Genomic DNA, 144,179 nt, shown 5'->3' on the forward strand with positions numbered 1-144,179 from the left:
TGTTTTTTGTACAGGGTGTGGGGTCTGACGGTATGCTCCTCCCACCACCCTAAGAAGAGACAGGCAAAACTCGGGGCAAAACAAGTACCCATCGAAGTTCCCATTAATTGCCTGTACACCTGGTTGTCGAACAGAAAATAATTTTCAGTTAAGCATGTGTTAATCATGCTCAACAAGACCTCCGTGTGCATTAAGTATGAGATAGATCTTTCATTCAAGTAGTATCTACAGGCATTCAACCCTAGGCCATGAGGGATGCTAGTATACAGGCTAGTAACGTCTAGGCTTAACATCATATAGGTGTCCTGCCACACAAATTCATTCATCATTCTCAGGAAATCTCCTGTATCCTTGATATATGAGGGTAATTCTTTCATATATTGCTGCAAGAAGTAATCTACGTATCTTGAGGTATTTTCAAGGCTAGACCCTCTGGATGACACTATCGGTCTACCCGGAGGATTGTCCTTGTCCTTGTGGACTTTTGGTAACAAATATAGTACCGGAAGTTTAGGATGTTTACAGAATAAATAATCATATTCATTCTGTTCAAGAAGGCCTTTCTCTTTCCATTCAAATAATTCATCACAATATTTTTGGTTAGATTTTTCAAAACATGCTTTGGAACTTTTTTCATATTGGCTGACATTGCTTAGCTGTCTTAAACCCTCCTTCACATATCTGTCCCTTCCCCACACCACTACATTCCCACCCTTGTCAGATTTTTTTATCACAATGATATGGTCATTTTGTAATGTCTGAATGGCTGCAGTCTGTTCAAAAGTTAGATTTTTCCTTACTTGAGACATGCTGCCACTAATTCTTTTGAGGCCATTTTTTACTCCCTTTTCAAACACATCTAGGGCCTCATTGATTATTTGTGGCATGAATATGGACGTGGGTTTAAAATGACTCTTACTGCTAAGGTCTGTTGCAATGTCATCGTTGAGTAGATTTAGTATAGGATCGCTATTGAAATTGGCTTGGTCCCCCAGTTCATTCAATACATGCAATGTCTGAATATCATTAATACACAGGCTACTGACCTCTTCTCTGCAGCTTCTGTCTTTCCCCAGATTCGCCTTTGTTGTAAACCATTTCTTAAGGCGTAGTTTTCTTGTGAAATAAAAGAGATCAATTCTTGTTTGGGTGTAGTCAAATTCGTTGGTGGGGACAAAGGTTAATCCTCTAGATAGAACATCAATTTCAATGTTTGTTAATTCGCGATCTGATAAATTCATCACCGTCTTTGTTTTCATTTCGGATTGTTCCATTCTTTTGTTCTTTTTTGCCAGCGCGTGCGAGATCCTACCGGACTCCCCATTACATCTTTTGGCGTATTCTGTAGCCTTTCTACGCCTCTGCCTGCGCGCCCACGACCTCGTCCTCTTTGGTTGCTTGGTTCGGCCATATCCGGTGCTGTTAGCCTGTCTTGTGCTAACATTGAAAATTCCATTAAAATTTTGTCTTTTACCGACATATTCACGTTCTGAGCTGGTTCACTGGTTGTGGCTCTTGGTTCCGGTGTTTTATCTCTGTGGTTGGCTCCAGTCGATTGATCTGTACTTTCCAATGTAGTTTTACCAGTCATGCCTTGGCCTCTCAGCCGATCAAATTTCTTGGCAAAAGTTAATATCTGTCCTTTTTCGTAGTCCACAAAGTCCCGTAGGAATTTCCTTTGCTTTTTTTCTTTAATGTCCTTTTCAATTCGTTCCAATTTCGTTTCAAGTTTTGCCATATCCTGGTTAAATTCATCGGTGCCACAGAGTGCCTTTAATTTAGCTGTTACCTCTTCAATCTTGGCGCTTAGAGTCTCACAATCCCGGTTGGCATATTTAACCAAAAGTTTCAACATTATCATTGAACAGTGGTGATTATTTTCCGCCCATTCGCCGATCAAGTCTGGGTCTGGATCACTGAATGTGGGGGTAATGAAGATCCGGAGTCCTCGAGGCACTCTTCCTGCCTCAATGTACTTTTGTAGTGTGGTCGCTTCCCACCATTTATTTTGCTCTGCTTTCATGTGTTTCCAAAGCAGGTCCCATTGCGCTTTCTTCGACACATTTTCCCCAACTGAGGGCTCAGCTGCATTTGCCTCACTTGGCGCCACTATCGATGTTTCAAACATTCTGCTTGCTGCTTCACAGCGTTTTTCATTTCTTGATGTTGCCATACTGAAGTAGTTTGTTCAGTACGTGTTGCACTTTTTCTGCTTACCGCTGTTCAATACTTTCGTTGCTCTAGCGGTATTCCACTTGCCTTCAATATGTATTGTTTGTATGGCTCGGTTCCGTTTACGGCTAAATGCTGGTTTCCAACCCTTTGATTCTCGCCACGTTATTTTCGCTTTTCGTGCGTTGCAGAGAAATCCAGTTGTCGAGATACAGCTTCCGAGTCACTTACAGGCGGGCGCTGGCTTCGAAACTTTGTATTCCAGAAGCTTGGCGAAGTTCATGCCTGCACCTCCTTTCCGTGGCGGGCCTCGACGGGGTTTCGCCTCGCCCCGTTAAATCCAGACAAATTACCGTCATAAATCCTTGACAGAGAGTCGAGGCCCAGGTCAGCTTTGTTCAAGTGCTATTTATTTGGCAACATCAACATCAACAACGGAAAAACATTTCTGGGTATTTGCATTACAATTTCGGAAGGCGTCGTGCGCTGCACAAAAACACTTTATTATTTTATTTAAGCCCACTGGGGCTCAATGTATGTGAGAAAACACATTGACATTAATCTGCTATTGGACTGATTGACATTGAACCCACTGAGATGAAATATCAGTGAGGTTTCATCTCCCGCAAAAAGTCGGAGTCCAAAGGGCGCCTTATTAAGCAGCATGCGAGGAATCGCCCTGAATGTGTATATAAAATGTAACTGTGAATTTACGATGTTTACTGTTTAGACACAGAGTGTACTATGAAAACGGACTGAATGAAGTTAATTCAGTATATGCTTTTACCGTTGAGAGGCAAACCCTTACAATGAATTATGGGAAGAGTAGTCCGTGGTGCAGATGAGCACACGACGCCTTCCGAAATTGTAATGCAAATACCCAGAAATGTTTTTCCGTTTACTTTTGACTTTTATGTTTAGTCAATATGGGCATTCCGTGACCGCATATACAAATGCCAAATGAATTGTAACTATGAGAGAGTATGTTTTCACTTATGATTGTTTCACGTAACAGGTCACATGACCAAGCTTATGTCATTGTATATAACTTTATTGAATGTGCACAACCATTCACTCGTGAAAAAGCGGCGAAGGCTGCGAAACGCGTTGGGTGTTGATGTTGATGTTGCCAAATAAATAGCACTTGAACAAAGCTGACCTGGGCCTCGACTCTCTGTCAAGGATTTATGACGGTAATTTGTCTGGATTTAACGGGGCGAGGCGAAACCCCGTCGAGGCCCGCCACGGAAAGGAGGTGCAGGCATGAACTTCGCCAAGCTTCTGGAATATATATATATATATATATATATATATATATATATATATATATATATATATATATATATATATATATATATATATATATATATATATATATATATATATATATACATATATATAGTTAGGATTTTTTCTCTATGGGACTTTTGAAAATTCTATGTCTAATAACTTTAGCGTTTGTGAACGGAATCGGCTGAAATTTTCAGGAAAATGGCACATTTTGTTTCTGAGCAGCCCCTTAAAATTTGGGGGGGTTTCGTCAAGGGGGGGCCGAGAAAAAAGGGGGTCCCAAAACGTGTTTTTCCCATGTTAATTTCCATAGGGCGTTTGGCCTCACTTTTAGCTCGAATGGCTGAATGGATTTCCACGAAACTTGGCAAAATTGTAGGGACTGTTAGCCCGATGTGCCTTTGCTGGGTCTCAATATATGTGCTCCAGTGGATTTTGAGAAATTAACGTTTTAAAAAACAGATATATCTGTGACAGCGTCCTGGATAGTGCTCCAGATCGCGTACTTTTCGCGTAACGGAGCTTTGCGAAGCGAAGCTGATTGGCTCTCCGGTGTCTGTCAACATTCTAAACAGTCCGGAGCGGCCGCCATCTTGTCTCTTGGTAGGATCGAGAGACAAGAGGAGGAGAAAAACGAAGGGGGAATTTAATGAAAGGGGGCAAGGTAGACCCCTCTTGACCCCCTAGGAATGATGTTGGGGTTATTAAAGGGTCCCGTGGGGAAAATAAAAAAAAATAGATTTTTCACGGTAGAAGCGCTTCCCAGTTCGCGAACCGGGCCGCAAACTGGTAGCGAAACGGGAATTCGCCATTTTGTGTTTCGGTTTAATTAAATTACAGGGTATAAGGGGGTACGGGAGACGTATCCTGACCCCTTATGTTTTCTGAGGGTGGCTGAGGAGGCTCATATATGTTGATACATGTCTTCCAGCGGCTGTGCGTGAGCGTTTTTTTTTTTTTGCTGCGTATCGGCGACTAAGACAGCAGACCGAGCCTGTTTTGCTCAACGGCTCTGTCATGGGACGAAGAAACGCCCTTTTTCTCGAAAAAGGAATATATTTTACTTGCAGGACAGTTGTAAATTTTCCGGGAAAGTACATTAGCCTGGAACATTATAACATATATGTTTAAGAAAAAATAATGTTCGAAAGCAATAAAAAGCGTAATTTTTAGGTCATATGACCAAGCCTTTCATCATTAGAATAACAAAAGTAAAATGAACCAATGAAAAGTTTTATTAACAAGTCACATGACCTGTTATGCTTACGTTACGCGCTGAGCGCCGCGCCGCGCCCCGGATCGCTTCCGGGAAGCTGCGCTTCGCGCACCGGAGCACTTCCGGGTGCGCTAACGCGGCGTGTCATATAACGCATTACGCGACAAAGTAGGTCCAGAATATAGTCAAAATGTCTCCACCAACCAGCGGTCGGAACACAACCCCTTTCAGCAGTCTAAAAAGTTCTGTTAAATGACAACAGAAGGGACAGGCAACAAGAACCATCAGTCAAAGAGGGGAGGGCAAGTTCTTCTCTACCGGGTCACGTTGGGGCGCTACCGGAACTGATCGAATTGGTAGTCTACAGTGTTTCTGGATGTTTCAGACTGAAGCTGGCGTCAGCATGAGAGCACCACCATCTCGTAGCTCAGTCGTGGCCATTCCACGAGCAATCATGGCAGCCGCTCCCCACCAGCAGCCTGCAGGAGTTGGGGGCCCCCAAGACTTTTGTAGAATCTTCAAGGCTGAGGGGACGCTTTCGAGAATGGGGCCCAAGCCCTAGCAGACAAGCGTCCGAGTTCCAAGGTGTCCCAGGGCCATTTTAGTGGACCACGCCCAAATCTGAAGAGCCGGCCGCCATTTTGAGAGTCCTGTGGCAGCCGCCTATCGCTGCATCGCAAGAGCGGGAGCAACTCAACTACATGGTGAGCGAGACGCTGTAGTCGCAAGAGCGGGCGGTAAACAGCTGAATGGCGGAAGAGGCACAGTGTAGCAAAAGCGGGCGGAATGGCAACTGAAACGGTAAAGGGGCGCCCCACTACAGCGTGTCTTCAGGTCAAACGGATTGTGGGACAAGGTCCAGAATGGAAGAGTCATCAAAAGGCAAAAAGTTCTGCCGGACCCCGGGAGCCGGCCGCCTATGTCGGGGGCGATCTTAGGCCACAGCAGGGCAACACGACTTGGGGAGGGGGCAGGAGCCAAGCGCCCCCTCCCAGTCCGCGCCACATCACCGTATGTTGAAAATCTGAAGCCATCGTTCTACAAACTCTCAACCAGCCTTGGATGGAAAAATCTTGAAGAATGTACAAACCGAAAACCAGTTTTTGTCTGCATAGCATCAGCAGCAACGCTTGCTATCAGAGTGCATGAGTTTCATGCTCGATCGATTGAGCTAGCCGGATCAGGCAACAAAAAGTATAAAAAAGTTATGTAAATAGTTATTTAATAAAATGTTTTACCCTGTTACATGAATGATGTAATATGTGACATCATCAGAAGTGGATTGCGGGTGCGCGATATATAGTTATTGCAAATAACTATATATGCGAATTTCTATGGTTTTGTACGAGTAAATTATGGTTTTGTAAATGCTAATCCCTAACTATATATGGTCTATAACCAATGGTTTTTTCAGTGAATTTTCAAGGTTTTGTAAATGCTTATTCCTAACTATATATGGTCTATAACCTATGGTTTTTTCAGTGAATATATATATATATATATATATATATATATATATATATATATATATATATATATATATTCACTGAAAAACCATAGGTTTCAGAGGTGTTATAGTTAGTTGGACATTTCACTCATACAAAACCATCGAAATTCCTCCGTTATAGTTAGTTGTACTAACTGTAACTCGCGAGCCCACAATCTACTGCTGATGACGTCACATATTACATCATTCATGACATGGTCAGTGACATCACTGATGACATCACTGAAGACATCTCAAATGTCATCCCTTGTGACATCACTGATGACATCATCCAGTGAATGTCGTTTGGTTTGTTATTTAAATATTATTATTATATAGCAATCTCCATTGAAGAATGAGTGGATATATAAATATAAATATCTGAATGGAGGATTTAGTAGCAGTGTGATAAACTGTTTACTTGACTAATTTATAGTGTGGATAGTGACTAAACTGTTTGAATATCTGTATAACTTTGTCAGTTGTTGTATAAACTGCTTCTCTAGTTGGTTACTAGCTATTTGAAAGTCTATATTAGTCATTGATTAGTTATCTGAGTATTTGTATCGGAGAGTACATGTGTATGTGGTTCTGTGGGGGATGTGTGACTGCCCAAAGGTGTGTGAATAGTTGATTCAGTACGCATATGACGTTAAGACTACATGTTCTAACAGTTGTTTGGGTGAATGAATATGTTTATGGGTGTGGTGATGAGCTAATATGTCTCTCAATGGTACATGTCCAACAAACTAGAAAAATAAAAGGCAGTGTATGTGTCAGTTGTGGTATATAAATAAGTATACATAAGACTCAGTGATTGTATGAGTGACTGCATGGATAACTGTATACTTGTAATAGTGATTTTATAACACACTAAGTATGCGTTACTATCTATATGAATAGATGAAGTGGTGTTTGTATAAGTGTGTAGCTAAGTAAATGTAAGTATGATCCATTGTTTGCATAAGTGAGTAGGATGACTCCATAAATAAATAGGATGTGTGCTGGTCTGTAATGTTGATATAGGTGTATACGTATATTTGATAGTGTTCTATTGATCATTGACAGCCTGTATGAGTGAATCTGTAGGTAGGTGATTAGATGTGTGTGTAGATCTAGGAATAACTGAGTGGGTTTTTAGAAACTTGTATTGGTGTGTCAATAGATTCAAATATGGTACTCTGTATTTTACAGTGAGTGTTTACAATGAGTGATGTAAGGTGATACTAGTGTATGATGATGTATATCTGATTGTCACGTGGATGATGTCATCAGTGATGTCATCAGTGATGTCACTGGCATGTCATAAATGATGTAATATATGACGTCATCAGCAGTGGATTGCGGGCTTCCGAGTTACAGTTAGTACAACTAACTATAACGGAGGAATTTCAATGGTTTAATACAGGGGTCTCCAAACCGGTCCTGGAGGGCCGGATCCATGCCAGATTTTTTGGATATCCCCATTGAGATACATGTAGTTATTTTAAAAATCTGGCATGGATCCAGCCCTCCAGGACCGGTTTGGGGACCCCTGTTTTAATATGAGTGAAATGTCCAATTAACTATAACACCTCTGAAACCTATGTTTTTTCAGTGAATTTCTGAGGTTTTTTAAAATGCTAATTCCTAACTTTAACATGCCTGAAACCTATGGTTTTTTCAGTGAATGTCAGAGGTTTTTTAAATGCTAATTCCTAACTATAACATGTTTGAAACCTATGTTTTTTTCAGTGAATTTCAAAGGCTTTGTAAATGACAATTTTTAAATGTATTAATTGGTATATTTATTTGCTTGATACTGATTTACTACATTTTTGCGATCTATTTATTTTTAGACATTTAAAAAAAAATAACATTACATACTTTTTACATGAATTGAAAAAAATATTTTTAAAAATATTGAAATACTACATATTTTTTAAAATATATTTATAATATTTTCTTAATTGTTTTTTCCTCCCAAAATTTTGGGGAGTTGCGCACCCAAAGTGCACCTTCCTTGATTACTGCGTGGAACATAGCCATTTTAGGTTAGCTGTGTAGGATGTACCATGGCCAATTCCAGGCACAGGGGACCCCATCCGCCGGGGCATGGCCAATTATTTTTTAGTTTTTTATGGAGGAGGGCTGCATTGACCCCCTCCTGATGCCTTTTCAAGGCCCCAGGGACCCAATTCCCCGGGGCCGGCCTTTAAAAAAAATGTTTTTAATAATGTTAATGGGGGAGGGGCCACGTGGTCCCCCCTCCCGCGCCACTGGTTGACCCGGGGAGCCCATCCCCCTGTGCTGGCCCTCACCTTTTGGGGACCGTGGGGGGGTCTCCAATACCCCCACGGACCCTCCAGCTCCCTGCTTCCTGCGGGAGCCGGTGTTCTATCGATATACGAACTCCATCTATGTGTATACACCCTAGGATTTGCCTTCATTTTGCGCATGTATGTTTGTGGTAGCGCATGCGTGTTAATGTTGTGCATGCGCACAATACCTCCCACCATCTGGCCGTGTACCCTTAACGTATTTCATTTTCTTTGTGCATGTTCAATTACAACATGCCCAATCACAGCCATGACACCCACTGACATCATGCTCAACCAATCATCATTCTGAAAACCATTTATAACCTTCCAACCTTCTAAAACTTTTCCTATTTTGCAGTCAGAGCCCTGCTGATACTGTTCACTCCTTGCATCGCGTCGCTATAGTGTGTTTTAGCACAGTTTCAATCTTTTGTATGTCGAATAACTTGCTTTGGTAGCCGCTGTTTCTGGGAAAATCAGTTAATCTTGACACCATTCATTATTTAAGTAGTGCGCCACGCGTTGCTTCCTCCCCATGCACTGCACATGTAATCCATTGGCTAATGTTGTATTTTAGCACGCTCTCCATGTTTTTTAATAACGTTAATCTTGATTTGCTATCCTTTGTTTCTGTGCAAATCACTTAATCCTGCCATGTTTATTTAATTTGCCAAGTGCCACATGGCCGTTCCGGCAACAGTGTGCCACATGCTGTTCAAGTTAATGCGATGTATTTTTTCTCGTGTAAGTAGTGCGTCACGTGCCCCATGCATTGCAAAAATAATATTTTCGGCAATAGTGTATTTTAGCACGGTTTCAAGCTTTTGTATGTCGAATAACTTGCCTTGGTAGCCACTGTTTCTGGGCAAATCACTCAATCCTGCCGTCTTTCATTATTTAAGTAGTGCGCCATGTGCTCCTTCCTCCCCATGCATTGCAAATGTAATCGTTTGGCCAATGTTGTATTTAAGCACACTCTCCATGTTTTTTAATAACGTTAAACTTGATTTACTATCCTTTGTACTGTGCAAATCACTTAATCTTGCTGCGTTTCTTTAATTTGCCAAGCACCACGTGGCCGTTCCGGCAGCAGTATGCCACGTGCTGTTCAAGTTAATGCAATGTAGTTTTTCTTGTTTAAGTAGTGCGTCACGTGCCCTATGCATTGCAAAAGTAATGTTTTCGGCAATAGTGTATTTTAGCACGGTTTAAAGCTTTTGTATGTCGAATAACTTGCTCAAGTAGCCGCTGTTTCTTTTCAAATCAGTTAATCTTGACGCCTTTTAATATTTAAGTAGTGCGCCACGTGTTGCTTCCTCCCCATGCACTGCACATGTAATCCATTGGCTAATGTTGTATTTTAGCATGCTCTCCATCTTTTTTAATAACGTTAGATTTGCTATCCCTTGTTTCTGTGCAAATCACTTACTCCTGCCGCATTTCTTTAATTTGCCAAGTGCCACATGGCAGTTCCCACAGCAGTGTGCTACGTGCTATTTAAGTTAATACAATGTAGTTTTTCTCGTTTAAGTAGTGCCCCATATATTGCAAAAGTAATCTTTTCAGCAATGCCGTATTTTTGCACCGTTATTAGCAACATTATTTGCTATCCTTTGTTCTATGCAAATCACTTAATCCTGCTGTGTTTCTTTAATTTGCCAAGCGTCCCTTCTTTAAACTTTGTGAGCAGAGTGAGGGGTCAGGGGTGGAGAGGCAATTGTTATATTATTGGTGTATTCACTCACATATTTAGTTATTTATCATATTGTAATGAACTGTGAGCATGTGATGATATTCCCTTAACCTTGTTTTGATATTTATCCTCATTTTAAATAGAAATGGATGCCACTAAGTACCAAGAGCTTTTTCATTATGTGAGACATAATGTATATCCTGAAGGTTTCACTAAAGTCCAGAAGCATGGATTGCATAGACTGTCTAAAAAATTCACCATTGATGGTACTAAAAAAGTTTAATTCATGTTTTTTTCATGTAATGTTTTAAGGCTGGTTAAGAAAAGACGTGATCTCATTTCAGGTAATTCTTTTTCACATGCATAGTTACTGTAACATTTTTCTTTTCTCTTTTTTCAATAGATGGTAGCTTGTTCTACACTGGTAAAAAAAGAACACTGAATTTGTCATTGGTGCTGAAGCAGCCCAAAAGGTTTGTTCTGAATTCCATTCATCTCTTATTAGTGGGCATTTTGCTATCAATACAAAGTGAAAATGTTGTTTTGATTTTTTTTATTTGAAGACATGTCTTTCAATTTTCCTTGATGTTGATTTCTTAATTTCTAGATCATGAAAGTCAAAAAAGGTTCTATCAGATCAAAGCCAGGATTTTCTGACCAATCTTGGCCTAACATTTGTATAATGCAATGCTATTTTCTATTTTGCTTGCCAAATATAATTATACCTTTTTTTTAGGTTAATTCAGAGTTATCTAGGCTTTTACAAATAGAACGTTTTGGAAGTGCTACCTATCACAGACAGACAAATGGTTTAGATGAGCATACTAATATATGAGCTGTACACCTTCAAAGAAGGAGAGTTAGTTCTTTTGACAAATTGCAAGCGAACAACAAGAAAACGAGGCATTTTGGAGCATACGTTTACTAGACTGTACCGTATTGCCGATATGCTGGAAAAGCATTTAAAATTAGTCAATAATGCTAGCAAGATGCCTTTACATACAATTTATAATCAATTTATAATCTCGACATGTTGAGGCCTTATAATTTGAGCGTCATAGGTAATCTATTAAAGGGTACCTTTTTTAAGGGAGGGTACATCATTTGTATTAATTAATTAATTAATTATGTGCTTATATAGCGCTGGAATCACTCCCGAAGGGGTACCTCCATGCTTCGACCGCTGCAAAACCCTTCCTGGCTTCCCTGAGAGATGGTCCCTTAATGGGTATCTCCAGGGTGAGACCAGGCATCCCCGGCGGTCTGGTGGGGCCGTTAGTGAAGATGAGGCAAGCTAGTGCCCAGAGTTGCCGAGTGTGATCGCTGATCAGAGTGGGCACCGAGGCGAGAGAATTATCGAGTCCGCTGACCCTGGTCCAGAAACCTGTATGTGTGTGGTAATGATGTTCCATAGGCTGGTGTAAATGTCTCCTTAATAGGTGAAAAGTAATAAGGTTTTTTGAAAGTTGTTATTGTTTTTGTTAAAAAATATCAGTGGTTGTATTAGTTTAAAGTGACCAAGACATTTTACTAATTTGGAGGTAACATTTTTCTATGAAACTTTCCAATATCTCTTTATTATTTCTTATATTGCAAAAATAAAAATGTCAGTATGATTTTTCTTTATGAAATGAATCAAAGCAAAATATTTAACATAACCATTCGTATGTGCCTAAAAGGTTTTCCTACAGATATTGAAGCGTCCTGAATATGATACTTCCATTATGGTTTTTTTAACATTAATTTGTTGAAGATACATTACTTTATGTTTTATGTTAATCATTTTTTTTCGTTAGAATAGTTGTAAATAGGAAAGAGGGCTTTTAGGGATGTTACTTGTGAACGCCTACCGAGCACGTTCATAAAGCCCATCTGAATCATATTGATATTCACATATGATTTTCTCTAATCACTAGTATGGTCTTAACGCGGTTGGTTTGAATTCTCTGATTGTTTTTCAACCCCAATCCTATTGAGAACAATTGTTTTTATGTACATTAAAATTAAGCTTGGCCATTTATACAACATATACATTTTTTACTCTTTTTTCAGTTTGCAGAATTTTACATACATTAGCAACCAATTGCCGAGATTGAAGAAAGTATATTCTCCTGTTCTAGCTCATTATACAGATGTCTCGACAATGGGACGAACTGGTCGCCACAAGCTAAATGAAAATTGCAATGGACCTAATGGACTCAACAGGTTTGACTTTAACATTTCATGATAGAAAATGTATAATACCCTAGTGGTGTCATAAACTTCGGATGACTTGGTACTTTGTTTTGTCGTTTAATTTTATTTACAAAAAAGGCACAGCTTAAATTTTAAATATAGTATAGTAAGATATTTCCATTATGTTTGTGAATTTAAAATTATGTTTCTTATCCTGCCATTACAATTTCTTTTGAGCATTTGTGTCTGTCCTATGCACTTAATCAGTCAACCCCTGGAAACATGTAGAAAATATTGCAAATTAGGTACTACCATTTTTACCATTGCTCTTATGATGCGCTAATGTGCATCTTGTTTAAATTTAGAGTCTTTCTCTACTGTATGCAGGCAAAAAGATTCGGATAACTTTAAGGTAAATACTCTCAATATGACTAGTCGACAAAGTTAAAAAGTAACGGATATAAGTACTTGAGGGGTTTTTGGTGGTAGATAATCTCCAATTCACACTTGTGTGGAAGGGTCTGATACAGGGTGGATTTCAGTATAACTAATGGATTTGCCAGGGACTTTTCTAGATTGTATCTGCCATGTTGGTTCACTGGCTACACACCCTTTCTAGTAATGGACTCATTACCACTTTGCCACTGACTGAGGACAGTGCAATATGTATAGCATGTAAATATATTTAAGTTAGCAAAACAAAAAAACTATTGACCTGTATAAAATCCAAACAGAATAACAAATGTATTAACGCTTTCTTCCCAACAGGCACTATGTCAAGAATGCAGCCGATGGGTGCACTTAAATGCATAGAAAAAAATGCAACATCCTACTTGCCTTATTTAGATTACAAATGAATGAAATACAGGTATTATTAAAAGTTTATTTACATGATAAAGATGTGTTCGCATGATAGTTGTAGATTTACATACTGTGTATTCTCCTGCCATCTAGTGTTGTGTCCAGAATATCATAAGTAGTATTTCTTTGAATAAGTCTTTCAAGTTGGGAGTAAAGTCACTCCTCCTTTTTTAATTAGTCTGCTTGGGCATCAACTCCATTCTTACTTTCTATTCACACATGAGGTTGATAATGGAGTAATTAAGTGTAATATAGAGTTGTCAATGTGTATGTAAAATACATATTAACATGAAACAACCATAGTTGTTGGGGGGTAGGTAGGGGCACTTGTGAATCAATATTTAACATTGCAAGAATAGAAGCTGACACTGATAATGCCCTAGATATTGACCCTGTTTGCAGATTCTTACATAAGTCAAAAGCCAATGAGAAACAATGCTTGATTAGCCAATGCTAATAAAAACCTATTTAATATATATTTAATACAAATATCAAGACAAGAGATTATCAGAATATTGTTTAAAGTAGCGCTGGGTGCATCCTACGATGACCCCATGAGACCTCAAAAAAAGAGATTTAATTGGTTCATTATACTTCCTATTGAAACATATTGAAGGACCCCACCCATTTCAATCACTCTCCTTAGAACTTTTCTAAGGGACAGACCTCCTGAAACGATGATGTTTTTTTCTTTTTTGGACAACAGATTTACTTAAAGATAACATTGCTGCTAATCCACCATCATCCTTTGATTCACTCATTAGAGCAAGAATTTGTTCCTGAACCTCCACCAAAGGGAAAATATACCAGCATTGTCTGGAATTTTTTCACCTTTCCACCTGGCTAAAAAGAGGGAATGAAACAAAAGTTACTTTCCCAATATGCAAGACTGTGCTTTCAAGAGGAGAGCCCAATAAAAAGTACTTGTGTGGAACTGCGAGTATGCAGAAGCACTTGCAGACCAAGCATCCGGTCAACTTTGTAAGGGAGGAGTTAGGGAGATTGAGAGAGGCTCTTCCTGCTTTATCAGAAGGCCCTAGTACCAGTGGAGCGTCTCTGTCAACCTTTACCGTACAGCCTAATATTCGTCCTCAATTTAGAGAAATTAGAATGACCTGTATAAAATGTGGACGGCTGATAGCATATGGACAGCAGTCAGTGGATCTTTCCACCAGGCTTAGAAAGGGTGAATGTAACAAAAGTTATTTGCTGAATATGCAAGGAAGTTTGGGAGAGTACTTACAACTACAAGTCCTGGTTTCTTTAAGTTACAAATGACATTTCAGGGCGAGTAAATGCCAGAGACAAAGTTGTGTATCATTACAGTCTCATACATAAATACATACATACAAACATACAGGAGAGGATGCTTTAATTCTTCTTCCTAGTACATTTTAAATAAATAGGTAGCACAGTTTACATTTTCTTTTTATCTTTTTTACCTCACAAGTACTGACCTTCCCATAACACACACTGTCACATTCATTCAGTCATTACCAAGTCCTGGTTTGTTTAAGCTATAAATGATATTTCAGGACGAGTAAATGCCAGACACAAAGTTGTATCTCATTACAGTCTCATACAGAAATACATACATACATATATGCATACATACATACATACAGGAGAGGGACCGCCACCCCTGGGGCTTCTTAAAAATGGGTGGGGGACTGTCACCCCCTGGATTCTAAGTTAATATATGCGGGGGCTCATAAGGCCCCCCTGCAACCCCAAGGACCGCCACCCCCGAGGGCTTCTTCAAAATAGGTGGGGGACCGCCACCCCCGGGGCTCTAAGTTAATATATGCGGGGGCTCACTGGCCCTACCCTCCCCCACAGCCCCGGGGACCACCACTCCCTGGGGCTTGTTAAAAAGGGTGAGGGGGCTCTCAGGTCCCCCCAGCCCAAGGGACCGCCACCCCCGGGGCTTTAAAATGTTAACAGGGGGAGCTTTGAGGCCTCCCCAGCCCCAGGAACCACCACTCCCGTGGCTTGATTTTAATGTATGCGGAGGGGCTCACAATGCACCCTCAGCACCAGGGACCACCACCACCCAGGGCTACAAACAAATGGGAGGAGGGGTTCTCAGTCCCCCCAGCCCCAGGGACCGCCACCCCCCCGGAGCTTCTAAAAAATGTGGAGGGGGGCCACAAGGCCCCCCTCCTGGAGCCCTCAATGGCCCTGGGGACCGTCACCCCCCAGGGCTGGTGTTCTATCCATCAGTGGACCCCTATGTATCTGTATACCCCCCTATGTCACAGGGGAGCTGATATAGACAGGTTCAGTCTGTCTGTTCCTGCTCCCAATACAAAGTCCATAATGGAACCCCATCGAGAACAAGCGGGATGGGTGAGATGCTGTTTGTATGGCATTCAGTCAGGCAGCTCCCTGCTGCGCCCCTCGCAATATTGTGGCCCTTTGCTTGGCCCAACTCACCCATGCACACGGCCTGCACTGTGTAGTAAGCAAGTTTCCCTATTGAATCTACTAACATATATATATATTCACTGAAAAAAACATAGGTTATAGACCATATATAGTTAGGAATTCGCATTTACAAAACCTTATTTTACTCACACAAAACCATTGAAATTCCATATATAGTTAGTTGCACTAACTATATATCGCGCACCCGCAATCCACTGCTGATGATGTCACATATTACATCATTCATGACATGGTCAGTGACATCACTGATGACATCACTGATGACATCTCAAATGACATCACTGATGACATCACTGATGACGACATCCAGTGACTGTATGTTTCTGTAAAGTTAAAATATGTCTTACATATTGAAGAATGAGTGGATGTATAAGTGTCTGGATGAAGGATTTAGTAGGTGCATGACTGACTGTATGAGTGAGTGATTAAATGTGTCTCACTGAGTGCTTGGGTTAGTGACTAAACTGTCTTAATTTGTGCATCATTATGTCTGTTGTTCTGTAAACTGTTGCATGTGTTGATAAGTAGCTATATGAGTAACTATATGGGTTATTGATTGGTTGCCCAAGTATTTGTATGGGAGACTGAGTGTGTGTGTGGGTGGCTGGGAGGTGTATGACTCTGTGCATAGATGTGTGAGCAGTTGATTCACTAGATGTATGGTTTCAAAAGTGCATGTGGAAACAGCTGTATGGGCGGTTGACTTTGTGCATGAGTGTATTGGTGAGTGAATGGATATCTCAGTGCTACATGTCAAAGTAAGTACATATGTAAAACACAATACATGTGAGAGTTGACATATATAAATAACTGTGCATAAGAGCCAGTGAATGTGTGAGTGGCTGTATGGATCATTGTGAACTTGTATCAGGGATTGTATAAGAGAGTAAATATGTGTTAGTATATGTTTGAATAAGTAAAGTTTGTATAACTGTATAGTTGAGGAAATGGAGGTGTGATTGATTCTTTGCATGACTGACTAGGTGTGTGAGTAACTCCATGGATGAGTGACAGTCTGTGAGTGTCTGTTTACACTGATTGTATCTAAGGTTATATTAGAGTCTGAAGAGGTTCATCGTATTATCACATGAATGATATCATCAGTGATGTGATCAGTAATGTCAAATGAGATGTCATCAGTGATGTCATCAGTGATGAAATTTGAGATGTCATCAGTGATGTCATCAGTGATGTCACTGACCATGTCATGAATGATGTAATATGTGACATCATCAGCAGTGGATTGCGGGTGCGCGATATATAGTTAGTGCAACTAACTATATATGGAATTTCAATGGTTTTGTGTGAGTAAAATAAGGTTTTGTAAATGCGAATTCCTAACTATATATGGTCTATAACCTATGGTTTTTTCAGTGAATTTTCAAGGTTTTGTAAATGCTAATTCCTAACTATATATGGTCTATAACCTATGGTTTTTTCAGTGAATTTTCAAGGTTTTGTAAATGCTAATTCCTAACTATATATGGTCTATAGCCTATGGTTTTTTCAGTGAATATATATATATACATACATATATAAACATATATCATCTGTATATCTATATAAATACAAACATAAATGCATGCATACATATACTTATATGCATACAGATGCATGTTATTTACATGAAAGTTGAAAAAACACTAATAAAAGCAAAGCTAAAAAGCCACCTCATTACAAACAGAATGGCTTTAACTTAAACAAGGGCGAGATCTATTGCATTTTCAATGCTTGTTTACTTTGGTTCCATCAAGAAGGCATTCAGATGTGTCACACATTTGCCATAAATTCTGAATGTTAGCACTCTAGTTGCACATTAGATCACTGTAGTAAAGCTACTGCTCACCAGGGACGTCTGCTGCTGGTATTCAAAGTGCATGTTTCAGTCTGCATGTCAGAATTTTTTTAATGAAATAGAAGAGGATTTGAGAAGTCACTCAAAATAATCCCTAATTTTTCTTTCTGAAGCACTAATCATACTTTCTATGGCAAAATTAACCCCCTCATGTTGTTCCTTTTTAAATTGAGTGTTTTCAGACTTACCACTTCATTCCAATCAAGATGGCTTCTGGTGTGCCATACTTTTGTCATAAGTAAGACTGTTAGCGCTCTAGTTGTTCTTTAGAACACTCTGGGACATTCTGTCATTGGGCTATACTTGGGGTACATCTGGGTGATATTTGGGCTACATTTAGGCTCTTTTGTCTCTGGTGGCCATCTGGGGAGACTGTATGTCAGAATTTTTTAATGAAATTGAAGAGGGTTTGAGAAGTCACTCAAAATGTGCCCTAATTTTTCTTTCTGCAGCACTAATCATAATTCATATGGCAAAATATACCCCCTCATTTTGTTCCTTTTTAAATTAAATGTTTAAGAGTTACCACTTTATTCCAATCAAGATGGCTTCAGGTGTGCCATACCTTTGTAATAAGTAGGACTGTTAGCGCTCTAGTTGTTCTTTAGAACACTCTGGGACATTCTGTCATTGGGCTATACTTGGGCTACATCTGGGTGATATTTGGGCTACATTTGGGCTCTTTTGTCTCTGGTGGCCATTTTGGGAGACTGCATGTCAGAATTTTTTAATGAAATAGAAGAGGATTTGAAAAGTCACTCAAAATGTGCCCTAATTTTTCTTTCTGCAGCACTAATAATACCTTCTATTGCATAATATACCCCCTCATTTTGTTCCTTTTTAAATTAAATGTTTTAAGAGTTACCACTTTATTCCCATCACGATGGCTCCAGGTGTGCTATACCTTTGTAATAAGTAGGACTGTTAGCGCTCTAGTTGTTCTTTAGAACACTCTGGGACATTCTGTCATTGGGCTATACTTGGGCTACATCTGGGTGATATTTGGGCTACATTTGGGCTCTTTTGTCTCTGGTGGCCATTTTGGGAGACTGCATGTCAGAATGTTTTAATGAAATAGAAAAGGATTTGAGAAGTCACTCAAAATGTGCCCTAATTTTTCATTCTGCAGCACTAATCATACTTTCTATGGCAAAATATACCCCCTCATGTTGTTTCTTTTTAAATTAAATGTTTTAAGAGTTACCACTTTATTCCAATCAAGATGGCTTCAGGTGTGCCATACCTTTGTAATAAGTAGGACTGTTAGCGGTCTAGTTGTTCTTTAGAACACTCTGGGACATTCTGTCATTGGGCTATACTTGGGCTACATCTGGGTGATATTTGGGCTACATTTTGGCTCTTTTGTCTCTGGTGGCCATTTTGGGAGACTGCATGTCAGAATGTTTTAATGAAATAGAAATGGATTTGAGAAGTCACTCAAAATGTGCCCTAATTTTTCATTCTGCAGCACTAATCATACTTTCTATGGCAAAATATACCCCCTCATGTTGTTTCTTTTTAAATTAAATGTTTTAAGAGTTACCACTTTTTTCCAATCAAGATGGCTTCAGGTGTGCCATACCTTTGTAATAAGTAGGACTGTTAGCGGTCTAGTTGTTCTTTAGAACATTCTGGGACATTCTATCATTGGGCTATACTTGGGCTACATCTGGGTGATATTTGGGCTACATTTGGGCTCTTTTGTCTCTGGTGGCCATTTTGGGAGACTGCATGTCAGAATGTTTTAATGAAATAGAAATGGATTTGAGAAGTCACTCAAAATGTGCCCTAATTTTTCATTCTGCAGCACTAATCATACTTTCTATGGCAAAATATACCCCCTCATGTTGTTTCTTTTTAAATTAAATGTTTTAAGAGTTACCACTTTATTCCAATCAATATGGCTTCAGGTGTGCCATACCTTTGTAATAAGTAGGACTGTTAGCGCTCTAGTTGTTCTTTAGAACACTCTAGGAGGCTGCAGTAGAACACAAAGGAATCAACTGACAGTCTCTGTCCTTGTTGGATGTACATGTTTTACTGAGAATGTCAGACTTCATTTTCACATGACTGAGAAAGATAATGTGAATTTACAGAAAATATGCTTTCAGTTTAGCTTATAGATCCCCTTCCAAACCACTGTGGGAAAATCATGAGATATTAGTTTTCTTTCAAACAATATTCATGATATCACAGCAGAAGGTTTTTTCACATGGTAAAATCACCTTAGAACCCACCACAATTCCTAAAACGAGTATGGTACCATCAACAAATGATTTATAATGTAACTAAAGTCCTAAAACCCTCTATTAACTACAATGCTTTTTAATGAGGTGCTATCATGTATATTGGTCCCAAGATGGCTGCCAACACTTCTTGGATGAAGTGCTGACAGCCAATCAGATCAGATGTGTGGTTAGGCTCCGCCCAGATATATATCTTTTCTTGAACCTAAATTACTCAAAATCCACTGGAGCACATATATTGAGACCTAGCAAAGGCACATCGGGCTAACAGTCCCTACAATTTTGCCAAGTTTCGTGCAAATCCATTCAGCCGTTCGAGCTAAAAGTGAGGCCAACCGCCCTATGGAAATTAACATGGGAAAAACGCGTTTTGGGACCCCCCTTTTTTCTTGGCCCCCCCTTGATGAAACCCCCCCAAATTGTCAGGGGCTGCTCAGAAACAAAATGTTCCATTTTCCTGAACATTTCAGCCAATTCCGTCCACAAACGCCAAAGTTATTAGACATAGAATTTTCAAAAATCCCATAGAGAAAAAATCCTAACTATATATACCTACTGGCGACCGCCAGTAGGTAATATATATATATATATATATATATATATATATATATATATATATATATATATATATATATATATATATATATATATATATATATATATATATATATATATATATATATATGTATGTATGTATATATATATATATATATATATATATATAATTTATAGTTATAGTTATAGTTAGGATTGGCTACCATAGGAAATCCGCAACATTCTATTGGGAATAACTCTGGCGCCAGTTGAGAAATTTGTGTGTAATTTTTCAAAATTTTGGCCAGCTCCGCTCCGCTCCTTACTTGGAAGTTTCGGGGGGATTCGTGAAGTGGGGGCTGACAAAAAAGGGGGGTCCCAAAGCGTGTTTTCCCCATGTTAATTTCCATAGGACGGTCTGACAAGTCTACAGCCCGAACCGCTGAACGGAATTACGCCAAACTTTGCAAATTTGTAGGGACTGGTACGCAGATGTGCCTTTGCTATATTTGCTGAAAATTGCTACTGTGGTTTTTTGAAAATTAACTTCCAAAACACATATATATCTATATGTGCGCTTCGAGCGCTTACAGGTACGCGTACCGGGGAGCGCACCCGGTGCGCTACGGGAGTGCGCGAGCGGAAAAGCTGATTGGCTGTCGGGTGTCTGTCAACATTCTTAACAGTCCTGAGAGTCCGCCATCTTCTATCTCGGTAGAATCGAGACACAAGAGGTGAAAAAGAAAGGGGGAAATAATTATAAGGGGGCAGTGTAGACACCCCCTGACCCCCTAGGTTTTCTGAGGGGGGCCTTGAAGGACCCTGAATGTAAAAAAAAGCGCTGGGTGCGTTCCCGGGTACGCTCTCCGGTACGCACACCCTGAGTGCACCACGGGGAAAAACAGTGAAAGAAAATAGTTTTTAAAAATAATTTGGATTGCTTAGAGGTAGGGTAGCTCTAAAAAGAGCTGTTGTGTTATGTGGGTGATTTCAGTACCTATAAGTAGGTACTGATGCAGAGTCTAAAATTGAAGAGCAAAACTTTGTTTTCCTCATCTGAGAAATGTATATTGTTTCCTCTGTAGAAGTTATTGTGGTATATTCAAATCAAACCATAGTTTCTCAGGAAAGCAGAAACAGATCCTTTTGGTACCTCCTAAGAAGGTCTAGGGGGTGAGGGGCACTCTAACCTGCTCCCTTTTCAAGTTTTGAAGTATTACATTTCACTCTTTTTGGGGGAAGGCAAGTAAATGTTGCACTCTAAACTATAAGTCTCACTCTATACCACAATCATTTCGCTACTATCTCATAAATTACAAATAGAAAAATAAAAAATGTCTCAAGCAATTTATAATTTCTAAATATAAATTTATTCTTCAGAATTTTCATGCTGTAAAAGAACTTCTAACATTAACTGATCAGGAATCTCCTCATCAGAAGTCTCCATACATGAGTCCTGGAACTCAATATAGTCCAAACATTCGCTTAATTCAGCATCCAAAGTCTCATCATTAAAATCCCCCATTCCATCTTCTCTCAAAAAAAGGGTCTTCTTCATGGATAGTGTTATTAACAGGATCATTCAAGACCTCAATAAAACTCGCCTCAACAAAAGTCGCAGAAATTTCAAAATTAATATCAACGGTGTCCTCATTCAGATCCATATTCTTTTCAAATTTCTTGCTGTAAATTGCAGAAAAAAAATCACTTTAATTTATCGTTTTTAGTAATAGATAATATAAAAATAGCTTTATCAAGTATTAAATTCCCCTTACAAATTAACAACTCACCTTTTAGAAAGCAGTAGAAGAGTTAGTACTGTGTACATTTCACACCAGAAATAGAACACCAAAAATTCCTCACAAATGTACCTCAAAGAGTACTATCACAAAATGGCTGTGTTTCCCTCTCATTTTTTATGTATATTCTTGTAGAAAACCAATGAAACTTCATCACACACAAATTCAAAACCAAAGAAACATTTTAATTGGTTCTAAATTTCAAAAGCGAATTGGCTCTTGGGTGTCTGTAAACATTCTAAATGGTCTGCATAGTCCGCCATCTTGTGACTCTGAAGAACAGAGACACAAGAGGTGAAAAATAAAAGTGGAAAACGTTGATAGGGGGCAGGGTAGAGACACCCTTCCCCCCTTATGTTTTATCAGGGGGGCCTAGGTTGACTCCGAAGAGCAAAAAAAGTTTTAGTTTTTTTTTTAAAATTTGCGGAGTAAGCTCACAGTGCGCGCACATGGCCGCTTACCGGTACGCGTACCCTGAGCGCACCACGGGGAAAAAATGTATTTAGTGTGCTTAGAGTGCTGTTCCCTTACTCCGGTTCCCTCACTACCCTTCATTCTCTATCCTTTATTCCCCTTCCCCTTACTTTCATCCCCCAGTCACCTTCTCTTAGTACCTCTGCTTCAGTCCTGTTCCCCTATGTTCCCTTTCTTCGCTCCCTCATTTTTTGCCTTTCTCTCACTCACCTCCGCTTCACTCACTCCTTCTCTTACTCCGTCTGCCCTTTCACATCCTCACTCCTTCCCTCACACATGTTATAGTTAGGAATTAGCTTTTAAAAAACCATAGAAATTCACAGAAAAAAAAACATAGGTTTCACAATCGTTATAGTTAGCAATTAGCATTTAAAAAACCTTATAAAAAAACCTGGCTGATATTTGGGCTACATTTGTTTTTTTTGTCTCTGGTGTCCATCTTTGGGCTACATTGGGCTACATTGGGCTACATTTGGGCTCTAACATATATATAGCCCAATGTAGCCCAATATAATTTTCTCAGCAACTACTGAACATATTTACACCATTCAAAGAAAAGCATAATCTGCGAGCCAGACTCTACCTTTCTACCAAATTTCTTATAAATCCATTCAGCCGTTCGAGCTGTAGCTGTGTCTAAACGTCCAATGGAAAATAACATGGGGAAAACACGTTTTGGGACCCCCCTTTTATCTCAGCCCCCACTTGACGAATCCCCCCCAAACTTTCAGGGAAGGAGCAGAGCAGGCCATCTTCTTTGAGAAATTCGCAAAGATTCGTCCACCGGCGCCAAAGTTATTCTCAATAGAATGTTGCAGATTTCCTATGGAAACTAGGTCCTAACTACTGTCTTTGGGCTATAGTTGGGCTACATCTGGCTGATATTTGGGCTACAATTGGGCTCTTTTGTCTCTGGTGACCATCTCGGGAGACTGCATATCAGAAATTTTTTAATGAAATATAAGAGGATTTGAGAAGTCACTCAAAATGTGCCCTACTTTTTCTTTCTTCAGCACTAATCATAATTTCTATGGCAAAATGAACCCCCTCATTTTGTTCCGTTGCAAATTAAATGATTTAAGTCTTAACACTTTATTCCAATCAAGATGACTTCAGGTGTGCCATACTTTTGTCATAAGTAAGACTGTTAGCGCTCTAGTTGTTCTTTAGAACACTCTGGGACATTCTATATAATTTTCAGAAATTCCATAGGAAAAAAATCCTAACTATATATACCTACTGGCGACCGCCAGTAGGTAATATATATATATTTATATATATATATATTACCTACTGGCGGTCGCCAGTAGGTATATATAGTTAGGATTTTTTTCCTATGGGACTTTTGAAAATTCTATGTCTAATAACTTTGGCGTTTGTGGACGGAATCGGCTGAAATTTTCAGGAAAATGGCACATTTTGTTTCTGAGCAGCCCTTGAAAATTTGGGGGGGTTTCGTCAAGGGGGGGGGCGAGAAAAAAGGGGGGTCCCAAAACGCGTTTTTCCCATGGTAATTTCCCTAAGGCGTTTGGCCTCACTTTTAGCTCGAACGGCTGAATGGATTTGCACGAAACTTGGCAAAATTGTAGGGACTGTTAGCCCAATGTGCCTTTGCTGGGTCTCAATATATGTGCTCCAGTGGATTTTGTGAAATTAACGTTTTAAAAAATTTATATATCTGTGACAGCGTCCTGGATAGCGCACCAGTTCGCGTACTTTTCGCGTAACAGAGCTCTGCGAAGCAAAGCTGATTGGCTCTCCGGTGTCTGTCAACATTCTAAACAGTCCGTAGCGGCCGCCATTTTGTCTCTCGGTAGGATCGAGAGACAAGAGGAGGCCAAAACGAAGGGGGAAATAAAGGAAAGGGGGCAAGGTAGACCCCTTCTGACCCCCTAGGATTGATGAGGGGGATATTAAAGTGCCCCGCGGGTCCCCAAAAAAAAAAAATTGTTTTTTTTCGTGGGGTGCGCCCGGTTCGCGTACCGTAAAGCGGTCTGGGGAGCGTACTATAAGGAAACAAGAATGATCGACTTTTAACTTATTGTATGTTTATTGATTGTTCGTTTTGTTGTTTTTTTTAATTTATTTTATTTACGTAGCTACATGTAGGTACCAATGCAGAGTCTATAATTTAATAAACGCCGTCTCCTTTGTAAATATCTTGCCTGTTGTTATAGAAGTTATTGTGGTATATGGAATTCATACCATAGTCTGTCGGGAAAGCCGAAACAACATGGTGGCAGGAGATGATAAAGAGATGTTAAATACACATTGGGGATTATATAGTGGGAGAAAGGAAGTAACTATGAACAAAGCTAGTATGTAACACCAAAAAGTTGCACAGTATATTTCAAGTCTGACTTCACGTTATAATACATTTGCTACTAGTTTTCAATATACATATAAAAATAAATAATGTGTCAAACAATTTTTGAATTAAGAAATTAAAATTTATTTTTCATTTTGTTTTTCAAAATTTAAAAGAAAATCTAAAAAATCGTGATCATTTTTTTCTTCATTTTTTAGTAGAAAATCTACTGCATCTACACATTGCACAAGTTCATTATTTATTGTGTCGTCGTAGAAATCCATGTCAACTTGTGTCTCATTTTTTTTTCTGTTTCAGTTTTCATGTTGTTTTGTTGTTCTTCCATTTTCAATTCTGAAAAATGAATTTTTAAAAAATATATCAGTACAGAAAGGGCATTGTTGGGTTTCAGTACAGATTGGCAGTTTGGTTATTTATATAGTGTTTTTTTCTTTGGGCAGTGTATGGTATCAAATTAGAAGTAGAAATTAGAAATTAGCTTTCAGTACAGAACATACTTCAGTTTTATAAATAATATCTTACCTTTTAAATATAAGCTGAAGTTATCAGTTGATTTTTTGTTATGCACTTCACGAAGTAGTAGTCAAAATGGGTGTGTTTCTCTCTCTTTGTATATATATATTCAGGTACATAACCAATGAAATGTCATGATATAATAGTAGAAATTGAAAGTAATCTTTTAATTGGTTGTCATTTCCAGCACTTCCGATATCTTTTGTGAAGTAATTTCCCTCAGGGATTTTAGAGAGTTCTACATGCTAAATGGCTAAATGGTATTCCAACAATATTTGTAAAAATGGTAGGGATTGGTATGTAGTATGAGCTAATGTTTAATTGGTGAAAGTGTCTCCAGTTGTTTTTCTGTAAATTACTTTCCCACCTTTTTTGAGCGAGTGCTTGTCAGTGTGTTTCCCGGTACGTGAACTTGCAGCGTTACGGGAGTCCTCCATTTTGTGTTTCGGTAGCATTGAGATACAAGATGGAGGGTAAATAATGATCAGAATGGGTAGATTGGGGTAGTTTAGACGTATCCTGTCTCCCTACGTTTTCTGAGGGTGGCTCAGGAGGCTCATATTTGTTGTTAAAAAAAATTTTTTTTTACCGGGAAGCGAATATAGGTGAAAATAAGTGAAAAAAGGTACATTCGAAATTTCAAAAGAGTACACTAAGTTAAGGTAGCTCTGAAAAGAGCTTTTGGGTTTTGTGTATGTTCTAGAAACTTATAAGTAGGAACCAATACACATTCTTAAATTTAGTATGAAAACTTTGTTCCCCTCATCTGAGAAATGCACGCCATCTCCTCTGTAGATATCTTGCATGTAGTAACGCAAGTTATTGTTGTAGATGCAGCCCATTCCATGGTCCCTCATGTAAGCTGAAACAGACTTATTTACATGCTTCCTTGATTTTTCTATTTGTGGACAAAATTGATTGGACCACCTCCATTTTTGTCTTTGGCATATATTGGAATATACCAAGGCAGTTTGAGGAAAAAGTGTCATCAAATGCTCAAAGGTGTCCTTTAGGAGCATTTCCAGACCTACCCCAGTCAAAGTGCCTAAATCGTTTCCGCCACAGTGCACTATTATGAGGTCAGGGTTTGGCAAATGTAAAAAGGTTTTCACCAATGGTATCAATTGGTGACATTTCAATCCTCTTCGGCCAATCCATTTAATTTCCACATTTTGTAAATTGAGGTTGTGTAAATTTCTGTTATCAGCATACCTGTGAGCCCAGTGGATGTAGCTATGTCCAAGAATCCAGACTGAAAGCATGGCTAGAAGAGTTTTTGCTGCAGTCAGATGAAGTGTGGGAATGAAATGGCATTTGAAATAGTGAAGTTTGTAATGAAAATAAACTGTGGAGTTTAAGTTTAAATGATTCATTAGCAGTGATTGGTGTATTTCTATTGCTGAAAACAGAAAGTTAGGGTGCATGGATGTGTTCTTTGAAAGATGTAATTTGAATGGTTAATAAAAAATGATGTTATGAAAGATTTCAGTGGATTAGCAGGTGTACTGAGAGTTCAGAGTTCATTTGAAACATTGTTGTGTGAACTTGTAAACCTGAGAGGTCTGGCAGGCGGTAGTTGCTATGGAAAAGAGGTAGAAAGGGCAGAGGGGGGAAGGGTGTTGATTTGAAAATAGTGAGGGAAGAGTTTTGATTGGCTGACATGAGAGATATGTGTGATGAATATCAGCGTTTCAGTGCCTTTGTTGGTTCCAGCCTCTGGAGTGCATACCTTTAATTCTTCTAAAGAATAATTGGTGTGTTTCTGAGTCTGTTTTGAATTTCAAAAATAATTTGTAAAGGTGAGTTATCGTTTATATATTTTAGATAAAGACTAGTATGCTTTTTTGCGTAAATAAGAAAGTCAGCTGTGTATTTAAAATGATGTTTTGCGTCAAGTGTTTTGCATTCTGCTTTCAAAGGATTTTGGATTCTTTTACCAATTGTAATTGTAGATAATGTAAATTATTAGTACTGACAAGGTGTGTATCTACATAGGAGCTGTGCTGTGTTTTCAAATTATGATCGGAAAATCGTTTTTAAGGAAAAGGCATGCTTTAAAAAATTATGAGAAACTATGTACTTGTGATGTGACTCCTGCAATGCGTCGCTTTTGCGGAACAGATATATGATGCTTTTGTGTTGGTATTGTTACGTTGTATATGTAAAAAATGATGCATAAGTGTTGCACGGGCATTGTAAATACTCTCCTATGTGTGCTTAGCAATTTCAAGTCACTTCCCCCGGGTTCAAGGCCCTTGTAAATACTAACCCTGGGCGTAGTTTGCGTAGCCGCACTCCGCGAGCTACGCGAAGATGCACTTGCACTCCGCGAAACTACGCATAGCTCCGCGAGCATGCGTAGTAGCTTGCTTGACCCGTTCGCGAGCCATTTTTCGTCTTTGGGAGCGCCATGGAACTCTGGAACCTGCTCGACACCACAACTCCAGACGTCGCCTTCCTCACGGAAACATGGATAAACGCCTCCTCAGCGCCCGACGTCGCCGTCGCCATCCCGGACGGATACAAGATCACCCAGAGAGACCGCGTCAACGAGACAGGAGGAGGCATCGCCATCGTCCACAAGAACACCATCCGCATCACGACCAACTCAGACGACACCCTCACAGCCGCTTAACATCTTCACTTCCAGATACACACCGACCCCAAGACCACACTCAGAGGCACCCTCATCTACAGAACCCCAGGTCCTCGCACACAATTCAGCGAAGACATCGCAGACTTCATCAGCCCGCACGCCCTCGCCTCCGCTGACTACATCCTCCTAGGGGACCTCAACTTCCACCTGGAGAACAACAACGACAACACCACCACCACCCTGCTGGACAACCTCGCCAACCTCGGACTCATGCAACTGGTGAACACCCCCACCCACTATGCCGGACACACGCTTGACCCAGTCTTCTCCTCCAGCAAGTACATCTCCTTCAGCCACTCCACCGGACTCCACTGGACAAACCACAGCTGCGTCCACTTCAGCTTCAGAAAGACCACGACTCACCACCAACCGCAACAGGTTCCCCGCAGGAACTGGAACAAGATCACCACCGACCAGCTCACCACTTCACTGAGCCAGAACCCTCCCGCCAGCTCAACGTACCCCAACCAAGCAGCCAACAACCTCACACAGTGGATCACCAATTGCGCTCGCCCAACCAGCCTCGACCACTCGCAGTCCGGCTTCCGCGCCAACCACAGCACCGAGACCGCCCTCATCGCAGCCACTGACGACATCCGAGTCCTGCTCGACAACTGGGAAACAGCCGCCCTCATCCTCCTGGACCTCTCCGCAGCACTCGATACGGTCTGCCACCGCACCCTAGTGCAGTGCCTCAGCAACATCAGAATCCAAGAGAAGGCACTGGAGTGGATCATCTCGTTCCTCACCGGAAGAACCCAGAGAGTCCGCCTCCCCCATACAGATCCAAGGCCACCGAAGTCATATACGGCGTACCACAAGGATCATCACTCAGCCCCACCCTCAACGTCTACATGAGCCCCCTCGCAGCCATCGTACGCCAACACAACCTCAACATCATCTCCTATGCCGACGACACCCAGCTGATCCTCTCCTTCACCAACGGCCCAGGAACCGCCAGAACCAACCTACACGAAGGGATGAAAGACGTAGTCAAGTGGATGAGGAACAGCCGCCTGAAACTGAACTCAGACAAGACGGAAGTCCTCATCCTTGGATCATCACTCTCCGCCTGGGACGACTCCTGGTGGCCCCCTGCCCTGGGAAGCGCACCCAAACCAACGGACCACGCACGCAACCCGGGCTTCATCCTGGAATCCTCCCTCTCGATGACCAGACAAGTCAACGCCGTCTCATCATCATGCTTCAACATCCTACGCATGCTCCGAAAGATCTTCCGATGGCTCGCCACTGAAACCAGGAAGACGGTCACACAGGCACTCGTCACCAGCCGACTGGACTACGGAAACACCCTCTATACCAGAACCACAGCCAAACTCCAGAAAAGACTCTAACTCATCCAGAACGCCTCCGCATGACTCATCTTGGACATCCCCCGACACAGCCACATCTCCGGACACCTGAGAGACCTTCACTGGCTCCCCGTCAGCAAGAGAATCACGTTCCAACTCCTCACCCACGCACACAAGGCCCTCCATGACCTGGGCCCCAGGTACCTCAACAACCGCCTGACCTTCTACACTCCCACCCGCCAGCTACGATCGACCAGCCACGACCTCGCCGCCGTGCCACGCATCCGAAGATCCACCATGGGAGGAAGATCCTTCTCCTACCTGGCAGCCAAGGCTTGCAACTCCCTCCCCATCCACCTCCGCCTGACCCAAGACCACCTCTGCTACAGGAAGCAACTCAAGACATGGCTATTCGAGCAGTAGCGGACCCCCCTACCCCAAGCGCCTTGAGACCCTCTGGGTGAGTAGCGCGCTATACAAATATCCTGATTGATTGATTGCCTGCATGCTCGGGATGTGTAGCGCGCGAAGTTACCCAAGAGGTTTGTCCCGCCCGCTCGTGTCCCCTTATTTCCGGTCACTGCTAACGTGTTCGCGAGTTATTCTGTGCCAGATTGCAGTTTCTGCGTGTTCAGCAACTCGATCTTACCGACAAGCATCCTCGCGCACGCGAAAATGCTATTGAGCGCGCGAGAACTACGCTACGCAGCAGTTTGCGGAGTATTCAACAACTTCGCGTTCTCCGCGGAGCGCGGAGTTGCCGAAACTCCGCAAACTCCGCGAACGGAGCGTAGTTCTTCGCCCAGGGTTAGTAAATACGCCCCCATGTGTGCCTGAAAAATTTTCATTTTGATTGTTTGAGTTACATAGCCATGTTAAAAGTTATTGAAAAAAAGGTGCAAGTTCCTTAAAAAAACTTTTTGATGTGTATTAAGGAATCTTAAGTCTGTTCCGCATGAATGTAGGTGTATTATTGTTTTACATAAAAGGTTTAAAAACTTTGTTTGAAATCAAATGCATGCATACTTAGGGCCCGATGTAGGTGGTTGTTTCAGGCCATTTACCGACCGGTTACGGCTGATTTCGGCCGTTTCCGACCGGTAAATGGCCAATTGGTATGTAGGGGCCTAAATCCAAGGCCACATGCATATTTTAAATGATGTTTTGCGTCAAGTGTTTGCATTATGCTTTGAAAGGCGATTTTGCATTTTTTTACCAATTGTAATTGTAGTTAATGTAAAGTATTAGTACTGATAAGGTGTGTATGTACATAGGAGCTGTGCTGTGTTTTCAAATTATGACCAGAAGAGTCCTACCTACATATGGGTGGCTTTAAATTGGTATATTTATCGATGTTTTATTTTACCGAATCGGTAAAATTACCGATTCGGTAATTTTACCGATTCGGTAATATATTGTCCCTTACATGACAAATTTTGTTATCTGGTCGGTAACGGCCGAAAATACCGTTTTTCGGTCGTTACCGACTGACCTACATCTGGCCCTTAAAGTCTTAGAGACAGATTTATGATGGTTGTGCGCCTCTTTTGTGCTGTTGGTGCGTCACTTTTGTAATGCAGGAGAGATTTACAAGAAGCACCATGTTGCAAAACAGCAGCCGCAGGTCGTGGACGGAGTTACGGTGGGGCAGGCATGCGAGGAGGGTGAGGGGCAGGGTGGAGGGACGTAAACACTGGCATATGGATTATTGCAGGTAAGTACACAGTTTAATGTGTGTAAAGTTTCATGTGGGCTTTTTTTTGCAGGGTGGGTAGTCATTTGCATGAAAGCCCTGTAATACTATCACTATCACAGTAAAATTAAAAAAAATTTAATGAATCATCTTTATAGCGTTGCTGAATCAAATTCTTACTGTTAATTTACTGTTTGGTATTAGTGGTTAATAGCATTTTTTATTATATTTTACCACAGATTCAACTGCAGATTATTGAGAAATTAGACAATGCCATCTAAAGATAGAATCCGAAAGTCTACGAAACGTCAAAGACAGCAGATTACTACATTTTTGCAGCAGTCCTCTACATTTAAATCATCTCAACGCACGAAGAAAACTTTGGGTAAGCGAACAAAATCATTTCTTAGAAACATTTGTAGAAACAAAAGTATATCTACAGAACAAGTTTTAGTGCCGAAAAAGAGAGCCAATTTAAATGGAAAGGAAAGGCCCGTCAAAAAAGTTTCTGCTACAGCTGGAGATAACTCTGTGCATGGCAGTAGAAGGGAAAATTTATTCAGGGACATTCGTAGGCGAATGTTTCGCAACAGGGTAATTGTCAATTTGCTAAAACAATTCAAGAAAGGCCAACAGAAAGCGGCATTTTATAAGAAAAAGAAAAATGTAGAGAAAATTATTGATCAGGCTTTCGAAATTAAGCGAAAGTTATTTATTTTGGTAATTAATAGAATTAGGAAACTAAACAAGGTAATCTATGTTTTCAAATCTAATAGTAGATGGAAGAGAGAAGTAAATCGAACTAATTTTTGTGATGTTTTCTCAGGAGAATGGATGCATAGTTCAAATAGTGAGGCATTTTTTAATGAGGAGAGTTATTTTCAGGACAATGATTTGGTGCATGCAGTTGACACCAGTGGTCGAGCTTATGAGGTGAAAGACGGTCAACCGGTTGAAAAAGAAATACTTGTGTCTGCAGATGCAGAAGAGGCGTTAAGTGATGAGGTTTTAGGGAGACGTCCTAAGGGACCAGTGTACATCTGGAAGTGTAGTTCTATTTGCAGTGTGCGACAGGATTCCATCAATTTGCTTTATGATTTTATACGGACATTTCATAAGAAAAGTGTAAAGCAAAAAATAAAGATGTTGCAAGAATTAGATCCTTGCAGAGTGAGACAAGTGACAGGTTTGCGTGGTCATTCACTGGCTTGTCTTTCCAGGAGAGTATGCCAGAGTGTATTTCATCATTTCAGGATGCTAGCAGTGCATCATAATAAAGTGAGGAAATTAGTAAGAATGTTGTATTATGCTAAGAGTCCAGCAATTATGCTTAAACAATTAAGCAGTGCTCTTTTGCATGGTTCTGAAGTAGATGTGAAGAATATTTGTCAAGAAATTGAGTTCTGTTACTTTGCTGGTAAAGAGAACAATGTTGATATTGAACCACTAGAAGAAGGTAATGTGGAAGACAGTGTACAGGTTTTCAGTACAGATAAGTTTCATAAGGAAATTTCCACGTTTATGGTGAAATCAAGTGAGAGGCCTAATTTCACTTGTGTGTGTTGTCAACGGACTTATTATAAGAATCAGACTAAGTTAGTGGATATATATGCAAAAAGTGATATGGAAAACAATAGTGAATGGAAGGATTTTGCCACATACTTGATGGTAGAAAATTGTTTTGATTTGGGAGCGGACCAACGTATGTGCACTTATTGTTTTAACAAATTAAACCAAAACCAGATGCCTGCTAGAGCGGTTCATAATAATCTGGAATTAGATGACATTCCTTCTGAATTGAAGGATTTAAATACTTATGAATCTATTTTGATTCAAAGTGTCCATCCCTTCCAGGCTATTGTACGAATGGAGCCAAAGACAGGGAAGTTGCCTCCATCAGATTTACAGAGAGGATTAAAGGGAAGGGTTGTTTATTTGCCTTTGGATTTGAAGAAAAACATTAATACAATAGGAGTAGAGAAAGTGGAAGAGGAACCTCTGGTTATCATAGTCAATGGTGTTCCGACAAAGAGTAAGAAAATCTGGCAAGCTTTAGTGGATGTTAGGAAAGTCAAAAAGGCAACATTGTATTTGATAAAAAACAATAAGTACTACAAGAATGTATGTGTTGCAGAAGAGGAAGTAAGTGATGAAGAGGACAGCGATTTGTGTCCTGGACAAATTGAGAAAGTAGAAGCCTCTAAAAAGGAAGAAATATATGAACATTATAGTGTTCATCCTTTGCATTCCAAGGAAGTCATGGGGAATGCTATTGAGTTGTTTCAAATGAAACAAGCCAAAGGGAGTCCCATTAGTGTTTGGGAGGAAAGTTTGGAAGCTCGATGTTTTCCACAGTTATTTCCTGCAGGTCGAGGAGGACGATATGATGAGCGACCTGTTCAAGTTCCTGCTTCAGAATACCGGACTTTACGATTGTATACAGAAGATGCTAGGTTTCGACAATGCATTCCCTATTTGTTTCATCTCCTGTTTGAAAGCGATCTGTCTGGACTGTCATATGCAGTGAACCACATCTTGAAAAGTGGTATACAGATGCGAAACATCTCGGCAAGGGACTTTATGGATAAAGTCAATGTCCAAGACAGTATTTTGGATTCTCACCTAATTAATCTCATGGCGTGTCAGCGTGGTACTTATGAGTACTGGTACCGTCGTCATGGTGATTTAAAATGTATGCTGAGGAACTTAGGAACTCCGACATGGTTCCTCACTCTCAGCTGTGCCGAGAATAGCTGGGAAGACTTACTTGAATTTCTACGAGAGGCAAATGGAAACATTGAAAATATTGAATTCAAGACACCCGGAGAACTGTGCTCTTTAGATCCAGTGAATGTATGCAGGTACTTCAATCATAGATTTGAAGCTATGATGTCTTTCATCATGAATGAGAAGAATCCACCTCTTGGAGAGGTGTTGGATTTTTTCTGGAGAAAGGAGTACCAAGCAAGAGGTGCTCCTCATATACATATGCTGCTATGGATCAAGGATGCACCTAAATTTGGAACAGATCCGGATGACTTAGTGATGAGTTTCATAGAACAGTATTCTACGTGTGCTGTTCCAAACGCAAAGGAGAAGAAAAGCCTAAGAGAACAAGTTCTACGTTTCCAAAGCCATCGTTGTGGAAAGTACTGTCGTCGTAAATTCAGAAACAAGGACAAGTTCTACACCAAATGTCGTTTCAACTTTCCATGACCGGTGATTTCTAAAGGAAGAGTAAACAGTTTGATGTCTTCACTGCGACATAATGTGACGAGGAAATCACCCAAAAACACATACAATTTGAAAAGAAATGAAGAGTCCAAGTACATCAACGACTACAACCCTGTGATTTTGTCCATGTGGAATGCTAACATGGATATACAGTTTGTGGCTGACAACTGTATGGCTGTGGCTCGGTATGTGACATCTTACATCACCAAAAAAGAAAAGACAGAATTGAAGGATATGTGGGAGGATATTTCCCATGAAAAGAGCCTCAGCAAGAAGTTGTACAGTTTCAGTTTGAAGATGTTGTCGCATCGAGAAATCGGAGCTTACGAATGTTCTGACCGCTTGTCTTCAGCAAGTCTCTATGCCAAATCCAGGAGTATCGTTTGGGCGAGTCTTGGTCTTGCTGCAACGCGAAATCGAGTTCTAAAACCTGTCCGGGAAATTGAGTATTTGGCGGAAAAGGAGCCAAACAGTACCGACATTTTGAAGACCAACATGTTGGATACATATTATCCAAATCGAAGCAGTCACCTGGAGAATGCTTGTCTGTATGATGTTCTTCAAAATTACGTTTTCAAAAGAAACATCAAAGAAGATATCGATAAAGGAGTGTATGCTGTAATTGGAAGTGAAGGATGTCTGGTCAAGCAAAAAAAATGTCAATTGATAAATCATCGAAAATTGGATTGTGAATCTTCCGAAAGAAAAGAGTTTTTCTATTTAGCTCTTTTGCAACTTTTCAAGCCTTGGCGTGCAGAAGAGGAACTGCTTGGGGATTTTCTCTGTTACGAAGACTCCTTCAATGCAGCCAAGGAGTCCATAGAATGTCCTGTTTTTCCCAAATATCTACAAATGTTGAATGCAGAAATTGAGCAGGAAGCAACGATTGCAGCCGAGATTGCTAGAGACAGTTCTCAGGACAGTCAGAGTTCTGTTTCAGTGAGTCAGGATCCACTAGGAGAACCAGTTATCGAAAATGAAGCTGCCACTGCCATGATTGAAGTGGAAAGAGCCATGGCACATGCTCAGAAGGATGCAGTTAACTTAGAAGAATTGGAAAGACAACTCAACGTTGAGCAGAGGAAAATATATGACGAAGTTACCAGCCAAATTGATCATGGATTAAGTCATGAGAAGGAAGAGTGCTCATGTACGTCGTTGAAGCCTGTCCGACTGTACGTGAGTGGAGAAGCAGGAACTGAAAAAGTTTTCTCATTAAAGCAATTTCATGTTATCTGCAGAAAAGGACTGAATCATCGCTGTCTTGCGTTGTGACCGCTCCAACTGGACTGGCAGCTCATAACATTAAAGGGATTACTTTGCATCGGTTACTGATGCTGCCAGTGGAGCATGATAACAAATTACAATACCACAAATTATCTGGAGATGCTTGTTGTGAAGTATCTAGAGTCCTGAAGAAGATGAAACTTCTTATCACAGCTTTTGTGAATTTGAGAATGCAGGAAGTTCTTAAAACAGAGTATGATGTGTTATTCGGTGGCAAACACATCATTGTTTTTGGTGATCTTCTGCAGCTGACACCAGTGAAAGGACAACCAGTGTTTAAACTGCTTACACATGAAGATACCAAGAAGTGCCTAGGGAGCATTGGCAACGTTAACATATGGTTAAACTTCAGTTATGCTGAGCTGCGTGAAAATATGCGTCAGGCGAAGGACGAAGATTACAAGAATATTCTGCAAGATGTTAGAATCAGGAAAGTGACTTAGCGTGGTAAAGAAGCTTTACATGCACGCTTACTGTCAAATTTATATCCAGAAAAAGACGTTTTGCCAGAGGATATTTTTCAGAAAATTACTGAGAAGAAATCTGGAATATGTTTGATGCCAACTCTTGCAGAATGTTCCATCTTCAACAACAAAATGTTGAATTTAGAAAAACAAGACATTGTAAAACTTGAAGCTATTGACAAAATAGAGCATATGGGAGCAACAATTATTTTGTCAGAGAATTTGAAATCTAAATTGGATTCATTAGAGAAGACTATATGTAAAACTGCGGGTTTTGAAAAGACTTTGAATGTATGCTTAAATTGCCGAATCATTTTGAGAAGGAATTTACATGTTGAAAGAGGTCTGGTAAATGGATCAATGGGTAATGTTGTTGATTTTGAGAGATACAGAAGTAGAGATGGAATTGAATTTTTAAAAATTAAATTTGATGGCATTGAGGAAGTACAGCTAATTGGTCGTTGCTCTGCTAGGTTTTTGCTTGTTAAAGACTTATATGTTCGCCGTAAGCAGTTTCCTGTTTGCTTGGCATATGCGGTAGACACTGCTTTGGTGAATATTGGCAGTTCTGTGTTCAAGGAGGGTATGGCTTATGTAGCATTGTCACGAGTCAGAACTTTATCGGGATTGTACTTGATTGACTGTGATGTCACAAACATTTGTGCGGATCTAGATTGTGTTAAGGAATACAATAGGTTAAGAAGAGAGTATGCACCACATTTGCCTCAATATCCTTTGTTTGAGAAACGTGTGGTAGGCTGGAAACGAAGAAATATCAGTAATAGTAGGGAGGTTGATGCAAAAAGACCAAAAGTCGATGAACCCAAAAGTGGAAGCAGCAATAAAATGAATTCTGTTGAAAATGTTGTTGGTTTTAAATTTGAAAATAGTTCTGGTGTCAACTGCTATGCTAATGTAGTTGTTAATGTTCTCTTTTCACTAGAGACTTTCAAAGAACAGATTGTGATCAATTCGGAACAAAGTTTATGCTGTTTGTTGAATTCTGTGCTAGAGAAATGTAGTGCTGATAAAACGAGAGTAGAAAGTGTGTCTGAAATTCGTTTTCTGTTAGACGAATGTTCAGGTCAAACAGAATTCTCTGAAAATATTCAGCAGGATTTTCAGGAGTTTTTAATGTATATGCTTGATGTATTGCAAGATGAAGGTGTAGATGTAGATTATCTATTTGGCCTTTCTTATCAATGGCAACATGACTGCGAGAACTGTAGGCTATCAAGTACTAATAGTGTAGACTCAGAAAGATTTATATATTTAACTTTGCCTGACAGTAAATCAGTATCCTTCAATAAGCTAGTAAAGGCAGCCGATCAAAATATGGAGTGCAGCCAATGTAAGTCTGGAATGCTGTCCACGTTAATTTTACGAAGTTATGGCCAGTATGTCATTTTAATGTTCCAACGATGTAGGCCTGACGGAACTAAATTGACAACTTTAATTAATAATTTTGTGGCTTCGCAGTTGTCAATATCAGGAAGGACTTTTAAAACTACTGCAATTATATATCATAATGGTCCTTCAACTAATTCAGGACATTATACAGCCTATTTGAAATCTGGAAACGGCTGGTCATTCTGCAATGATTCTGTTTTAACTTTCCAAAAAAGATTGCCTTTCCACCTTCAAAATTCTTACCTGGTGTTCTTACAACCAAAATTTTAGGAAAAAAAGCTTGGGATTTGTTCAGAGGAATTTCAAGATGTTCTAATGGCTCCTACTCTATATGGCCTTGTGGATAATTGTAGTACAGAGCGAAAACTGTTTGTTTTTATAAGCAAAGTCAAGTAACAGATCAAAATAAGGAGTAGAGGAAATGTAAGTCTGCAATGCTGTCCACATTATTTATGGAAATTTATGGATGAAATGTCATTTTACAATTTCAACTACATAAACTGGAAGAAAATAAGTTATCCAGTCTAATTAAAAATGTTTTGGCTACATAATCATCGATTTCAGGAAGAACATTTGCAACTGCAGCTATTATATAATATACTGGTCCTTTGACAACATCTGGATATTACACAGCTTATTTAAAATTTATAAAATGGCTAGTCTTTCAGCAAACATTACTAATTGACTATGAAGCAATGTTGCCTTTTGACTTGTTTTTTGAAGTCAGAATTTAGGGTAGGTAATTGGACTATTATGATTCTAGGTGTTGCTATAACTTAGTCTGCTGTTTCAAATTGCTTTGTATGTCTCAGTTTTCTTAAAACAATTGAGTTTATCTTTCAGAAAGTGGCGGGCAGAAAATAGTAACAGCACAACAGAGTATAAGCTGTTCATAGGATATCCTTTGACGTCATAGAAAGTAAGTTACTTTGGAGGAGTTCTTATTTCTGCTTAGTTATATTATTTGGGTTTTTTAAACACAATCATTTTGATTGTGTTTTTTTTTTCCCGCTGTTATATGATGAATACCTTCAACTCACTGTTTTCAGTGAAATTTGATATTTTCTGATAACAGCAAAAATAAACCATTAAATATGTTTAATTAATTTTTTACTTTGAATTGTGATTTCTAATATATATATGGATTGGTGTGGCTCACTGGTTAGAGGTGGCAGACCCGGAAGCAGAGGTCAACCCGGGACCAGGGTTCGATTCCTGACGTGGCAGGGTCTTGGGCCATGGTCAGCGGTCTCGATAATTCTCGCCTCGGTGCCTACTCCAACCATGGGTCCCACTCAGCAACTCTGGGCAATAGCTTGCTTAATCTCTACTAACGGCTCCATCAGCGCCGGGGATGCCTGGCTTCACCTTGGGGATGCCCAGGAGGGATCATCTCTCAGGGAAAGCCAGGATGGGTTCCCCAGCGGTATACAGCACTGGGACGCCTCTTTGCTGGGGCAGCTGTGCGCTTTACAAGTATACCACATTTAACATTCATTTTGTCTCATGCTCACACTTTTTTTACCACCTTCTATTAATTTAAATTTTTTTGTTCTTTCTTACACAGATCAAAAGTATAAAAAAGATAATTTAGTACGGTGATGACAATTAAAAGGTAAGTGTTTAGTACTCTTTACGTTACATGTCTATCAGATTTAACTTTTATTAGTTCCACTGCTTCTTTTCTTTAACCCTTAGTTTCCTGTCTTTGCTACTTCCTTCATTTCTTTTTCTTTTACTTACTTATACTACTCTTTTCACTTCTTCTATCAGTCCCTCTTTCAACAGTAACTGTGTATTACTCCCTCTATTTGTCTTTCTTTTCACATTACTCTCTGTTTATTTCTTTGTCTTTTTTTTTTAAATATTTTTTTTAGTTCGCTCCCGGTTCGCGTACCGGAACGCTAACGGGAAGCGAATCAAAAGAAATAGAGGATGCTAGAGTGCTAAACATTCTAGCAATTTTTTTAAAAAGGGAAGGTAGTTCTGAAAAGAACTTTTTTTTATTCTTTTTGATGTTTTATATTTTTTTTGTGTTTTTTTGGAGGAAGGGGAAAAAAATGATTCACTTCAAAGGGCTAAACAGGAGCAACAAAAAAAAAAAATTACTTTCTTGGACGGTTTGGACATTGATGATTTTCAAATGATGTATTTATTAAAGTAATACTCATCTCTCCGCATGAAATTAATTTTTCACATGCTAGACATGTAAATCTCATCTGCCCAAAGTTCTTTTGGAGATTTGGGACCGTTTCTCTTGCCGCTGACTCACTTATTGCTAAGTCATTGGTGGATATTTTAGCCGGTCGGGGGTTATCCATCAGATCTCGAAGTTGTGCTTTAGAATAATTAAGAGGGTGCCACCTCTCCATGTGCCGATGCATGGTATGATTACCATAGCTATATTTTTTTTCGGTCCCTCTCAAGAGGTTTTTTTTGCAGATGAGGCAGGTAACATATCTGGCATTAACTTTCTTTTCATGAGAAGGATGAGAAAAAAATTGCCAGATAAAATTCACTTTGATATGGGACGTTCTTGGCATTTCTTTTAGAAAGTCACTTGTCGCTTTCTCCTGTTCCTCGTCTTCCTCTTCTTCTTCCTGGTCGAAGATGACCTGGCTAGTCGGTCCTGTCTTCTTTGGTGGTGGTGGAGGTGTTGGAGATCCACCAGCTGCAGCTAATACAAATGCCATGTCTTAGCAAACAAAAACAGGTCTTTCTCTCATAAAAATGAAAGTCGGAGTGAGGAAAAAAGGTGGGACTTTCATCATTTGAGAAAAGAAAATGTTCTAAACCAATGAAAAGTGTTTATTTTACGTCATATGCTCAAGCGTTCCATCATTAGGAAACTAAAAGTAAAATGAACCAATGAAAAGTTTTATAAACAAGTCACATGACCTGTTATGCTTACGTTACGTGCTGCGCGCCGCGCCCCGGATCGATTCCGAGCCTTTACGTTTCGCGCCTTGATTCGCGTTCCAGGACGCTTCCGGGTGCGCTAATGCAGAACGTCTTAAGGGACATTACGTAGTAACGCGATATGTTGCGTTTACGGGACGCATCGCGATGTGCCTTTCTAACGCGGTATTTGCACTAACGGAACGTTTACCGTTTCGCGGATCGGCAGCGAAACAAGAAAAAATAATTTAAACTATAATATAAATTGAATTTAAAAAATATAATACAAATATATATAAAATATATTTATGAATTAGAATAAGAACATATGTTACAGCTATAGATATTTGCTATTAAAAAACCATTGAAATTCACTGAAAAAAACATAGGTTATAGACCATATATAGTTAGGAATTAGCATTTACAAAACCTTGAAAATTCACTGAAAAAACCATAGGTTATAGACCATATATAGTTAGGGATTAGCATTTACAAAACCTTATTTTACTCGCATAAAACCATTGAAATTCGCATATATAGTTAGTTGTGCTAACTATATATCGCGCACCCGCAATCCACTGCTGATGATGTCACATATTACATCATTCATGACATGGTCAGTGACATCACTGATGACATCACTGATGACATCATCCAGTGTCTGTGTGTTTCTGTAAAGTTTAAATATGTTTTTCATATTGAAGAATGAGTGGATGTATAAGTGTCTGGATGAAGGATTTAGAAGGTGCGTGACTGACTGTATGAGTGAGTGATTAAATGTGTCTTACTGAATGCATGGGTTAGTGACTAAACTGTCTGAATGTGTGCATCATTATGTCTGTTGTTGTGTAAGCTGCTGCATGTGTTGATCAGTAGCTATATGAGTGGCTATATGGGTTATTGATTGGTTGCCCAAGTATTTGTATGTGAGGCTGAGTGTGTGTGTGGGTGCCTGGGAGGTGAGTGACTCTGTGCATAGATGTGTGAGCAGTTGATTCACTTGGTGTATGGGTTTAAGAGTGGATGTGGAAACAGCTGTATGGGCGGTTGACTATGTGCATGGGTGTGTTGGTGAGTGAATGGATATCTCAGTGCTACATGTCCAAGTAAGTACATATGTAAAACATAGTGCTTGGGAGAGTTGGCATATGTAAATGACTATACATGGGAGCATGTGATTGCGTAAGTGGCAGTATGGATCAATGTGTACTTGTATCAGTGATTCTAAAAGACAGTAAGTATGTGTTAGTATATGTTTGAATAAGTAAGGTTTAGTGTGTATAACTGTGTAGATGAGGAAATGGGAGTGTGATTGATTCTTTGCATAACTGACTAGGTGTGTGAGTAACTCCGTGGATGAGTGCCAGTGTGTGAGTGTCTGTATAGGTGTATGAGTGGATATGATAGTGTTCTATTGATGAGTGACTGTATGTATAAGTGATTGTATGGGTGAATGAGTGGATGTGTGTTTAGACCTCGAAATCAGTGAGTGCGTATGTAGTTACTGGTATTGGTGTGTCAATAATTTCAGGAATGGTAGTTTGTATTTAACACTGGGTGTATCAAAGGTTAGATTAGAGTGTGAGGAGGTGCATCATATTATCACATGGATGATGTCATCAGTGATGTCATCAGTGATGTCATTTGAGATGTCATCAGTGATGTCATCAGTGATGTCCCTGACCATGTCATGAATGATTTAATATGTGATATCATCAGCAGTGGATTGCGGGCGCGCGAGTTATAGTGAGTCCAACTAACTATAACATGGGAAGTTCAATAGTTTTGTGTGAGTAAAATGTTCAGCTAACTATAACTGATGTGAAACCTATGGTTTTTACTGTGAATTTCAAAGGTTTTTTAAATGCTACTTTCTAACTATAACGATTGTGAAACCTATGGTTTTTTCTGTGAATATATATATATATATATATATATATATATATATATATATATATATATATATATATATATATATATATATATATATATATATATATATATATATTCACTGAAAAAACCAAAGGTTTTACACACATTATAGTTAGGAAGTAGCATTTACAAAACCTATGAAATTCACTGAAAAAACCATAGGTTTGACACTTGTTATAGTTAACTGGACATTTTACTCATACAAAACCAATGAAATTCCCCCGTTATAGTTACTTCAGCTAACTATAACTCGCGCGCCCGCAATGCACTGCTGATGATGTCACATATTACATCACTCATGCTTTGAACATTTTAGCTTCTATTTTTAAATGTGTGTATCAAAGGTTATATTACGCTGAGAGGAGGGCTACCACTCTTTTACAAGGATGATGTCATCAGTGATTTCATCAGTGATGTTATTTCAGATATCATCAGTGATGTCATGAGTGATGTCACTGACTATGTCATGAATGATATAATATGTGACGTCATCAGCAGTGCATTGTGGTCGCGCAAGTTATAGTTAGCTGAAGTAACTATAACGGAGGAATTTCATTGGTTTTGTATGAGTAAAATGTCCAGTTAACTATAACATGTGTCAAACCTATGGTTTTTTCAGTGAATTCCATAGGTTTTGTAAATGCTACTTCTTAACTATAACGTGTGTAAAACCTTTGGTTTTTTCAGTGAATTTCATAGGTTTTTTGAATGCTACTTCCTAACTATACCGGGTTTAAAACCTATGGTTTTTTCAGTGAATTTCATAGGTTTTTTAAATGTTACTTCCTCACTATAACATGTTTAAAACCTATGGTTTTTTCAGTGAATATGTATATATGTATATATATATATATAGTTGTTCTTTAGAACACTCCGGGACATTCTGTCATTGGGCTATAGTTGGGCTACATCTGGCTGATATTTGGGCTACATTTGGGCTCTTTTGTCTCTGGTGGCCATCTTGGGAGACTGCATATCAGAATCTTTTTAATGAAATATAAGAGGATTTGAGAAGTCACTCAAAATGTGCTCTAATTTTTCTTTCTTCAGCACTAATCATAATTTCTATGGCAAAATGAACCCCCTCATTTTGTTCCTTTGCAAATTAAATGTTTTAAGTGTTAACACTTTATTCCAATCAAGATGACTTCAGGTGTGCCATACTTTTGTCATAAGTAAGACTGTTAGCGCTCTAGTTGTTCTTTAGAACATGCTGGGACATTCTGTCATTGGGCTATAGTTGGGCTACATCTGGCTGATATTTGGGCTACATTTGTTTTTTTTGTCTCTGGTGGCCATCTTTGGGCTACATTGGGCTACATTGGGCTACATTTGGGCTCTAACATATATATAGCCCAATGTAGCCCAATATATATTTTTTCAAAGTTAATTTTCTCAGCAACTACTGAACATATTTACACCATTCAAAGAAAAGCATAATCTGCGATCCAGACTCTACCTTTCTACCAAATTTCTTATAAATCCATTCAGCCGTTCGAGCTGTAGCTGTGTCTAAACGTCCAATGGAAAATAACATGGGGAAAACACGTTTTGGGACCCCCCTTTTATCTCAGCCCCCACTTGACGAATCCCCCCCAAACTTTCAGGGAAGGAGCAGAGCAGGCCATCTTCTTTGAGAAATTCGCAAAGATTCGTCCACCGGCGCCAAAGTTATTCTCAATAGAATGTTGCAGATTTCCTATGGAAACTAGGTCCTAACTACTGTCTTTGGGCTATAGTTGGGCTACATCTGGCCGATATTTGGGCTACAATTGGGCTCTTTTGTCTCTGGTGACCATCTCGGGAGACTGCATATCAGAAATTTTTTAATGAAATATAAGAGGATTTGAGAAGTCACTCAAAATGTGCCCTACTTTTTCTTTCTTCAGCACTAATCATAATTTCTATGGCAAAATGAACCCCCTCATTTTGTTCCGTTGCAAATTAAATGATTTAAGTCTTAACACTTTATTCCAATCAAGATGACTTCAGGTGTGCCATACTTTTGTCATAAGTAGATGAGGTTTGACTCCCTCAATGCAATCAAGTCAGATTATTGTCGGCCATATTGGAATGGAGTATTTACAAGTCATACATTCAGGAAATCGACATAAATCAAAGTGATACATCATTACAACCCGTAATGGATAACGCATTAGAAACTAGGATAACTTCCTAAATGAGAAATTATTTAACCTAGTGTATTAAATGAAATTAACCCAACTGATAGTTTTTGACAATACTGTCTCTGTAAAAGTTTATGAGCCATTGACGTCAAAAATTAGTACCGGACCGGTAATAATGCTTACACAAGTCTAACAGGGAAAGAAATATAAGCGGTCTAGTGCCCTGTTGGTACTCAGTTCATAGATCCCCGGTTAGGAGCAGAATTCAATAAGCAGTGCATTCGGTCTAGTGCCTCGGGTCAAAAAGGAGGGATGCATTAAATGTCCCATAGTCATCTATGTAAACCAAGAAATGTATTCAAATCATAAAGAAAAGGAGGAAAAAAAGTGCCCACATTGTGGTATTCCTACAGAATGCCTCCAAAACTAGATTATTTTGCAATAATCAAAACCACAACATGCATCATTATTCATTGTGAAGATGAGTTGCCAGTTCCTCATCCATATTGTGCCCCCCCCGGGTATCTGGTCTGTGGTTTTGATTATTGCAAAATAATCTAGTTTTGGAGGCATTCTGTAGGAATACCACAATGTTCCTCCACTGTGTACAGTTGTTCTTTTTGAGAATCTTGCAAAATAATTTTGTGTAACAGATATACTTTTGTATATGTTTTAAATCATTTTAATGATGTAAATGTTATGTCTCTTTCAGGAGATTAGGATGGGGAACAGCACTCTCTTTCATCACCTCACCACGGCCCCACCTTTCTCCAGTCTGAATGGAAGAAATCACGTCACCTTGCTAAAGATAAGACTTTCACTATGACACTTTTTTTCCTCCTTTTCTTTATGATTTGAATATATTTCTTGGTTTACATAGATGACTATGGGACATTTAATGCATCCCTCCTTTTTGACCCCGAGGCACTAGACCGAATGCACTGCTTATTGAATTCCGCTCCTAACCGGGGATCTATGAACTGAGTACCAACAGGGCACTAGACCGCTTATATTTCTTTCCCTGTTAGACTTGTGTAAGCATTATTACCGGTCCGGTACTAATTTTTGACGTCAATGGCTCGTAAACTTTTACCGAGACAGTATTGTCGAAAACTATCAGTTGGGTTAATTTCATTTAATACACTAGGTTAAATAATTTCTCATTTAGGAAGTTATCCTAGTTTCTAATGCGTTATCCATTACGGGTTGTAATGATGTATCACTTTGATTTATGTCGATTTCCTGAATGTATGACTTGTAAATACTCCATTCCAATATGGCCGACAATAATCTGACTTGATTGCATTGAGGGAGGCAAACCTCATCTATGTTTACTATTATGTACATTCACTGTGTATTTAACTTGTTGAACACGGGTAAAAGGTTATCGTGTGATCAAGACACCTTGGTGTGTCGAAACGCGTAGCGATATCCGGTGAATAAAAACCTTCATGACTGAATCTCCTTGAGTGCGCGACCTTGCTTATTGGCAGAATTGTGGATTTTCATTAAATCATTCGGCTATGGGTTTGCCGAATTTTCGCGCCACCTGACGACGGGAGGAGGTACCCAGAAAGACTGAGTGTGCTTGGAATATATATATATATATATATATATATATTACCTACTGGCGGTCGCCAGTAGGTATATATAGTTAGGATTTTTTTCCTATGGGATTTCTGAAAATTCTATGTCGAATAACTTTGGCGTTTGTGGACGGAATTGGCTGAAATTTTCAGGAAAATGGCACATTTTGTTTCTGAGCAGCCCCTGAAAACTTGGGGGGGTTTCATCAAGGGGGGGCCGAGAAAAAAGGGGGGTCCCAAAACACGTTTTTCCCATTCATTTTTCCATAGGGCGGTTGGAATCACTTTTAGCTCAAACGGCTGAATGGATTTATACGAAACTTGCCAAAATTGTAGATATGGTTTGCCCGACGTGCCTTTGCTATGTCTCAATATATGTGCTCCAGTGGATTTTGAGAAATTAACGTTTTAAAAAACAAATATATCGTCCCGGTTAGCGCCCCGGTTCGCGTACCTGACGCGTAACGGAACTTCGCGAGGAGAAGCGGATTGGCTCCCCGGTGACTGTGAACATTCTAAACAGTCCGGAGCGGCCGCCATCTTGTGTCTCGGTAGGATCGAGACACAAGAGGTGGCAAAAACAAAGGGGGAAATGAGCATAAGGGGGCAGAGTACATCCTCCCTGACCCCCTAGGTTTGATGAGGGGGCTTTAAATGGACCCTGCGGGGCAAAAAAAAATTTATTTTATTATCATTTTTTTTGCGGGGGGAGCGCCCGGTACGCACACCGGGAAGCAGTCCGGGGAGCGTAATATACGGAAAAAAGAATGAAAGAATGTTAAAATATTGTATGTTTATTGATTGTTCTTTTTGTTGTATTTTTTTTTAATTTTTTTTATTTAAGTACCAACATGTAGGTACCAATGCAGAGTCTAAAAATAAATATACACTGTTTTCTTTGTAGATATCTTGCATGTTGTTTCAGAAGTTATTGTGGTATATGGAATTCATAGCATAGTCTGTGAGGAAAGCAGAAAGAACATGGAGGCAGGAGATGATAAAGAGATGTTAAATACACATTGGATATAATATAGTGGGAGAAAGGAAGAAACTATGAGCAAACTTACTATGTAACACAAAAAAAGTTGCACTTAATACTTTAAGTCTCAGTTTATATTTTATCTTTTTGGGTACTATTTCATAATTTTCATATTAAAAAGAATAATGTCTCAAACAATTTTAACTTTTAAAATTTACATTTATTGTTCTGATTTTTCAAAATCTAAGAGAATTTGTAACATCAAATCATCAGGAATGTCCTCCTTTTCATTCCAAGAATCACATTCACATTCTTCAGCACATTTTAATAATTCTTGGTCTACTGATTCATCCATAAACTCTAGTTCTTCTTTTTCTTGGTTTGGATTGCTTTCAATCTTAATTTCAAATGAAATTGTATTTTCATTTGGCTGTGCTTCCATTTTCTTGCTGTAAATTGCATTAACAAAATATATCAGTGGAGATAGGGCACTGTTGGGTTTAAGTTCAGACAGGTGCTTGTGAGTTTTTAACAGTGAAGTAATCTTTGGGCAGTGCATGGTTTCAGGCAGGAAGTAAAACTATTAAAAAGTGCCTGTGATGAAGCCTAAGTAAATTCTTAATTATACCACAGAAGCCTAACTCAATCAGTAATTTAAATAATTGTGGGGCATATTACCAAGCAATAGCGATAATTATCGCTATTGCTTGGTTAGAGACAAAAATTTACCGCTGAGCTGCGGCGATTTTTACAGCAAATAAACCTTCGTATTACCAAGGTTTATCGCAAATGCAATAAAAATCGCCGCAATGCATGAATATCGCTGAAAAGTCAGCGATATTCATGCATTACCGAGCTAAGGCTCTTAGCCATGTAATCAACCTCCCATTGGATAACATGGCTAAGAACTGCTCAGGGCAGGTGTTAGCTTTTGGAGATATTCGCGCTTAGCGCGAATATCTCCAAAAGTTGGTAATAGGAGATAGCGATGTTAGCGACTGTTTTCAGTCGCTAACATCTTGGCACGCACACTTTGCATGTCATTAGTGATAAATATCACTGACATGCAAAGTGGGGCCCAAGATGGTCGCTATCTCCTACTAGCTGTCACTAACTGGTGTTAGCGACAGCTAGGTAATAGGGAGATAATTTTATCTCCACTTTCTTGGCTTTTAAAGCCAAAAAAGCGGAGATAAACCCCCTTGATAATATGCCCCTAAGTCTTTCTCAATGACTAACTCTTATAGAGGGACAGTATGTAACTATCTGAAAACGTTTTCCTTATTTAATTTAAAGTGCATAACATAGTTCTCCTTTCAAATTTTTAAAATTATATCTTACCTTTGAAAAAGAAGTTAAAGTTGACAGTCAAAATGCTCTTGAAATGTACTTCAGGAAGTAGTAGTCAAAATGGCTGTGTTTCTCTCTCTTTCTTTATATATATATTCGGGTACATAACCAATCAAATGTCTTGAAATAATAGTAGAAAATGAAAGTAACATTTTAATTGGTTGTCAATTCTAACACTTCATATGTGTTTCTGTCATGTAATTTACCTCAGGATATTTAGTCAGGCCTACAGCATAATTTTCTCAATGGAATTCCATCAAATTTGGGTAAATGGTAGGGACTGCTATGTAGTAGGGCCTATTCTATATTTGATGAAAGTGTCTCCAGTGGTTTTTCTGTAGATTACTTTCCCACCTCTTTTTTAGCGAGCGCTTACCGGTGCGCGCCCCGATACGCGTACCAGCAGCGTTACGGGAGTCCTCCATTTTGTGTATCGGTAAAATTGAGACACAAGATGGAGGGGAAACAATGTTCGGAATGGGTAGAAGGGGGCACGGTAGACACTTTGTGACCCTCTAGGTTTTCAGAGGGGGGCTTAGGACGCTGATATATGCAAAAATAAAAAATAAAAATTTGAAAAATTTCGCAGGGGAGCGCCCGGTACGCGCACCGGTAAGCGAACCGGGGAGCGTACTTTGGTGAAAAATAGTGAAAAAAGTTAGAAAAAGATAAACGTTTAGAATGATCAGAGGTGGGGTAGCTCTGAAAAGAGCTATTGGGTTCTGTGGCTGATTTAGGTACCTACAAGTAGGTTCCAATGCACAGTTTTAAATTCAGGAGGAATATTCTATTCCCCTCATCTGAGAAGTGCACACCATCTCCTCTGTAGATGTCTTGCATGTTGTAACGCAAGTTATTGTTGTATATTGAACCCATTCTAAAGTCTCTCATGTAAGCAGAAAGAGATGTATTCACATGTTTCCGTGCTTTCTCAAATTGTGGACAAAATTGGTTGGACCAGTTCCATTTCTGTCTTTGGCATATATTGGAATATACCAAGACAGTTTGGGGAAAAAGTGTCATCAATTGATGAAAGGTGTCTTTTAAAAGCATTTCCAGACCAACCCAAGTCATAGTCACAAAATCATTTCCACCACAGTGCACTATTAAGAGGTCAGGGTTTGGCAGATGCATAAAACAATTATAATAAAAACATATAAAATATATTTTTCATTTAAAAGAAGAATACATTTTACAGCTTTTGATATTTGCTATTAAAAAACCATTGAAATTCACCTAAAAATCCATAGGTTATAGACCATATATAGTTAGGGATTAGCATTTACAAAACCTTGAAAATTCACTGAAAAAAACATAGGTAATAGACCATATATAGTTAGGGATTAGCATTTACAAAACCTTATTTTACTCACACAAAACCATTGAAATTCGCATATATAGTTAGTTGCACTAACTATATATCGCGCACCCGCAATCCACTGCTGATGATGTCACATATTACATCATTCATGACATGGTCAGTGACATCACTGATTACATCACTGATGACATCTCAAATGACATCACTGATTACATCACTGATGACATCTCAAATGACATCACTGATGACATCACTGATGACATTTCATTTGACATTACTGATCACATCACTGATGATATCATTTATGTGATAATACAATGAACCTCTTCAGACTCTAATATAACCTTAGATACAATCAGTGTAAACAGACACTCACAGACTGTCATTCATCCATGGAGTTACTCACACACCTAGTCAGTCATACAAAGAATCAATCACACCTCCATTTCGTCAACTATACAGTTATACACACCTTACTTATTCAAACATATACTAACACATATTTACTCTCTTATACAATCCCTGATACAAGTTCACAATGATCCATACAGCCACTCACACATTTACTGGCTCTTATGCACAGCTATTTATATATGTCAACTCTCACATGTACTGTGTTTTACATATGTACTTACTTTGACAATGAGATATCCATTCAATCCCCAATACACTCATGCACATAGTCACCCGCCCATACAGCTGTTTCCACATGCACTTTTGAACCCATACATCTAGGGAATCAACTGCTCACACATCTATGCACAGAGTCATACACCTCCAAGCCACCCACACACACACTCAGTCTCCCATACAAATACTTGGGCAACCAATCAATAATCCATATAGTTACTAATATAGCTACTGATCAACACATGCAGCAGTTTACAGAACAACAGATATAAAGATGCAAAAATTAAGACAGTTTAGTCACTAACCCATGCACTCAGTGAGACATATTTAATCACTCACTCATACAGTCAGTCATGCACCTACTAAATCCTTCATCCAGACACTTATACATCCACTCATTCTTCAATATGTAAGACATATTTTAACTTTACAGAAACATACAGTCACTGGATGTTGTCATCAGTGATGTCATCAGTGATGTCATTTGAGATGTCATCAGTGATGTCATCATTGATGTCACTGACCATGTCATGAATGATGTAATATGTGACATCATCAGCAGTGGATTGCGGGTGCGCAATATATAGTTAGTGCAACTAACTATATATACGAATTTCAATGGTTTTGTGTGAGTAAAATAAGGTTTTGTAAATGCTAATCCCTAACTATATATGGTCTATAACCTATGGTTTTTTCAGTGAATTTTCAAGGTTTTGTAAATGCTAATCCCTAACTATATATGGTCTATAACCTATGTTTTTTTCAGTGAATATATATATATATATATATATATATATATATATATATATATATATATATATATATATATATATATTACCTACTGGTGGTCGCCAGAAGGTAGTTATAGTTAGGATTGGCTACCATAGGAAATTCCAAACATTCTATTGGGAATAACTTTGGCGCCAATTTGAGGGATCTGCCTGTAATTTTCCTTAAAATGGTCTCGCTGCGCTCCGCCCCTTCCCTGAAAGTTTCGGGGGGATTCGTGAAGTGGGGGCTGAGAAAAAAGGGGGGTCCCAAAACATGTTTTCTCCATGTTAATTTCCATAGGATGGTCTGACAAGTCTACAGCCCGAACCGCTGAGCGGAATTACGCCAAACTTGGCAAAATTGTAGGGACTGGTATGCAGATGTACCTTTGCTATGTTTGGTGAAAATTGCTCCAGTGGTTTTTATGAAAATTTACTTCAAAAACACATATATATCTATAGGCGCTCTCCGAGCGTTCACAGGTGCGCGTACCGGGGAGCGCACCCGGTGCGCTACGGGAGTGCGCAAGCGGAAAGCTGATTGGCTGTCGGGTGTCTGTCAACATTCTAAACAGTCCGGAGAGTCCACCATCTTGTGTCTCGGGAGAATCGAGACACAAGAGGTGAAAAAAGAAAGGGGGATATAATTAAAAGGGGGCAGAGTAGACACCCCCTAGGTTTTCTGAGGGGGGCCTAGAAGGACCTTGAAGGGCTAAAAAACTTTTTTTTTTTTTTAAATTTTCGCAGGGTAAGCGCTGGCGGCGCTCCCCGGTACACTCTCCGGGACGCGCACCCTGAGTGCACCACGGGGAAAAACAGTGTAACAAAATAGAGTAAAAAAATAATGTTGAATGTTTAGAGGAAAGTGATGCATTGCTGGAGTGTGTCACAAAAGTAACGCAACTCCAGCAATTCATCCTTTCTCATGGGGCCAGTCCCATGTGAAAGGGCCTGCGTCAGTCTTACGGCTGCTGTTAAGCAGGCGTAAGATTTGGACGCAACAGCATCATAAAAGTGACGCAGAGAAATCTCATAGATTTTCACTGCGTCACCTCTACAACCCTTTCTTGCGTCAATACACCCCTTTTGTATACATTACATCTGACGTAGGTAAATGTGGCGCAGGGGTTTACAAGTGACGCATCTACCTAGATGCGTAACTTTGTAAATATGACTCAATAAGGTGCATTTTTTATAGCACTGGTGCGTCACAAAAAGTGACGCACCGGTGGTGTAAAAGTGACGCATGGCCTCATAAATTATGCCTTCAGTCTTCTACTCATGTGTTATATTTAATATATGACGCATTATGTCGCAAGTACTTACAGATATGTCAGTATTTCTCACGTATTTGCAAGCGCAAAAGTGATGCTTTGCTGGAGTATGTCACAAAAGTGACACAACTCCAGCAATGCATCCTTTCACATGGGGCAAGTCCCATGAGAAAGGGCCTGCATCAGTCTTACGCCTGCTGTGAGACAGGCGCACAATTTTGACACAACGGCGTCCTAAAAGTGATGCAGTGAACTCTCATAGATTTCACTGCGTCACCTCTACGACCCTCTTGTTGTGTCAATACACCCCTTTTGTATACATTACACCTGACGTAGGTATAATGTGGCGCAGGGGTTTACAAAGTGACGCATCTACCTAGATGCGTCACTTTGTAAATATGACTCAATAAGGTGCATTTTTTACAGCACTGGTGCGTCACAAAAAGTCACGCACCGGTGGCGTAAAAGTGACGCATGAGGCCTTCAGTCTTCTACTCATGCGCCATATTTAATTTATGACGCATGATGTCGCAAGTACTTACAGATACGTCAGTATTTCTGACGTATCTGTAAGTGCAAAAGTGAAGCATTGCTGGAGTGTGTCACAAAAGTGACACAACTCCAGCAATGCATCCTTTCACATGGGGCCAGGCCCATGTTAAAGGACCTGCGTCAGTTTTACGCCTGCTGTGAGGCAGGTGCAAAAATGAGGCCTTCAGTCTTCACTGCCTTACTTACCTGGTCTCAATATTACTTGTCTTTATCTAGTCTGTATCTCCACTCTTTCCAAAACATCACTGCTCTTTTCTTACCCTTCCACACCCCAGTTCCTTTACTACATTTTCTTCGAATATCCACATTCCCCATGTTCACTCTCCTTCTCCTCACTCTCCTTCCCCACACTCACCTTCTTTCAGTCCCCCTACTTCACTTCCTTTCTCCTCTCATCCCTTTCTGTGCTTTCTTACTCATTTTCCTCCTTTATCAATGCACTCCACTTCACTTACTCTTTTTCATTTTTTTAAGAACATAGCTCTTTATGAGAATTGGAGGTAGTACTGAAAATAACTTTTTGTTCTTCTTTTTTCTTTTTTTAGAACAAAAACAAAAACAGGGAATGGAAACTGCTCAACAGGAGCAAAAAAACAAAACAAATTTTGGGCTGGGAACGGCAGCGATGGTTCTCCAATGCTCGAACCATGAGCAGAACACTTTGTTCCCCAAAGCAAAGTAGCTGATCACAGTCTCTGCATTTAAGAACGCCTTTATTAAAAGCAGGCTGAATGTTCGGAATCAGCTCTTGCGATCGCCCCCTCCAGTTGCTCCTCCAGTTGAAGTAGAGGCCCCATCACTGGGAACCTCTCGTGCCAGAGCCCTGACACTTTCCCGGACAAAATTCAGGGGGGGCCTCCTCTCCACATGGCGAATCATTGTGGAGTTTCCAAAAGAATATTTCTTAGTGGGGTCACCCCGTGACAGGACAGTGTGACAAATCCTGCACTCCACTTTTGGAGCATTTATTTTCTTTTGGTCATCAAGAATTGAAAAAAACTTCCAAATAAAGTGTTCTTTTACTTTCGGCTAAGGAACCTCTTCATCAAGAAATTCATTGGAGTCATCTTCACTGCTGGATGGTCTGGCAGCCATGATAATCCAAGATATTATTCCAACAAAGATCCGACAGCAAAATAGGCAGGTCTTGCAGTCACAAAAGTAAAAGAAGAAGTGAAGGAAATGGGTGGGGATTTCATTATTTGTAACAAAAACTGTTAGCAACCAATGAAAAGAGTTCTTTTAAGGTCACATGACTTGACGCGCTTATGCTGCGTGCACCGAAGCGCTTCCGGGGGTGCTTAGGCGGCGCGAACGTAGGCGCTTCCGGGGGCGCTTACGCGGTGCGCCTAAGTGACGTTTCGATAGTTTCACGGAAATGCAAAATCATTTTCATTTCGTAAATCAAAAATACTGCTTTTATAAGTATGGTACTAAATGTAGTATGGTACTAAATGTCTTGCGTTATTATTTACTTTTCATACATCTTTTTTTAAACGAACGCAGAAATAGTGCTCTCGGTGCGCTCTCCGGAGAGCTTACCGGTGCGCGCACCCTGAGCGCCCCAGGAAAAAATGATAAATGTCCAGCTAACTATAACTGGTGTTAAACCTATGGTTTTTTCAGTGGATTTCAAAGGTTTTTTTAAATGCTAATTCCTAACTATAACAAATGTGAAACCTATGGTTTTTTTAGTGAATTTCAATGGTTTTTTAAATGCTAATTCCTAACTATAACGATTGTGAAACCTCTGTTTTTTTCACTGAATATATATATATATACACACACACATAGGTACAACTATATTATACTCTTAATAACTCCATTCTCACCATCTGTGTCCAAATATACTAACAATAGAGTCGATTTCCATGCACAATATCATCCAAAGGAAGAGACAGCCTAACCACATGACTAGATAGACTTCTTCAAAGAAAAATAACTTGCAAACATCCCAACACAACACAAGATGACAGGACTATGGAAACCATTTGAATCTACAGCACTACAGCCAAGAACAAATGATTACTGAGGAACTGACATTTTCCATCTGTAAAATGTAAAATCTGTCAGAAGTAAAGAAACATTTTTTCACTGAAGTGAAATGAGCTATTCTAATACATTGAAACTATTTTCACAACTTGTTTACTGTTTTATCAGTGTTTTTGGTCCTCACGTTTAATATTTTGAGATACACTAAAACTATTTTTACAACTTTTTTACTATAATATAGACATCTGTGGTACTCACATAAAATATTTTTTGATACATTGAAACTATTTAAAAAACTTCTTTACTGTAATATCAGTGTTTGAGATGCTTAAAAAAAATTAAGATACATTGAAAATATTTTTACAACCTCTTTACTATAATATCAGCGTTTGTGGTGCTTACTATAAAATGTATTTAATATGCATTTTTGAAATTAAGGAACAAAGTTTGTACTTGTGGAAATTATTTTGAAAACATTCACTATTTTGTGATACATTGAAAGTATTTTAAAAACTTCTTTGCTGTAATATTAGTGTATAACGTGATCAGAAAAAAAAATAAGATACATTGAAAATATTTTTACAACTTATTTACTGTAATATCAGTGTGTGTGGTGCTTACTATAAAATGCATTTAATAATTAAATACGGTGTCACTAAAGTGCATTACAGAAAGGTAGCATGCATGTTATTTGATGATCGGGAATTAGGATGGCATACAGAGCTCACATATAAAGTGGTTTCCCAGCCTTCTTACTTTTTCTCTTGAAGGGTTAATAAGGTCTTTCCAAGATGATTGAAAGGAGAAATTAGGAGATGAAGAACAGAGGTAGGAGGTTTTATCTCAAAGTGCAAAAATGGATAAAAAGGGTGGACCAAAGTCCGCATGCACAATGTCCAGTGGAAGCGTTTTGAGAGCGGGTACGCCCAAGGTGGTGTATAATGTGCAATATCTGGTGGTGGTACCACCACGCGCCGAGTGGGCAATGGCACATGAATTGATGGATTGTATGGGCTGGGAATATGAGGAGAATACACTGGAGGAGGACCAGGTCAAGTGAAGAAATTTGATTGATAAGGCATAGCACAGGAGATGGCAACAAAAGGAAGGAAGGTCCATGGTTGGTGGAGGCTGGGTTTCTAAATCTGTGTCCTACCTACTGTGTTGCAAGCTTAAAACACAGTAACAACTAGAGCCCCTTACTTTGTGTCTCCCCATTATTTTGTCAATTAGGGTAGAGGGAGGGAATGGAAAGGAGTAAACTACATGTCTACAAATGTACTGCTATGTTCAGAACACTAGATCAAGCACTGAAGAACAAAGGTCACATATAAAAGAAGAAGTTACACAAAGGAAGGCTACACAAGAAGAAAGGCGGATCTTGTACACAAACAGGTAAGTCAGCAAAAGAACAACAAGTGAACAAGACTAAGAACGCTGGAAAGAACGGATGCTGTGAAACAGATTGCAATAAGAGGTAGAAAGATACTGTAAAAAAAGCAGAGTTCAAATAAAGAAAAGTTCAAAAAATACAATACGTGATGACATAGACGCTGGGGTAGCACTGTTGTCCAACACTTTTAATAATGCCCCCGGGATTTGGCTCTCCCTTGGTCAAATTAAAACAAAAATACTTATAAAGGACACCTTTGAAGAATTTATCTCACTTTTCCCCCAAACTGCCTTTGTCTATTCTAACATATGCCAAATGCAGAAATGGAACTGGTCCAATCAGTTTTGTCCACAGATTGAGAAAGCTAGGAGACATGTGAATAAATCTGTTTCTGCTTTTCTCCGAGACTATAGAATGGGAAACATTCACCACAACAATCTGCGTTTCAATATGCATGGCATCTATAGGAGAGATGGTATACATTTTACAGATGAGGGGAACAGAGTCTGCCTGCTCTCTCTTCCAAATAGGAAAGCAGTGTGCAATGACAAGGTGTGATCTGCGAGGCTCCCGCCCTGCCATTGCAAATGGCAGTGTCCTGGGAGTGGGCACCCCGGGACAGTGCAGAAGCCTACCCTGAGGGTGGCGGTCCCCAAGGCCATCTTAGGCTACAGGAGGGGAGCCAGGCGGCCCCCTCCCACACATTAAAGAAGCCCCAGAGGGTGGTGGTCCCCAGACCTTGGGGGGTCCTAAGACCCCCCATCCATTTTAACAAGTGCCAAAGAGTGGCGGTCCCCGGGACTGCGGGTGGGGGGCAGTGAGCCCCCCCGCATATATTAACTTAGAGCCCCGGAGAGTGGTGGTCCCTGAAGCAGTGTGGGGGGGATTGGGACCCCCACACAATTTTTCTTTAAATGCCCCCGGAATTTGGCTCCCCCGGGGACTAATAACATTTAAACCGTGGGAACCTACGCTTCGTTTTTGTTTTTTGACGGAAAAATCAGTCGATCCTCCACGCATCCTGCGATTTAAAAAAAATATATATATGTTTTTTTTTTGCCCTAGATGTCCTTGTGCGACCCCCTGAGCAGGCCTAGGGGGTCAGGGTGTGTCTACCCTGCCCCCTTTTCACGGTTTGCACAGATATTTCACAGACTTCTTAACCCTCGCTTCTACTGAGGCACAAAATGGCTGCCAACAGTTCCTGCTTTCGAATGTTTACAACCGCTTGACAGCCAATTAGCATTGAGCGCGAGACCGGGACGGTGCACTTATGCTACGATGCCAATCCTAGCACAATCCGCGGATCCACCGCACCCATAGATATATAAATGACTTTAACTGTAATTTTCTCAGGAACTACTGAACACATTGATACCATATAAGCAAAAGGCACAATTCAGAACTGAGGACTATCTCTCTGCTAAATTTGGTGCAATTCCGTTCAGCGGTTCGGGCTGTAGCGGTGGCTAAAGGTACTATAGGAAATTGCATGGGGAAAACACATTTTGGGACCCCCCTTTTTTCTCGGCCCCCACTTGACCAATCATCCCCAAACTTTCAGGGAAGGAGCGGAACTGAGCTGGCCAAAAGTTTTGAAAACTTCAAGAAGATTCATTAATCGACACCAAAGTTATTTCCAATAGAATGTTGCAATTTTCCTATGGATAATAGGTCCTAACTATAAATACCTACAGGCGACTGCCAGTAGGATATATATATATATATATATATATATATATATATATATATATATATATATATATATATATATATATATATATATATATATGTAACAGCTCCAACCGACATCAAAACCGGGTCACTTGCAGGTGGGTGCCTGTCGTGGTGTATTCAAGTAAATATTCAGCTCCTAAGTTTCTTCTCAATTAGAAAAAGATTCAGCACTCAAGGGAAGAGTTACAAAAGTTGTTTATTTTCAACAACAGCAGACAAACGGGTTTCGATATTCCTTCTTCAGTGTCTACTCGTGGCACTCAAGGAGGCCATTTTAAACTTTGTCATATTCTTTGGCATAGACATAGAAAGCGGATTCTTTGTAACATAGTGAAATAAATTCATGATATATAATATATACATATATTTACACCTCATTTGATATGGTCATTTCATTATCTTGGCACGCTGTATATGACGCTCATTTTATTGATTATTTTACCCTTTGTAGCGAACCATTCATAAATATCACTCGCATCTTAAATTATTCAACTTTAAAATATATACATTTATTTTCGTGATAATTGTGCCTTTGTGTCACTGAACAGGCTCATGTTGAGGCCGTATTTAAAATTCATCCATGTGAGCGTAATCTCGCGTGACCTCAGATTAGTTCATTATTAAGCCGTGGATCTGACAATCTCACTGTGTTACTCTTATCATTTTACAGTTTCAACAGAAATTTTAGGTTTCTGACTAATTATTCTATTTACCCAGATGTACAGATAGCTCCTCCCTTCTATTAAGTCCTTTGGGGGCCATGGTCTCAAGATCTATTATATATCGAGACTCCAGTCTTCGTAACTTTCGAGTCCTGTCTCCACCCCTAGGATCTGCCGGGACATGATCTATGGCAAAATATTGTAGAAGTTCCCTATTACTGTTATGTTTGATTGCGAAGTGTTTGGCCACAGGGCAATTAAAATCTCTGTTTGCTATTGCACGCTGGTGCTCTATTATTCGTGGTTTGACATTATTTACCGTACAGCCTATATATCTTAGTCCACATGGACATGTAAGGCAATATACGGCATAGTTTGGGTGACATGTAAGGAATTTCCTGATTTTTTTCTTCTCTTTCAGCCCAGGTATTGTGTAAGATGTTACCCTTTTGCTTTGAATACATGCCTTACATTTCCCTCAGGGATAAAAGCCTGACATATCCTTTATCTCTCCAGTCTTCTCTGGGATATTTTGTAAATGACTATGTACAATTTTGTCACGTATGCATCTTGCTTTTCTAAAGGTGATTGGGGGGCTTTAGGATCATCCTTCCCAATGATGTTGTATGTTTTTAGAATGTGCCAGCTTTCTTTCATTATGTTTCTTAATGGTTAGCATCATCCGAAAAGGTGGTAATTAACCTAAACTTTCCTTCCTCCTTATCTTTTATCCTCTCATTTCTCACCTTGTCCATCAGAAGCTTTTCTCTAGGAATTGTGTTTACCTTTCCTTACATTTATTGTAAATCTGATTGTATAACTGACTTTTTAAGTATATCTTAGGGACTACATGTATTAGCGAGTAATGTTTAAATATGTAAATATCTGTCTCAGTGTCTCACTTTGTGTATAAGTGGCTGCATGGGTTAGCGAGTAGCTACTTGAGTGTCTATATGGGTTATTAGAATTTTTTTTGAGTATCAGAATGCGTGTCTGTATGGTTTGATGGGGGTATTACTTAGCGCACAGATGCATGAATGAGTGACTCACTGTATGTGTTTTGAAGACAGCATGTGTGCAGAACTGTATGGTGGATGAGTGTGTGTATGGGTGTGTTAGTGAGTGAATGACTGCCTCAATAGTGTCTTTATGAGTAAGTACATATGTTTTAAACTAGTATATGTGAGTATTGATGAATATAAGTAAGGATATATGACAGTGACAGATTAGAAGAGTTCCTGTATAAATAAGTATGTGTTTCTATAACTGATTGTTTAAGAGAGTAAGTATGTGTACGTTTCTGTAGAAATAAGTGTAGTGGTGTGTGTAGAGCTGTATATGCAAGTTCATAGATGTTTGATAGTTTATTTGCATGTGTGAGTATATGTGTGAATAACTCTATGTATAAGTTTAGGTGTGTAACAGGATGTATAGGTGTATGAGTACATATGATGAGTACATGTATGAGTGACTATATAGAACTATGGGTGAATGTTTATGTAGATTTTGGATTTACTGAATAGGTTGTTCTAACTGGTATTGGTATCTCCATTTTTTTGAAAATTTTAGGTTCTATTTTTGAATGTGTGTATCAAAGGTTATATTAGGGTGAGAAGAGGTCTGTCACTCTTTCACAAAGGATGATGTCATCAGTGGTGTCATTTGAGATGTCATCAGTGATGTCATCAGTGATGTCACTGACCATGTCATGAGTGATGTAATATGTGACGTCATCAGCAGTGCATTGCGGGCGTGCAAGTTATAGTTAGCTGAACTAACTATAACGGGGGAATTTCAATGGTTTGGTATGAGTGAAAATGTCCAGATAACTATAACATGTGTGAAACCTATGGTTGTTTCAGTGAATTTGCATGTTTTTTTAAATGCTAATTGCTAACTATAACGTGGCTGAAACCTATAGTTTTTTCAGTGAATTTCAAAGGTTTTGTAAGTGATAATTTTTAAATGTATTAATTGTTATATTTTTTATACTGATTTACTACATTGTTTTAAAGTATTCATTTTTAGATATTTTATTTTTTAAATTGCGTTACATATTTTTTATATAAATTGAAAAAAAATGTTTTAAAAAATATTGAAATTGTAATATTTTTTAAAAAAAATAATTTTTTAATTTATATATATATTTTTATAGCAGGCAATGATATCCTATGGAAGGAAATTCAAGTTACTGGTAAGTACAGTTGAATTTACTTTTCAGAATTAGTAGTGAACTGAAAGATGCAGCACTGAGGTATCTCCTGATAACAGGTGAGTAAATTGGAATTCGTAGTTTGACTGATTTTTGAGGAATGTTTTTAAGTTCCAAAACTCCACACTTAGAAAAATTTCCAAGTGAAACCAGTTGATGTTATGCTATGGAACGAAATTCAAGTTACTGTAACTCCGATTAGAATTACTTTTCAGAATCAGTAGTGGGCTGAAAGATGCAGCACTGAAGTCTATCCTGATAACAGGTGAGTAAATCGGAATTTGTAGTTCGGCTGACTTAAGAGTAATTTTTTAAAGTTCCAAAACTCCACACTTAGAAACATTTCCAAGTGAAACCAGTCAATGTTAGCCTATGGAAGGAAATTCAAGTTACTGTAAGTATGGTTAGAATGACTTTTCAGAATCAGTAGTGCACTCAAAGGTGCAGCACTGATGTTTCTTGTGATAACAGGTGAGTAAATCGGAATTCGTAGTTTGGCTGATTTTACAGGAATATTTTGCTCAATAGTGATGGAAGGGGACGGGGCCTGAGGTAACATGTGTGCAAACACGCCCTGCGGCACGTTTTAGATTGGGGAATTCATTCCTCTTCAATCCTGAGGTCCCCTGTGAGCCAACTAGCCCACCAGGTACCTCCAGTGTGCACCAGGCAGTTGTGTTACAGAGAGGTGTTCAGAGGGCACGCCCCCTTTTTGCAACACTCTGCAACACAGCTCTGTGGCACTTACTGGAGATACCTGTTTGACTAGTTGCCCCCTAGGAGACCTCTGGATTGAAGAGGAATTAATTCCCCAACTTAAAATGCACCACAGGGTATGTTTGCACTCACATCACCTCAAGCCCCGCCCGCTACCTTCACCACTGTACAAACGCACCCTGTAGTGTGTTCTAAGTTGGGGGATTAAGTCCCCTTGCATACTGGGGTCCCTGGGGGCCAACTAGCCCACCAGGGACCTCCAGTACAGTATGCGTCAGGGGGCTGCCTTGCAGAGAGGTGTAAAGAGGGGCGTGACCTCATTACACCTCTGTGCAACGCAGCCTCCTGGCGCGTTTGCAGAGGGGGAACTAATTCCCCTTGCACGCTGGATGTCCCTGGGGGCCAACTAGCCCTCCAGAAACCTCCAGTATGCGCCAGGGGGCTGCCTTGCAGAGAGGTGTAATGAGACCACACCCCTTTTTACACCTCTCTGCAATTCAGCCCCCTAGCGCATTTGCAGAGGGGGGGAACTAATTCCCCTTGAATACTGGGGGTCCCTGGGGGCCAACGAGCTCACTAGGAACCTCCAGTATGCGCCAGGGGGCTGCATTGCAGAGAGTTGTAGCACCACGCTCCATTTTACACCTCTCTGCAATGCAGCCCCCTGGCGTTTTTGCAGAGGGGTAACTAATTCCCCTTGCATACTAGAGGTCCCTGGGGGCCAACTAGCCCACCAGGAACCTCCAGTATGCACTTGGGAAGGTACAGAGTACAGTACAGAGTACAGTACAGAGTAGGGTACTTCGTACCCCGCAATTAAAAAAAAAACAACAACATTCTTTTGGGCCTTGGGGGTCCTTGTGGGACCCCCTGAGCAGGCCTAGGGCATCAGGGTGTTTCTACCCTGCCCCCTTTGCGTGTTTTGCACGTTTGTTTCACTGCTTTCTTGTGCCTTGGTTCTACCGGGGCACGAGATGGCTGCCATCACTTCCTGGTTTGGAGTGTTGACAGACAGTTGACAGCCAATGACCATGCAGCTCGTGCTCGGGAAGGTTTAGAGTACAGTACAGAGTACGGTACTTCGTACCCTGCGATTTAAAAATACCTATACATTTTTTGGGTGAATAGGCCCTGATATTACCAAATTTGATTGTGAGATGGACATGGTAACATTTTTTTATTTTTATTTAATCCTCATCTGCCCGACACTCGTTCCATAGATGCAAAGAGAACACACCAACCACCTCACTGCCATTGGGAGCAAAGCCCTAGTAATTGAGCCGCTTCACGAACTAGGCAGAACTTATTACGAGTTGGCGAGAGATGTGATGCACCTTGTTAACGCTCCTCTAGGCAACTTCATGCCTGGTTGGCCAGTAGGTAAGTAACGGAGTCGAGGCAGACCACAATACTAAGCCACGGAGTAGATGGGCATAATCATCGGATCTTTGGGGGAAAAAAAAAAACCCCAACGAGCCAAAGAAAGCTTCACTTCCAATCTATCAAAAGTTTCCAAAATGTGAGGCTCTGGGTTCTGCAGGATCTATTCAAGTCTATCTTGGATGTTTCATAGAGTGACGTTAGCCAAGCGGAATGTGCGGGGGGATGGTATCCACCCAATGTATACATATCTGCCGTCTTGCCAAAAGGATGGCATAAAATAAGAAGAACCGCGCTGCCCCGATGATGTTCTGATCAAAGCCAAAGATGACTAATGATAGTGTTAAAGGAATGTTGGTCTTAAGAATTGAATCTAGAGCGACTTTAACCTCATTCCAATAAGCGATTATGTGGGGGCATTCCCAAAACATGTGGGTATCTGAGGCCGCTGGAAGTTGACATTTGTTACAACATTTCCCATCTTGATATTTAGATAGGCGTAAAGGGGAGAGATATGCCCGGTGTAGAGCGAACAGATGGTTTCGTCTCAACCATGTGGGTTTAACAAGTTTATACAAGAGAGAGAAGGATTTTATCCACAAATCCTCGTCCAATGACACGATTTCACTTCCCCATAACTTCATTGGGAAGTTGAAATCCCCATCTATCTCTTCCAATATGGACCAGTACCAAAAAGCAACCTCCCTACCTCCTGTCTGTTTTTCGACTAGGTGCTGTTCTAGGGGGCTGAGTCTCCCAGTATTAGAATTTTTCCTAATTAATTCTCTGGCCCAGCTGCTAAGTTGGATGTACTTAAACCTTGACAAAGTTGGCCCTACTTTCTCCCTAAGCTCCTCCCACTCTATCAAGATACCTCCAGATACCAGTTCACCCCATCTTGAGAACCCAGCTTCAATTAGGGGGGCTGCCAGGGAGCCTTGCAAACACAGTGGGAGCCCAGGAGAGTCCCATATCTGAGCATAATTGGAAAAATATGCCAGCCCCACTCTGCGTTTAATTTGCACCCATGACTTCAATAGTGTTAAAAGAGTCTTAAGCCTCACCTTTTTGAAAAACTTTCGGTCTCCAAACTTAAATAGAAACCCTTCTAGCGGGAGGTTTGCCCCCACCAGCATTGCCTTAAACGATCTCCCATTTGAAGAGATATCTGGTGACTTCAAGAGCATTCTTGAGTGGGAAAGCTGGAATGCCCAAGAATAGTACTGCAAGTCTGGCAGGGCAAGCCCTCCTTTTTCCCTCCTCCTCCTTAGTTTTTTCCAGGCCAACCTTGTTGCCTTATTGCCCCAAATGAAAGAGTTAATTTCTTGCTGACACTTATGAAGTTGCCTAGAGTCGAAAGTCAAAGGGATAGAATTAAAGATGAAAGTCAGTTTCGGAAGGATAGACATTTTCACGATGTTGACTTTCCCAAAAATTGACAATCGAGGACCAGCCCAAGATTTCATTAGGGCCCTACAATCTCGGAAGACCAGATCTAACTTAGCCTTAGCTAGGGTGTCAATATCTTGCGTAATTTTAACTCTGAGGTAACGAATTGAGGGTGTCACCACAACGCTTGGATTAGCAATGTTCCACGTCATGAGCTCCGTCTTCTCTGCGTTGATATCATAACCCAGATATATTTCCAAATTCTTTGGCCTTTTCAACCACTATGGGGAAGGCAATTGCTGGATCACTGGTGTAGTTTTTGGCCACTATAGGTGTGGCAGGGTATACTCAGACATGACTCAGACATGAGTCCCTTTCTCACTGCTCCATCAGGATTCAAGCACGCCGGGCTGAAGAAGGCTGAAATGCCAGAAACCGGTCCCCGGTAGCTTGTCTCCTTTCTGGTCAAGAATTGGCTTGGTAGTTTAGTCTGCCCTGTTCCCATGATGCACTGGGCCAGGGACAGACTGATTTGCATATAGCCAGGTTCTGAGCTGGGATGGGGCAGTGAGATAAATAACGGTGATGGATCAAGCCCTGATCTTTGGACTGGGTAAGAGTGGTCTGTTTAACTCAGACACTCTGTTCATCACCACCCCCTTTTTGTAAATCGTTTTTGGCCACTATAGGTGTGGCAGGGTATACTCAGACATGAGTCCCTTTCTCACTGCTCCATCAGGATTCAAGCAAGCCGGGCCGAAGAAGGCTGAAATGCCAGAAACCGGTCCCCGGTAGCTTGTCTCCTTTCTGGTGAAGAATTGGCTTGGTAGTTTAGTCTGCCCTGTTCCCATGATGCACTGGGCCAGGGACAGACTGATTTGCATATAGCCAGGTTCTGAGCTGGGATGGGGCAGTGAGATAAATAACGGTGATGGATCAAGCCCTGATCTTTGGACTGGGTAAGAGTGGTCTGTTTAACTCAGACACTCTGTTCATCACCACCCCCTTTTTGTAAATCAAGATTTCATTAGGGCCCTACAATCTCGGAAGACCAGATCTAACTTAGCCTTAGCTAGGGTGTCAATATCTTGCGTAATTTTAACTCCGAGGTAACGAATTGAGGGTGTCACCACAACGCTTGGATTAGCAATGTTCCACGTCATGAGCTCCGTCTTCTCTGCGTTGATATCATAACCCCGATATATTTCCAAATTCTTTGGCCTTTTCAACCACTATGGGGAAGGCAATTGCTGGATCACTGGTGTAGATTACAATATCGTCGGCATAAAGCCCTACCTTTCTTTCCCAACCACCATATTCAAATGAGGAGATTCTTGGATCATCCCTAAAGGATTGAGCAAGTGGTTCAATATATATATTAAAAAGTAGGGGGGATAGGGGGCACCCCTGTCTTGTTCCCCTACTTATCTGAAAGGGCTGGGTACATGAACCGTTTACCAAAATGCTCGCACTGGGATTAGCATACAACAGACCAATAGCCCTCCGAAAGTTAGGCCCAATTGCAAATTTCCTCATGACCTCAGCTAAATATGACCAGTTTACTCTGTCGAACGCTTTTGTTGCGTCGAGGGTCATAATGGCCAAAGGAAGGGAGAAAGTTGAGGCAATGTCCACAGCCCCGATTAGATCATAAGTAAGGTCAGAGAGCTGTCTACCTCGAATAAAGCCCTTCTGGTCAGTGTGGATTATTGAGCCAACTTCGCGTCCCAGCCGAGTCGCCAACACAGCCGCGAAGAGCTTATAATCGCTATTTAAAAGCGAAATTGGCCTATAACAGCCACATTTGGCCGGATCTTTCCCGGGTTTCGGAATCAGGACGATAGTTGCCTCCCCTCAAGATTTAGGTGGGGTGGCTCCTTTGGCTAAGATATCATTAAAGAGTATAGCAAGTACTGAAACTATTTCGGGTGCCAAGACCCGAAGCAACTCACCGGGAAGACCGTCGGGGACTGCCGCCTTACACCGCTTCACCTTTTTAATAGCTTCGCTCACCTCTTCCTCCGAGATTGGTCTGTGAAGCCGATCACTTTGTTCCGGGGTAAGAGTGGGAAGAATTATCTTCTCTAACCATCTGAGCTTAGACATCGGGTCGTCCAAGATCTCCTCCTTATAAATTTGCTGAAAAAACTCGAGAAATGGATGGACATGGTAACATTGTAAGTGCACCTTATTCCTTTCTTATGCGCACTAAGGCCTATGTCTATGAATAATACAGTGCAATACTCACATTAAAACAAAGGGCTAGATCCCAAGATTTAGTGCATAACTATAAGTGAACCCATTTGTGAGCTATACTGGTATTCCCTTGCTATATATATTGTAGTCTGTTATGATTATGTATAAGTCACAACTCTATATATTGTTTTGTATCAAGCAGGTTGGCTTGGTTTTTATTCCAACAGTGTCATTTGGTAGAACTTCTGCATAAATGGGAGGTTGATTGGAGTTATTTTAGTATTCTAAATGTGTCTGAGAATTGTCCTCGTTTCAGCAAAATGCTTTTGTAGTGTTTGAGTAAAATGCTGTCATAAAATAGCTGCCTTTTGCAAGGTTTGATAAAGAAAGTTTAATATTATAAGCTTGGAACCATTGTAGCGTTTTGCCTCAGGCAAGATCATTTCCTTATTTTAGAAAGAATTCTCAGTATATTCATTTTACAAATTATCATACTGCTTGGCAGAATGAAATACCAATTAGTTTTTTTCCAACAGAATCAGCAAACTCAAAGTACAGTTATTAATTCTGGGCATAAAATGCACTGCATGCAAGGAAACAGAATGCTCTTGATCTCGCTGTATATTTGCAGCTCCCTCCTAATATTTCTGTAATGTTTTGCAAAATGTTAAATAATATACAACATGAAACAAAATGTAGACAAATAGAGCAATTTAGTCGTCTGTTTAAGGAAAATAAGACATCTCTATGAGTGTATGACACGATTAAAAGTATGTGTTTGACTTGGCACATATCCTGCAAAATGTTCCAAAAGTCATAATTTTTCTATTTTTCTAAGGTATTGCAGAAACCATTTGAAAAAAAGGTGACTTTTGTCTCACGAGTAGAGACAAATACTAGTCAGGCATGTACTAACATAATATTATATATTGAATACATTCATACATTTCTCATTTTAGTAAAGCAGATCAAATCTTCTTTCAAGTTGGATTCAGGTTGAGGCGAGAGCAGTATGAATGCCAACAAATATGTAAATGAATATATTTTCATCCTATAACTATGAGTCGGGTTCCATACGAGATTAAAAAAAGGACACGATTATACCATTAAGGCTCAGCTGTAGAAAGCCATTTAGCATTTCTTAATGGGCCATATCGATATTTCGGCCCGTTAAGAAATACTAAACCAACTTTTCGGATGTACAAAGGACCAAAACCGTGATTTAGGTTTGGATGCCTATTTGCGATTCCCAAAGCACATGTACAAAGTATTTCCTAAATGCGAAACAGGCATTAAGGGAATGCAATTACCATAGCCCATGTGCAAAATCAAAAAATGGATTAAAAATGCTTCTTTTTTATTGTGACATGAAGCCCTCATATGCTCCTAGGGCAGTGGTTCCCAAACTGCCCGCCACAGCACCCCGGTGCTCCATAATGAGGTGCCAGGGGCGCCGCGCACACAATGTGGGAAATTGCTACCAACGGCCCTCAGCCGTCCGTCATTCAGCGGGCACGGCTTGGACACAATTTGATGCTTAATGCTGTGTAACTTGTGATCGGAGCATGAGTGAGTACATGGAGGGAACGCCTGTTGGAGGTATGGCTGGAAGGCTCAGGCATCCAGGGTCGGGAGGCAGGAGGAGTCTGCCACTGCTTGGGAGAAGCTTCCAAAACTTTAAATCTTCAGATAAAAGGAACGAGAAGTTAAGAGCCAGGAAGGGGCAGAAAGAACAGGGGGTACAGGAGGGAGAGAGAAGACCAAAATAGAAGAGCAGAGAGGAACCCATAACAATTAGAACACTTTGGCAATCCGTTTGATAATAGGAAATGCCAATGGAGCGCGCGCCAGCCACGGACTGAATGGAACCCAGTCGAGAAGAGGGAGGGAAGAGAAAAGACAAAAAAAATGGAAGTGTGTGGGAGTGAGACATACACATAACGTGAGACTGTGAGAGAGAGAGAGCGAATAAGAAGGAGAGAGAGATGGAAAATAGAAAGACAAAGGCACCAAGATATAGGAAAGAGTGACAGAGAGAGAGAGAGACAACGACACTTAAAAACAGAGAGATCAAGACAAAAGCAGGTAGTGTGAGAAAGTCTTTGAAGAGAGAGGGAAATAAATGGAAAAACAGAGATAAATGCAATGAAAGAAGAGGGGCCACAGAAGAGAGAGAGAAGACTAAAATAGAAGAGCAGAGAGGAACCCATAACACTTAGAACACTTTGGCAATCCGTGTGATGATAGGAAATGCCAATGGAGCTCGCGCCAGCCACAGACTGAATGGAACCCAGTCGAGAAGAGGGAGGGAAGAGAAAAGATAAAAAAATAAATGGAAGTGTGACACACACATAACGTGAGACTGTGAGAGAGAGAGCGAATAAGAAGGAGAGAGAGAGATGGAAAATAGAAAGAAAAAGGCACCAAGATATAGGAAAGAGTGACGGAGAGAGAAAGTCTTTGAAGAGAGAGGGCAATAAACGGAAAAACAGAGACAAATGCGATGAAAGAAGGGGGGCCACAGAAGGGAGAGAGAAGACTAAAATAGAAGAGCAGAGAGGAACCCATAACACTTAAAACACTTTGGCAATCCGTGTGATAATAGGAAATGCCAATGGAGCTCGCGCCAGCCACAGACTGAATGGAACCCAGTCGAGAAGAGGGAGGGAAGAGAAAAGACAAAAAAAAAATGGAAGTGTGTGGGAGTAAGACACACACATAACGTGAGACTGTGAGAGAGAGAGCGGATAAGGAGGAGAAAGAGATGGAAAATAGAAAGACAAAGGCACCAAGATATAGGAAAGAGTGCCAGAGAGACAGAGAGACAACAACACTGAAAAACAGAGAGATCAGGACAAAAGCAGGTAGTGTGAGAGAGAAAGTCTTTGAAGAGAGAGGGCAATAAACGGATAAACAGAGACAAATGTGATGAACATAAATATATATGAGGAGAGCGAAAGGTCAAAAGAAGAAAAGGAAAAGAGGGAGAGAACAGGTGAGAAATAGACTAAACACAGCATAAGGGTGAGAGGAATTGAGAGAACTAGAGAGTATGACAAACAGAGAGACGGAGACACAGAGAGGTATAGCACCAGACAGGGAAATTAAATAATGGGACAATATAGGAAGGGACAGTGAGAAGGAGAACATTATATGGAGAAAGAATGTAAGATAAAGGAGAGAACGGGAAAACAGAAGAAGATTGGGAGGGAGGGTTTGGAGATATGGAAAAAGAAGTAAAAAGGTGAACAGCAAGAAAAGGTGCAAGAAGAAGGACTGGAGCCCATCCTATGAGGGTGTAGAAAGGGAAGAGGTGATATAAAGTTTCTGAAAGGAGGTCAGCATTAGAGAGGCTCGTGTGAACAGGGTGGGGATGCCTGGGACCTGGAGGGAAGCTCTTGGCTTGGTTCAGCTTTCTCTCTTGATTCCTTCCAGGTCCACTCTTCATTCTGGCAGGAACAGGACCTGCACTCTCCATTCTGTCATAAATATCAGAGGGCAGGAAGTTGAGAAGAGACAAGTCCACGGAGGGGGGTAGTGAAACGCGGGATAGGGCTATACAGAGGCGAGATACAGGGTCACAGAGGGAGGGTGGGGTCCAAATAAAGGGAGAGACAGGCCCTTAGACAGAGGAAGGAATAGCGGATAGACAAGAGAGGGATTCAGAAATAATTTACGGGTTGCCAAGGGTCGCAGCTGTTCTTGCGACCCCTGGCCCGAAAGGAAAGTAACACTTGAAAAACAATTATTTATTGTTGCAAGTGGAACAGACATCAGTAACAAGCATTGACAAAGCCAATAGCTCTTTTCGATCAGATTGCAGCAGTGGGAATATTTTGCAAAGTGGCTAAATCTAATTTCAACAATCATTGACATAGCGGCAGAGTGAGGTCAAGTTTAAGCAGTAAGTAGCCAGCCTAATGCTCAGTATGCTAGTTAGTGCCGCAAGGTCTGAGTGTGATTGGTAATTGTGATGACCATGACACGACAGACGCGGGACGCTAGGACCCTGTGGGTCACAGGGTGGTGACCAGGTCACCGGACACCACTTCCTGCAGAGGGACAGGAAAGGACATTCTGCAGCAGGACAAGGACGAGGACGGACGTGCCCTGACGGACGGACGCCATACAACAATAAAGAATTATCTCCTCACACTACCTGGTGTCCTTAGTGGTTCCTGCATGCTGCGCAGCGACGATATGACAGTAATGGAACTGCCCACACAGGATGGCTTACGATATTTCCACGTCTGGGTGATGTAGAATAACTCCGGAGTATGCTATGATTTTGGAATTATCCTCTGGGTCTGAATGTGATTTATTCCGAACCATGTTATTCTGGGGCTAGGAAGAAGCTTTTAATTTTGATTGGTCGGATCAGGAAATATTAGCCTTTACATGTGGGCCTGTCACTGCACATCACCATTAAAGTAGCAGCGGCTTGAAACCCAAATAAAGTTGACACCACGAATGCCAGGGTCAGCACCAGATTTGCAAGCTCTACAGCACACTTACAAAAACGTTCTCACTCATGATCATTTTAAACTCACTCACACACTTTCTCACTTCCATACTGACACTGATTCAGTGCAATGCACTATCACTTTCACTCACTTGCCCTCGTTCTGAGTCTCACTCATTCTAAGTCACAATAGCAGTAACTCACTCCTGTCTCTCGCTCACTTTCAAACACACACTCATCTGCATGCACACAACGTTTGACAGATTATTTTTGCACTTCCATGTAGCTGCCTGCCCTGGATCACTCCAGCTCCTCTCATGCTATCGGTGAATGAGTTCTGAAGCCAGGCACATAGCTTTCTCCGCATAGGCCTGCGCAAAGCCTTTGCTCATGTACTGAGTTGCATAGTCCTGCACCTGCATGCGTCACTCTGGGTTGGGGAAGCCACTCATAAGGAACACTCCTTTTTACTGTAAAAATAATGCGGGTGATACTGATTACGACAGACCAAACTCAGTGTTCCATTTTCCCAGAGCAGGTCTCTGTATCAAACGCTACTGAAAGCAGCAGCTGCCATAAATAAGGGTTTGGGACCAGGCACTCTGATGGGGGGGAAAACGATGGATTGGGATGCAGCCAAAGTGATTGCCAGTGGATGAGATTGATAATTCAAGCATTCCAACGATCATTGCGTCCCAATTACTTTAAGGATGACAACAGAAAGTACTCTCAAGGTCGGGCTTACATCCCCCCACCCACCCACAGGTAAAAAAATGGTGGGAAGCCACTGCCAACTGCTTATTAGGTCAAGGGAGCCACAGGCCAAAAAAGTTTGGGAACCACTGTCCTAGGGCAAATGTGCACTTACATGTGCACTAGGAAATTCGGGGTGCCTCCAGGGGGGCCTTATGTCAAGAGACACCTTGGCTTTGTATTTCCTAACCCCTTGTATGCTCATGACGAGCTGAGCTCGTCATGGTACAAAGTGCTCCGGTGCTCATGACGAGGTCAGCCCGTCATGACACCCAGCACAGGAAATCCCTCTGCTAGGGGCACCAGAGGGATTCTCTTTTCTCTGCCAAAGCCTTGGGAGATGGGTAAAAGATTCTCCAGCTCCCGAGGCCCCCCCCTGGTTTTCCTGAAAAGACATACAGCGTGCACGTCGCGCTGAAGTCATTTCAGTGAAATCGAAACTGAAATGAGCCAAGAGGCTCATTTCAGTATCAGTTTCTACATGCTCAGGGAGCTATCTCAGCCCCCTGAGCATGTAGAAACTCAGGAGAGGTATCATTGGAAAGGGGAGATTCTAGTAGATCCCTGCTTGGGGACCACCCACTAGGCACCAGGGAGGGGGGAGCGGCCCTTTGGGCAAGGGCCTTTGCTACCCCATGTAAATATTGGCATAATTAGTCTTTCTGCCAACCCAGGGGGTAGATGGGTCAGTAGCCCCCAATCTACCCCACTAGACTCCAGGGATTTTTATAGGCTATTTATTAGTGGTGGGGGCTGCCCAAAACGGGCAAGCCAATGCCCCGCCCCCCATGACCACAACATTACAGTCTTTCTGCCCCCCCCTGGGGGCAGATGGGGAAGTAGCCCCCAATCAACCCCCGGGGGGGCAGAAAGTCCACTAAACGCCAGGGATTTTGTATTTCCACCATTTATTTTTAGGGTGGGGGCCGCCCAAAATGGGCACGTCAATGCCCCCACCCCCCTGCCACCATTACAGCCTTTCTGCCCCCCATGGGGTGCAGGTGGGGCAGTAGCCCACAATCTTCCCCACCCCCGGAGGCAGAAAGCCCACTAAACACCAGTGTTTTTTATGGGATATTTACTAGGGGTGAGGGCTGCCCAAAACGGGCATGCAAATGCCCCCACCCCCCCAGCCACAAAATGACAGTCTTTCTGCCCCCCCTGGGGGGCATATAGGGCAGTAGCCTCCAATCTGTCCCCCCGGGGGGGCAAAATGCCCACTAAATGCCAGGGATTTTTTTCTTGTACCAATATCAGCCTGGGAGCAGATGGGGGCAGTAGTCCCAAATCTGCCCCCCAGCAGGGTTATTTTGGGACAAATCTGAACTAAACATTTCAGCCCACTACACGCCAGGGATTTTTTGTGCACATTTCTATTAGAGTGGGGGCATTGGCATACCTGATTTTGGCAACCCCCACCCTAAACAAAAGTTGCACAAAAAAAGCCCTTGTGTTTAGTAGGCTTACTGCTCCCCCTGGGGGGCAGATGGAGGCATTAGGCCCCAATCTGCACCCAGTTGGGCAAAAAGTCCACTAGTCGCCAGGAATTTTTTTTAGGAAAATTTGAATTAGGGTGGGGGCTGTCCAAAACAGACATGCCCGAGCCCCCACACCTCCCCCACAAAAATTACAGCCTTCCTGCCCCCCGGGGGCAGATGGGGCAGTAGCCCCCAATCTGTCCCCCGGGGGTGGCAAAACGCCCACTAGACTCCAGGGAAATTTTTGAGCAAATTTTTGTTAGGGTGGGGCATCGGCATGCCCGTTTTTGGCAACCCCCACCCTAATTGAAATTTGCTAAAAAAAAACCTTGGTGTCTAGTAGGCTTTCTGCCTCCCCTGGGGGTAGATGAGGGCATTAGCCTCAATCCTCACCCCTGGGGTGGGCAAAAAGCACACTAGTCGCCAGGGATTTTTGGGGGGAAATTCGAATTAGGGTTGGGGCTGCCCAAAACAGCTTGCCCATGCCTCCACCCCCGCCCCCGCAAAACCTACAGCCTTCCTGCCCCCCCGGGGAGCAGATGGGGCAGGAGCCCCCAATCTGACGTCAAGGGGCCAAAAACCACACTAGACCCCAGGGATTTTTTGGGGAAATTTTTATTAGGGTGGTGGCATTGGCATGCCCATTTTGGGCAGCCCCCACCCTAATTGAAATTTGGTCCAACATTTCCCTGGTGTCTAGTGGACTTTCAGACTCCCTGGGGGGCAGATGGGGGCATTAGCACCCAATCTGCCTTGTCGGGGGCAAAAAGTCCTCTAGATGTCAGGGTTTCTTGGGACAATTTTTTATTAGGGTGGGGGCTGCCCAAAATGCTCCAACCCCCTCCCCCACAGAAATTACAGCCTTACTGCCCCCCCCGGGGCGGCAAAACGCCCACTAGACACCAGGGATTTCTTTGGGCACATTTTTATTAGAGTGGGGCATTGGCATGCCCGTTTTTGGCAACCCTCACCCTAATTGAAATTTACTAAAAAAAAAAACCTTGGTATCTAGTAGGCTTTCTTCTTCCTCTGGGGGGCAGATGGGGTAATTATCTTCAATTTGCACCCCCGGGGGGGGCAAAAAGCCCACTAGTTGCCAGGGATTTTTTTAAGCAAATTTGAATTAGGGTGGGGGCTTCCCAAAACAGACATGCCCATGCCCCACCCCCTCCCCCACAAAAATTACAGCCTTCCTTCCCCCAGGGGGCAGATGGGGCAGTAACCCCCAATCTATCCCCCAGGGGGGCAAATCGCCCACTAGACACCAGGGAATCTTTGGGCAATTTTTTTTTAGGGTTGGTCATCGGCATGCCCGTTTTTGGCAATCCCCACCCTAATTGAAATTTGCTAATAAAAAACCTTGGTGTCTAGTAGGCTTTCTGCCTCCACTGGGGGTGGATGAGGGCATTAGCCTCAATCCTCACCCCTGGGGAGGGGCAAAAAGCACACTAGTCACCAGGGATTTTTTGGGGCAAATTCGAATTAGGGTTGGGGCTGCCCAAAACAGGTGTGCCCATGCCTCCACCCCCCCCCCGCAAAAATTATAGACTTCCTGCCCCCCCAGGAAGCAGATGGGGCAGGATCCCCCAATCTGACCTCCGGGGGCAAAAAAAGCACACTAGACCCCAGGGATTGTTTGGGGAAATTGTTATTAGGGTGGGGGCATTGGCACGCCCATTTTGAGCAGCCCCCACCCTAATTGAAATTTGCCCAAAAAACTCCCTGATGTCTAGTGGACTTTCAGACTCCCTGGGGGGCAGGTGGGGGCATTAGCCCCCATCTACCCCATTGGGGGCAAATTGCTGCTCAGTTTTTGACTCTGGGTTCATCTGGTTCTTGGTGAACTTACCAGTCAAATATATATCCCCACAACCAGGAAGGTTGCAGCATATGTAACAGTATATTGCTTTCAAAGAGCTGTCATAATTACAAGAAGCTAATACTTAGGAAAAGTAACTTTTAGAAAATTGTCTTATTTTTCTCCCTGCCTAAAGTTCCGGAATGTTAATTTGCATTAGTCTACCAGCTATAGCCCATGCCAGTGCATGACATTCTTTGGTAAGGTACTATATTTTATGCCTGGTGACAGGATTGTCAGGGCATGAACTATGTGACACCTGTTGGACTGAGAACAGCAGCTGGGATAGTTCAGAATTTTAATTTACTTCAAAGGGCCAAGGATGAGACCTATCAATTCACAGTCAATTGTAAGGGGAAGCAAGAAAAAAGGAAAGTCTTAGAACATTAGGCCTTCTGAGGCCATATAGGTATCACTGTAATAGGAGGGGGAACTGGTCCCAGAAACAGTTTAGTATTGCAAATGGCAGGTCCATAGGAATCCTTCGGGGACAGAAGGCCTCTGCTGTCTTAGAATAGTCCAAAGAGCACCTGCTGTTTCTGATATGTGAGAAGACCTGAAGGGCTGGGCTTGCTCCGACATGCACCCAGAAGAATGTTGTGGATTCCGGGGACCATTTGGCTGACCTGCACATCAAAAGCTGTAATATGCCCTTTTCTTGGAGTGGCCAGTGGCCAGTTGCAACTTGAAGAGGACTGGACCAAGCTGGTGGCCTCTTCTTGGAGGAATGTTGACCTTTAAGTTCTGACCCTAAGGTTCTGTGAGCCTTAATTATGTCCAGAAGTACAGAAGTCTGAAACCTTTGAAAAATATTGACTTAGACCTCTGGAGGAGTAGGACCAATGACCCAAGTCATTCCAACCAAGGCATGACCAATTGGTGCTTTTTACCACAAAAATATCCAGTTAATTCCTCACTGCAAATGTATCGGACTTCAGTTAAAAAGTCCTGAATACAGCCTGCAGTCTTGTCTTGCTGTAGGAATCTGAAATACAGAAAAGAAAGTCTAATGGTTGCAATGTTGAATGGGTGAATGCACCAAAAAGTATCCAGCTGATGAGAAAACTTCCTTAGGCATGAAATGTGACTTTTCCCACTCTGAGCTTTTTTTCCACAAAAAACAATAGTTTCATTAGAATCTCTCTCAACACTTATCTAATCTCAAAGGGATTTTACCAGATAGAGCTTACTGCCTTGCCCCACTTGAGTATTCTCACGGTAAACACTGCTTGACATATCTGATACAGGCTTCATCGATGTCAGTCTGAAATCCTGCATAGGTCTTGGTCACATACAAACTGTGCTTTCTATTTTTGCTTTAATTTTTCATAGCACTTGTTGGACATCTCCATTTTCTGTGTGCCCATCTCAGATCTGTCATGTTTTTCTAGATACTACTTTTGTTGGACTTAGAACTCTGGTTACTGTTACTCCTGTGAAACAGCAATAAAGTGACTGTGCTCACTGTCAAACATGTTTATATTGACCTAACCCTGATTGGCACATTTAACTTTCCTGTAAGGGCATTTCATATGGTAGACACATGTAACTATTGCTTGGAAAGTCAAAAACACTTGTGGGCTGCAGGCAGCACCATTGTGCTATCCACTACTGTGGCACTGAAAAGTTGATTTTAAGCCTACCATGTGTAGCCTGATGACAGCAACTTGAGCATGCTCTACAGACTTGCAAATATCACCCTTTTAACCTGGAAGAAAACGTAAAATATAAAACGCTTAATAAGATAACTCTATGTGCAACTTGTTGACCACAAGGTAGAATGCATAATATTTAGTAGTAGAACATATGAGGCAGTAAAAATGTGATGTTCACCTAGTGTCTAGTTCTATATAACATTCTCACTGGTCAGGCTGTAAATGGCAAACGGAGAAAGTCAAAGTATACTTTAATATGTAAATATTGGCTATTGAATAGCTACATACATCAGCTTTTATTAAATATATAAGAAATTTTGCTTTTAGGACCATAGAATCTTCTTCTCTGAGTCTGAAGGCAAGATGGCGTCAGCGTGAGCGGTCGCAGTGGCGGTGCTCTGTGGCGCTGGGCTGTATTATACTAAGAAAAATGCTTTCTGCACGTTGAACGAGTGATTAAGACTCCACATTCCCGCACCCTTTGGACCGGCTGTGGACCCGCTTTGCGTCTGAAAACTCTGGGTAATATCAGCCTGGTCCCTATTAACTGCGGTGTTAACTGCTGTATCAATCTGCGACCTTTCAAGATATCGGAGTACTAAGGGTGTTGCTGGGGGAAGAAAAGCGAAGAAGATGCTGAGCTGAGCGGCGCCACGTCATGATAATGCACAATATCGTATAATGGATGAAATTCAATCCGATGGATTTGACGGATAAGCCCTAGCCGCGAGTTATTCTTTTTACATTTGATATTTGTAATATATTTGACATTGACATTGGCATTGCTATGTGCTAACCACATCCATCTGCATCGCTTTATCGCTTTATCGTGATATCGCTTGTTCGTGGCATTGGGTGAAATGACGGAAGTAATCGGCAGCTATTATCAGGTCCATGGGCTGTGTGCTGTGTGCTATTTGCCTTTCACTGTCTTTTTTTTCTTTTGACACACTGCCCTTGCTTTTTTGCAGGCTGTCCGTATCGACTGCATTATCCCCTACTATCCGGTACACTTGTTCACCCGTTCAGCCGCTTAGTGCTCTGTGCTTTATATGAATATTTGACATTGCTTGCTAAAAGTTTCCTTGTCCAAATACTTTACTAAGAGCTCTTAAACTTGCTGGCTGCCCGCACCTACGACACTATCCGGAACATTACCCGATGCTCTCCTGGCAGACCTCGAAGATCGTTCAGTAACAAGATCTTCAAACCTTAAACTCACCTACGCAAGCCGCAACTTGTTCTTGCCGCGCTGTTGATCACTCCCCTCTCCCCTGCATGACCGGAGTCCCGCTCCCTCGGCTGCTCGTTTTGGCTCCTGGACGTCATCTGCAGACACGGGAGTACAGCTTTTTGGCCTCACGCGCGTAGCGTGTCTCAGCGTGTACCACGTGTCCCGTTGCCAGGGAGACGCCGGCACAGAAGAGGGGGGGAGAGAGAAACTGGAAGAGCGGATGGTGCTCAGAAACAGACTTAAAGCAGGGGGAAAAGGGCATACTTGTCATTTACTCTTTCGAAGTGAAATCAGAACAAGAACTGGGGCTGGTCCATCTGCTTTATCTGCTTTATCTGCTTTATCCGAATCAGTGATTGTCATTTCACAATTTGTATTTATATCTGATATACCAGCAAAACCTCAAGCAAACGTTCAAGTAGCTAAGCGTCACCCTCGCACCATTGGCCTCTCACAGGGCAAATTAATTACCTGCTTAAAGAAAATTACCTGCCTAAAGAAAATTAAAGACACAAGAGCCCAGAGTAGACGTAATGCTGTTCTGAAAGTTTTGTACTATAGCCACAAGAGTAAGTCTCAAGGTGGAACTCAGCGGTGCTTACAGACGCCGGTAAACTATCTGATTTGTATTGTGACGCCCTCCCAAGTTACAGACATGGAAAGGAGCACCAGAGAGGAAGAAGGAGAAGGGGCTACCTTACAGAAGGAACAGAAAGGGCAGAAAATTCAAACAGGTGCAGCAAACAATGAAAAGGGGGGTGAAGTAGGCGAGCTCTCACAGGAAGAGACACCGACACCAACCCTACAATATCTGGAGAACGCAGAAACTGAGATGACACCTGTCCAACACACAACTAACAGACATAAAGGCCCTGAAACTAGAGGAACCAGAGCAAAGGAGAAAGACCTGGTAAAAGACTTGGTACGAATTGAGCTTCAAGAAAAAGAAAAAGGAAAAATTAAAGATAAGAACATTGAAAAAAAACAGAAAAGGATAGAGAAAAAACCTAAGCGAAAGGAGAAAGAGAAAGAGAAGAAAATGCCAAACTGGAGCTAATGGCCAAAAATGCACAGAGATTACAGACTATAAAAAATGTAAAAGCATCAGCAAAGAATACTGGCGTACTTGCGTCATCCCAACCAAAAATTTCTAACATATTCAGCCCTCTACATAAGGATTGCCAGAATGATGCAATAACTAATGGTAAAATACAGATCGCAATCCAGAACAAGACCTCTAAAGAGTGGAGTGGAAGCAGTAAAGATGTTCAATGCATGCCCCCAACCAACTCGGAGAAAAGTCAAACTACAGGGCCCAGCGAAGGAACTTGGAATGCTGACCCAAATGCTGAACCAAATATGAGGAGTAAAGAGACAAGGGCATCCATAGAAATAGACATAATGTTATCTAACCAGAAAGAGCAAACTGAACAATCTGATCAAAAAAATATACCCGAGGAATTGGGGGACCTAAACCCTTCTCCAAATCAGGTCCCATCTCCAGCTGGGAAAGGGTCGCATTCAGTAAACCACTCTCTTTCAGATGAAGACTCCGAATCAGATCTATATGAGACAGGGATGTCTATCTCAAGCGACTCAAGTGATTCAAGTGGTTCCAGCAAATTGAGCGACATCAAGAGAATCTAGCCCAAGCGCACAAATAGGCATAGCCCCACTGGAGATCTCTGGCTCCAATGACTCGAGATTACTCAGCGAAATCAATGTCAGGGAAAAAAAAAGGAGTGGGGGAAAAAAAGGTCAAAACACAAAAGAGAACAAAAGTTGCTGAATGAGGAAACCACAGACCCTGGTAATAATACGGACTATGTCAAAAGCAGACCCAATTTTCCCCGAAGGAGCCCAAGGAGTAAATCATCAGGAGAAACACCACATCAAACTTCGAACTCACAAGAGAACAAAGACAGATATCAAAAAACAACGGAGCCCTCATTGAGCCAGGTGCTTAGCTCAATAAAAAATGTTCACACGGATGTGAGGAAAGATAGCCTAAAGAATCGCTTGGCCATCGAAAAATTACAAGGCGCAGTGAAAAAAGTGGGCAGTATTTGTACTGAGATCTCTGAGAGAATGGTCATGTCAGGAAACTCGTACCGAGAACCTTGAAACCAATGTCGTGATGCTCCAGAAAAAGGAAAAGAACAAGATGGAGTAATAAGGGATCTCATGTTTAAAATGGAAGATCAGGAAAACAGATCCAGAAGAAACAAGTTGAGGTTTCTTGGAATTCTGGAGAACATTGAGGGAAGCGACGCTAGAGGGGTAATGATTGACATTCTTAAAATGTAATTTCCGGAGTTGGAAGCCTGGGATATGGAAAGGGAAGTACAGCGGGTCCATCGTTTTCCCTTAATGCTATCAAAGCCTTCCAACAAGCAAAATCAATATCCCAGGGCAATGCTGGTCTGTTTTGGTAATTTCCTTCTTCGGGGAAAAATGTATGATCTAGCAAGATCCACTGCCCAAAGAGACTACAAGTGGTTCAAATTTTTTGCCAGACCAGACTTCGCTCATGTTACCGTGGAGCGAAGACGGAAAATGCGTCAGCTATTTGGACCTTTTGAAAAAGTTGGAGCAAAAGTATTTTTGCAAAATCCGGCAAGCTTGAAATTAATATTCAAAGGCACAACAAGAAGCTTCAACAGCGAAATACAGGCGGAGGACTATCTACGTGAAATTTCCGAGTCCGGCTCTCTGAACCTAGGGAAACAATCTTAATTATATTAAATGAAACGTGGTAGAAAGAGCGGATAGGCTGAATTAACTATTTCAATTTACATTGGGAAGTGTGGGCTATAAGCGGAATGGTTGGGCAGCCTGTGGAAATTAAGTCTGAGACATTATCAGAGTATTCAGGTTTTTGGCTCAACTGGTAGTAGATAAGTATATCACTTATTTTAACAATCTAACCCAGTCCGCAGGGCCCGCATGTGTGGAGGTCACACCCCTGGTCCAGACAGGCCCAGGTAACCTTCAAAGGTGGTGGTGGGTGGGGGGTGGGGAAGGGGAGGGGGGAAGGCAGGACAGGTTAGACATACAGGGTAGCAAATCTTATAGGGAAATACATATAGGGATCACAGGAAACCAGAAAGCCTGGGATAAAAATTATGCCACTTTTCAATTAGTAGCATGGCTGGGATAAAAATACTATCTCTGAATATTTGCAGTCTGAACGATCTTAAAAAGAGGCAAACAGTTGCAATTGCCCTACAAAATTGGGGAGCTAATATTAAATGTATGCGGGAGACCCATATTGAAGGGTCCCAGAGTCAGCTGTTAAATACATTAGGGTATAAAATGGTGTGTGCTACCTCACGCTATTCTGGCTAAAGGGAGTGGATTGGTGTTTAATAAATACAAAACTGATAAGTTTGGGCGTTGGGCTATCACCGAATGCAGCTACCAAACAGGGCAGAAATTGACAATTTGTGCTATTTATGGGAGCAATACAGATGACCCTGGGGTTTTCAACGAGGTCTCTAACGAATTGTCACACTAGCCTCTTCCGGTGATGGTCTGTGGGGACTTCCCGGTGATGGTCTGTGGGGATTTCAATATAAACCTCCCGACAAACTGGTCCTTGAACGATGACTGGGTGTATAAAGGACGTAAACCCAAAGTATTTCGTTCTCTCAAGGATCTGTATCTTGTACATGGACTTGTGGATAGCTGGCAGACTTCTAATACTAATATTGGTGACCCTGGCTACACCTTTCATTCAAATACACAGCGCACGCATGCCAGAATTGATTATATATTACTCTCAAATTCACTAATTAAGAATTGCGATACAGTTAAATTGCCCAGGGTAATATCTGACCACAATCCCCTTTTTTGTACACTGACTATTAGACCAACTAAATCAGAGCCTATTCACTGGAGTTTCAAAAAAGCATTATTGAACGACCCTCAGTATCGTCTCCATATAAAATATTGGATTCGCAAGTTCCTGGTTGAAAACCTTGGAAGCACGTCAATAGAGGTTGTTTGGGATACTTCGAAAGCTGGGGTCCGGGGCGGGACTATGTCATATTCACTTAGGTCAAATAGGCGGGAGAAAGAGGAGATACGGAGGTTGCAGGATTAGCTCATTTTAGCAGAAGTAGGACTCGTTAGTGCCACCGGCAATACGGACACTACTGGGGATATCTCTAGCACCTTAGACAAAGTAGTAATTGCCAAGGCAGCGATCACTAATATATTTACAGATAAGGCAATCCGGAAAGCCACGGCACGAAAATAACTAATTTATGAAGTTAATGATCAAGTGAGCCTTCAACTGGCGGTGCGATTGCGACAACAGGTCAATGCAAATTTGATTAGGGAGATTATAGATCCAGTGGCAGGGCAGCTAAAAGACTCAGAACTGATTAGGCAAGCATTTTGGAGGTTTTATAAAGAATTTTATACGGAGAATGGCAAAGGGGTCACGATCGAATTGAAAGGTACCTAGACAATTGTGAAGGTGTAAGCCTCGAGGTAAATACGCAGCAGACACTAGAGGAAGCTCCTAACATGGAAGATGTATTGACCGCAGTCAAGAGCCTCCCTAAAGGGAAGGCAGCAGGTCTGGATAGCATCCCTTCGGAGTTATATGTTACATTCATAGACGAAATTAAATATGTCTTAAGGGATCTAATTATCCATATTTTCTCCGGGGAGGAACTGCCAAGCTCCTGGTCCAGGGCCAAAATTGTAATTTTCGCTTAAAAAGGGAAACCCCCAGAACATCTAGGGTCATATCGCCCTATAACCCTTATAAACGCTGATTCCAAAATATATTCCAAAATCTTGGCAAACCGAATTGCACGGTTTCATTCCTGGAAGGTCAACGATAAATCATATCCAGACGGTGATCACGCTTTTTGACGGAACAGAAATTACAGGAGACCCTATGGCCCTAATTCTGTTGGATGCAGAGAAGGCCTTTGATAGGGTCTCCTGGCAGTTTCTCTGGAAATCAATGGCGACAATGGGATTTCCAATCAAGTTTATTCAGGCGATACAAAAAATGTATATTAATCCTAGTGCTGTTGTATCTATTAATGGAAGTCTAACCAAGGAAATGATCATTTCGAGGCGAACTCGCCAGGGGTGCCCATGCTCGCCATTGCTCTTTGCAATATATATAGATTCCTTTATTCGCTATTTGGAGAAAAACAACAACATAACACCCGTTATATCACAGGGGTATGCTACGAAAACATTAGCATATGCTGATGATATTGCCATAGTCACTGCAGACCCCATAGTAGCAATGCTGACCATCGAGGCCGAGGCCAGGAAATTTGGGCTGGTTTCTGGCTACGCGCTAAACCAAGGGAAGACACAAATCGTTCTAAATCAAAAAATTGTGATAGATGATCCAAGGGTGGTGAAGGGAGCGACATACTTGGGAGTCACAATTTCCTTAAAGCTGAAGGAAATCGTGAACATAAACCTTAAGCCAATGTTGAACACAATACAAAATGATCTACGACGTTTAGATAATCTCCACTTGTCCATTATTGGGAGGGCAAATGCAATTAAAATGGTGTATTTTCGCAAAAAAATATACTTATTTAGGGCAGTCTGTCTAGAATTTTCGAGTCAGTCTTTTACCGTAATAGAACATACCTTTTCTAGATTTATATGGTCATATGCACAACCCCTCTGGGCATATAAATATCTTACCCTTCCTAGGAACAGAGGCGGGTTAGCTCTTCCCAACTTAAGGAGATATTATTGGTCATGTGTATTACTCTACAGTAAGGAACTACTGCAAGGGGGGAAAAACGCAGAGGAACATACCGCTTCAATCTTTCAGCTACTGGTGGGGAATTCCAGCTATGGCTATTTTTGGAGGCACATACACGACAGCTACCACAAATAGGTCAAATTTAAGACAGACTCTCTATAGCTGTTTTAAGGTATGGAAGGTCGTAAAGAAAATATTAGGAATAGGATCAATTTCACATTATACTCCGGTATTGAATAATCCTATTCTTCCTCAAATAATTTTTAAGGATAACTGCATAAACAAATGGTATAATTTAGGAATAACACAATTAGGGGATTTTACACTACTCAGGGGATTAAATCTTTTAACGCTCTGAAGGAAGAATTTGACTTAGATTGGCAGGATTTTTTAAGTACTTCCAAATAAGGGATTTCTTAACTCATAAACTTGGGGCAAGGATACTCGGGGAAAAATGTACGGTAGTAGAGACAATTATACACTCTAAGAAACACTCAATAGGTGGGGTTTATGGTTCATTGCTGGACACGTTCCCGGACGATTTAGATTAAACGGCAATGAAGTGGCAAAGTAAACTCGAAATCTCAAAAGAAGGATTTTTATATTCCTATCAGCTAGCCCAAACCATTCTTATTTCCACCAAACTCCAAGCACAATTTTACAAAACCTGCTTCTTTCTCTACTATACACCCGATAAGATCGCAAAATGGGGAACCGGCAAGGGGACTTGCTGCCTGAGATGCAATTTATTTAAAGCAGATTCCGTTCATATCTTTGCCTCTTATCCAGTGTTAATACCTTTGACACAAGATATAGAGAGGTTCTTAACCTCAGTTCTTCGCAGAAATGTTGTTTTGTCACATGAAGCAATGGTACTTAGGGCGGAAGACCCAGATAACCTTGAGAGTGGCCACAATTTTATATTCGTTGCTATGGCAGTCTTGCGGCTATGCCTAGCCTTGGCTTGGCTTGACCCGCTACCACCCTCCTTTCAACAGTGGCTAGCCAGGCTTTTAGCTGTGTATAATATCGAGATAGCTATATATAAGCGGAAAGGCAGATTGCGACGCAAAAGGGGTATGAAAATCTGGATTCTTCTTACACAATGGCGAGACGCACAAAACTAATCATTATCAACGCTGTTATGTATGTATGTTATTGCTTTTGTTGTTTTCCGTGATGCCCGGAATATATTTTGGACATTTTCTATAATGACCATGTATGTATGCCAAGAACAATGGAAAGCACATGATGTTAATTTGTAGAATGTTTACCTGTCCGGGGGAGGAGGGGGGGAATATATATGTTAAAAAACAATAAAAACATTTTTTTTAAAAAGAAATGTAGCTTTTAGGAAGTTTCCTTTTACCTGCCCTAGATTTTCAGAAGGCTAATTAGCATTTCATTCTGCCAACTCCTGATCTGTATTTGGTCTTAATAAGATGTGAATGAGTAATGAAATTCCTCCCAGAAGCTACACACTCTATCAAGTTGTTTGACAGAACGATCTGAATGGATAAGCTCGGCAGGAAGTTTAAGTTAGGGTTCTGAGCCCCCTGTTAACTCAACTGTGTCATATTTAACGGAAACAGTCTGTCACAGGTAAAAGCAATGGAATCATATTTGAATTTAAGACCAAAGCCTGAACAAGTGCCTACTAGCTTCATTGTGAAATTGGCTCAAATTTGCCTAAAAAGAAACTATTTCAAATTTGGTGACAACTATTTTTGCCAAGTTAAAGGTACTGCAATGGGTTTTCCCTTCGCTCCTGAATTTGCTGTACTCTATATGGCGAAATAAAAAAAGATTCTGTTTAGCAACAACCCTTTTTCCTTTTTTTTTTATTGTACCACAGTTGTGAAAGAGAGAACACAAAATACATCAAAAATCATTTCTCCATATGATCATAAAGGACCCCCAAATAAGCATACCCATTTTACACTTTCTTACTCCCTTTACAGAATAGAGACTCCATTCCAAATTAAACAAATTGTACAATTCAAATGCTGGAGGCTCCGATTGCAGCCAATCTGATGCAATACATAAACGTGCAGCAGTCATTGCAACAAATAAAAAATACCTGTGTTTATGCAAGAGAGTCCCCTTACCAACAGCTTGATCAATCTCCATTAACATAAGAGCGGGAGAAATCTTTATCATAATCTGCAACATACTTGATAAAAAAGTTTCAATACCATACAGAAAATGAAACAGATTGTCAAAATTGTAAAAAATATAAAGGCTATCTACCTTATCACTCCATCGAAAACATTTTCATTCATAACGGCATCCCCACTTTAACTTATGCTCAGGGGTATAATACAAACTAAAAATTGTTTTGAAAAACTGTGCTTTTAAGTTAGCTGAGAGAAAAGCTTCACCAGACATAATAATAGCATTTTCTATTAAAAGATCTTGTTCCCCCAGCGTTGCCCACCAGGATATATTATGTTTTTCAATATCATCTGGTCTAGTTGATGATAGTATTTTATATAATCCCTCGATTTTCTCTTGCCTGCGAACCGCCTCAACCAAATCGTTAGGTATAAGGGCCAAATGTTTACGCCTAAGAAAATGATGAATTTGAAGATATTTAAAAAACTGGGAGCTAGGTAAATCATATTTACTCAGAAGATATTCATAGACGGAACCAATCCCCCAGCTTAATAAAAATCTCCAATTTGCACTATGGCCCTATACTGCCAATCCCTGGCTATACTATCCCAAAATACAGAACGGAGCAATTTAGTTGCATTCATAGGAGTATAGTAGGATAATCCCTGAAGAATCAATATTTTACGTAACCTCCTCCAGACTTTATATGCAGCTTCCAATATTTTAAACCGAGTCCTTTTATAGAAGTTGCCTTCAAGCTCTTTAAATAAACATCTGTTGGCCTCCATCCCTAAAATTAATTGAAATATAAACGGTGCATCTGCTATATTACCAATTTGCTCCTCCATCAATATTATATGTATTCTCTGCAAAAAACAAACATAATAATACAAAATGAAACCTGGTATAGCTCGGCCCCCTCTTTCGAATGGAAGTGTCATCCATTTCATAGCCCGTCGTGGTTTACCAGGAGCCCATAGAAATTTAGAGCACAAAGACTGCAACTGTTGCAGCTGACTAGAAGAGATCTCCAAGGGAATAGATCTAAATAAGTATAGTACTTTAGATAAAATGCTCATTCTTATAATATTCCCTCGACCTATTATAGTACAATGAAGACGTCCCCATCTATCAAAAGATTGTCTTATATTCTGTTATAGAGACGACCAATTTACTTCTACTAAATCTTTCATTGACGTTCTGATTTTAATACCTAAATAAGTGACTTCAGAGACTTCTCTGGAGTCTTGTATTAGAATGTTATCGGTACATAGTGAGTTTATATCCAGAAACCTGGCCAAACTCAGGAGCCAATTGCCAATCTCTAAGAAGGCCATAGTCGGATCAACAGATATCACCGCTATATCATCCACATACTAGAAAACTGAATGCAAAATATCCTGTAAAATAAAAGGTCTTATTAGCTGGCTGTTTAATAGCTTTTCAATAGAAGGGTTTATATATAACGTAAAAAGTAAAGGGGAACGGGGGCGTGGCCACGAGCCGAGCATGGTGGACGCTTTTTGAGATAGCCCCATCCTCTGCCCGGAATATAAGCTAATTATCCTGTTTCCCCGGTAGCCCCTGCCGCCCACCCAAGTCCCGAGACGTTGGAAGGGGAGAGGAGTGGATCGGTCGGAGTTCTACACCCCGTATTACATCTCAAAGGCGAGTGAGGCTCCCGAGACCGGAGAGGCCTGCACTTCAGAGGCGAGCCGCGGCCTAAAGTACAGTGAAGCACTGAGCGAGGGAAACAATAGCAGAGGCGATGCAGGCGAAAAACGGCGAAACTGCCCAGGACCCACCTGCATCGGGGCGCTTAACAGCGACGGCTCCCGGAGTCGCGCCTCATCGCTTGGGCTGGGCATGCATAGCTTATCACTGGGATTGAGCCGAACACCGGAGGCGCCAGCGGAAAGTCGACATAACCGCTGATACAAGTGAGCGCGATGTAGACACAGCGTTTGGCCTGTGCACTCTGCTGCGACTCGCACGGCGTGTAAGTGCCCGGGATGTGCATTAAATAGCCTGAATACTTGAGGAACAGGCCCTGCGACTGTGCTGCGTGGCATGGCGCCATCCTAGAAACGCGGAGAACGACCGCCATTACACTGCGACGTCCAGAGCCGCCTCCGGACTGCTGGCAGATACGAAGTGAGTCCCTGCCTGTGCTGAGTGATCTAGAAGCTACTAAGTTGTGAAGATACTGCTGTGGTGTCATACGACGAGTAACAGAGACAGGCATATAACGCTGCTGGCCCCCCCGGGCGCCCCACTGTGCTATACTACCCAGAATTGCAGGGTGCCTGGCTGCGAGCTGTGGCCTGTACCAAAGGTGGAGGCGGTGATATGCAATACCAACCCCAGAGGTGCTGGATGTAACGAGTGCCTGTCTGCCCAATTATATATCGGCACAACCAGGAGGGGGAATCCGATAAGGTACATTGCGCCCCCTGAGTCCCATGCCTCGGGGACCCCCATAAAACACCTGGCAGGCACCGGACTGAGGACCTGGAGATCCTTGGAGAGAGATCCGGAGTGGATTGTGAAATGAGCTAGACCAGCCCACACACGAGACCGGGGGTAACTGTGAGTGTCACGACTAGGGGGGCTGGATAACCGGGGCACGTGCAATGTCAACTTGAGGCGAGAGAGTCTAGGAGACTTGGCTAAGCCACCCTGATGCCGAGAATTATGGGGAAGAACAGGGCCAAGATACCTGACAAGGGCGCTAGTGTGGACATTCAGTCTACTGGCTCGGAGGACCCGCTGGCCTCTTTAAAAATCGAGATGTTGCCACCAACGGGCAAAGACACGCAAGATGCTAAGTTGGACCTTATACTGGCTGAAATAAAGGCCTCCAGAGAGGCGCTTGAAAAGCGTGTGGACAACATGGTGACTGGCTTGTCGCTCCTACGGGCTGATCATAACAAGCTTGCGGAAAAAGTTACCAAGCATAAGATTGCTTTAGATGACCTGATACCACAACAGACGGACCACTCCACGAAATTGGAGAATATGGAAAAGCAGCTTAAATTAATCTGAGACAGGATGGACGACGCAGAAGGGTGGGCACGTCGCAACAACGTGCGCATTTTAGGAATGCCGGAGCGCAGAGTGGGGAGGAATCCCACGCAGTTTGTTGAGGACTGGCTGAAGAAAATTGTAGGGCCACAGGACCTCACGCCATTGTACAGTGTGGAAAGGACACACAGAATGCCAGCGAGGCCGCCTCGACCGGGAGCGCTGCCGCGCCCATTAATAGCGCGCCTCCTACATTACAAAGACAGGGACTCTGTGTTAAGGGTGGCGAGAGAAAAAGCACCGCTGAGATTCAAGGACAAGACTATCTCCATATATCCTGATTTCACTCCGACAGTGCAGAAGGCCAGATCGACGTTTCTGGGGGTGCAGCGTAGGCTACGGGACAGAAACCTGAAGTATGCCTTGCTGTTCCCGGCCCGCCTAAAAATAATTCATGACAATAAATAATTTGTCTTTGATATACCTGAGGAGCCGGTGGAATGGATGCAGGTGGCCCTGACACCGCTAAACTCACAGGACCCGCTCGAGGAGGACCAAGACGGAGGGCCATCAAACCACGGAGACCATCGGGTGGCACAGGGAATGTACCCGCGGAGAAAGGTACGACGCAAAGAGGGGAAGCACTGACTGAGATGAGGAAGACCCAGGAAAAGACTCTGCTAACGGAGGCCGCATTGGCGGTACACAACACGAGGGACGAGATGGACTTGGGAAACACCTCAGACACTCACACGGAGGTGTCGGGCTCTGCCGACAGTTTACAACTCTTCCCGAAAATTACTGCCCAAATGGCGAATGACTTTTGATCATGCTTATAGAAGACTCCGATTGGTAACGTATGAGATGCACATAGGACTGGGCGGGCTGGCTGGGCGAGGGGACACATACTTGCCTAGGGCACGCTGTAAGTGACATCAACAGGAACCAGGCGAGGGTAAGTGGTACCACCCCCCCAGGGCGCAGTCATGTTACAGTTAGAATGTTACCCATGTTGGGTGACGATGTTTGGACCTCAGGTTTGTTCATATGGGGACCTTGACGTTTGTGGATTGCACGTTCTTTTGGCACTTAAGGCGTATTTGCTATGTACATTCTCACCAGTGTGGGGCATATTGATAATAACTGTCGCGGACCACCATGGGGACTCTTAACACGTACAAATTGTGCACCTGGAATGTGCGAGGCATGAGCTCGATTCACAAGAGGCATAGGATACTGGCACAACTGAATCGGAGGCGTGTCGCTGTGGCATGCCTCCAAGAAACTCACTTAAACAGTAATGAAAGTGCGAAGCTACTTAAGAAATGGAAGGGGCAACTGTTCGCTACTACCTACTCTGTGTTTTCACGTGGGGCGGCCAGATGGCTTAGAAACTCTGTTCCCTTTAAACTGGCGGAAAAGAGGCTGGATCCGGAGGGCAGATATGTGTTCGTTAGTGGGTTGCTGGATGGATCCCCTGTTGTGATCGGATGTGTGTATGCGCCTAACACGGGCCAGTCGGATTTTCTAGATGCCCTTAATAGGGGGCTGGCGGACTGGTCGGATCACCAATGGCTTGTTGGTGGAGACTTTAATGCAGTATTAGACATTTTGTTGGACAGGTCACACCCACCAGTACAGGCTACTGAGAGCAGGAGACAGGCAGACGCTCTCTCACAATGGGCATCAGGGTGGGAACTGGCTGACGCATGGAGGTGCACGCACTCACAGAATAGGGAATACACTTTTTATTCCCCGCCCCACAATCTACATACAAGACCACCTCTTTTGCGACAAAACACTGATGGGGCGGTGACCGCCACTGAACACATGGGGAAGACTTTTTCTGACCACAACCCTGTGGAAGTCATGCTGCAGTGGGGCAGAATACCCACGCCTATACCGACATGGCGCCTGGGCTCGGACTTGCTTGAGGACATGTCTTTCGGGCGACCCTGGCCGAGGACCTATCACCACACTTTCAAGCAAATACTGGTACAGCTAGTTCGCGACAAATCGAATGAGACGCCTTTAAGGTGTCCATTAGAGCAGAGGCAATGAACGCACAGGCGGGCATGAGACACACAGTTTTAGAGAGGCTTAGAGAGGTGGAGGGTCGACTAGCCATGTTGGAAAGCGAGGCAGCAGGTACGAACTTGCCCCTTACACCATTACAAGAGGCGCACATACAGCATGCTGAGCTGTTAGAGGAACTGCGTGTCCTAGACTATAAGGAATACACGTGCAGACAGCATGCGTACGCGGATCGATCGGGGCCTTTACTGGCTCATTTGCTGCGAGACGCCCCTGCATATATGCCTATACTGGAGGTTATAGACCAAACGGGGGCACCAGCTGTGTCACAACTAGAGATAAACACTGCCTTTAGGGACTATTACGGATCGCTGTATGGACCACACCAGAAGCTGGCTGAGGAGGCGTTTGAGGAGTTTGTGACCGGGCTTGACTTGCCGCAACTGGAGGGGGCTCAAAGGGAGGATTTGGCGCGCCCTATCACGATTGCGGAAATACGACAGGCCATACGCGTGCTTCCAAGGAATAAAACCCCTGGAACTGATGGTCTCCCGGCGGAGTTCTACGGGGCCTATATCGATTTATTGGCTCCGCGCCTGCACACAGTGTTCCACGAGGCAATGAAATTGCAGGGGCTGGCACAGTCCTCTCGCCCAACCGCTCGGGTCCGTACCAATAGGTGCATATCGTCGCAACTGGATATAGCAAAGGGAACCAGACAGGGATGCCCATTATCCCCCTTATTGTTCATATTAGCTCTTGAGCCGCTGTTGTGTAAACTTCGAACACTGGCGCAACACAGGGGTATCAGGAGAGGAGGCACGACACATGTAGTGTCGGCATACGCAGACGATATCATCCTTTACCTGCGGGACTTAGGGGTGAGCTAGATCCTATTCCCGGGATCTTTGAGGACTTCCGGGCGTTGTCAGGCCTCACAATTAGTGAGCCTAAGTCGTACGGGTTCTGCTTTAACGCCCTCGAGGCGAGTGCCCCTTTGCCCTTTCCTCCCCACACTTTCGAGGTGGCGGAGACGACCTTCCGATATTTGGGGATACAGATATACAGAGACGCGAAAGACATGATTGAAGGAAACCTGGGCAGGGCTGTAATGGCGCTGCAATCGCAAGTGCAATTTTGGATCACATTGCCACTGTCGGTGGCGGGCCGGGTGGCCATCTCTAAGATGGTGGTGCTTCCCCGACTTATTTATTACTTCACGAACCTACCATTCCTGGCACCAGCAGCCATGTTTAGACTCTTAAATACTATGCTCACGGAACTAGTGTGGGGAGCGGTACGACGCCATATCAGTGTGGCCAAGCTGCAGCTTCCAACGGCGGCGGGCGGATTGGGAGTCCCGGATTTGTTGGCATATAATTATGCATGTCAACTGCAGTGGCTGGCCTACTGGTTGGTGGGCCGCATCCTGCATGAAATAGGCATGTCGGACATGGACAGGGAGAGGGGTGTTATTCACACCCTGTTGTTACCAAAAATCGAGATACCTAGGCAGACTCCATTGCTGCTTAAACTTGCAATTACCTGCTGGAGAAGGGCCGTGCGTTACACGACCCCGACCTCCTCTTATGCTCCCTCGATACCTCTGCTGGAGATTCCACTGGGGACGAGACTGCTGTCTAGTCGGATGCTCACCGCGTGGTCTGACGCGGGCGTGTCACAGGTGGGAGACCTGTTCAGCGAGGGCCACATAATGTCATTTGAGGACTTTCGCAACTTGCATCATGCACCTGGAGGGCTGTTTCTATTGCACGCTGGCGTGCGACGATACATCACACAGACACGGGCACCAGGGGGTGAAGAACCTTCCACAAACCCGCTATTCACCATGCAGTACCTCATGGGGTCGGGTAGCCATCTGACAAAATGGATTACGAGCGGTATACGGGCGGGGAGAGCGGCCTCATTGCAACCTTTACGAGATGCATGGGAGAAGGACATGGGACGGGGAGTTAGAGACAAGGAATGGGAACGCATCCTCAAATTTCCTAAAAAAGTATCAAGGAACCCTAAATTTAAATTCATCCAACTCATGATTCTACACAAAGCGTACCTCACACCTCATCGCTTGCATGCAATGTTCCCTGAGACAGCAGACACATGGCCCCGCTGTGGCGTTGATGATGCGCGATTGCTTCACATGATGTGGGATTGCCTGAAACTGGGCTACTACTGGACGACGGTCAATGATGCTCTGCACAGGGTGGCCCCTGCTAGACCATATGAATCCCTGGAATATAGTTTGCTGGGTTTAGGGCCTACAGAGCGAAAGAGAAGTGTGGCCACATGATTCGCTGACCTTGCCCTGTTACTTGCTAAACGCACCATCACAATGCGGTGGAAGTCGGCTCGACCGCCTGACCCGGAGATATGGAGGACAGAGGTGGTGAGATGGGGGAGGGCGGAGGGGGCGACACTGCAGCGCGAAGAGCGTAAGGGCCTAAGAAAGACACCTCTGTCGCTAGATTGGAATGCTATGATGTTGACTTTTGAAACTGATGGGGGGGATGATATGTCTGTGACATCGCCTATTATTGATTGAGATGGAGACTGACGAACCAGGAATGCGGATGGCCCCCCCTCCCTTCTTCCTCCTCCCCTCCTTTCTCCCCCCCACCTCCGAGTGCCCAGCCGCATAGGGCCCTGATGGTCGCACATCGATACGAGTGCATTGTACAGGAACATGTTATCATATACTGAGATTAGTCCTAAGATGTACTGCGCCGTCAGCTTTGACTACGGGTGAGACAGATACACACAGTTATGCCACATACATTAAGAATTGATATGCCTAAATGTGAGTGCCAAGGGGGGTATACTCGGTGGGGGGAGTTGGGAGGGAACCGTTGGGTATGCAACTAAAACACACAATGATTAATATATGATTGTTGCAGTTTATGGGAGAAATCTAAATGCCTATGTAATATCTATGCAAAATACATTGTATGCTTCTGTCCGCAGTTATACTGCAAATAAACAAGGTTTACAAAAAAAAAAGTAAAGGGGAACAGGGACATCCTTGCCTTGTACCTCTTGTAATTTTAACCACTTCAGATCTCATGCCCATAGCAGCGATTCTAGCAATTGGAGACGCATACAACACCTGTATTGCCGTGATAAATCCTTTCTGAAAACCTCCCCGGTTCATAACTTCCCACAAATAAAACCATTTCACGTGATCAAACACTTTCTCAGCGTCCAATAGAATTAAACCAAGTTTCCGTTTCTTAGGTTGTGGAATATCAAAAAGAGTGATAACTTTATTAATATGTGTGACAGTACCTCTCTCGGGAATAAAACCATGTTGGTTGAATGAAACCAATGAAGTTATAACTTTTGAAATACAATTGGCCAAAATTTTGGAATAGATTTTACTATCACAATTGAGTAAGGAAATCGGGCGATATGAGCCGGGTTGCTCTGGAGGCTTACCCTTCTTGTTAAAAACCACAATAGTGGCATCGTCCCATGATTTGGGTGCCATCCCTGTTTGCGCTGCCTTAAATGTTCAATTGCAAAAACAACAAGTGATGGACCGAATGTGGATCAATGTCGCACATTCCCCCAGTCAAAAGATCTGGGCCCAAATCCATCGTTTTCTTGCACTCCACACCACCCTGGGTTAGACAATGGCGATATGCAAATCAGCTCTGACCCTGTTGCCCCATGGGAACAGTCCAGTCCGAACTACAAAAGCCATGTCCTTCCCAGAACGGAATCAAGCATCCGAGGACCGGACCGGTTTCGAGGTAACACCTCTCATCAGCCCGGCTAGCTTGACTCCAAGTGGTGTGGAGTGCCTGGGACCCATGTCTGGGCATCCCCAGCGCACTTAGGGCGGCAATTGCAAAAACAACAAGTGATGGACCGAATGTGGATCAATGTCGCACATTCCCCCAGTCCAAAGATCTGGGCCCAAATCCATCGTTTTTTTGCACTCCACACCACCCTGGGTTAGACAATGGCGATATGCAAATCAGCTCTGACCCTGTTGCCCCATGGGAACAGTCCAGTCTGAACTACAAAAGCCATGTCCTTCCCAGAACGGAATCAAGCATCCGAGGACCGGACCAGTTTCGAGGTAACACCTCTCATCAGCCCGGCTAGCATCCCCAGCGCACTTAGGGCGGCAATTGCAAAAACAACAAGTGATGGACCGAATGTGGATCAATGTCGCACATTCCCCCAGTCAAAAGATCTGGGCCCAAATCCATCGCCATAAGTGCACTGGGGATGCTCAGACGTGGGTCCCAGGCACTCCACACCACTGGAGTCAAGCTAGCCGGGCTGACGAGAGGTGTTACCTCGAAACCGGTCCGGTCCTCGGATGCTTGATTCCGTTCTGGGAAGGACATGGCTTTTGTAGTTCGGACTGGACTGTTCCCATGGGGCACAGGGTCAGAGCTGATTTGCATATCGCCATTGTCTAACCCAGGGTGGTGTGGAGTGCAAAAAAACGATGGATTTGGGCCCAGATCTTTGGACTGGGGTGAATGTGTGACATTGATCCACATTCTGTCCATCACCTGTTTTGTTTGCAATACCGCCATAAGTGCACTGGGGATGCTCAGACGTGGGTCCCAGGCACTCCACACCACTGGAGTCAAGCTAGCCGGGCTGATGAGAGGTGTTACCTCGAAACCGGTCCGGTCCTCGGATGCTTGATTCCGTTCTGGGAATGACATGGCTTTTGTAGTTCGGACTGGACTGTTCCCATGGGGCACAGGGTCAGAGCTGATTTGCATATCGCCATTGTCTAACCCAGGGTAGTGTGGAGTGCAAAAAAACGATGGATTTGGGCCCAGATCTTTGGACTGGGGTGAATGTGTGACATTGATCCACATTCTGTCCATCACCTGTTTTGTTTGCAATACCGCCATAAGTGCACTGGGGATGCTCAGACGTGGGTCCCAGGCACTCCACACCACTGGAGTCAAGCTAGCCGGGCTGATGAGAGGTGTTACCTCGAAACCGGTCCGGTCCTCGGATGCTTGATTCCGTTCTGGGAATGACATGGCTTTTGTAGTTCGGACTGGACTGTTCCCATGGGGCACAGGGTCAGAGCTGATTTGCATATCGCCATTGTCTAACCCAGGGTGGTGTGGAGTGCAAAAAAACGATGGATTTGGGCCCAGATCTTTGGACTGGGGTGAATGTGTGACATTGATCCACATTCTGTCCATCACCTGTTTTGTTTGCAATACCGCCATAAGTGCACTGGGGATGCTCAGACGTGGGTCCCAGGCACTCCACACCACTGGAGTCAAGCTAGCCGGGCTGATGAGAGGTGTTACCTCGAAACCGGTCCGGTCCTCGGATGCTTGATTCCGTTCTGGGAAGGACATGGCTTTTGTAGTTCGGACTGGACTGTTCCCATGGGGCACAGGGTCAGAGCTGATTTGCATATCGCCATTGTCTAACCCAGGGTGGTGTGGAGTGCAAAAAAACGATGGATTTGGGCCCAGATCTTTGGACTGGGGTGAATGTGTGACATTGATCCACATTCTGTCCATCACCTGTTTTGTTTGCCTTAAATGTTCAAAGCATTATATACTTCAGCTGACCGAAGAAAAGCTAATAAATCTTGCCTGGGAGATTATCAGGACTGGCCGCCTTCCCAAAGCTAAACTTTTCACTGCAATTTCTAATTCTTCCATCGTGGGAAGACTATCCAATAAGTCTCTGTCAGTAGGATCTAATTGATTAAAAATCCCTCAAGTGTTTCTAAGTCAGTTTCCTAGTCCCCCTTTTGTTGTGTATAAAGCTCTGTATAATATTGATGAAGAATAGCTAACATCTTCTTCGAATCATGACACAACTCTCCTGTAGAATCTATTAAGCCCGCAATACGTCGCAAGGTTTCCTGCGTGCGCAACCTCAGCGCAAGGCACCTCCCTGTCACTTCCCCATACTTGTGACATTGCTTTTTATATGCCAAGTACTTCTGCGCAATCTCAGTATTCCAAACCCTCGTAATCTTCGCCCAACACCTAGCAACTACATCCTTGAGATCCGAAATATCCCCCCGATCTATTATCCCTTGAATCAGCTTCTCTTCCGCTACTCTAAGGGCGAGATATAGATCTCGCATTTCTGATTTAATTTTCCTTTGGTAAGAAATGCCATACCTCAAGACTTCACCCCTGAAACAAGCCTTAAATGAGTCCCATACAATGTCTACATGGGCAGAGTGTGCATTAATATCAAAAAATTCTGCAATTCTTTTAGCCATATGCCCTTAAATTGATCATCTGCGCATAACTTCTGATCAAAGGTAAAGCCTCTTATCATGTGATGAATCCGTAAAGCTGGTATTACTAAAACAACAGGAGCATGATCGGAGGATATCCTAGGATATATTTGCATAGTCGCTCCAGTCAATCAAGCTAAAGGCATGAAAAACAATCCAAACATGCCATATTTTTATGGGGGAAAGAATAGAGGTGTCTCAGGGATTCTGCTCCTACACAGAACTGTGGATAGAGACTTGGAACCTCAGTGAATTAGGGTGTTCCAAAACTCACCTTAATATCCAAAATCCCCTACCAGACCAGCAATCAGTGTCTCATTGGTTCTTACACACCCCCAATGATTAGACAACCCAGAACATGAACTTAGAACACCTCATGTCACCTGGAACACATGAACACACTTTTGTTATACTAACATACCAGTCCAAAACGAGGAGTAAATGAAGACACGTGCAAGTTTGAAATATTTATTTCTAATGCAGTGTTCTCAAGCGCAGTATCTTGGCTAATACAAGCAAACATATTATAAGCAACAAGGTTATGAGCATATTTACTGGTCCATAAAATACAAAGGGTGAAAGCATGTTAAAATGCTAAAGGGAAAAGGCCTAAATAGAACCTCAGTCTTACCCTCCCTTGCTAGTATATCATATTATATTATATTATATTAATTATATTATATTATATTATATTATATTATATTATATTATATTATATTATATTATATTATATTATATTATATTATATTACTTCTCTTTGGGTTTTTGAAGGGCGGCCCCATACCTCTGGTCTTAGTAGAAAGGGATCACATCATCTTCTACACCAACTCTCTGCATGCAGATGTTCATCTAGTGTGTGTGCATGCTCTGCGCAGTGCATTATTAAACGCGCCAAACGCCAGAGTTGGCCACAGCTGCCTATGTGTTATGTCTAAGACAGGCGCTGATCAGATCGAACAACAACTGCTGTGTTGAAATAACCTTGAAGGCCTCAGCACTCACTGTTCAGACATAGCTTACCAAGCAAAGCTGATACTATAGGAAAACATATTAATCTCGTGCGAAGCAAAATATTCTACTAGGCTCAAGCATTAAGAACAATATATGCTGTGCGCAAAAGCAGCTGAGAGGTAAAATGGCATTTAAACTCCTAATAAGCTCATTGTAACTTAACGCAGGGTAAAGGCAAAGCCTATCTACATGACAGAAGGTGTAGCCAGATTTTGTGGGAAACAAGTTACCCCAGACATCCACTAAACCATGATCTTCCAGGAAATTATAAAGAACCTTAAAAACCAGTGGTTTGCGTCCTATATAATTTTGGGGTCCCATAATAATTTCTTGAGGAGTTAAATTGATATTAATATCTCCACATACAATCAAGGGCATTGCCCATGGTGCCAATTCTAAGTTCAAACCCTCAAAAATCGATGCCTCATCTAAATTGGATCCATGGATAGAACATAATGTGAATTGGCAACCGCCTAGCCTTAATTCTGCTATAGCCCAGAGACCCAATTTATCTGTCAGACATCGTCCTATTGAGCAGACATCCAGTTTAATTAATACATACCACCTCGAAACATAGATCACTGTTGTGAAGCAGCAACCAGAGAGTACCCCAAATCAGCTACTAAATGTCGATTACTCCAGGATAGATGTGTCTCTTGGAGACATACTACCTCGGGTTGTACAGTCGAAGTTCTGCAGCTAGCCTCCTTTATTTATTAACATTGTTAAGACCTGAGACATTTAAGGAGCAAATTTTAATCCCCCTGAACATCATAACAAAAAAGTAATAATATACACAGATGAAAATTAATTAGCATTTTACCATTAATTTTCAAATAGTTTGGAAGCATTTTATCTGTTTTATCGTTCAACTCTCTTACTCCAACTGTAGTTTTTACACCATTTTCCCCTACCTTTGTGCCCCATCCCCCCAACACCCCCCACTGATACAAAGCCCTGACCACCCCCCTCCCCCTCCCTTTACTGAGGCATTAGGACTTATGGTTCTGTAGATGTAAAGCTTCCTGTACTTTCCGAGCCTTTTCTCACAAGAATATGCTAAAAAAAATCTGTGATATACTATTTACTATTTAGGAGAAGCAGAGATCTTAACCGCAAAATAATACCTCCAGCGGTTCCAGTATGACAAAGTAAAAACCTAAATAGAAGCTAAATAGAATTCAAAAACTCCTTTGCAGGACCTTCATTTGTGAAAAACCGGGTAAGTTCCTAAATTTTTTTTTTTACTTGGCAGGGTTAATTAAATAAGCTAGAGCCCCCTTAGCCTGATATCGAGCAATCAATTGGCGAAGCTGCCAATGAGTCTCCATTGTATATCGACAGAAATCAGGCGTGGTAAAGAACTCAAACCCCACCCCAGCCCTTTTCTTATTATATTCAGAAAAGAGGGTGGTGATGGACAGAGTTTCTGAATTAAGCGGAATACTCCTACCCAATTTATCTTCCAAATTTGAGATTCTCGTTTATGCCTCGGTGAACCTTGAGGCAAAATCTGCTTGGGATTTGACCAACCGGCGTACAGAATTCTGCAGCTTGCGACATAAGTTTTGCACCCTTTGACTCTCCTTGCGTGTATCATCGTGATGGGACATAATGGACTGATATATCATTGATAAAGTAATATCCTCATCAGTATACTCTTTTAATCCTTGTTAATGGTCAATTTCTGTGCCCCGTTTATCCAAAGTAGAATCACCTTTTTTCCGCACAGTGTGGGAGCTGCCATCTAAAAAAATCTCCTGAGTCCTCTAAACACATACTTCTGTGGGCGCTGTCCTCAGCCATATTCATCTGTTTGGAATACTGTAGCACCAAATCTTCACAAGAGGAAGTGGAGTGTTCTGAGAGAGAATAAAAGTTCCCAGACAACCCATTTTCGCAACATATTTCAAGGTGGGTCCGTTACATTGATGACATATTTTTCCTCTGGACTGGTACTAAAGATATGTTATTAATGTTTTACAATTGGTTGAATGACCGCACACCTGATATTAAATGTTACCATCCACCAAGATAACAAATGTATTATAGGTTTGGATGTGAAAGTTTACGCATCAGGAAGCAAACTGAAAACCACACTGACAGACAGGAACAAGGCCCTGCATTTCCAAAGTCATCATCCACAGAGCTTAAGGGAAATCTCCCATGTGTTCAGTTTTTAAGGATTTGACTAAATTGTACAGGCAAAGAGGAATTCCAAGAAAATTCAGAGAATCTGATTTGCAAACTAAAGGAACGCGGATATCCTAAAAGACTCTTGAAGAGATCAATGAAAAGAGCATGGTGGACACCCCGTGAAGAGTTGCTAAAAAAAAAGAGTAAAACACAATTGGAACAATTAGTCTGTGGATCCACCTACTGTATTAAATCTAATGAATTCAAGAAAATCATCAATCAGAATTGGCATCTAATTGTAAATTGGTATAATTCCTTTAGGCAACCCCTATTTGCATTTAAAAAATAAAGTAGCCTAAAAAATCAATTGGTTAAAGCCTTCCATCAAGCACAAATATCAGGAATGGATATGGGGGTATTCCTGATACCGCCACCCATCCAAGGCCATTGGAATTGTGGATCTTGTGTATGCTGCAGTCAAACAATAGAAGGAAATGTATTATCTCATGGATCAATCAAATGGAATCATAACACTTTCACAAATTGTAAAACTAAAAACATTGTATATTGTATAGTCTGCCCCTGTGGAAAACATCATATTGGGAAGACAAACCAAGAGGTATGACAACGAATCTGTCAGCACAAATCACGAATACAGAAACATATAGTCACAGCACCTTTGGTTACTCATTGGCTAGAACATAAACATCTGGAAACAGATTTGAGATGGACAGTGATGTCCTCAATAGAAGTTGGTGAACGAGCAGATGATTTAGAGAGAAAACTGAACCAACGGGAGGCATTCCTAATGGTTGAATTCAATACAGCCCAAGATAGACTAAATTAACAAATGGAAGTACAAAACCTGTGAGAACCCTGTAAATTCCTGCTACATGTGTCCACTTGAAATAATGCCTGTGCATCTTGAGAAACATCCATTTGACACCTCTGCCAATGTTCGGTGATTGGACATCACTGACTTATAACTTGCAAACAGAGTCATGTATAAACTCTAAGTCGGAATAAAGACATCATACAGCGAAGATGTTCTGATATGTTTCTGCATCGTATTGCTAGAATCACAAGTTGCTATTAATCATGTCAATCAATTGCGACACACCCCCCCATGAGCACTTTCATTTTGTTGGTTATAGATATCCTGTACCCCCCGGTTTCATATAGGATGAACAAGAAATGTCATCTTTTGTCAAGGTTTCACCTTTCACTTCAAATGCGCAAAACGGCGACCCCGGAAGGAACGTCGCATCGCATGCCCCAGTAGTGAATCCACAGGCGAAGGCGCTGATTCATTCGGTACACCGAGGACTCGTAGAAGGAACAAATAAGTAAGTGTAACAGCTATGCATTGGACATCACTTTTAGACAAAGTTACGGAGAGTATTGAAATGAGCTACTATAGCAAGCAAGAATACCGGATTATACCGTAACGTGGAAAGGGTATTTCACTAGATTGGCAGGGTGATTGTAGTAAAATGGCCGCAGCAATTCCAGCTTGTGAGACTATTCAAGCTTGCATATTAAGGATTTTTCCAGTTGCTTTTTACAAATTGACATCAATGCATATTGGGATACTACATCGTTTGATATGCACATGTGAGAACAGGCTCCTTTCTTGTCACGATTTTTTCAAGATTGATTATTGCTCTGATGAACGTGAATTTCACTACTGTTTAAAATCAGTAGATTGATCAAAATAATTTTTACCAACAGATAATTCCGAAAAATAGCACCAAGATAAAACAAGTGCATGTAAGAAGGCGCACTATCTTCAAGTCACACAGGTAAGTAATAACAGCTTTGGAATTGACAACAATGAATAGAGATTTACTAGATGGTTTTGATAATAACATATCTGTAAACATGTTGCTTTTCAATGACTTATATATTACCGGCTAGTAAATAAGGAGATTGGTGTCCATTTAAGACAAGATTGAGGTAAAGGGAGTGGAAGGATTTTTTGAGTATAGGAAGTATGAATTGCAATTTGTGAATGTTTCTGACAGTTGAATTTGAGATTTTTTGTTTTTAGTTTAAGGTTCTACATTCTGAGGAGAACCCGACATTTATGTCCTAAGGATTTGAAACGCGTCGACTGTTTGTTTGCATTTTTAACCAAGTAGGTGCCCACATGATGGGTAGACCATAGTGTTCACTAGTGACTTGGTGTATATATATTTGAAAATATCAGTGAGCTCAGTAGGTCCACCTTTTGGTTTTAGCCTCTGAATTATAAAACAAAAACAAAAATGTCAAGTATGCAACCAAAAAGAATCAGGGGTATTGTTTATTCAAGAACGTTAAGGTCAAAGTGTGTAAAGAACAAGCGCTGTACATAGTATTGGTGTATTGTATTGGGATTCATACTTTACATTTAGGTGTATTTTTGTGTTAAGTGCTGTGTCTTCAGTGTATGTCTATAAACGCACTTTATTTGTATTGTTGTAATCTTTGAAAAACAACTGTTTTTTTTAATACAAAAATAACAACTAAGAAATAAAAAACATTTCATGAAGAAAAATAACATTTTAACTTTTTTCCAACCAAAGTGTTTAGGTTGTTTGGTTGTCGGTATAATTGTAAAGTGTGAATGGGTATCAGTATTGGCAGTGTGGTATAGGTTATTGATATTTTGGTCCAGCCTTACTGATTATGGGCCAAACCCTTTCTTGTTTTTACAGGTAAAACTTTAGTGCACTTGAAAAGAAAAGAAGCAAATAACATGTCAGGACAATTCTTGTGTATCCCATTGTCTGGGTGCTGCAGGACCCTGCTTGTGTCTTACCAGACTTCTGTCTCCTGGTTGGATGGGAGTACAGGGTCTGATTGAAACTGGATTTTAGCATTAGATGTTGGAGAATGGTGGTGAATACCCCATGGCACTCACATTGCCCCAGCCAACAAGTCTCAACTTTACTGTGGCTGAAGACTTTTACCACCTGAAAAGGGCTTGAGAAAAAGCATCTTGGGCCTGATGCAGTAAAGCAAACCAGAACAACTGAACATATGGGTACGATTTCCATGGAGAAGTTTAAATCCATTGCTTCGAGAGTGCCCAGGATTCACCCCTGCCAACTAGGTGGTGCAAACCATAAAGGCACCCCAGTGTACCATCTAAAGATTAATTTCTGGATCTGCAGAACAACAGAAGAGGACTGGGCTTGCACTCTGTGACCTAAGACGAGTCCTGAAGGACTGGTCTTGCTCTCTCTCTTTTACCCTGGACAAAGAAGGGGATTCCAAGGTTCAGTTGGCTAACCTGTGTGTCTTCAGGGATGCAAACAACTTCAAGAGGCCTGTTTCATAAAGTAACTAAATAGTGGTAGCTCAACTTGGACTGGACTTTGCTGTTGGTCTTTCCTTGACACCCTGAGAGTCTCTATTGCCTTCCCCTAAAGCCCTTATGAGTGCAATCCTATGGCAGTTGGGCCACTGGAAGAAAACTTGGAAACTTTGAAAATCTTTTGCTCACTAGCTCCTGGGGGAGCTGCCACAAAAGTATCTGGTTTGGCAGTTCCACTGTGTCAGAATGAATTACACTTTGATACTCTGAAGGCTCTAAAAAAACTGCATTGGAACATGGAAAGTTTTGTGCAAGAAGTCCCCAAAGCTCTATAGATACAGTGGGGCCAACCTGCTTTAAGTATCTGGCTTTCAAGTCTAAGGCAATGGCTACAATTTCAGTGTTTGGTAGCATCCTCATTGCTGGGTTTGGACCGATGATAGAAGGTCATTCGGTCCCACTTCCCAAATGATGTTGGAGGAGCTCAGGTCTGGCCAACATCGTAATAAGCCCCAACGTAATGCAAGACAGTGCATGGCACAGCTTTGCATCACTTTGCATCAGGGAGGGGTTCCATGGGAGATGCATGGGCATTTCCACGCATCCTGCCATGACACTATCCCAAACTTTAAGAAGTTGGGTAAATCTGGGATTGCGTCAAAAACCTAAGCCTCCCTAAAGCAGGTGTAATGAGGAAAAATATACTTATTTGTCCTTGATACTTCCTCTTTCTATGCATGCTACATTCTACAACACACATAGAAAGAGAAAACTGCTTCTAAGAATTGTTTTTCATAAAGGTGTCCCTTCCTTCACAAAAGCAATCCTGCCTGTAATACAGAGACCCATATGCCGCATTTCTGCTGTCTCCCTTTCGCAAAACAATGCTTGCTGCCCAGAGCTGTGTGAAATGTTAGCAAATATGCCCCAGTATCTCTTAAGTTTATGCTGTCTGTTGGGGCTAGGATGTGGAAAATCCATCACCGGGTAAATGAAAGTGAAAATGACCATAGATTTGTATGCTGTTTATTTTATGGCAAGTGTCTCTTCTGTTTGTAGATCATTTGTCATTATGAGTATTTTGGTAGTGGCACTAGCATTCTCTTGATGTTTTTCTTGTAAGTTGTCACATAGGTTTTGTAGCAAAGTTGCCTTTTCAATATAACACAATGAAAAATTGGTTACAAGCTACAGGGCTATTTCATTTTCTATTATGGTCATAGTAATGGTGCACAGAAATTGCTACAGTGTATTGGAATGAAAATGTCAGATGCTGGTTTCAGATTTTACTTACCCAGCCCTCTTTATTAGTAAAATGTATGGCTTGAGAAACACCATTGCATTTTGATGGGCAGCAATTTTGAAAACGCAAGTAAAACACACCAGAAAAAGTATTCTGCTATTTTGGAAAAAACATTTTTTAAACATCAGCTGGACCGCTCTTAAGTATGTCCAGTATTCCAACCAACTAGATAACATTGGGATATGCTAAACATTAAAAAAACACTTATGTCTTAACAATTAATTATTACCAAAATCTGTTTGTCACTTTGTACTCAAATTAAAAAATTTCTTAAGAGCCTTATTGAAAAAACCTGGGAAAATGAGTGGTTAAAAGTTATGTTTAACAATTTAACAAAAATTAGTTTGACAGTGACCAATTTTGTTCCATATGCAGTAGAAAAGTAACATTTGAAATGTATTCCTTATGAAGCTTGAAAGTCAAGCAGAATTTAAAACATTCTGCTTGCTTATTCTTAATAGTGGCTGCAAATAGCATGTCAAATTAGGCCTCAATTGTGGTCTTCCAATCAATTCCAAGGAACTTATACACTGATTCAAGAAGCCAGGAAGATTGTTCTGTTGCGAACCCTGAGCACTTAGCTCGGGTTGGCTGTTTGGTAGAGGATAGGAACAGAAGATCACAGCACCAGCCTTCCTATTCACATAACACTGCCATAAGGAGGACTTAATGACAGAAATATCTATTCATAGAGCTCTTGGGACTTTTATTTCTCGCTTTTCCCAGGTTAGGAAAAATATTTCCTGATATTTATAGTGGTGCATATAAGAGAAGGCTTAGATCTCTTAGGAGGAGCATGACATATCCCAGCTTGAATACATGCCTATGAGAAAGTTACACCTGAGCAAATCGGATATGTAAAACTGAAGTGACGGAGTGAGACGTTAGCCTTCAAGGCTTAACGCCTCACTCCGCCACGTCAGAAATGCAAGGCTGCACCATATATACATGAATATGTGGTGCAGCCTTGGGTTTCCACCTGCGCTGGCACTGCACTTAACAGTGTAGCGCCAGCGCAGGCACCCTTGCACAAAAAAACATGGGTGTCTGTGTGCAGGGGAATGATTGTACATAAGCAATCTTTAAATTACATTGTGTCACTTCTATGTGTGCTGCTTAGTGCAGCACACATGGAACTCACAAAATGTCAATTTTTTAAAAGATTTTTTCTGTGCAGGAAGGGTCAGCACACATAGAAAAAGCAAAAACAAGGAGAAATAAAGCATTTATCCTTGTTTCGCCGACTTAAGGCTAGACAATACACAAGACCCAGTGGGAGCCCTGACTATAGAAATCGAAACAAATTGGAACTCTTTCTTTTTTTCATAGCTTCTGGAGGACTTGGACAAGGAACAAAAGCTTCCAGAGAACTATACGACACCAGCTAGAGACTGCACGTAGGTCTCTATCTATCATGACCATTCGCTATAATTTTTGCTTTGCCATTTCAGGATGGTTTTTGCCTTCAAACTTTAACACACATATCACTGGCCTCTCTAAATCATAGTAACCGTTTTTGTGTTATATTCACTAATAATGTTTTTCTCTGATTTTGTTTATCAATCGATTTAGGATTTTTTATGTGGTGGCTTTAACATAATTTTGTACTGCTTGAACCAATCCTGCATTTCTCTGGGCTATTGCCTGCTGCTTGTGCCATAGCTATTAGGAGTTACACTTAGTGAACTGTGTTATGACTTACCAATATTTAGCCTGATTAGAAAAAAGTTGAGCAGGCCCAATTGGTCTTCTGCTGAGGTACCTTTCATAGATTGTCATATGCATGAACATTGTTAGTGGTATACCTGGAAAGCTGGACCAGCGAAAAGGTTTCTAGACATACCCAAGGGAATGTCAGCTGACTTTTGTAAGCTGGTTCCTATTCCTGTTGCGTGGACTTCTCTATACTGGAGAAATCTGCAAGAGTAAGTAGGATTTCCTGTGTAAATGTAATTTATTTTTCTCTCATTATTCCTGCTCTACTTCAAATAGTGTGAAATGTTATATGTACACTTTTATGATTTAACATGTTTGTGCCCATACCTGAAAGGTATTCACAAAAGGCAGGCTAGTCTGAAACAGTATTACATCAAGCAAAAAATGGGGGTAACCACAGAAGAAGATTCTACTTTCCTACAACCCTTCAATAAAAGTGATTGTTGTTGTACACCTGGTGTGTAGCCTCTTCACTGCTCCATTTGTTAATTTTTACTCGGATGGTGTTGTATAAACATAAAGGAAAATTATATGTAGGTCTCTGGAGTTGTTAGAAATATAATAAAACATTCCACACGATGCAAAAGGAAGTAAAAATCCAGGGTTGTCAAAGGAGTGCACTAGACCAAGACCCTGGAACACTACATGGACAACAAATAATGTTGCAGAATGAACTCTCAAATGAAAAAACATTATATAAGTTAAAAATCATAAGTAAGGGAAGAGCTGCACCAGACATGGCTTCATTAGGCTGATTGTAAGGCTGGTTTACTCATGAAATAACATTTCACTAGAAGCATAGGCTGATATTTGGGATTACAAAATGAACATATTTTGCACATGCAAATGTTGTGTATGCTAGCATTATGTGGTAATGTCAGCACAAAAATAAAATATAACTGTCTTTGAGCACTTATGAAAAATAAAATAAAAATATTGGCCTGATTTACAAGGAGTTTTAGCTTTCACGGACTCTGATTCAGTAAATCAGATAGCTTGGAATACTAAAACCCTTTTTCAAATGTGCTAAATCCATTTAAAGGTTCTGAAAAACTTTTCCAAATCATTAAATGGTTTTAGGAAATCATAGAAAAATGGTATTAAAAAGGGGCATGTTTAGGGTATCCCTGATTCCTTATAGTATGTATTAATGTTTTGCGACTGAAGTCAAAAGAGGGACCCATTCCCCTTTGTGAATGTTGACAAACACATTTTTTAGTAGTAAGCAGTGATCGATGGGAAAACTGCTTAGTCATAAAAAAAATTGGTAACAATGTTAATTCTTTCAAAAAAGCAAAAAGTAAAACGCGCTGAATTAAAAAAAAAATATGGTTTATTTAGGAACAATCGCAGTCATTGTAAACTGCTGACCCCTCAAGGCCACCATCACTGAAATGGCAATGAAGCCTACTAAATCGCAATTTGCGACCGATCTCATTAACTTTAATAACGTCGATCAAATTGCACACCAGTAGGATTCGGTTTTGTGAACCGACCTTTCAGTACGTGGGTTGGTTCGCAAAATACCAGATCATTCAGTACAATTTGGTGCACAAAATGAGACCTCTATTATCAAATCAATTGTACATTCATCTGGACCTAAAAAGCCATAAAAAATCAAACACGTCGGAGAGTTTTCACTGGAAGTTAACATAAAAGCTGGGAAGGGTATCACGATTTGCTTTAGCTGAAATATTGATTTGTTCATGTATTTTAAGGAGACCCAATTTCATTAAGAACATGCATTTGAGTAATGGCTCGCCACATAATTTGAAATCCCCCATCGCGTATGAGCAAATATGAGAGGTGAAAGAATCTGCTGCTCCGAAGCAAAAACTCTTCATGAAGAGTGAAGGTACGTGTTTGGGTACTGTATAACAGCAATACGATATTCATAATATATATTTTAAAAGCCTCAATAAAACAGATGTGCATAGAAAATTACATGACATGTCGGCGAATTCGGAAACAAGTGCTTCAAGATTAGTTACGGAATTCTCTCAGGACATCTCAGGACGTCTAAGTGTTCGATTCCCCAAGAAACAGTATGTTCTAGAAAATAACATGCTCCCATTCTCCTTCTTCTGAAATTTCATATATTCCAATTTAACACTTTTCTAATCATGCTATTCTACCAAGCCACCCTCTTGTCCAAGCTTGGATTGTTTCTAAACACCCTCTAACCTACACAATTTCACAGTCTGGATTAAATAGATTAGACTCATGGCTGTGTTGTTTTATATAGTACTTTAGGGATTTTGTTTTTCCTTTCATTTGGTCGTTAGTCCTTTATTATTATGTTTCAGAATTTGATATTATTAACAAATTATTATAACTGCGGAGTGTTTACTTCTTATAATACAAATAATTATGTTTCCTTATTATCTGCATCCTCTAGTGAGTTGCATCTTAACCACATGTTGGAGAACCACATAGATGATTTGAAAACGTTAAATGTTCTGGCCTCTGGTGGCTCGGTGATTTATTCTTTCATTCCATAGATAAGTTTTTTACCCCATTGGAAAAGGTTCGAATACCACCTGATTAATTAAATCTATCCCCCTTCTACATTTATGAAATGAATAACTTTAGTTAGGTAGAAACAAACATTTGTATCTGGAGCGAAATCGTGAGGTAAATCAGTTACAATGAAAATAATAACGTGGATTTTGATCATAACATATACTGTTCATAGAAAATTCAGCCTTGCCTACCATATGACAGCTTTGTGTAATTGTTCGCTGTGGACACATACTTTACCTTACTATCGAACATGCCTTCTGGCCGATACTAATTGCATAGTACCAGCCATGGTCGGTAGTGGGAGTACCTGCCGGGTGGTGACGTGGGGAGAGGGAGGGGCCTGGTTGGGGCCATAGAAAACTATGGATTACGGAGGTATACAGGTAAGTAAACAAATAAATAATTAAAACTAATTTCAAGGCGCGCACTGCACCACATTTGGGGATGCAGTGCATGCAACGAAATTCGTTTTATTTATGTTTATGTTTACTTGATCTTCAGAAAACTTATATGGCCAAAAGCAGTAACAATTGCGGAAAATAAAAGCAATATTCATGCAACATCACGTTGAATTATACAATGCACTGTCACGTTAAATGGTGTAAAAAATCACAAAATGTTGTAAAAAGAGAAAAAAAAGTTGGGGTATAAAAGAAGACAGGTGACTGACTCACGTGTCATGTGATCAAGGCACTTCGGTGCTGAAACCCGTTATGGCCGACAGCACAACCCGAATAAAGGAGATTCTGTGCACTCAAAGGTGGTCTGTGCTCCTATTTGTGTGATTGCAAAGGCCGGCTGGCAGAGGAGTTTTTCAAGATGTTTACTTACCTGTATACCTCCGTAATCCATAGTTTACTACCCCCCACCCTGCCCCTCCCCACGTCACCGCCAGGCAGGTACTCCCACTACTGACCGCCGCTGAATAGTATAATGGTCTTACAAGGAACACTTTGACGTGACTTAGAAATATATAAAGATATGTTTTTATAAATGGCAAAAAATCTTCTCTTTTTGTCGTGAAATTGCAATATTTTTAATCTGCAGTTCAACCACACCACAATGGTACTCTCTGGTGTCATAGTAAAACACACCAGAAAAAAAGTATTCTGCTATTTTGGAAAAAACATTTTTTAAACATCAGCTGGACCGCTCTTAAGTATGTCCAGTATTCCAACCAACTAGATAACATTGGAATATGCTAAACATTAAAAAAACACATATGTCTTAACATTTATTATTTTCAAAATCTGTTTGTCACTTTGTACTCAAATTTAAATTTTTCTTAAGAGCCTTATTGAAAGAACCTGGGAAAATGAGTGGTTAAAAGTTATGTTTAACAATTTAACAAAAATGTGTTTGACAGTGACCAATTTTGTTCCATATATGCAGTAGAAAAGTAACATTTGAAAAGTATTCCTTATGAAGCTTGAAAGTCAAGCAGAATTTAAAACATTTAAAAAGATTGTTTATGTGCAGGAAGGGTCAGCACACATGGAAAAAGCAAAAACGAGGAGAAATAAAAACATTTATCCTTGTTTTGCCAACTTAAGACCAGGCAATACACAAGACCCAGTGGGAGCCCTGACTATAGAACGACCTGAACATTAGTAGCATGTTCTGAGCACCTGAGAGGGATTTTTCCAGAATCAAAACAAATTGGAACTCTTTCTTTTTTTCATAGCTTCTGGAGGACTTGGACAAGGAACAAAAGCTTCCAGAGAACTATACGACACCAGCTAGAGGCTGCACGTAGGTCTCTATCTATCATGACCATTCGCTATAATTTTTGCTTTGCCATTTCAGGATGGTTTTTGCCATCAAACTTTAACACACATATCACTGGCCTCTCTAAATCATAGTAACCGTTTTTGTGTTATATTCACTAATAATGTTTTTCTCTGATTTTGTTATTCAATCGATTTAGGATTTTTTATGTGGTGGCTTTAACATTATTATAATTTCGTACTGCTTGAACCAATCCTGCATTTCTCTGGGCTATTGCCTGCTGCTTGTGCCATAGCTATTAGGAGTTACGCTTAGTGAACTGTGTTATGACTTACCAATATTTAGCCTGATTAGAAAAAAGTTGAGCAGGCCCAATTGGTCTTCTGCTGAGGTACCTTTCATAGATTGTCATATGCATCAACATTGTTAGTGGTATACCTGGAAAGCTGGACCAGCGAAAATTTTTCTAGACACACCCAAGGGAATGTCAGCTGACTTTTGTAAGCTGGTTCCTATTCCTGTTGCGTTGACTTCTCTATACTGGAGAAATCTGCAAGAGTAAGTAGGATTTCCTGTGTAAATGTAATTTATTTTTCTATCATTATTCCTGCTCTACTTCAAATAGTTTGAAATGTTATATGTACTTTTTTATGATTTAACATGTTTGTGCCCATACCTGAAAGGTATTCACAAAAGGCAGGCTAGTCTGAAACAGCATTACATCAAGAAAAAAATGGGGGTAACCATAGAAGAAGATTCTACTTTCCTACAACCCTTCAATAAAAGTGATTGTTGTTGTACACTTGGTGTGTAGCCTCTTCACTGCTCCATTTGTTAATTTTTAATTGGATGGTTGTGTATAAACATAAATGAAAATTATATGTAGGTCTCTGGAGTTGTTAGAAATATAATAAACATTCCACACTATGCAAAAGGAAGTAAAAATCCAGGGTTGTCAAAGGAGTGCACTAGACCAAGACCCTGGAACACTACACGGACAACAAATAATGTTGCAGAATGAACTCGCAAATGAAAAAACATTATATAAGTTAAAAATCATAAGTAAGGGAAGAGCTGCACCAGACATGGCTTCATTAGGCTGATTTTAAGGCTGGTTTACTCATGAAATAACATTTTACTAGAAGCATGGGCTGATATACGGGATTACAAATCGAACATATTTTGCACATGCAAATGTTTTGTATGCTAGCATTATGTGGTAATGTCAGCACAAAAATAAAATATAACTGTCTTTTAGCACTTATGAAAAATAAAATAAAAATATTGGCCAGATTTACAAGGAGTTTTAGCTTTCACAGGCTCTCTGATTCAGTAAATCAGATAGCTTGGAATATTAAAACCCTTTTTCAAATGTGCTAAATCCATTTAAAGGTTCTGAAAAACTTTTCCAAATCATTAAATGGTTTTAGGAAATCATAGCAAAATGGTATTAAAAAGGGGCATGTTTAGGGTATCCCTGATTCCTTATAGTATGTATTAATGTTTTGGGACTGAAGTCAAAAGAGGGACCCATTCCCCTTTGTGAATGTTGACAAACACATTTTTTAGTAGTAAGCAGTGATCGATGGGAAAACTGCTTAGTCATCAAAAAAAATTGGTAACAATGTTAATTCTTTCAAAAAAGCAAAAAGTAAAACGCGCTGAATTAAAAAAATATATGGTTTATTTAGGAACAATCACAGACATTGTAAACTGCTGACCCCTCAAGGCCACCATCACTGAAGTGGTAATGAAGCCTACTAAAATAAATCGCAATTTGCGACCGATCTCATTAACTTTATTAACGTCGATCAAATTGCACACCAGTAGGATTCGGTTTTGTGAACCGACCTTTCAGTACGTGGGTTGGTTCGCAAAATACCAGATCATTCAGTAAAATTTGGTGCACAAAATGAGACCTCTATTATCAAATCAATTGTACATTCATCTGGACCTAAAAAGCCATGAAAAATCAGACACGTTGGAGAGTTTTCACTGGAAGTTAACATAAAAGCTGGGAAGGGTATCAAGATTTGCTTTAGCTGAAATATTGATTTGTTCATGCATGTTAAGGAGACACAATTTCATTAAGAACATGCATTTGAGTAATGGCTCGCCACATAATTCGAAATCCCCCATCCCATATGAGCAAATATGAGAGGTGAAAGAATCTGCTGCTCCGAAGCAAAAACTTTTCATGAAGAGTGAAGGTACGTGTTTGGGTACTGTATAACAGCAGTACGATATTCATCATATATATTTCAAAAGCCTCAATAAAACAGATGTGCATAGAAAATGACATGACATGAAGGCGAATTAGGAAACAAGTTCTTCAAGATTAGTTACGGAATTCTCTCAGGACGTCTAAGTGTTCGATTCCCCAAGATACAGTATGTTCTAGAAAATAACATGCTCCCATTCTCCTTTTTCTGAAATTTTTTATATTCCAATTTAACACTTTTCTAATCATGCTATTCTACTCTATTTTTAACCCACCTGCTTTGACCAAGCCACCCTCTTGTCCAAACTTGGATTGTTTCTAAACACCCTCTAACCTACACAATTTCACAGTCTGGATTAAATAGATTAGACTCATGGCTGTATTGTTTTATATAGTACTTTAGGGATTTTGTTTTTCCTTTCATTTGGTCGTTAATCCTTTATTATTATGTTTCAGAATTTGATATTATTAACTAATCATTATAACTGTTTACTTCTTATAATACAAATAATTATGTTTCCTTATTATCTGCATCCTCTAGTGAGTTGCATCTTAACCACATGTTGGAGAACTACATAGATGATTTGAAAACGTTAAATGTTCTGGCCTCTGGTGGCTCGGTGATTTATTCTTTCATTCCATAGATAAGTTTTTTACCCCATTGGAAAAGGTTCGAATACCACCAGATTAATTAAATCTATACCCCTTCTACATTTATGAAATGACTAACTTTAGTTAGGTAGAAACAAGCATTTGTATCTGGAGCAAAATAGTGAGGTAAATCAGTTACAACGAAAATAATAAAGTGGATTTTGATCATAACATATACTATTTATTTATTTTTATTTTATTTTATGTAGTTTATAGAGCGCACAGCTACCCCCGAAGGGGTGTCCCGGCGCTGAAATCCAGGGTTAACCAGGTGGGAGGGGGAGTTGTTTCCTCCTTTGATATATCCAAATCATAAGTCCAGACTGCTTAAACACAATGATACATTGATTTCAACTCAAAATCAGAAGAAAATCAAAGATGACATAAGATCAAAATGCAGAGTTGGACTAACTATTTAGTCCAACTCTGCATTTTGATCTTATGTCATCTTTGATTTTCTTCTGATTTTGATTTTGATTTTGAAACAACTGATACCTTGAATATCTAAATAGTATCCATGTATGTACCCTATTTTATATGAATGTTTATCTTTTCTGTATAAAAATATACTTTTCTGTCTTGAAAACAAATAATAACTTTCAGACAATACAAAACCCTGGTCTTTTGCATTTTATTCATCATTAATTGTATATACTGTGTTAGTGTGGTAACACTGTTTGTTCAGATCCTTTTGGACTCCTTTTTCTAAAAAGTTAATAACATAGGACAGCCACTGATTAAACTCAGTTTTAGGTACTCTGATTATTTACAACAGGTCCTAACAGTGCTGAGAAATAGAAATACAATAAAACCCCTTGCTTGCCATTTTTCTTATAACAAGTTCTGCCCGAGCGGGCAAGGGTATATTGGGTTGCTCACCTACATATCTAGTTTACCTACCATATGACAGCTTTGTGTAATTGTTCGCTGTGGACACATACTTTACCTTACTATCGAACATGCCTTCTGGCCGATACTAATTGCATAGCACCAGCCATGGTCGGTAGTGGGAGTACCTGCCGGGTGGTGACGTGGGGAGAGGGAGGGGCCTGGTTAGGGCCATAGAAAACTATGGATTACAGAGGTATACAGGTAAGTAAACAAATAAATAAATAAAACTAATTTCGTGGTGCACACTGCACCACATTTGGGGATGCAGTGCATGCAACGAAATTCGTTTTATTTATGTTTATGTTTACTTGATCTTCAGAAAACTTATATGGCCAAAAGCAGTAACAATTGCGAAAACTAAAAGCAATATTCATGCAACATCACGTTGAATTATACAATGCACTGTCACTTTAAATGGTGTAAAAAAATCACAAAATGTAAAAAGAGAAAAAAAGTTGGGGTATAAAAGAAGTCAGGTGACTGACTCACGTATCATGTGATCAAGGCACTTCGGTGCTGAAACGCGTTATGGCCGACAGAGCACAACCCGAATAAAGGAGATTCTGTGCACTCAAAGGTGGTCTGTGCTCCTATTTGTGTGATTGCAACGTCCGGCTGGCAGAGGAGGTTTTCAAGATGTTTACTTACCTGTATACCTCCGTAATCCATAGTTTACTACCCCCCACCCTGCCCCTCCCCACGTCACCGCCAGGCAGGTACTCCCACTACTGACCGCGGCTGCATAGTAAAATGGTCTTACAAGGAACCATTTAACGTGACTTAGAAATATATAAAGATATGTTTTTATAAATGGCAAAAAAGCTTCTCTTTTTTTCGTGAAATTGCAATATTTTTAATCTGCAGTTCAACCAGACCACAATGGGGCTCTCTGGTGTCATATACTTTTGTCATACATGTCATATATGAGGATGATGTAAAGGCAAACTTCAACCCACATTTGACACCTCTGGTACATTTTGCATTATCTACCTCGGCCCTACAGAAAGGCTTAATATGCTAATTAAGTTAGACCAGCAGAGAGCATGTATTTTAAAGGGCGGAGCATACCAGCTGTGACATGCTTTAGCAGAGTTACACACATGAGGCCACATGTATCCATATCGGAATTAGTGATTACCTAATTGCGATTTTCTGTCAATCACAATTAAGTAATCGCTATTCCCAAATTATGAAACTCCCTGAGTTTCATTTAGGAATTCATAATGGGTCGCAAATCGACCTACCTCATGAATAAAAATGAGGTAGGTTGCAATTTGCGACCCATTGGGAAATACTAAAATCAAGGGAATGTTAGCCTGCTGGTGTCAGAGACCACCATGTATGTGATTGCTTTTAAATAACGCAACATTTTTTTGATGCAGCCTGTTTTTCTTAAAAAAAGAAAAATGAAAAGTATTCTTTTCATGTTTTTTAGAGCAGGCAGTGACAATGTTTAAGCTATCATTCAGAGGAAGTGGTCCTTTTGGGACCCCAACGGACCCCTTCCCATTTGCAAATTAGTTACCACCTACTTAAATTAGATGGTAAAATGTGAAAATTTTGTGATAGCATTTCGGTCACAAATCATTCCTACATACTTCTATATTTTGATATTAGGAAGGGTCGACCTGAGCTTGCCCCTTCCTAATCCCGAATCAGTATAAATTCACAATTCCAAATTGCGATCGGTAACATGTTATCAAATCGCAAATTGGAATTCACACAAACCAAATTACACTTTACCAGTCAAAAATGGGCCAAATCTGTGAATCTGGCTGTTTGCGACCAGTAAAATGCTTTATACATACGGCCCATAGTTTGTAAAGCAAGGAAAAGCTGGGAGGACAATATCCAAAAATGATGTACTTTCATATTCAAAAACAACTTGATGAATTGTGAGCAAATTGTTCCATAGGATTCCATATATTCTGAGCCAACTTCATATCAATCTCCTACTTGTAGCCTGCCAAAATGTGTGTGTGCTCGTTGGAGTACACCCACTATGAGAAAACCAGTTGGATTCTTATTTAACATAGTCTTAGCCTGGTTTGTTTGCCATTGTGGTTTCCCATTTTATCTGTTTGAAGAAATCTTGATGATCGGTAGGATTGGCTGATTTTGCCAAGCCTGTGCACAAACCGGTGGGGACTCTGTCATTGTCAATTTCAGATCCCTGCAGCTGGTGCAAAGCTTTTTGTTTGGCGAGCTGAGTAAAGTTCATAGGAGGTGCTCTAATATTGTGGTACCACTCAGAATCTTTTATAATCCCTGTTTGCATATGATGCTACTTCAGTCCCAGCAGGTAACTAAGCCCAATGAAGGGGGCTTCAACCCTTCACAAAACCCATCTTTAATGATTTATCCTCAAAGCAAGTTGGGTTGTCTCATAATGTACTGGATTATTCAAGGATCCAGTACTAGGTGCCAGTTACAAATTGGTTTGATGCCCTGTCAGATATTGATTGACCTCGAAAAAGGCCTTTATTGCTCCCGGCAAGGGAGACCAATAAGGGAACATCTGCTTCTGAAAAGAAAGGCTGTAGGGCATAAGTTGGTGGCAGGTGTCCCTACATACCTATGAGCTGGAATGGTGCAGGTTTAAAGGGAAAGGCGCTGACCCAGACTGGCTCAACTTCATAGCAGACTATGATATCACAGCCTTCCAGGAGACATGGGACATCTCACCTCCTTCATTCTAGGGTGTTGCTTGTTAGTCTAGCCCTGTTGTTCCTTCTATGCATGGTAGAGCCATGGGAGGACACTCAATTTGGCCTAAATTGAAACGTAACCTTAAAGTGACATTGATTGGTAGCGTTGCCTTCCAAGTTTTACATATAAAGGATAATCTTTTTCTTTCAATTTGATTCATATTTATAATAACCATTTTTCTAAATCTACTTGTGTCTATTTTAGAGAACTGTCCTGTTTTTTAAGTAATTTGAAAACAACTCTGGCCGAAGTTGCAGCACATTCCAAGTACATTGTTTATGGTTCTTTTAAAGCTAAGTTCAGAATATGTTCAGAGGATCTGCAAACCAATGATCTTAATATCTATGAGGACCTCAGCAAAAAGAGGGGGGTTGAGCTGGGTCGAAATCTTGCAAGGAATGATCTGGCTGACTTCCAAATGATGGGAGGGTAGGAAAAAGTCTAGTCCTGAAGACAAGTCATATTTCGCCGAATAGCAAGAGTGCTCACATTTGGTCGGATTGTTAAGCAGCCAGATATCTAAAATATCTAAGTCTGTCTTACAACTCAAGAGTACTGTGGCTACTTGAGACTTATTTTATCTTCGGTCTTTTTTTGTAGAATCAACCACTGGATTTTGCAAGAAATTGAAATCACCTCCCCATATGATCTAACCAGGTATACCTGACAGCGCTTGTTCTAACTGTAAAATGTTGAGCGAGTCTTCCACAACTGGTGCATAGATTGTAGCAAGTATCACATTTGTGTGGTTTATTTTCCCATGTAGGAATGCCCATCTGCCCCTCGTATCTGAATGAGATGCTTCAACCTGCAATTGGATATGCTTGCCTATATAGAAGCTCACACCCCTCTGGGCTGTCCCTGACACAGCGGAGCAATGGAAACCCGCCCAGTTTTTAAACATTTTACTAGCATCTGCTAAGGCTCGTAGATGCTTCTCCTGCAAAATGTTCACATCTGGATGGCGACCTTTTAACCAGCTTTCTATTGCGCAAGTTTTACTCGTATTGTTCAACCCGTTAACATTCAGAAACAGGATTGACAGTTTACTTTTCATAATATAACTAAAAACAGAGAAATATGGTCTGCTTTATCCATACCCCCGAACATCCAGTCTAAAGTGAAGCTTGTGCTATATATGAAAAATGCATTTCTAAAGTGCACCTTGTGTAAATGTGAAAATTGCATAGATATATGACCACTTGCTTTATCGAACCTTTTCTCCCAATACATGACATTTAGTTGTACCGATTGCCCAAATCTGCCAGACCCAGTATAACCTTTGTGCAAATTATAAGCAAGAATACGAGACACACATTTAGCCCAGCATGCTACAGTACTAGTTGTATCAATTGTGCAAAAAGCTATTTAAAGTGCAAAATCAAGCAGCTATTAGACCAATCAGACCAATATAATACAGTACAATTATAGCAATTATGCATTGAAATGCAATGTTCAATGTGCAATATATGCAATACGTGCATTACATCAATTATGTAAGACAGTATCTTTCCTTAGCAGCATTCCGTATTCCTTTCCTTATCTTATTCAAAAGAAGAAACATATTTCTGTCTGTGAACTCTTTTTTTTCTAACTACTTCACCCCCATCACCACCCACCACCCCACCCTCCATGAAAGAAGGAAATTCCCAACTTGTCCCACTGTCCTTCCCTCTTCCTCCCACTTTGTATTGGATGCCATTTTGTTGCATCCTGTGGCGTCCCCGGATTTGCCTTACATCCACCTTATAATCACAGAGTCTCTCTTTCCTTAATACAGCTATGAGAGCTTCCAAAAAAATGTGTATCTCTGTGAAAATAAAAAAAATTCTTTGGCTATGACTTTTAATTTAGATTGCTGCAAAATCATCGCCTGTGCTCCTTTAGCTTTGAAAGAACCAATCATTTTGACAAAATCCTTACGTCTATGGGAGAGGCTGCCGGCATATCAGAGAAGATTTTAAAGTTTTTGATTTCATTGGCGGTAAATGATCTCCTTGATATTGCCAGATTTAGGATTTTCTCTTTATTTATATAGTCAGAAAAGTTTATTAGGCTGGTTCGTGGGTATTTAGAATTTGCCGGTTTATGCGCAGGCACCTAATGGGCTCTCGTAATTGTGAGGTCTCTTTGCAATTCCGGTATTGCCTTTTTCAACAGAGACTCAGTCTATTTCACCATCTCCGTGAATTCCAGGCCCTCCAATATTCCCACAAGGCGCAGATTGGATCTTCTGTTATAATTCTCCAAATCTTGTAACTTTGATTCCATCTGGCTCTTGTTCTTGTTCAACACCCAGAGGTCCTTTTGCATGGTGATGATGTTATCTTCCAGGGCTGAGACACGAGCCTCCACTTCTATAACTCTTTTGGGTAGATTGCCTAGACTTTCCTCCATCTTTGTCAATCTATTATGCAACTGTGATATTTCGAGTGCTTGTGAAGTCTTCAGGTCTCGTAGTTCCTGCAATATAGTTGTGAGCATTTCTTGTATTGAGGTGTCTTGGTCAGAGCTTTTAGTACCCAGAGTTTTGTTGTTTCTTGAAGTGAGCAGTGTCTCCTTTTCCTTTTCTTTTTTCTTTTCTGACTCTAATTCTGTTTCAGACAAAGGCCCTTATTTATGAGGCCGTGCGCCAGTTTTGCGCCGCCGGGTGCGTCACTTTTTGTGACGCACCAGCGGCGTAAAATATGCGCGTCGTTGCACCATATTTAAAAAGTGATGCATCTAGGTAGATGCGTCACTTTTTAAACCCCTGCGCCACATTATACCTGCGTCAGGTATAATGTATGCAGAGGGGGCGTTCCACCGCAAAAAGCCTCGTAGAAGTGACGCAGTGAAATCTATGAGATTTCACTGCGTCACTTTTAGGATGCTGTTGCGTCAAAATCTTGTGCCTGCCTCACAGCAGGCGTAAGACTGACGCAGGCCCTTTCACATGGGGCTTTCCCCATGTGAAAGGACGCATTGCTGGAGTTGCGTCACTTTTGTGACACACTCCAGCAATGCGTCACTTTTGCGCTTACAGCTACGTCAGAAATACTGACGTATCTGTAAGTCCTTGCGACATGATGCGTCATACATTAAATATGACGCATCATTGGTGTCGCAAGGAGTGCGCAGTGAAAAGTGACGCATCGCTGTTTTCACGCAGCGATGCGTCACTTTTCATAAATGAGGCCCACAGAGTCCAACTCATCTGTCAATATCTGTTTCCCAACTTTTTTTTGCGATATCTGTGCAGGCGCTTGAGCTGCTTTGACCAGTGGCTGGCTAGTTGGAAATCCCCCATATATAGTTGTAACTATAGCTGTAGCTGCACTTGCTTCTAGGGCCTCTGGTCCTAAGTGAAATTTCGATATGGGCTGTGGGTTTGCAGCTTGGGCTGGCAGGACTGGGAGGGCATGGGCATGGGCATGGGCACGAGCAGGGGAGATAGTATATCCTGGCCTTGCGGATTCTGCAGGCATGTTTCATCTTCCGTCTTTTGCTCTTCCCTATTTGGTTGTGATGTACTAGTGGGTTTCCCAAGTATCGCGAGGAGTTTACTGAAGAGGGGATATTGTTTGGGCTTTACTGAGCGGTCATCCTCACCATTAAATATATCCCCTACACCATCTCCTTCTCCTCCTCCTCCTCCTTCTCCGTCACCTTCTTCCCTACCCACAGCCAACGTGCTTAAATTGGCTGAGTGGTCAGACAGAGTCTCCTCTTCCTCAACCTCTTCCTCCAATATTTTAGCGAAATCATTCTGTCCAAGCAGTTTATTCTTTTCAGCTAATGCCAGCACTTTAGCCTTTAAGTCAATTTTTTGCTGGGCATTTCTTCTCCCTCTCCTAGCACCTTTGGATGCTAGGACTGGTGTAGGTGGTTATTGATCGTTTAAAAAAATTCCTTTCCCGTCCAAGCTTTAGACTGTTTATTACGCAGTTTTGTTGCTGCCTTTGTGACCCCCGACATCTTCTCCCCTATCCTCACCTACAGCTCCTTACAGTCTCTCTCCAGCAACCTCACTCCACGCAAGTCTTTTAGGAGGGTTGAAAAAGGCAGTTGAAGATGGAGTAAGAAATATATGGGCACCTCGAGCTGTAAAAATAATGTCCTTTCCCCTGCCCCCTTAGTCAGGGTCAAAATTCAGGAACATATAGTGAATGCCTTCTCAGATCATGCCCTCATCAAGATGGAAACTCTTTTATGGAAGAAAGATGAAGTAACATTAAAAAGGTGGTATTTTAATAAACTTAACCTGGCAGATAAGCAATGGTGCGCAGATTTAGAGAGAGAGATTAGTTCCTTTTTTGTTATAAATGAGGAGTCTGCCCCTATTAACCTCATATGGGAAGCTTTTAAAGCTACACTGTGAGGCATAATCACCTCAAAAGGGCAGGGAAACAGAATTAGAGTCAGAATTAGAGTAAGAAAACAAAAAGCTAAGAAGGAGGAGAGAATGGCAATAGAAAATAGACTGGCCCATGTTAATCAAGAATACTTAAGAAATAGGACTCCGGATAATAGGCAAGAAATGCTGAATGCAAAAACACGAATGAGGGAATTCTATTATGATTTAGGGGATAGAGCAAGTATAACACATCTTCAGACAAGCTATGAAGATAGTGAATATACGGGCAGATTGCTAGCTTGTTGAATGCATCCTGCACAAAGTAACTAAAACTCGAATAAAACCTACGCCACTAATAGGGGAGGTGTTTCTTGAACATTATAAAGATATCTATCAGACATCACACCAGGTCTCCTTGGAATAGATCAATGAATTTATACAGGAAATGCCAATACCAACTTTAGAAAATAACTTTAAAGAGCTGCTGCTGGCCGAATTCACGAAGGAAGAATTGGATGCAGTTATCAGCTCTTTGCCCAATTGTAAAGCTACCGGAGAGGATGGCATTCCCGCAGAATTTTTTAAAGCATTTTCTACAGCACCGAATGCAATTCCTCCTCTGGTTTCCCGGCTACACAGCTACTCTGCTCTACGCTGCATTAACGCTTGACGTCTAAACGTTTAACGTGATCACGCGACCGGAGTTCTCTGACCGGGTCAGGTCGGGTCAGATCGGATTGCACAACGTGGAACGCGGAATAGAACTCGGTGGCAGGAGGTGCGATTAAAATAGAAAATCGCAAAAAAAAGACGTTTAAAAACGTAAAAAGGCTGCGATTTAAACTGAAGAGGAACCATAAGGCACCCAAGAAAGGGTGCTCGCTCTGGAAGAGACCGCGCTGTCTGTAGCGCAGGGGTGCAGGAGATGGAAGCAGGAAGCTGGAGCCTGCAGGGCCCGCTACGGGAACAAGCAGTCATATAGCGTGCTGTGGCAGCGTGTAGCTGTGGAACAGAGGTAAGTGTGAGTTAACTAAAGGAGGCACCACCAATTGAGCTTGTGGGGGAAAAAAAGGACCACTAAGGAGTACTAAAGGAGTACTAAAGGTGTTCATTGGGAGCTGACGCCTAAGCGAGTCTAAGGTTGTTTATAAGCTGGGTAGGGCATTGAAGGTGATGGCCCCCAGGAGAACTTGAGCTGGGAAGGGCATACAAAAAAAGAAGAATCTAAACCCAGATCCCAGCATAACGGAAGAGGATGTTATGGAGGAGGTTATGGAAGAAAGGGGTAATGTGTTGGCCAGAGGTACAAAGAGTAAGATATATGCACATGATAAACCCCCATCGAAGGAACAAATGCCCCAGGATTCTATTCAACAGCAGCCCCGCCCAAAGAGAACAAAGGGAAGTTCTTTAGCTATAAAATCAATTAAAGACTTTGTGGGGAAATACTATAAAGGAAACAGTTCGAAGGATGGGGGATTAAGTGCGGATACGGATCTCCCTGCCTCAGACTCAGCAAAATCGGTATGTTCAATTTCGGAAAACCTAGTAAGTCTAGGACATGATTCACAGGTGTTGTTTGATCTTAACCTCTCCGGAGCATCGCTGGACCCAAGATTGTACTCATCTCCATGACTTTCGTCGAGACTATATTCCTCGCTAAATGCCTCACTAAGGGTGCACGAGATAGGGAGAGAGGTAGAGGAAAGGGGGGAGAGGAGGAGGAGTTTCCAGGAATCTTTCGCCCTACTAAGGAATTTCTGGATGAGAGGGCGAAGGATGGAGCGGAAGCCCACCAGAAAAAAACAAAAGACTCCACCAGCCCATCAGTGTCAAATCTAGAGGTTACGTAAACTTCTAGTGTTTCAATGTTGGATGCGATGATGATACTACAAAATACCTTGCAAGGTCTACTTGAGGTAGCAGTATTAAACAATGAAGCCATAAAAGCACAAAGGGTTCAGTTTAATATTATGATAGGTGAGCTAAAACAAATTAAAGATATTGGGCCATATGTAGGTGGCCAAATACCGGTCGGTAAAACCGAAAACAGGTCGTTTTCGGCGTTACCGACCGGTATCTAGCCATTTGAGATGTACGTAATACCGAATGGCATCGATAATAACGAATCGGTAAATAATTACTGATTCCTTATTTTCCGATCGGAGAATACTGAAACAATGAATACCGAATCAGAAATAACGATTCGGTAATAGGTCTCTACTTCCTGCGTCCACGCGCTGCACAAAGCACGGTCACTAGCAACACTGTCTGGTGTGTTTGACTGTTCCTGTGCAGCCCCGTGGCGTGGCGTTCACTGCGCCTCCTGCACTCGGTGGGTGAGGGCGTAATGCTACCATGGCTGGTAGCCTCCTCACTGTCCCCCCCCTTCCATTGTGGCCGCCTTAGCATTCTGTAGGAGCTCTAAAGCTGAGGTCATGGACACCATCCCCCTGGCCACATCCCTGCTGCAATGCGCCATCTCTTCCTGCATGGCGATGGACCTGCGACACATCAGTGATGTAGCAGTGGCCAGCCGGTTCACAGACTTGTTATAGGCCTGGAGCATCTGCCTCTCCCTGCTCCTGCCAAGACGGTCCTGCTCCAGAGGTTGTCCACAGAGGTTGCTACTCTCTCCATCCCCGCGCACAAGTTCTCTCCCATAGCACTGATGCCCTTTTCCATTTTGTGCATGTGCTTGTTGATGTGTGCCACCTCCCTGTGCATTGATTTCAACTCCCTCCATTGCAGGCGCTGGACCTTCAGCATGTTGCCTTTCAGTCCAGCAAACACACTTTCTCCCTGCTCGGATGCTTTAGGACTGAACCGACAGGTCAAGCGCACACAAAAGATGTACTGATTGAGTAATCTAGGTAAAGTGATTCAAGGATAAGATCACACATGAATGTTCTTTCTATTTCTGTTTTAATAGGTATGTGAATGGACCTCTTATTCAAGGGGATCCATACAGAAAAGAAACCAGCCGACACGTGTTTCGTCAGTGAGGGCGTTAACCCATGACTCTTCAGGGCTGGAAGTGATACAATGAAAGAGAAAAGTGTGGGAATGCTGTAGGTCTAAAATAAGGAAGAACATATTAAAGAATAAAGACTTGAGAGAAGGAAATACCTATGTGTGTGGAAACCAAAAGAAGTAAGTGGGGAAAAGACATGAATAGTGACTGTCACTTCTATAAAGAAACACCTAAAGTGAGATAAAAAATATATCGTGTAAAGTGATTGGTGTTTAGTGAAACAAAAACGGCATTAAATACGAGTCCTGAGAAAAAAGGAATGGTAGGAAAGCACGGAGGGGAGAAACACAAAAAACCTAAATGAAAACTCTTTTTAGAAAAGTATAGGTTATGTGCATGAGAATCCCGATCATTGCAGGGTACCTGAAGGGAGAAACTGAGAACAAGGAACAGAAAATATACATGAGAACAAGATACTGCGTGGGGTGAGGTGACACCAGTGACATATACTTTTCGCTGATAAGCACAATAGTAAACATTAAAAGTATCCGTTTAAGATGCTGTCCCGTTGGGTTGTCCTGCTACCCTTAGGAAAAAGAAAACCAAGTATATATTCCTATGTCGAACATTAATGTATACAGTATCTGTAGCTATGCATGAAAAAAGGAAACAGATTCTAACTGTCTCGACGAATGTAAACCAGGTCCAGGTGGAACACAGGTGTATTACGCCTGTCGCAAATTGTTAACATTTAAAATACATTATCTGTACCTATGCAAGTAAAAAGGAAACAGATTGTAACTGTCTCGACGAAAATTAACCAGGTCCAGGGAGAACAAAAGTGGTCCCTGCAGGCATGCTGTCATCCTGATGTTGCCTCCCCTCTGGCCTGGCTGACTTGCCTCTGCTGCCCTCTGCTGCACTGCGAGATGACTCGCATGTAATGACACAAATGTAGAAGTACTCACTGCTCTGTCTGCAATGGAATTACATTAAACATCATGCCTACAGAGCACAGTGATTGTCCTGACATAGCCAATTACTTTACCATGCTATTGTGTTTGCTAGCCTGACTGTCCTATACATCAGTTCCCTCTGACTACATCACCCATAATGCATTGCAGGTAATCAGTAAGACATGGAGTTGAGTGGGAGCCCCTATGCCACTATGGGGAATGGGGTTGGGGAGGGGATAGCACAGCATGCTTGGCATGCTTCTTACCTTGTTTTCTTGCTGCTCTGGCGGAGCTGTCTGTGTCTCCCATGCCACTCACACTCTCCGGCTGGATGGTGGACTCCACAATCAGTTCCATTGGTGTTGGTGCTGGGGCTCTGTTCTTTCCTCCACCTGTTTTTGCAGCCTGCCTCTGTCTCTCTACCATCCTTAGTTTTGCTGTCTTCCTGAGGTCACACCACCTCTTCCTGATGTCCTCTATGGTGCGCTGGGTCACACCTATTGCATTGATTTTGTCACGAATGCGACTCCATTTTTCCTCTTTTGTGACTCGGGCACTTGGTGGGACTGTGCTCCAAACAGCTTGTGATGTTCTTGGCTGACATCCTGGATCAGTACCTCCAGCTGCTTGTCACTGAACTTCAGTTTTCTTTTCCTGTCACTTCCCTCCTTCTCCCTGTCCTGGCTTGCCATTTCAATGCTTGTTGTTGTCTTATTTTTTTCTTGTTGGTAGCTGTGAGGCTCTGTTGCTGCTGGCTCCTCAGCTCACCTGCCTGCCTGCCTGCCTCACAGTGAGCTCCAGGTCCTGTGCAGCTGCCTGGGTGTGGCCACTTCCTGTTTGGGAGGTGATTGGCTGATTCAACGAATTACGATTATTTAAATTACCGATTAGGTATTTACCGATTCGGTAATGTATTCTGTAACTCCGATTCGGTATTTGTATTTCGGTATTTTAATTTATTACCGATTCGTCCGCATTCGGTATTTATTACCGAATTTTAACGAATCTGTAATGTTTAGCGATTTTTTTATCTACATCGCGTTTACCGAATTCCTAATACCGATTCGGTAAAATTCGGTATTAAGGAATCGGTATTCTTGATTTACCTACATATGGCCCATTATGCCCTCTATGATTAGGCCGGTTTGAGAGGATCTACGAGAGGGGGGAAGTTAGCCATCTAATATCCCAGTAGAGATTCCTGAACCTAGGACTCGAATTTTAGCGGGATATAGCGTTGCGTAGCAGTTTTCTAAGACTCTGAGTTTCTTTTTTGCTGTAAATTCCCTGTGCGCCGCTTGCACTGTTTGAGTAAAATCCGGATCGAAGGAGACATCATAGTTATGATTCGTGATCCGTTGCTTATCATGGGCAAGGCAAAGTATTGTGTCTCTGTCCCTGTAGTTTAGCACCCGGGCAATTATTTGACGTGATGGGGCTCCTGGAGGTGGGGGTGGTGCCAGGGATCGTGCGCTCGTTCAATAATGAGCAACAGGGAGAAGTTTTCTGCGCCAAAACAGTATTTCAGCATGCCCTCTATGTACATTTTCAGACGTCCAGTATTGGTGCGCTCCGGTATACCAATTATACATACTGTTTTAGGGTCGGCACAGTGTGGAGAGTTTGGTGTTTTCTGAAGGATATTTATCAATGGAAATCTAGATTGCCTACCAGCCCTTATGCCTTGACTTTTTCCAAGTCATTTCAGCATTCTCTGTATTTTTATAAATCCTATTGAAAATATTTTACTCAATTTTTTAAACCAATCCTAAAGGACTCCCTTATAAAGAATTGTTTCAAAGCTGTAATGTATTTCCAGCTTTTAGGAAACTGGGATGTGTGTTTCAGAGTATGTTCTTTTTTTAATTAACAGATAAAAGCAAGAAATCAACATAGGGTTGTTAATTTAAGGTTAATAATTTAAGTTATTTGTTGAGCTAAGCACAGAATCACCGACGCACAACATGGTGTACATCAGAAGCCCAACCAGCCATCGCGAGGGAGTGAAGGAGGAGCAACCCCGGCAGTACCAGACACTTCGCCCTGCGTAACGAGGCCCCCTGATCCCGCACAGAGGCAGAAAGCCAGGCAGGCAACAGCACAAGGGAAAGCAAGCAGAGCGAAACACATAATACACACACATAATCAGGATAAAATACATGTACATGATGCTGTGTGCGTAGCAAGGACTCCCACAACTTTCCGTCATTGTTTACATGGTTCCACACTCCCAAGTTTTTGTGAAGCATTGACAGACAACCACCACCTGCAAAAGAACAGCAGCAACACAGGGCACAAACCACAGCAAAGCATTGTAATGGCAATAATATAGGCACAGCACCACAGGAGAAGCGCCGAAGGGCACGAACAGGAATGGTCCACTGCCCCCGCACTCTTTAAACAAAAGGAAGCGGGCCATGACACGGCCGCGCAGTGTGAGAAGCGGAAAGCTGTGTGCCCACACGAGCACGTCACGGCACGGCACGGCACGGCAGGGAAACATCGATCCACAACTGCAGAACCCAGCCAAGGAAACAAAACAACGCTACGCTGGACTTACCCGGAGCGGGGGCCGCAACAGGAACCACCACTCACACCAACATCCAGCATCGGAAACCCAAAGGCATATCCAGGGCAGCGCAACTTTCCACTCAGCCTGGCCATAGAAAGACGCGCTCAGCGACCCAGAAGCAACCGGGAGGCGGCGCTCCTGCTGCGAATGGCCGGCAACCAGGATTTCCAGCCAGGGACAGCCCTGCCTCCCAGCAAGCCCAGCAGGTCGGGAGGCAGTCCAACAGAAGAAACACCCCCCGCCCGCAAAGCCAGGCAGCCGGGCGGGGGGAGGAGAGAAGAATTGCACGCCACCCCAGCCCAGCAGGAGCAGCACCAGCATCCTAGACCATTTTGTTGACAGACAGAAAAAAAGAAAAGGTGGAATGCTGGGTAAGGACCCCTTATGTACTCCCGGTGGGAGGGGCGGGGCTAGTGTCCCAGCATTGTTCTGATCTTTTTTTCTATCAGGAGATGGTTATCTCCACATAGTTATGAATGGGACGAGGACATAAGGGACCTGGAGTAATGAAGATTACCGGTAAGTAAAAGAGCATTATCTGATAATAGCTTTGCATGAACTGTTTATCTTTTATAATTTGTTCTCAACTGAATAAAAATGGTTTTGATTTGGTATGACTTTTGTTCAGTTTCCAGAACTTTCCATCTCTGAAATCGGAGAATCTGTCATTTTAGCCAAAAGTTGATATTTGCTGTGAATTCTGGGTAAGACAAGTGGTGGAATCTAAGCATGCTCTGTCAACCCGGTATAATCACAGGTAACTATTTTTCAGAAATTGACTTGGCAGGCTTTTTGGGTGCCAACAAGCTCTGGAACCAAATACAGGTGATGCCCACATTGACAAAAAGACAGAAATTCCAATGAAGAATCTTTATGTTTGTTTAGGTTTTATGCAGCTGGGAGCATTTCCTGCTGCAAGTTAATTTCCAACCCACACTGTGGGCAAACACAATAGTAGGTCATGCTTTATTATGTTTTGAATTTCACACTAGTTTGGCATCCAAATGTAAGTCAGTGTGGAAGAAAGAGTACATTTGTAAAGAGTCCTCTGAATAACACATTATTATGGAGAACCTTAAATTAAGAAGATAAAAATTATCGATCCTAAATTCAGATTCTTAGGGGTGTTGAAAAATGAATAGCTTTCTTCCATACCCCATCTTTCATTCAATGGATTTTACCTCAAAGATTTATGCATGGCCATTACGTAATGAAAAATCTTTATGTTTTCAAAAAGTATATATATCCCTGGCACTGGAAGAGTCTGACAGATGTAACAGTCTGTGACTGTTGCAAAGCTCTCATCGTGGCAAAAAAATACAGATGGAAATGTTGTTACCTTTTTTATTTTTTCCAAGCTTATTTTTATTGTATTTTTAATTCAAAGCTTAGTTTTATTGGGAAAACTATGAACCATCTGCACAAATGAGCCATTACTGAATTTCGCCTGCTTTTCAGAAATGTACAGTTGTCCAGCTTTACTCATGACGAATACTGAAAACTACAAGGCAACCCGTACAAAAGCACTTTCTAGGCCACAATTACATATAATCACTGGGCAATTAAAGTTATTTCCATGACACAATGTAGTACATTGGTATCTCTGTTATGTATTGCTCTAGTCTTTCTAGAACATGTTAGTAGAATAAGAATGCTCTTACTGTTATATATGGCCGGGATGCCCGTCACCCCCTCCCAACACAATCCCCAAGGATGGAAAGTCGGACGCAGTTCTGAACTTTTGGAAGGCGGGAGGGAGTCACCCTCCCGGCCGTATTTATTAAAATATGAAACAAAATTTAAAACATTAAATAAAAGTTTCATAATCATGTACAATTTTGCATTTATTACATTTCGATGAAGACATGTTCTTTGGCTAACCTTAACAAAACTCTAATACAAAGGTTTCCTAGCCGAGTCTAACATACTGCAAATGCATACATTCTAGATTAAAATTGTACATCCTAGCATTAAGGGCCAACGGCAAGGTCTTAACCGGTGTCAGATCCCTACTAACAAAAACTCTCGCCCTCACGGTGTGAGTGGCGGCCGCGCAGAGGACTGTACCCTCCTTGCCCACTCTAATTTCCCTTGTCTTGTTGGGGGCCCCCCTTTCCGCTCGACGCCATCTTAAAGGTCGTCCGAGCTCCCGTGTGAGGTATCTGTAGGAAGGACAGCGTGGACTCCCTCCCCCCCATCCCCACACTCTCTATCATATCCGTCGCGGTTAACCGGGCCCCGGGAAATTCATAGGAGGGGCATATAGCCGCTTCCTCCCCTGGAAGGGGCCTATGGCCGTCTCCCCTTAGGCGACCCATCCTTAGTGGGTGCCGCCTCCCAGTGGGAGGGACCAATGGCCGCCTCCCCCCGGGCACTCCCATCCATAGTGGGTGGCGCCCCCCTCTAGGGACCTTGAAATTACTGCTCACCGATCATGACCTTACAGCCCGACCAAAATAAATACGACATTTGTTTTACCTACTAAGGAAGAAAATACAGCGTGTCTAATTGCATCAAAACTGTTTGCTCCTAAAAGAAAAACAGTATCATACAGACAGTAGTCACATCCTCAATCTAGACATTTATTTACTTCTATACGTAGGAAAAGGGGCCTATCAGAGCAAAAAAAGTTATTGCAAACCAAACATTGCTATAAGGGGCTGGTGGGTGGGTCAAAATTGCTCCTTGTTCCGTCGAGGGCTCACGAGCACGAGTGGGTGCAGCCTTCCAAGCACAGGAACAAGAGGACGCTTCTTCGGATTCCCGCTCAATTTATTCTTCTTCGGGAGGGCGGGTTACCCTCCTCCGGTACGCCTACTGGGCGTGGCCATCGGTGTAGGTGTCTAGGACAACCCCTCCTGGGCGGGAAAAGGCGCGCCCCGGCTACGCCGCTTCGGGCATACCAGCCGATACACGCCCCCCGCCCAAAAATGGTTTCCCGGGAGGATCGGGGCACCCAACCATACATTCGGGGGGACCGAGTGGTCGCCCCTTTCCATATGGCCGGGATGCCCGTCACCCCCTCCCAACACAATCCCCAAGGATGGGAAGTCGGACGCAGTTCTGAACTTTTGGAAGGCGGGAGGGAGTCACCCTCCCGGCCGTATTTATTAAAATATGAAACAAAATGTAAAACATTAAATAAAAGTTTCATTCATGTACGATTTTGCATTTATTACATTTCGAAGAAGACATGTTCTTTGGCTAACCTTAACAAAACTCTAATACAAAGGTTTCCTAGCCGAGTCTAACATCCTGCAAATGCATACATTCTAAATTAAAATTGTACATCCTAGCATTAAGGGCCACGGCAAGGTCTTAACCGGTGTCAGATCCCTACTAACAAAAACTCTCGCCCTCACGGTGTGAGTGGCGGCTGCGCAGAGGACTGTACCCTCCTTACCCACTCTAATTTCCCTTGTCTTGTTGGGGGCCCCCCTTTCCGCTCGACGCCATCTTAAAGGTCGTCCGAGCTCCCGTGTCAGGTATCTGTAGGAAGGACAGCGTGGACTCCCCCCCCCATCCCCACACTCTCTATCATATCCGCCGTCGCGGATAACCGGGCCCCGGGAAATTCGTAGGAGGGGCATATAGCCGCATCCTCCCCTGGAAGGGGCCTATGGCCGTCTCCCCTTAGGCGACCCATCCTTAGTGGGTGCCGCCTCCCAGTGGGAGGGGCCAATGGCCGCCTCCCCCCGGGCACTCCCATCCATAGTGGGTGGCGCCCCCCTCTAGGGACCTTGAAATTACTGCTCACCGATCATGACCTTACCGCCCGACCAAAATAAATACGACATTTGTTTTACCTACTAAGGAAGAAAATACAGCGTGTCTAATTGCATCAAAACTGTTTGCTCCTAAAAGAAAAACAGTATCATACAGACAGTAGTCACATCCTCAATCTAGACATTTATTTACTTCTATACGTAGGAAAAGGGGCCTATCAGAGCAAAAAACTTTATTGCAAACCAAACATTGCTATAAGGGGCTGGTGGGTGGGTCAAAATTGCTCCTTGTTCTGTCAAGGGCTCACGAGCACGAGTGGGTGCAGCCTTCCAAGCACAGGAACAAGAGGACCCTTCTTCGGATTCCCGCTCAATTTATTCTTCTTCGGGAGGGCGTGTACCCTCCTCCGGTACGCCTACTGGGCGTGGCCATCGGTGTAGGTGTCTAGGACAACCCCTCCTGGGTGGGAAAAGGCACGCCCCGGCTACGCCGCTTCGGGCATACCAGCCGAGACACGCCCCCCGCCCAAAAATGGTTTCCCGGGAGGATCGGGGCGCCCAACCATACGTTCGGGGGGACCGAGTGGCCGCCCCTTTCCATATGGCCGGGATGCCCGTCACCCCCTCCCAACACAATCCCCAAGGATGGGAAGTCGGACGCAGTTCTGAACTTTTGGAAGGTGGGAGGGAGTCACCCTCCCGGCCGTATTTATTAAAATATGAAACAAAATGTAAAACATTAAATAAAAGTTTCATAATCATGTACAATTTTGCATTTATTACATTTCGATGAAGACATGTTCTTTGGCTAACCTTAACAAAACTCTAATACAAAGGTTTCCTAGCCGAGTCTAACATCCTGCAAATGCATACATTCTAAATTAAAATTGTACATCCTAGCATTAAGGGCCACGGCAAGGTCTTAACCGGTGTCAGATCCCTACTAACAAAAACTCTCGCCCTCACAGTGTGAGTGGCGGCCGCGCAGAGGACTGTACCCTCCTTGCCCACTCTAATTTCACTTGTCTTGTTGGGGGCCCCCCTTTCCGCTCGACGCCATCTTAAAGGTCGTCCGAGCTCCCGTGTCAGGTATCTGTAGGAAGGACAGCGTGGACTCCCCCCCCATCCCCACACTCTCTATCATATCCGCCGTCGCGGATAACCGGGCCCCGGGAAATTCGTAGGAGGGGCATATAGCTGCCTCCTCCCCTGGAAGGGGCCTATGGCCGTCTCCCCTTAGGCGACCCATCCTTAGTGGGTGCCGCCTCCCAGTGGGAGGGGCCAATGTCCGCCTCCCCCCGGGCGCTCCCATCCATAGTGGGTGGCGCCCCCCTCTAGGGACCTTGAAATTACTGCTCACCGATCATGACCTTACCGCCACAGGCCGGATAGTTGACCGGCCATCCGGCCCCCCCAAACTCCTCCTAAAGGTCATGCTTCCTCAAACCCCTTAGCCATGCTATGAAGTCTCCTATGAGTAAAACATTCCCCTCCCGGGACAGGTGAACCCCATCATTCAGATACATGTGATCACCCCGAATACACCCATGAGGGATGCTATGCAACTGCGCAGAGCGAAACAATCTACCAATTTTATTGTTTACCTTCTTCACCGAATGGTTCAGTGCTGACACCGAAAGGCCTCCCCGCCATACTTTCCTGGGAATCATGTGGGACCAGGCAATCGTACACCCCGGGATTCTTTTTGCCAACCAGCTAACAGCAGACAAAACTTGCTCAAACAACACTTGTCTACCCAGTGTCACCAAGTCATTGCCCCCCAGGTGTACTATGACTACAGATGGCGGTGACCTCTGCCGCCCTAAGAGACCCTCAACAAAAGATTCAAATTGGTCAATACAGAGTCCGCCCCTTCCGTGGAAGGCCACTCTGTACCCGTATTCCCCAGCTGCGCGAGTCGCGTCACCTGCTTTGAATACGTCCCTGGCCCGCCTCACGTATGATTGGCCCACAACCCAAACCACTCTCTCCTCAGACGGTGATCCATGACCGCTGGTCCCCTGGTACTGGGTCGACTGCAAATTCCGCCCGCATGAAATGCTCGCGAAACTGTAAATGAAACAGAAGACAAGAAGCGTGCATGTCACTTGACTTCACAACATGTGCAATCGCACATACCTTTTGAAGCAGTTCGAGGACCATTGTTCCAACGGTTTCACCTCCTCTGCACTCTGACCCCTGGCTGTAGCCTCCGTAGCAGCCCCTATCCTAAAGGAGTGGGTCCCAAAATCGCACGGGTCCATGCCCGCCGCAGCGATTGTCAGTGCGAGCACCCTCTGGAACTGAAACCTCGTCAGTGGGGTGCCATCGATGTGTCTCAGCAAACTGCCCCCCCATGTATCCGCCCTCAGTGGCAAGTATTCCTCTATACACCTTATCGGGCACGTGGGGGACCCTCGCACGCGCTGGACAACCAAACTGCTTCCCATAGCTCCCTGGTCGGTCTTGGACCTAGCTATTGTGACTACCATCGAATCACCCCTAATTAGGATGTGATCCCTGCACAAGCCTCCCTCCACATCTTTCTTATTCCTTGCGACCAGTTTGCTCACCCGCATAGCCCCATGGAACGCTAATGCGAAAGCTGCCCGGAACAGAACTGCTTCGAATTGGGAGGAGCATGTCGTGACTAGTTTCGCTATGAGTAGGGACAATTTTTCTAAGCCAATCGGGCGCCTCATGTCTGGCTTGCGACCCTCGAGGCGCTGCCAGCCGCGAAGGGCCTTTTTCGCCAAAAAGGAACCTGTGGGGTCTTTGATGCCATGCACCTGCGCCATGAATGAGATGGCCGCCCTGTGCCTATTGGCCGATGCCGCTGATCGGCCTTCCCTGTGCATTGCCACCAGGAACCCTAGGAAGGAATCCTCCTGACCCCAGTTCTGATTTCCTGTCGGACCTAAAAATGCACAATAGGAATGAAACGCTCCTTCGTATGCCTTCCTCGTCCTGGGGGCTAAGCTTGCTGCCACGAGGTCTTGTAATGCGGGGCACCGATTAGCCAGAGTGCTTCGGGGAATGGTGCCGCCGCTAGGTCCGCTGTAGGTAGATAACCCCTGAACGCCTGCATATGTGAACGAGAGAGTACATGAGCCGCATGATTCAGTACACCTGGCACATGTTTCACCCTGAACTGTACATTCGGTCTCATGCAAAGCAGCACAACTTCCTTCAACAATCTCAAGTTTATGTGTCTGCTTCGGGTCCTGCCATTTTGCGGTGGGTTCATCAGTATGATCTTAGTATCATAATCAATTCCTGTGCTGATCCGCAGGTAATGATCATTGAAAATGATGAACTACATACTATTTTATCTGGAGCTGCAGGTGTGTTTGGAGAGAGTCTTGGTCATCTAAAGGGGTATGTGTAGTAATCCACAACGAGGGGTTGATTGAAGAAGATAGATTTATTGCAGAAGAAACAGCTTAGACAACCACAAGCATTAAGATACAGGCTCCTACTGTTCAACTCCCAGACATGGAATGTTAAACAAGAAAGAACCATAACAATTCTAATGTAACCTAGCAGGAAGGAACACTAAGCATCTTCCCCCTATTAAAAAAACCATAAAAAAACAAAAAAAAAACAAAAGAAATAATCAGTGCAAATAATCATGTAACTTAACACGAGAATGTTTTATACGAGAACTTCTTCTCACAGAGTCATTCGTGCAACATTCAACCACACTTCCAGAGGGATGCTTATCAGAAACAGCAATAGGACAGTCTGCTTCTGAAAAGTTAGTAACCAAAGGGCAAGACTCCAACAATTCATCCCGGGAAACCATCTCGGAACAAGACTCAACAGAATCAGAATGAGGTTCCAGTCCAAAAGTGTCCAACATATTAGAAAAGGAAACATCATCCAACACACTAGACCCAGAATGAGAAACAGGGCAAGAAACCGGTAAGTCCAAAGCTTTACACATGGAAATCCTTCTGAAATTCCAAATTTTCCCACCTTCAACTCTCACAGCTTTGGAAAAGACTTCAGTTACCTTACATGGATCGGACCATTTCCCCCATTTGTTACCAAAATTCCTACCAAACTTTACACGAACAAAATCCCCTATGTTGATCTTCCTGGTGTAGTTACCAGAAGGAGAAGAAGTGTTTCCCATTTTCTCCTGATATGACAAAACTTTACTTCTGACTTTACTAAGATCACAAAGGGATCCACAAGGGACTTTTTCCTTCAACCACCAAGGTAATAACCTTGAGCCTGGTTTCCTACCTCTCAAAATTTCAAAAGGAGACAGGCCAGTTACGGAGTTAGGGGAGACCCGATATGATAATAGGGAAGCACGTAGTGCCTCACGCCAATTTAAATTACTCTTAACTGCAAGCTGAATAGACTCTTTAATAACCCTGTTGAAGCGTTCGGTCTGACTATTGACCTGTGGGTTGTAGTTTGATACTCTTTTATGTACAATGCCACATCTTTTCATGAAAGAAGAAAACTCACCACTAACAAATTGTGGGCCATTGTCAGAGACAATCTCAGCTGGAATGCCCTCTCTGCAAAACACCTCATCAAGGAACTCCACAACCTGGGCCGAACCAATTTTATTCACAACCTTTAACTCAGGCCATTTAGAAAAGTAATCGATCAAAACCAAAATAAAAGCATCCTTATTGTTGGAAAGATCAAGTGGGCCAACAATATCGCACCTAATTTCATCCAAGGAGATGAAGCAAACTCAATAGGAGAGGCACCAACTTTGAGAGGTTTAACTGACTTGTCACTTAAAGCACAAGGAGAACAAGAACTGACCCACTTCTCGACCATGCCATCAACACCAGGCCACCAATAAAACTCACGGATCCTACGTTTAGTGCTAGACATGCCCATATGGCCTTCATGAGCCATAGAAATGATACACTTCCTTAAACCAACAGGAGGAACAATTGTGTCACCTCTGGTAATAAAACCCTGATCAAACATGATCTCATCTCTTACTTTGAAAAACGATAAATTATCACCAGAAAGTTTACGCTCCTCTGGCCAACCATTTTTTAGACAATCAACTACATTACATAAATCCACATCCTTGCACATAGCTTCTCTCCAATCCGTTTTACCAATAATGCTGTACCATCCACAGGAGTCAATAAGCATGGAAATCTCAACATTATTAATTAAAATGTTGTCACTAGGAAAACCCTTACATTTTGTATCACCAACACATAGTAAACTATTAACACCAGGATAAACCCCCGGGTCTAACTCCTCTTCACCAAGAAAATTCACTTTTTGAGAAGATTTGCACATTTTGTTGAAATGACCTGGTCTTTTACATTTCATGCAAATTTTATTCCAAGCTGGACAGCCTCTATAACTTCCAACATGGTCATTTCCACCACATCTATAACAGACTATCTGTTTTTTACCTTCAAATGGTCTATAATCTTTTTTGAAACTTTCCTTCTTGTTCGGAACAAACTGAGATCTCTTAAAATTAAGGTATCTTTTACGACTGAAACTTCAGGTATTACCACCTTATTCTTCGCTTCATGCCTTCTAATCTCACTCACAAATAACTCGGATTGTTCAATCCCTTTTGCAATATTTAGAACAGCTTTAAGAGTAGATTCAGTTCCCATCGATAACCGTTCTTGTATTTTTTTACTCTTTGTTCTCATCATAATTTGATCTCTGAGGACTTGATCAAAATGTATTGTTTCAAAGGCACACGAACCAGCAAGGGTTCGTAAAGCAGCTACATAGTTCTCTATTGATTCGTCCTCTTTTTGTGCACGAGAATAGAACTTAAACCTTTCCATAACGGTATTAATTCTTCTTCCAAACCTAGTACCCATTTGTTTAACCACTACATCAAAAACATTTATATCCCCCGCACCTTCAATAGGCGATAGATTCTCTAATTCTTTGAGCCCTTGTCCACCCAAACAATTTTTTAATAAAGCCAACTTCCTTTTCCGAGAACACCCATCTTCCTCAACTACATCAACATATGCTAGGAAAGTTGGAAACCATAGATCCCATTCTACTTTAGGGTCACCTGCTAAAGGTAGAAAATGTGCAGGAGAAATGATATTGTTAGACACACTACAGTATGCACACAAAATTATTTTGAAGAGGAATTTGCTTCCTGTTCAGCATAAGGTCAGACGTATTCCCATAGTGGTCAGGGATGAGGTTAAACATCTCATTGATGATATGTTAGCGTCTGGAGTAATTGAGCCCGTGGAGGCTTCTCAGTGGATTTCTCCGATTGTCGTCACGAAGAAATCTGACGGCAAACTTCGTTTCTGTGTGGACCTTAGGTCTTTGAATCAGTGTGTGGTGGCAGATACTTATCCCTTGCCCAATATCAGGGAATTGGTTAGTACACTTAAAGGGGCTAAAGTCTTTTCCAAACTGGACCTCAGGAGTGCCTATCACCAGATTGACTTGCACAAGGATTCTAAATGTTTGACTACCTTTATCACTCCTTGGGGCACTTTTCCGTTTACACGTCTCCCCTTTGGCCTCAATTCTGCGGCTAGTGTGTTTCAAAGAATGGTTTAGAGTATTTTTGAGGGTGTGGGGAATGTTGTTTATTTCCAAGACAATATTTTAATTTATGGCCAGTCTGTGGAGCAGCACAATTCCACTCTTAAGGTTGTCTTGGACAAGTTGTGTTTGGCTGGTCTTACACTTCGCAAAGATAAGTGTTTGTTTTCGGTTGATCATGTTGATTATTTGGGTTATCCTATCACCCCTCTTGGTATCAAACATAAAAGAGATTTGTGTCAGGCTATCCACTCTGCACCTCAACCGAAAGACAAGGAGCAGTTGCGTTCCTTTATGGGACTTATCGAGTATTACTGGAAGTTTGTACAGAACTTTTCAGACAAGACTGCTTGTTTGAGATCTTTGCTTAAGCGTGGTGTCAGATTTACTAGGTCTGTTCAACATAATGAGTGCTTTGATAATATCAAAAGAGAGATTTGTACTGCCAATGTTTTGTCACTTTTTGATGTGAATAACAAATCAATTGTTATGGTGGACGCCAGTGCGTCTGTCCTGGGTGCCATACTGTCTCAAATCAAGGATATGTCTGAATTCACTGTGGCTTTTGCGTCAAGGACTTTGACTAATTCTGAGAGAACTATTCAGTCATTGAGAGGGAGGCGTTAGCTGCTTCCTGGGCAGTTGAGTACTTCAGAACGTATCTCTGGGGTATGAAATTTATTCTATGGACAGATCACAAGCCTCTCATTAAGGTCCTTTCTTCGGGTGGGGCTGGGAAGGGTTCTGCTAGACTTTTGAAGTTGGCTGCAAAACTTCAAGAGTTTGAGTATTCAGTGGAGTATATCCAGGGATGGAGGAATGTGCTGGCAGACTGTCTTTCTAGGTTATCGGTAGATTGGCGCACCCTTCACGGCCCTGGTGAATCTATGGGTATGAAGGAGGATATTGCTGTTGCCTCCGTCGAAGATGCTGTTTTTGTTGGGGAAGGTGTTTTCTTGGCTAGTGACTGGGAGAGAGAGATGGCCATTGATCATACTCTTCAAGAAGTTATTAAACTTATCAAACTTGGCTCTAGGCATGAGAGTTCTGTCTCTGTCTCAGTTAGGCCATTCGTTAAGGTTTTAGATGATCTCTCCATCATCAGTGACAACATTTTGCTCAAGGAGGACAAGTTTATACCTCCATTTGGTCTGAGAAACAAATTATTGGCTTAGGCTCTTGAGGGTCACATGGGACAAACTCTCGCACAACGTCGGATCAAGAGTCATTTTTAGTGGCCGGGCATTGATGCTCAGGTTGTGGAGTGGGTGGAGAACTGTGTCATGTGCAGGGAAGGTAAAAAGCATTTGAAATTTGGTCCTAAATCTGTTGAGGCACATATACAAAGTCCGGATCTACCTTGGCATACCATTTGTCTTGATTTCATTGGTCGTATGGGTGAGCTAAATGAAATAGATAGGTTTGCCATGGTGGTGATAGACGTTTTATCAAAGTGGTTGGTGGTTTACTTCCCCAATGACATTACTACAGAAAGCACAATTAGATTTTTGGGTGATCTTTTCAAGGATGAGGGTCTTCCTTCTGCCATCATCACTGACAATGGCACACAGCTCATTTCGAGGGATATGCAAGCTTTTCTGAAGGGATGCAGTGTCTCACACCATCGCACTTCCTTATACAACCCTCAGGGTAATGCAATGTGAGAGGGCCAACAAAGTTGTTAAGGGTATCATTCAAATGGCATCTACTAGTGGTGGAATTGTCAGGAAAATGGTCAATGAAATGTTGTGGGCCTATCGCGCGACTCCTTTAGTTCATGGTGAGCAATCACCTTTTCAGATTATGAGAGAGCATAACCCTGGTTTGAAGTTAGTACCAGCCTGGATGAAGCAAGTGGTCACTTTACAAACAAAGCTGTGTGATGATCCTTCTTTCACTTCTTCTACTTCTTCTCCTTCCATGAGTCACTTATCTCCTTTCCTAGTTGGTGACTTGGTTAAAGTCAAGAGTGGAAGGGTACAGAGAGGACTTTCTAAGTTCAAATGGCCGTTCAAAGTGAAGAAAGTACTTGATCTGTGTGTGATTCTTAACAATGGTGAATTTTGGAACTTTAGGAGAGTAGTGCTTTGCAAGAGGGATAAGGCTGCACTATTTGATAATGTTCATTCTTCAACTCCAGATAGTAATGTTGATTCTACTTCTCCCACCACCAGTGGTTATCTGTTGTCAACGCATTCTCCGGAGGAGTCTTTTTCTTGATGTGAGGCTAATAATTTTGGTGCTGGTGATGCTCCTGTTTCTCAGTTTTGCACTTCTTTGGCTCAGGATCCACCTGAATGTGTTTCTTCTAATGTACGCACTCCAAGGTGTCGCAGACCACCTGCTTATTTACAGATTTTGTCTGCTAGTTTTTTTTGTTGTGTTTTTTTTTTAGTTGTGTTTGTTTTTTGAAAGAAAGAAAGAAGATGTGTAGTACATTGGTATCTCTGTTATGTATCGCCCTAGTCTTTCTAGAACATGTTAGTAGAATAAGAATGCTCTTACTGTTATGTTCTATGTGATCTTATGTTTCTTAGTTCTATTCTGTGGCAGTTTACTGGTTGCTGCTGCAGGGAAGAGTCTGCTCTTGTCCTACTCTACATCTCAATAAAGGACTTCTTCTACTTACCTGGATTTGCCTCCTGATCTATTTACTACACACAACATTAGGAACATTAAGTTAGCTATGTGATTGAACAGCTTATGAACCATATAGAGATAACAATAACTTAAAAGCAATACATATTTTACTGAATGTAAAAGCTTAAACATTTATTCCAAACTCATCACACACAAGTAAGGATCTGCCAGACAGGAGGGCCAGTCAAAAGGTTGCCTTGATGATACATAAACTGACGAAACATAAGACCTATTTTACTCCACAAACTTCAAGTAGAATAAACCATTAATATAAAAAATATTGACTATAGTTTAGCAAACTGCAAAAACTATGGTGTAGAAAATATTTGTTTTGACAACTCTTGTCAGTTAGTGAAAGCTGGTAAGAGGGTAATCATGGCACAAAAAAGCTCTTATTGAAGATAATTTAGGAACAAACATGCACTTTGTTGCATAGCACTATTTTCCTGATTTTCCCAAAAATTATTTGTTTCTAATTTCAGCAATTTTGTCAGTACCTTTCACCAATAAACAAACCCTCTATACCTTTAAAATCTCCAACTTGCGGGAAAAAGAATACAAATTTCCTCTGGATACCATTGTTTAAAAAATGTATGAACTGGCACAAATATATAAAAAGAGCTCAGCACAGAGGGAGGTATGGGGAAGCCATAGCACTCAAGGGGTTATGGGTGGATCAGAAACGTCATTCGTTTCAGTCAACATATGTCACCGCCTTGTACTCAAACTTCACTGTGATATTTAAAAAATGCCACTGTTGCTCTCTGCCCTTCTTGTATGGATTTTTACAAGTATTTAAATTAAAGATAGATGTTCCTTCCATTAAGAGACGTTTTGTGTCATATAAATAAAAATATGCATTCATACATGTCCTCAGTGCCCAAAAGCACAGTTTACCTGACCAGGCTACTTTTCAAGTAGGGAGGTGAATACATATATTTTAAAGCAAAAATCTCCTCTTTCATCGACAGTTTTGGTCTTCCTGTCATTTCCTAATGTGTGAAAGGCTTTATTTTGTTGTTATGTTTTGTGTGCTTAATCCCCTGTTTCATAATGTCCATGCTTCATGAAGGTAAATAGCCGCTCTACAGTATGTGGTGAGCTTTGATCTCCCAAGAATACCATAATTTTAACTGCACGCTGGAAGTCAGTTTGGATCAAATTTAGCTTTAATCGTCTCTTTTTTTCTATCCTTTGATGGGTGCATCAAGATGAAGTGTTAAAGTGTTCAAGCAATTCCTTAAATCCTTTTGGACAACTGACTCTACAGACAACTATTTTGGTGCTCTTTACACTGATTAACTCTCATTATAGAGATATATCAATCTGTCCCAATCAAGCATCACATTTTCACTCTGTATTTTTGAAACTGCCTTGCATCATATCTTAGAAATGTGATAACTGATAGCTTGCTAGGATTTTAACCACTAATAACAGTGATTGCTTTATGCCTTTTATGATTTTAACAAAAATCGAATAAAGAGTATTTTGACTGACACTAATAACAGTGTAATATGATTTGTTATTTAAGAATGGAAATACATTGTTGCACTCTTTCCTATTATAATAATGATAATTACAGTTGGATTTGTGAAGCTCGGCTAATCACCCCTTTGGGTCTCTAGGGGCAGTCCATAAGCACAGGAGATTTAAGTGATTTGCCCAGAATCTCAAGATGTTGAGCCAGTGCTGAGACTTGAACCTGGATCCCCAGTTCCGAAGTTTGTAACTCTGGCTGATACACCACACCCCCTCCCTGTTAGAATGTGCTGTTAAGGATGCTTTTTACTGTTACAAAGATCTGGGAATATTCAATGTTCAATTGGTGTATACTGGATAGTTTTCAGCCTTCCAAAAGTCCCACATGATGTGGGTTGAAACATGTGTTAGCTATTGGCTGAGAAGCATTACATCCATATTATACCCTTTAGGAAAAGAAAAACTACAGCAACATCTGAAAGATCATACGTACTTTGAGGGTTGGCTCTCCACTTGGTGCCAAAAGGCGCTGAGAACCGAGAACTTTAAAGAGAAAATCTAGGAATCAGAGTAGTAAGGATTATGGGGTATAACCCAGCAATTATCTTCTTATCCAGATTGCCCATTACAGTTCTAATAGTATGAGGAAGAACCCAATCATTGACACAAGATCAAAGAACTGTTTGCAAGAAGAAACAACCCAAAGAGGCAGAGTACTGCAGCACCACGTGACAGTTAGTCACTGGAAAAATATGAATCAAGGACCTACTGCTGCCAGAGCATAAGAATCAAAGTTAGAAGAGGAGTAGTTCTCTCCCACCTGGATGTGGTAATGAACCAAAATTGTGGGTGAAAACACCCAGGTGGCAGCATTGAACATATCCTTCATGGAAGCTCCCCTGAAGGCCTCACATAGAGAAGCACCCCTCTAGTGAAGGAACCCTAGACAGGAAACATATGAAGAGCCCCTGAAGCCTTGTTAACCAAGGAGATGACCAACCTGGCCAATGGACTAAGGGCTAAGGTTTGCCATATTTGAACGTTGCAGTGACCTTCCATTCCATTTGTACTCAAAGAGTGAGTCAAGTCTTTGGAACAGGACATCCTAGGCAAAAAAAGGTGAGAGACCAGTTTCCATCCAAAGATTTCAAATTCTTCAAGCCCAAGAGGAAAATAAGATGGAGTACAAACATCTGGACTCTTGTGGAAAAAAATCTTCAGAAGCTTGGAAGACAAAAACATAATTGGCTGCACTTCCAACGCCCTGGAAGAATGGAAAGGGGCGACCGCTCGGTCCCCCCGAACGTATGGTGGAGTACCCCGATCCCCCCGGGAAGCCATTTTTGGGCGGGAGGCGAGTCTCGGCTGGTATGCCCGAAGCGGCGTAGCCGGGGTGCGCCTTTTCCCGCACAAGGAGGGGTTGTCCTAGACACCTACACCGTTGGCCACGCCCTGTAGGCGGATTGGAGGAGGGTCCACGCCCGCCCGAAGGAGGATAAGAGGAGCGACAATCCAAGGAAGCATCCTCTTGTTCCTGTGCTCAGAAGCTGCACCTCCTCGTTGCACGTGAGCTCGAGACGGAACAAGGAG

This window comes from Lissotriton vulgaris, chromosome 9 (genome assembly GCF_964263255.1).
Source record: "Lissotriton vulgaris chromosome 9, aLisVul1.2, whole genome shotgun sequence".
Lineage (NCBI taxonomy): Eukaryota > Metazoa > Chordata > Amphibia > Caudata > Salamandridae > Lissotriton > Lissotriton vulgaris.